Here is a 144,179-nt window from a genome sequence, read left to right as displayed (position 1 = left end):
CTGGGGTGGAAAGTCCCTTTTCCCTTGCTGTTGAAGCAATACCATCACACAAAAAAAGAAATGAGAAGATGAAAAGTGAGCACAAAAGAGGCCACCTGTACATGCAGAAGCACATACATGGCCACCTAGAAGTGAATTGAAGGAGGTTTCTTGTAAATGAATCTCAAAGGTATGTGAAACATGATGAAATATCTTCACCAACAAGTGTTAAGGCTTTGCAGCTTTGTTTCTCCTTAGCTATTCTGTGCTATCAGCTTAAATTGAGCATGTAGCAGGATTCCCTGCAAGATGAAAAATTAGAGTTTGATTTTCACAGGCTACAGCAAAGAAATGAACTTCTGTTTCTCATAGCTGGTATTCTGACTTGTGCATGGTGTGGTACTTTCTGATCACGACAAGGCTTTTGACAATTTGAATACAGATTTCTCGTTCCATCTCTATGTGAAGTAAACTTGAGCAACTTCTCTCTTAAATTATTTGTAAACCAGGGACTAAAACCTGATAGCTTCCTAGAATGGTGGCGGTAGGTGTAAAACAATGGCTGGGAACTACTAGGAAATATAAACAAGACTTGGCAGAGCTGGAATTCCAGCTCTGTGCTGATTCCCAGAGGCTGTTAGGCATTTTGTATTTTTGCAGAACATTGCCTGTCTTTGCAGTGCTGGAGATGAGGCAGTCTACTGTGCCAATATGAAGGAAATATGGCAAAATCTGGTATACCTAAGAGAAATGAAAATATCAATGTTTTCTGCCCCAAAGAAAAGCTTGAGATTAAATAAGAACCAAACCAACCTTTTCCTGTCTTTGAAACCAAACATTAGCAAGAGCTTTTGGATGCTTGAAAATAACTCTTTTCTTATGGACACTGCTGAAGAAATGAGTGGGTGGTGATGTATTCAAAGCATGTCTTGTCATGTCTAATTGGATGCATAAAGAAATCAAATAGCCTCCTTCTTCAAAAATATGTAGCACATTAAAAAGAAATTATAATTTCATTGATTGAGATGACTATTGGCTAGAAGAAAAAAAAATGCTCTTGAAACTAATCAAGACTCAGATTTTCCAGAATGTTACAGAGAACAATTGTCATTCAGCTGTCTAAAGGATCCCTCCATCAACTGATTTAATAGAAACAATAATATTATAATAAAATATTGTCACAGAATATGTCTCATAGTTTGAAAAAAAAATGTGCCCGTGACTTTATTTTACACCTGTTCATGATTTGTCTTGGGCTTTTTTAATCTCACAAATGGAGACCATTTTCTTATGATAAAGTTCTAGCCAATTGACATTATCTCTTAATTATTTTTGTAACATATTCATTGCAGAATTTGTTCAAGTAAGAAGTTATTGTTTAATTTCCATGATGGATGTGCTCATTTCATGAGTATTTGATTAGTGGAGAGTATGCAATTTGTACTAACATCCATATGTCATTGACGAATACTTTGTTTTCCAGCTGTCTTCAAACAAAAGCAAACCTATGAGATACTGATATGCTTTTGCAATGTCTACTCATGTGAAGAGTTCCAGTTAATATTCATTTGAGTAAGGATTACATAATTCAGTCTACAGTTTTTGCATTTATTTTGCTTTGTTTTGCCTTATTTGTCTTTCATGTTCATTCTCCTAGAAAACATACACACAGTTTTTTCTTGAGATTGCTTTCATAGTTGTGATGGTTTAAAGATTAATTTTTAGCTAAATGCAGACAGCAACAAACCAAAAGGGCAACACTTCTTGCCTAAAGAGGATGAACGTTTCTGTGGTGTAAGGAGCAATCCTGCACTTCCAGGAAAACTGAAGGGAGGACATAGACAGGTCTTTCATTCTCTAAATCCTTTCATGTCAATTTACTCCTGCAACAAAGGACTGAACATTTACAGAGTGACAAGAGGACACCACAGACTTTCAGAATTTCACACCAAATTAGTAGTTCCTATACTTTCAATTGTCCTAGCAGCCAGGAAGTTCCTGCATATGTTTCTGATTCAGCCAGTCCATTGCCCCCATGTGCATCCCAAGGATTATGTTTTAACATTCTTGCCTCAAGGTTTATTTAGATTTAAAATTCTGGAAGACTTGTAGGCTTCAGAGGGACACAAAAATCTGTCTATCTTAGATTGCTGTGGCTCAAATATGCTTCTACCTCAAATATACAAGGGAAAAGTGATGAGGAAGGTAGTACTTTCAGTAATTCTTGTGCCTACACATTTAGACTGAATCTATGCTGAATTTCACTGCATCAGCCTGTAGAAAACTCAGGGCACAAAGGGACTCAGCAAAAGTATGATGGACAGAAAGGTTTGTCTCAGAATGGCAGCAGCACATGATTATGGTTTTCCTCAACAACAGAAGGTGGAAACAACTCTTGACTTCCACAGCATAGAAATAACTTCAGTTACTAAAACAGGACTTAGTGCCTAATTTGAAAACTGTGTATGACACTGGCACTCAAGTCACTTAATCCTGGTGTCACCTTTACCAAGTGCCTCCTTTTTGATCCAAAGTGCTGGGAAGATGGGGTCCAAAGATTAGAAATGCCTCAGGCACATGAGGGGATCTAGGATCTCAAGTCAGGCTTGCTTTTATACTGCAGAGAAAGAAAGTCACTTTTCTTTCTCTACTATTCCACCACTTCCACAGGAAGAGGTAAAAATAGGTAAGAACAATCTCAGCCTGGGGGGAAGGTTTCCTACTTCTCAGACAAATACAATGTACATGCCAGAACCCATATGTCATGTTACAGAGAAAACCAGCGATACATGTCCAGCTCAAGCACAAGAAAAATGTGGGTCACTAGCCTCAGACAAGCATCCTACCTGTCAGACCCAGGGACACAGCAGATCTTGCCTGCAACTTTGGTTCAGACAACGGGACCTGTGCTGGTTGCTGTGATTCAGACACTCCACTGTGCTCGGGGTTTCTTATTAACTGCACTAGGTGGCTCCCATTCCCCCCGTTTACTTCCCTGATCTCAAACACCAGACTTTTTTTTTGTTTGCAGATATAATGCCAAATTGGTGGGGGTTGGTTTCCACACAGGCGGCCAGGCACCTCAGAGGGTCACATCTGGGCACCAAGCCTGTGCTTTTTAACAGGGCAGAATCCTGCCTGGGTGAGCATTTGCCAGGATAGACAGAAAGTAGTTGCAATTCCTCAGTTATCTTTTTTTTAACGACTAAACCTCCAGTAAGTTTCCAGTTGCCTTGATGCTGGTTGATTTTAGTAGAAGCTTTCAGCAGCTTTCAGGATAGGACTGTATTAAAAAGCCAGCTCATGCATATGCAGCTAGTGGTAAATAAACAAGTATCTAATTAAAACACATCCAGGAAAGTCTAAACTAATTTAACATCTAAATGACTGACAATAAAGGGGTAAGGGAAACCCAGAAATATTAGCGTCTTAAAAAACTGCTTGGCATAACAATTCTGAAATGAATGGAAATAAGCATCAAGGCATCTAACATGAAAAAAAGAAAGAAAAATATCACTGAGACAAAGTTAGATAAAAGTCTCTGTGCACTGCAAGTGAAAAGACATGGCAGAAACGTGCTCAGCTTCCCCAACATGCTATTAACGTCTGAGAAAAACACCACTAAAATGTTACAAACTAATTAAATTGGGCATACAAGGGAACCAATGGGAATAAATTATTATGCAAATGTAAGATTTTCCCTACATAAAGCAACTGCCAGGAGTTAGAGTGGTCTTAAGCAAGGAGCGCGGTGGACGTGGGGCTGCCCAGGAGGAGACGCTCGCACCAAGGGACCCTGGTGCTGCAGCATTGTGCTCAGGTGTGGATGGACCTGATCACAGAGAATGGGGTAAAATCCCACAGATTGAGGTAGGAAAAATTTACCTGTGACTTCCTACAAGGGAAAAAAATGAGAGACTTGCAGAACTGCTGAAGCAACAGTGCCATCTGCCGCATACTCCTCTGTGAAAGCAAGCTCTGCTCTGATGCAGGGATAGCAGCAAATCTGAAATCCCCAATGTAGCACCGAGCTGAGGGCAGGATGAAACCCAGCCTTTCCTCCGGCCCAGCCTTTGTTCCCAAATATGTATACAGGCCTCCTGAAAAAACATTTCTGTTTCACAAGTGCCCATTAAAAGCAGGTTTTGTCTCTCTTGGTATAGCAGGACCCCGTGCTCAGGCAGTTGTGAAGGATCAGTCCACTATAAAGCAGTCCATCAGGAAGATGTGTATTGTGAACATGTAAGCAACCAAATGGCTGCTGTCCAATCTGTTTTCTATGAGACATTTCTGCCACCTTGTAAAAGGGCTTTCTGTTACTCGTGGAAATTTGATGTCAGTTTTGATCCATATTTTTATACACAGTTCTTTTCACAGTGTTCATTACATCTCTGAATACCTTTTTTATACATTATATTATCTGAAGCGATTATAACGGAAATGTCTAATAAATACTATGAATTTTTATATTGCCTTTCATCATAGCTCTAAAAACTCATTTCTAAGGACTGAACCTGACAGAACCCATAAAATACAGGTGTAGCCACTGCATGCACAATTCTGGTGGATTTAAGTCTGTAATCCACACATCCGTGTTTATGCAGGTAATACTTTTTAGCGTTTACTCAAGCACGCCTACTTTTTAAAAGAGTTTCCTACAAACATGTCCAGGGCAGTGTAAGAATGGACCTTTGATAAAATGGTTCCCTGTCCTATGACATCCCTGTGGATGCCCAATTTACTCCCTAATGACAGTTTGCAGGACGGATAGTCTAACATCATGAACCCACATGGTGTTGTGTTTAACAGGTCCCATTAAAAAAAAACAATCCTATACTAGGGCATTCCCTTTCTGAAACTTTGTAGGAAAAAGGCTGTTCTTGACATACTCCAGCATTTACTCATTTTCCCCATTAGACCATTCCTCAGGCGCCTATTAATTTTGCACATGTGCTACAGAATTCCTGCAATTTGTCTGCCGTAGGTGTTGAACTTCAGTTTCCTGTTAATTTGCAGACTTCCAAGTTGTCCTCTATGTCCTTTTCTACTGTTCCCCGGCTCATTAACAGTGCATGGAGGAGCAGTGCTTTTGGAACTAAACGGTGTGGGATTCTGGGGCAACAGCTGCTCTGTGGTAACTCAGAGATGGTTCATATTGCAGACCTTATCTTTGCAATCAAGGGTCTAAATTTGAATTTCAGGGAAGGGTAAAACTGGTGATGAGGTGTTTGCTTTGAAGAGAGATGAGTTCCAAGAACTGAAGTCAGCTTCTGCCTGGGTTCAAAATATGAATCCCACTCTCTACTGGTAATGAATGAACACACACTCCATGGCTAAAGTATCAGAATCACTAGCTTAGGACACGTAGGCTCCATTAAGGATGTATTTCTTGTGACTTTCTTTCTGTCTCTTTTTTGGCTTCTTGGAGCTTTATATGATTACTTTAGATTGGAATAGCTGTAAGATCTGGAGGCTTCACATTAATTATTAACCTCAGTATCTGACTCCTATATTTTAAGATCTCCTCCTGCTGGCAGCTACCTTGGGAGGGTTAAAATTTATTATAAATCAAACTAATCCATACTGTCTCCTGCTCAGGAAATTGAATCCTGGGAGTTTGTAAGAGTCAACTCAGAGTTGACTGAGACTCCTAATTCACACAGATGAGGGGCATTTGCATTGAGATAAGAAAAATCTGTTGATCTGATTCTTGTTACAAATCAGATTTAGTCATTCTGGAATTCAATCTACCATATTTAAATGACTTAGTGGGACCTTCAGAAATGGAGAGTGGAAACTTTGTTCTTTAAAAACAGATGCAACAAGATTATCTGTTAAAAATAAGGGGTACTAGCTTTGTGCGTATTTAGCCAACAGATACTTATAATCAAAGAGTGATAACAAGTTCCCATTATTTGGTTATGGGCCTCTGCTGGCTGAGGTCCCACAGCGGCAGTTTTTGAGAGAGTTCTTTGTACTCATGAGCTTAACCAAAAACAAGACTCAGCTCTGTATTTTCCTCCACAGTCAGTGGACTAAACTCATCAAAGTCGTGGGGTTAAATTTAGCTCAATGTGTCTTTGTTAAAATGTTTATAATGCAAATGGTGTCGGCTCACAAAAGAAGTAGCAGAGAGTCTGTAGATATATTTGTTTCTTGTTACCTCACTGAGCAGCTGGAAGGTACCTCCAGAAAGAAATATAATATATGTCTTCTTGTGAGTCTGAAAAAAACCCAACCTTCTATTGTGCAAATTCTTGGCCACTTATTTCCAAGATGATGGCCATCTTTGTGCCATGCTTATTAGCTACAGTTGAGAACAGTATTAAAAGCTCATAGGTGTGAGTTATTCTAGCCAGCACAATAAAAACTAAATAAAGTATATATGTTCCTTCTGAAGTCAGAAGATTCAGTATTTGCTGTGCCTTACACCTGCTGAGGGAAAGTAGCTGAACTTCAGTGAGGTCTCTGCTGGAAAGGCAGCCAAGGGAACTGTCTCAGGGAAATAAGGAATCACTGTAACCCCAGCTAGAGACCACCAAGGCACTGTCTCAGGCATCTCTGCATGCCTGCAGAGATCCAGTTTGCCTAGAAACAGCTTTCTGCTGCCGGCAGTCTTCTACTTGGGATGAAGGGATGAACTGGCATTAGCAACAGTAACAACTGTTGAGGCTGTCGAAGCAGGCAGTGGAGGAGCTCAGACAAGGGCTGGGGGGGCTGTATGAAGCTGTTAGTAGTATCTCCATGCTCTGGCTAAACCTGCGTGAGTGCTGCTCCAGCTATTCAAGCTGCCGATGTGCTTTGTCAGCAGTGGGTTAAATTCTTAGTGCAGACAAAGCTGAAGAGGTCCACATATCCTGATTTCCAGCTTTGCAAACACCTTTGACCAGCATCTCAAAGCATGACAGACTGAGAGCATGTTAATGAGCAGCTACTTCCCAAAGCAAACTGTTAGATCAGCACTTCTTCTCCCCATGTTGTTTCCTGGCGTTATCCTGAGTGGTGACACGGGGTGTGCGGGCAGCTCAAAGATGACTGCAGCAGCATAGGTATGTAAAACAGCCAGGAGGACTTGGGATACAGAAGCAAATACCCTAACCTTGGAACGACAGCTCTTTTTCATCTCTGGGTGGGGTTATGAATATAGCATTTACTTTTATACCATCAAATAGAAATGATAACATAATGGAGTGGCAATTCTGTTGTTATTCCACAGCTACGAAAGCACATAAACTGAAAGGCCAGGGGAATGATTCTTTCGCAGTTAGTCTTAATTCCTCTGCAGAAACGGAAGTATAACGGGAAGCCAGAAATGGACCTCTACAATGCCCTGTTTAACCTATGGGAATCTTTCAGTAGAAGAAGGGGTGGGCACACTATTTTGGGAGTTATATACAGTGATAATGATATATTAGACAGGAGATAATAAGCCTTTCAGGGATTCCTAAATGTATTACTTGTTAATTTAGGAAGTACCCTGGGTGCAACTTATGAGGTGGTACTAATTTAGAAGGTATCATGAGTAACTCTTCTTGCTGGAGGGCTGAAATGTAAACCCCATTGTTCATCAGGGAAAACAAAAATGTTCTTTCCATTAAGTCTGTGATCTGTCTTTCACTTGCCATGGGGAATAACATAATTTAGAAAGCTGCCATCTAGGATGTTGAACAATCATGCTTCATCAGTGAGATCTCTAGATTAAAAATGTGAACATTTTCATGTTAATAGAGGAATTATTATATCGTGCTTAATAATTCATATATTCAACACCGAATGACGATGTAAGAGTATAATATATTAAAATGCCCTTCTAGTCATAATATTTGCCTGCTTTTATGTCATAAGACTCTAACTGCATGTATTCAGTGATACTGTACTGTGGTTTGACTTATGTTTTGTAGTGTCAGGCTGAGAAACAACTTCTAAACTGGTATGGTTGGCTCAAATCTATCTCTGATTTTCAGGATCCTAAACCAGGAGGTTGTCCTTGGAGGCAGAAGATTTTTTCGTACCCTTCCCTTGAGTGCAAAACTGATGCAGCACCACCTTCCATGGAGCTGGCTGCACCTTCAAGCACCCAGCAGTAAGCAAGATCATTATTTTCAACCCTGACTGATTCTTTTCAGAATGTGGATAAATTACACTATTATGCTGTTACTGTACCTTATACCATAAGATCAGCAGGTCTGTCCCTCTTCAGTTCTGCATGCCTACCATTCTGACTGTACTCAATAAAAGGTGAGGCTTGTAGGGGCAGTTCTCTTGATCCTGCTTTGCTGGGGTGAGTACCCCATTCAAGGAGAGACCCAAACCCCTAATTGCCTGACAATCATGGCAAGGCAGTGCTGAGCAGCACACCGCATATGCAGATCAGCTGAGTCAGTCCAAACTAGGAAAGCAAATTTGTGTTTCTTTACTGGATCCTGTTGTCTTCCTTTTCTTTATCCTACCTTTTTTCCCCCTCTTTCTGTGAACAGTGTGATTGTCACCACTCTTCCTTTGTAAATCGTGGCTATGCATCCTTGCTCCAGCTTCAGGCTACAACTTTTAAAGGATCGATACCAAAGAGTAGGAATGTATTACACACAGGTGAAAGGGAGTGAGATAGGCAGGAGCATTTTTACAGCAGAAATGGAGAACTAGACATAAATCTCACCATCTTCAGCACATGGCAAAATCTGGAGCTAGACAAGTGACTCTGTTCCTGCTTTTATGTGTTTCTAAATCATTCTGTAGCAATAGGACAACAAGGGGACCAAAAATTCCTCATTTCCAAAATACAAGTAACAGAGCAGTGAATTCATGTAGAGCTTCATAGGAACCAAGAGGGATCTCTGGATTATAAATCAGGTGAGGACAGGACTTGTTGTTTGTTCACAGTTGTGTATAGACTCTTTCCTATGTCTTGAATATTTGCAATAGCCCTTTGGTAACTGGTTAACATAAATGTCAGTCTTGAACTGTATTGGAGACTGAGTATTTATGAGCTACAGAGCACAGAAAAATGCCACTAAGTGCTAAGTATATTCTGCTCTTCTGGCTAGTTACTGCTTCCTGAGGCTTGTTTGCCATTTTTCACATATTCTGTTTGGTTTTTTTCTTCCTTTTTTTCCTTTTTCTCTTTTTTGTTATTGTCATCCCCCAGCATAGTTGATGAAGAGAGGCCTCTGCTAATGATTAACTTGTTTTGGAGGGCAAATTCAGAAAAGGAGGGTTGAACTGGCATCAGTCAAGCCCTCAGCTTTAATTAAAAATGTTGCAACTCATTAATATGAAACAAAAAGGCAAAAGAAAAAAAAAAGAAATAGAGTGGATGCCAATAGAAAAGAGACAATATAATAAAACAAAGAAAGGACAAATGAAAAGAAAAAGGCAACAGAGTTAATGAGAAAATGCAGATAGCTAATATAGAAGAAATTGTACTTCTTCTAATATAGAAGAAGCTGTACTTCAGCTGCCCTGGCTTCTTTCTAGAAAGACTAGATGCCAGCAGTAGCTTCTAAAGTGGTAATACTTTTCCCCTTGCCCCCCTTTATGTTTATTATTTATTTGATATTTTTAAATATACTGTTGCTGGTATGAACCGTGGCAAGGCAAACATGGGGCATTTCTGCTGTGTATTTGTTGTTTAATATACACACAAGCCTAGGTCCTGCTCAGAATAGCCAGCTGCTGGTTTGGGGTTTACTAGAGGGAGGGGGGACTGTTGCAGAAATCCCAGTTTGGTGACTCATCACCCTGGCTACACTGGCAAGAAAAAAAAAGATACTTATCTTTATCCAAATCTTGGCTATGCTAAAGTGATGTAAATGTGAAAATGACTTGCTGAGAAGAGCTATTAGCTTCACAGATTAGGTTTGAAATGTCACTGCTTTGCAACATATTAGTCTAGCCTAAGAACATTAAATAGACTCTCTAATGGACACCCCTGATACACCAGGGAGAATTCTGAGTCCCTGGTAAATTTCCATATCCTCCTCTAAGGCTAGTCCTTATGAGGATTTTGACATGCTGGATGAATTTTCTCACCCATGCACTTTAATATCTGCATGCCAGTCCAAGGAAGACGAGCCATCTTAACCACTGTAAATTAATAACTTTGAGCCAAACGAGAAATGAATCAAATATATCCCTGATACGGGCTTTGTGAAACTGAAAACTTACCAAGTGTGGCTAAGGGCACTCATTTGCTTTCTCTTCTGCAACCCCTGGGTGATCACCACTGTCTCTAGGAGTAGCCCAGACAACTGGGTGGCAAGATTGTCTGAACTTTTCATTTTGAGCCTTCTAAAAATACCTGTTCCAAACTGAACTTCAAAAGTACTCAGTTTGGTGTCAGATCTATATATTTTCTTAGACAGATCAGGCTGTGTAGAATTTAACCTCTTTTCTTATTTGATGGGCTAAAGAATGCATTTCAAATAGTTCACTGCAAGAGCGACTAAACTTTTAGTGACTAACAGAAAATGAATGTACCTGCTTGTATGATTATTGATCAAAATAACCCAAACTAATCCAAATTCTCCCATATTTTAAATCCCACATTGCTTAGTAAAGTCCCAATGGACTCTAAAACACCCCAAAAACTTCATGTCCTGGAAAGTCAAAAGCAACGTAATGTACCATGATGTGTTTTAAATCCTATTTTGATGCTAAATTACCAGCATTCCATTTGCAGTGGAATATGCTAGTTTTAAGTCGGCTCACACATATTTTTCAGATACAACCTTGCAAAGATTTGTAAAAACCTCCCAAATACCTCCAAAGATATGCACACACAAATGCATACGCATACAGGCTCAGAGGGGGTTTTCTTTAATGAACTGAATTCAAGGTTAGTATATTTAACTTTATTTGTATGTGGACAGAACACACAAACGCCATGTTGCAATCTGCTCTTTACAGTGTTATTTTCTAACTGGAAAAAGAAGGTAAGTGTGCTGAAAGATATACAGGATGCTTGGGCACAGAAATGGCTATGGAAAAGCACTATCTTAACCAAGTCACGTTCAGTTGAATGAATTTCCCAAAGTGAAGGTTTTATTCTTCTGGATTCTTCAGCTCTCCCATCAGTGCCATTTACAGGGCACTATATTACTTCATGCCACGAAGGACTTGCTTACACGGGAAACAATTTAGGAACCATTAATAGCCTCTATTTTCCCTACTGGGGAAATACAAGTACATGCATGGACCAATACAAACCCCCATATATACATACAGAGACTTCCATTATGTTTCTAAAAACAAAAAGGACCAAAACCAAGCCAGGAAAGTATAATGAAAATAGCTTTGTTTTCTAGAAGGAAGTGATTTTTTTACTGTCATTTTGCTGTTACTCACTTGGTAAACATTTTTTTTTGGCTGATTTTGGAATGCCACCTCTGAAAACTACAGAGACTTCTTTCAAATGTGCCATGCGTACCCCTGCTTTGAGGTGGAGCATTTTAATAGATAGGGAGAAAACTAGTGAGAATTTTATGCCATTGAAAGCATTTGGCACAGAGTATTATAGGTCTGTTGTTGTTTTTCTGATGTATCTTCTAACCCTTCTCAGTAAGTCTGAATGTTATACTATATTGAGAGAGAGTGCTTCGTGTCCTTTGCATTCATGCTGCAGAGGGAAGGCCAGGCAAAGGGAGGTATTTGTAAGTCAAAGCAAAGTATTTGTACCCTACAGCTTCACTGGCCTTGCTTCAGATGCCTAAATTAGTCTGCAGACATCCTGGGGCAATTTCTGCAGACGTCCTGGGGCAATTTCTAGCCAGCAAAGAGAGACCCTGAGACAACGTAGGGCATTAGAGCAATACTTCTTTTCCAGTGCCTCCCAGGAGTAATGTACCTATCTTTCCCTATCAACCATAGAAACTGTGTCCGGATACTAACCACTGTCTGAAACCTCTAGGGCAGGTGCATCAGGTTAGTGTTGTGATCATGGAGCCTGTTTTGGGTAGGTTACCAGTCTCATGACTGGTGGTTGTAGAGCCTGCCAGCCTCCCCTGTCCTGCCCTCCTTGTATAGGTGTAGGGGTAAGGGATTGGACAGTTGGTACATTTTCACACCCACCCTCACCTGTCAACACTGGCTTTGCAGGAGGGGAATAGCAATTTGCTGTTTCTGTGACTACACCCATGATGCAGAGGCTGGACATCAGATCCAGCATAGAACGGAGCAGGGTGTATTTCCCTCAAAGAGTTGTATCAAAAAAAAAAAAGAGAAATTTATTATTTTTTTATGTCTGGGAAGTGAAAATTAAAAGAAGCTATACATCAATGAACTTACGGTATCTGAGCCCCAGGAAAACATAAAGCTCTGCCCTTTGGTCTTCTATTCAGTCTGCCTGGGTAAGCTCACTTTATGAGGCAGCATAATTTGCAGTGACCTTTTCTAAAACTGTTGCTACACTTCCTGCTTCACTGGAAACCACCTTTTTTAGCTATGCATGATGTGACTCCAACATTGGAGTATGAATTTCAGGCTTTGTCACTAAACCCTGCAAAGTTATTCAGTCCAGTAGGTGATTGTATCGGTGCAGGACGCTGTCAGTATCACTGGGTTGCAGAAGACAGTGATGAGGGATGCTATTTGAAGGCTGGTTGGCCTTTAATCACCACAGACAAATACATGGAATCAATGGGGGTATGGGAGTGAAAGAAGAGTTTTAAAGTAATATTGTCAGCAGTCTGCTTTTCTCTGGATTGCTGGGAAAGAGAAAAAACATTTCCTATGTAATTCCCACTTTAAAAAGATCTTTATATGAATTTGATTTCCTCTTAGGATATTCAGGGTGTTCAGATAACCTAATATATTTCTAAAGAGGCCTGCTTCAGTGTCTCTTTTTTCATCTTTTATAATTATTATTCTGCCTCTTACTTGTACAGAGAAAGGATTATGCCGTTTTATAAAAGGATTTTCAGGCTTACTCCACATACAAATATTAAAGTGTACCTCTGTCCCAATATATCTAAAGCTTCATACCCATTTAAACATCTATTGAGTCTTTAAATCTTTTTTTATTGCCATATATAAAATGGTAAATGTATATATTCTCATATAAATGAAGACCCTTCTATACAGTCAGCAGCAGTTTTCTTTTGGCTGTAGGTGTTTCAGTATTTCATCTCCCACATATGTGGACTATAGAAACACGTGACATAATAATATGACTATTTTCTTAATATTTAAAACCCCTTTATATAGTGTTAATTTTATATAATTATTTTCATACCTATTAATTATGCTTAACAGAACTGTGCAAGGCAGACTGAAGCACTCCTTGAATCACTCAAGAACTATCATCTGAAGATTCTGCAGCAAATTTACCCCTGGAATTTGGTGAAACCATACTGGCCAGATGTATAGGTCATTTTCCTTGCTTTCTTTCTTTATCTTCTTTATTTACCTCTCATCTGCTGAAGGCCTTAGAAGCTTCTTTTTCCCTTTGGTTAAGGACATAAGCTGAAGTATCAATGATTTTTCTACCTGTGTAAATTATATGATGTGATATGGGTTTTTTTTTCAAGTAATGTGCTGGTCTAGCAAAGTAAAGAACATGTTCAGATCTTTGCAGGATCAATGCAATACTTCTTTGATGCATCCTCCTTCACTTAAATGATGACTGTAAATTTCTTAAAATACTAACTGAAGGATATGGTTTCCTGAAGCTACAGCATAGTAATAAGAAATTAATTCATTTATCTTCAAAAAAGCTTAAGCTGCAACCTGCATATCGTTATAGTAAAAATACCTAAAAACTGTTCTTGGGTTTGACAAAAAAAAAAAAAGGAGTTTTGATGAAAATGAAGAAAACTATGGAGAAAATATTGGCAAGTTAGAAAAAAAAAAAAGTTGACATTTTTCAACCAAAATAATAATCGTAACATATTTAACCCAAATTTTACTAGCTTCCATCTGGAATCTGAAGAATTCTGTTTTGAAATGCCATCCCAGAGCATCTTAGAAATTGGTCTTTGTAGTTCTTGCTGCTATGCTCGCATAACAGGCCGGTGTTCCTGGACAGACTATGTGTCCATGGGTGCCCCATGCGGTTTCTGGGAAATTGCAATAGATTTTGGGAAGTCACAAGTGTGTAAGGAAGTTTGTCCACATAGCAGGTTTGCCCAGTAACCCCAGAGCAGCAGGTAAAACTCATTTCAGCTTTAACTTCCAGTAAGATGTTACAGCAACACTTTAGATGAAAACATTTTCCTTTCAGTCAAAGTTGAAGCCACTAACTTTGGGTAGGCCAAGAGCCAGAAACCTTTCAGTTTTCAAAGGCTTTGTTTGTTGACTAGACTTGAAACTTTTCACAGAAGCTTTCTTTTCGATTTAGAATAAAAATAGATAGAATCCGTTCACCTCACCAAAAGTACCACCTGTGTATTTGATGATATCTGGGGAACAAATTGTATAGCCCTGTTGTATACTACGTTTATCCCAACCTTCTGACCCCTGATTATATTCTTTCCACTTTGCTCTTGTGCTTCGCCCTTTGTTTCATCCACATCAAGAATTTTTCTAAGCTTTTTGAGAGCTTCTTTGAGCAGTAACCATAGAAAAGTCACCCTGCCAAGAAAGTATCCTTTTCCACAAGTGGATTCCATTTCTTCTATTCCTTTGAAGACCAACACCACCAATAGCAATAGAAATAATAGATGCATCAAAAGTTATGCTGTTGTGAGCTTCAGGTGAGAAAACTTCAGTGAGTACTAGTAACAAATATAACACTCTGTGTATAGTTCTCTGAAATTTTGTGAGTCAAAATTGTATCATTTAATATACACGTAGAAGTGGTACTGTCACCACATATTATGAGATATGACTACAGTCCCTGCAGTGTTTCAGATCCTTTATTCCCTGTCATGTGTACAGCTAATATCAGATGACAATGCTGAAATCCACCAATTCTTTGCTAATGCCCTGCTCAAAACTAGGGCCAGGGTGTGACATCATACTTTCTACCTCCCTCTTGTGCCTCTTGACTGCTTTCTCTATCTTGCTTCCTCTCAGACGCAAATACATATGTCTTTATTTGCCTCTCATGGATATTTCTACATATTTACAGTGATATACAGTCTTTTTTAAGGGTAGAATTCAGAACATGACCTTTAGTCATGTGAGATCATTTTCTGTATCTCCAAGAAAGGTATTTATAAGGGTCTTGGTTGAGGAATGAAAGACTAAAGCAGTTCAGTAGAAATTATCTTCTTAATGGTGAAATCTGAATTATTCATTAAGGTACCATTTATTCAATTACTTTTATTATTCTGTTTAAGAAGGCAGAGACTTTTATGTGTTTCATGTGCTTACAAAGGTTTATTAGCTTGAGTAAAAGGTTATTATTATTCAATTGAATAATTGAATTTTAAACTATTGGTATTGCACTTCATATTATATCTGCTTCTCCAGATGCACTTGATTATGTCAAATTTGCTTTTTAATCCCCTGTCTGGAGACCATTTTCTTGAATCATGCACATTTTCTCACCCTCTGTAGCGGTATCCTAATGAACACACAGTCCAGCCTGACATCTTCCATGTAAATGACTGTGCATACCTCTTCTAGTCAGATCATATCAGCAGCTATCTGGTGTCATATAATCCTGGATACTGTTATATGGAAAATCTTATCAGGTGATTAATGCCACAGGCGTCTAATTTTCCTGCAAAGCACTATTGCAGGACTGCAGTGTTTACATGAATGCCAGGCTTAGGGATATGAACTGGACATTTATAAAAGTTAATAATCTGTGTCTAATCCCCTCCAAGAATTGTCTGTTGGTATTTCTATAAATAATTGCAGCTTTATTTCTTGTCACAAACTGAATCACATCTTAATTTATTAGGTGCATTCTTCATTTAAAAACTTGGAACTTTGTTATAAATCTCATTGCATGGGTGACATATGTCCGCAAAGCCACACATAATATATCTTTGCATTTGAAACATACATTAAGTAAAAAGAGTCACAAAAATCCTGCTTTGATGTTTGTTTACTTGTCTTGTTTGTTTGTTTGCATTTAAGCAGATGTGCTCTTCAAAAAGTTTTCTTGTTTGCTAGAAGCGTAAGATTCGTCCTTGACTGCACACTTGGAAACTGGGATTCCTGGGCATAACACTGAAATTCTCGATTAAGATAAGAAATGATACACAAAATAATTCAATATAATAAAATATCAGGGTAAACAGCCCCAGAAAGAAATATACTCTGAGCACTGATTCTTCATTGCTATGTTCAATACTGCACTTAAAATATTAGCATGGGCAAAGGTGCTGTATCTGTGTCTGCTTGCATCTACCTATGAATTACATAATTGTTGGCTGTTACCAGGCTTCTTCTACCTCTGCTGAAGAGATTTTCCCTCAGCCAGGGGTTGTCCATTAAGTTCACTAGAAGCAGGCTCAGCCTTCCACAGCATTCCATAATTTCAAGCAAATTATGTTTTAGAAAGTAATCATTGATTCCTGAGATTTGACATAGGATAGGGAGCACTTTAAAAGTGGCTTTGAATACTCTTAATTAGCCCAAGAATTACAGGCTCATTCCTCTTTTATGCTGCCATTGCAAGCATTTATCTCAACTGATTTCAACAGAGTTGCTTCTGTTTTACACTGGTGTGAGAAAACAAAAAAACCCAGGTTGCATAAATTGTTAACAGCTCTTTCATATTGCCTCTTTATTACCAGATAAAACTTTGATGAAGGACACTCACAGAAGATCAATATAAGAAACCACATAAGACCTGAATTTTATGCTACTGGCTAATACTGAAAATCACAGAAATAAGTATTTAGTTTTGAAGCGCTTAAGCCAATGACTGGTGTGAGACTGCTTTTCCTGAAAGAAATATTTCACCTCTAGACAAGTACTGCCTCCTGAGTAAAGTTACTCCATGGCTCTGATTGCAGGGATGCAGGAAAGGAAATGGAGTGCACTTGCTCATCTAGTAATGAGCAACTTCATCTGACAACTTCCATTTGAAGGAGTAAGGACCCATGTTCGTTTCTCTGCTTCATGGGCGTGCTGCTCCTGGCTGATGTGATGAACCACTGCCAGCATCCTAGAAGGCTCCTTGGGAAAGGCTGAATGTCTCATGAAGGGAACTAGGGACTTTGGGGAAGTTTGGGGTCTTCCAAAAACCTAGGAAATCACCTCCTCAGCAGCGATCTTCACCTGTAATTTATAGAGTCTAGCACAGAGCTGGGGGGTAAACAACAAATGGTATTGAACTGGCCAGTAATACACTGTCTGCAAGCTAATATAGCTCAGGATATATTCACTACTGAAAGTAAATTGAACATTCTCCTTGAGAGTCACTTAGATAGCAGTGTTTGTTTATATAGCGGTTTATCTTCGCATAAAGAAGTGAGCAGGAGTTAAAGTGCAACAGCAATCACATATAGTAAATCCAATTTATATTAATATACCTCTAACCTAATAACTGGCAAATACACATTTCTGCACTTCTAGCAGTCTGACTTAATTTGTTTCTGTCAAACAAAGAGCAAATATTTTATCACAAGTTTGTTGTTTTCCATTTAAAAAAAAAACAAAACAACCCAAAAAAGCCCAAGCACACCAGAACTAAAGGTTGCAGAGGTGGCTACTTCTAGAAAGTTTATTCTTCACACAGTTAATCAAGACCACCATACTTTACTTGCTTTCCTTCAACCTTTACTAAAGCCATCCACAGTCTTCAATGTCCGGGCGTTATGAAGTGGAAATGCCAGTGCAGGGAAGTGCTCCGATACAAGTAAGTCTTGATGACAGGCTTAATCCCAAGTTTGGCAGAAACTCAGCTGTGCTCCTTTTTATTCCTGAGATAGGTGTAGAGGGCATCCAGCCCCCCCTCTATGATCTCAGGCAGAGGACGGGACAAAGGGTTGTGGGTGATGTGGAGACCTTTGTCCATTGGGTTCCATGCAATGCGTGGCAGCTGGTGCAGCAGGTAGAGGTCATCTGGGACAGTCTGTATAGCATTGTAATCAACATTTAGTAATTCCAGAGTGGTGATGAAGCAGAGAGACCGTGGCAGAATGCGTATGTTGTTATTCTCTATGATAAAGATTTGCAGATTGACCAGATACTGGACACTGTCTGCAATGTTTTCAAGCCTGTTGGACCCTAGGTGCAAAAAGTCTAAATTCCTCAGTGCAAAAACACAGAGGGGAATTTGCACAAACCTGTTGTTACTGAGGTTCAGTTTCCTCAGATTTGTCAGGTCGCTGAAGCTCAAAGGCAGTTGAGAGATGCAGTTGTGTGAGAGGCTCAAAACCTCCAGCTTCCTGCACAAGCTGAGCTCTGCTGGCACTTCTGTCAGGCAATTCATATTGATAAACAAGACCTTGAGGTTCCTCAGCAGCCCAATCTCTTTAGGCAGATACTTGAGACAGTTGTCACCCAAGTTCAGCACTACTATCCTGTCCAGTTTCCCCAGTGAAGGAGGAATCACCACCAGCTGGTTGTGTGAAAGGTTCAGTTTCTGCACCTCAGGCAGTCCCCACAAGAAGTCAGGTGTGTTGGTCATCCCTTTCATTATAAGGCTCAAGCTGACATAACGCAATCCCTGTTTCAGCAGTGACTTAGGCTCTTTCCCTGAGAGAAGAGCATCTTCCCATGCAGGCAACTTTGGACCTCTCCTCAGAAAACACATGCTCCTTCGCCCCTCGTTCTTTGAGTGCTCAGTTCCCATAACACCCTGGATCCCTCCTGAGAGATGAAGTGAGGTTTTCTTCCCTTGCAAGTGCTTACACCAACATGCAAATGCCAACAGAGGATGACAGCTTGCAGGAGGCAGGAAAGTCAAAGCAAGGAGACAAGGAGGAGCCTGTGAAGTGCATCTCAGTCCACCGGGGCAGTTTCCATAGCTGCTGAGGGAAAGTTTCACTTCTGGGGGCTTATGCTGGTCTTGGTGCACAGGCTGTAATGAAATACTTGCTCCTGACTTGTGAGTAAACCTGTTCAATTCAAACTGAATGCCATGAGGCAGCTGTCACTGTCATTTGGCCTGGGCTTTATTGGACAGATATGTATCTTCACTGGAAAAAGGTCACAAGGATGCTGTATATAACTTCACCATGTCAGCTTTCTTGGCTATCTGGTTCATACCATGGCTACAGGACAATTAACAAGAGTGACTTCAAAAAACAAGCAAGCAAGCTATAGAAGAAAACAAGCAAACAAAGAAGCCATCATTTCAATTCAGATTTAAAGGATATTTTCCCAATTATTTTTATGTTCCTGATTTCACTGAAGTAGTTACCAGTCCACCAGAAAACTGCACATTGTAAAAATGATGGTAAAGACTTTTTCTTGTGAGTCCTTATTTTTTGTTTCCTTAAAAATAAAAGGGGGGAAGAAAAAGTTAATGCTCATAAAAAGTGTTAACTTTTATATCCCCTTTGAGATTAGGATAGGCCTCTTTCTTTTCTGAAAGGGTACCACCCTCACTGCAGCAATGACATTTTCCAGTGGTATCTGAGCCCACTTGGATGACTGCTTGCTACCCACGTTGCCAAGTGTGAGAAGTCATACCACACAGTTCTGCCCAAATTACTCTGTCCTAAATATCCTGCGCTGCTTTCACATCTATTAGTGAGAATTTGGGGGTCTGCAATCTTTTGTGCCACTTATGTTCCTTTCCCCGTAAACTTTCCTCTCTTTCTGGGCTATTCTGGGATACAGGGGGACTAGCAGTCAAATAGCTCAAACTATAAGTGACATTTAACTCCAGGACAGAGGAACTGATGGGAGAGGAAGGAAGCACTGAGGTATAATAATACCCAACAACAGCTGAATCTAGCTCTGCTGCTGAAAAGAAATTGTATTGCTACAGGAATCTGCAGTGAATTTAAACTCAAAGGGAACCTAAAAAGGATATGCAAAAACTTCAGGCACCATTTAAACCAGATGAAAATTGCAGTAAATAGTACAGGACTTTCAGGGGCTTTTCCTCTCCAGTGGATCTGTGGTGATGGAGACGCCTTGTTGCTGCCTGAGAGATCTAGTGATGCCTATACCACTCCCCAACACCTCATTTCAGAGCACCTCTCCTTAAAACCCTGCATCAGTTCAGATGCTAAAAGACTGTATGAAGCTGCAGCTGGGAGTTGGGGCACTCCAGAAACCTCTTTAGAGTCAATCCCTGCAGTCCCTTTGTACTGCCAGTCTTTTTGGGCCCCTCATAAAGCTGCTCTTGCTAGAGAAAAGAGGGGAGAGGGGATGTGTCCCTGTGGTTGTGTCTGGCAAGTGGGGTCCTACAACAGGAAAGGAGACAGGACCACAGGAAGAAGCATAAGACTGTGGAAAGCTGAGCAAGCTGACCAATTAAGAGGTGCACCTTAACAGGGCTGCACGGCATAAAATCAACAATCAGTAATTGCTGATGTATTGCTTTCCCTGGAGTGCCTGGACAAGCCTGAAAAGGGCTGAAGCGCAGACATGCTGCCCCAGAGAGACAGAGATGACCCTTGTGCTGTAGGCAGAGTAGTGGCTCTGTGGGGAGAGGAAACCCAACAGCAGGCCAAGCTCAGCCGGATTTGGCCTTGCGTGACAAGGGGACCTAAGGCTAAAATCTGGCCCTTCAGCCCAAGCAGGTGGAGAAGCAAAAATGAGAGCCTCTCACAAGTCCTGACTCTGGGTTGTCTGCCCAGTTGCTGTTAAAAATGCACCTATTATAAGACAGCCTAAATGGATTTGAACAAGGCATTCTTTTCTGCAGGGAAGAAAAAAGCCTTTTAGAGACTGTTTACAAAGTTAGGCATTTCCCTTTTAGTCACACTGCTGGAACGAGGAACCTGCCACAGCTCTGCCTGGTGGCCAGCCTCATTCCCTGTGCCTGTGCTGACACGTGTGCCCATGTCCCCACAGTCGCCTCAGAACTCTTCCTTCTGGAGGTTGCTTTTAGTAACAAATGAAAACAAAACACAAAGGAAACAGTCTTCCTGTAGCCACGGTCTCCCCCCTGGCTGCCCAGATACTTTCAGATGATAATGTCATCCCCGTCTCCAAAATGCATTACAGTTCACTGCCTGGGGACTTGGCAGGGTCTGGTCCAGCCTCTCAGCACAGAAATCCGCATTTCCTAACAGCGTGACTCAGCCAAAGTGCTCTGTACCCATCCCTGGTTTTGCATCACACCACTGATTTGAAACTATGCTTGTGATATAGCCCAGGACAGCCTGGGTCAGGCTGCTGTTGGAAAGCTTCACCCGGGGCTCTCTATCAAACAAAAATGCTTGCTCTGCTTCAGACTCGCAGCATCTCCTGCTATTGCACTGGTGTATCTCCACTGCCTGTCAGGCAGCAGCAGCAGCAGCAACGGGGTTTTAAAAAAGAAATCCCACATCTGCAGGTTCCATTGTCCAGTTCCCTTCCTGCCTCCACGACTGCCGTAACCACTGCGTGAAACAAAAAAAATATAGCCATTTCCTTTTCTTTGTTCTCCAGCAGAAAAACAGGCTATTGAGCGCGCTTGCAGTTGGGGAGACGGGAAACTCTGAGGTAACCAAATTAAATTCCTTTCTCGGCATCGAGACAATAAAACCACAGTGGCCTCATCTGGACATCTCAGGAACTAAATTTCTGAACAAAAATAGTCCCCTATCAGTTGGTGTCCTGGGCGGCGTTTGTCCACTTTCCAGTTCCCTTTCCTCCAAGTTGCCTGCTGCCCTGCCCTGTGTTGTGAGGATGGATCGGTTCTTTTGGGCTGCTTTTGGGCCAGTGAAATGCTGACCTGTGTCGACACAGCCTGTCAGAAAGCACAAGTTAATTTCACGCGTGCAAGTTTGGCAGGGAAAAAAAAAAAACAACAAACAAACAAAACCCCCCAAACCCCAAGCAAATAGGTAAGATGTACATGATACTTTGTATTTGAAAATTGTTCCATGGATTAACCAAAAATGTTAGTGTGCAGGGGGAAAAAATGACCCAAAACTTGCTGAAGAACTCTGTCGTCTAAGTACTATAATAAGAGAAACTGCACTATTAGCAATGATAAAAAACCTGGTAAGCTGACAAAAATGACAAGCTATATTTTCTGATGTTCTTTGACAACGCAAATTATTAGATTTTATTTTGAAGGAATCAGGATTGTCAGCCCTGAAAAAAAACTATAAGATGGGTGCACAAAGACCTGGAATGTTAGTCTATTGTCTATGGGCTCTTTTATTTGCGTGTAGATTTGGAGTCTCTTGAATACACTTGGGAATATTTTTAAGCTTTTCTTTGCAGCCAGGTGGGGGGCTGGACAATTGCATTGTTTTTAAATGAAAGTTGAGATCATCACATAATTACTTTTCCAGAAGATTTGAGTTTTTAAGGAAATACCCAACAGCTCCTAATGAAACATAGCTGTCTTGACACACTGAGTTTAAATTCTGTTTTCCTGCAAAACCAAAGTCTGACATTATCTTTTAAACTGGTGAGCATACAAGATACTTATAGTTTTATCAGCATATACATATAGGTTTGTAATTGATTTTGAAGCAAATTTCATGCTCTCTATGAAGTCAAAATCCCATATACTTTCTCTGGCTCAGCTTTATTAAAAAATATATTACTATAACAAGGAATATTTTAAATCTCTAAGAATAGACTTTTATAAAATGCTGGGAAGTTCAACTCATGCTCTTTCAGAAGAAATTTTCCTTTTCATTCATTATCTGGGTGTCCTTAATAATGACCTGGCTAAAAAAAGATGCAGAAAGTACCTAAACCATCCTTAATAAATACCTGGTTGAAAAAGGATGCAGAAACTGCATAACCCGACTACCTAGCTACTTACCTGTGACAAGAAGGATGCTTTGACTGAAAAGGCTTAACTTGTTTCAAGTTCAGCAGAAAGCAACAGCCATGCTGGAGAAATATTCACTACAAACACAACTGAAGCTCCTGAACCATCTTCTCTTGTGCTGCTCCTTTCCTCTAAAGTAAATAAAGAGTTTTAAAAGTATGGGTGCCATGCAGACTCTCAAAGATAGCCTCTGGTCTTGGTGCTAAGGAAGCAAATTTTGTAGTTTTTTTACTACTCTGTAGGTTGTTGGCTTGTCGATCTTGCAGCTATTCTGAAATACTATGTCAAGTTTCAAAGGCAAATTGAGATTTATGAGATGTGACACAAGACGGGAACAATTCTTAAGGCAGTTTCAGATTTCCTGTTAATTTGTTTTTAATTATGGTGCTGTTAACAGCCTTTAATGACTGCGTGTCCCTGGAGGTTTCCTGGAATGCTTTAGTAAGGTCCCATGTGGAGCTGCTGGATTGCCTGACCCATGAAGAATTGGACCTGGAGGTGAATGACTGCCTGAGCAGGGGCTCATTTAACAAGAGCTTTGGCAATGCTTTTTTCTGAAGACCTCTTGATAGAAGATAAGCTTAAACTATCCATATTTATTTATGGAATAAAAAGAGAGAGATTGGGTTTTGTGAGTGTATGTAAACCAGAAATGACAGGCTCGATCCCTGCTGGTGTTCAGTGGCCAGAGTGACTCTCATGTTAGACATAATTGCAGGAAGTTTTATTTCTTTTCCACAAACTTGCAGAAGTATTTTGCAATTCCATAAAATGAATAAATGATTGGTCAGCTCCTACTTCTGTCACAATTTCCCTGTGTGTACGCAAGACAAATAGGTAGTCCATCTGGCTATATTAAACAGAGGCAGCCCATGACCCTGCACTGCAGTATCACCTGTGTCCTCTGGGGCAATGGTTCCTCCTGTGCCTACCACAGTTCTCCTAGGCACTGCCAAAACCCACTTGCTTTCCATGCTTTCCCTCTCCTCTGCAGGGAAAGGACAGTTTAGCACATGGACATGTCCCAGGGTTCACCACCATCCTCATGAACACACTGAGGGCCCTGTCCTACTTTATTTAGTCATCTGTGCACAGCCTTCTCCTCCTCTAAACAGTCAGCGTGGTGACTGATTTGACACCATTTATAAATGTATTTGAGGTCATTACATGAAGGATACCATTGCAGTATAGAAAGCATTTGCTGTTCTATTATTCATCACTACATTTATGAGCAGTCACATCTACATTCATAAACACCCATAAAATGGCTTGTACCTGCCTGATAGCAATATGGATGTTTGCTAAATGCTACTTGTGGTCTGTGGCTTTCTGAATCAAATTGAAAAAAAAGTTGGAACAGATTCTCCAAACTGTATGAAGTAGGTTTTAGTACAACTGCTGCCACACCACATCTGCTACAGGTACTCTTTTTCACAGAGCTCTTGAAGGTCATCTTGTTAGATTTTGAAGGTCAACTTGTTAGATTTTGAAGGCATCACAAGAAGCAAAACAGCATTTTTGGAAAGTAGAAAAGAGAGCCTGTATTCTCCTTGCCTAAATCTAATCTGATCTAAAAAGAGGTTTTTCTTGCCTTGCCTCACAGGAGTCAGATCAGCTAAGTGTCCATCACATGTCTATTCAGTTGATCTTCACACAGAATACATTGATACTTTTCTTTCTTTCTTTGTCTGTCTGTCTGTCTTTTGGATGACAACTCCACCCAGACTTATTTCAGTACCTGGAGCAGGTTCAGTTCAGCTGCCTGTGGCATCCAACCCGCAGCTCTCTGAAGCATCCTGTGACCAGGGGCTATGCGTCACTCTGGGATGAGGGAATATCCCCGCCTCTCCTAAAGCTGTTGCTCAAATTAGCAGGGTTTTCTTAAACATTCGTGGGTGCAGAGAGTCCAAAAATAAGTGTGACTGTATGGTCTGCTGGCAGAACTCCCAGTCCCTCCTCCAAAGACTGTTTAAGTATTTTACATTTAGTGTGTCACTGCAGTTACCTACTTTTCTGGAATCTGAAAATCCATGCTCTGTTCTGGAAACAAAAGGCAGAGCTGACTCTGAGGGTCCTGAGCAGAGAGAAGCATTTCCATGTGGTATTGAGTATAGCACCTGCAGTTTAGAGACAGATGGGATTTAAGCTAGACCATTAATTCAGTATTATCTAGTAAGAGTCTTACAGACTCCTCCTGCTCAATCTGCCAATATTCTGATTTTGATAGACTTTTAAAAATAAGTGATTCTCCCCAGGCATTGTTAATGTCAATGTGCATGTGTCCTGGCTCCATGGGGTTCTGCATGCCACAGTAAAGACCAGGTAACTGAATGTTATTTATTGCAAAGTTAATTGCTTCTGCACCTCTTTTATGTTCTTATTGCCTAAGTGTGTTTCAAAATGCTGTTGTATCATAAAGTCTTAAGGGACAAAGCCAGAGGGAAGTGATAAACTTATTTTAGAAATAAAATCAAACACCAAACTATCATTTTTTGTGCCTGATTTTGTGTTTAAAATAAAACCATTCTTCTCCAACTGAAAGCACAAGCCCTTTTTATCTTAGTCCTCGTGAAATTTGGCAAATCAGTACTGCAAATCAACGTGACCCAGTGTGAAGGGGTTTAGACATTTCCATCCAGAGTCTATTACAATAATGATGCAAAAAAGAACTGAGAAAATATTTGAATCAAAGCTGCTGTGGAGCCTTAATCTCAGATCCATGACTCTTACACAGATTTTACTGATATAAGAAGAAACTCTGCATTTACTTTCATATGCCTGACAAATGATAAACCAGAGTCTAATTAAAACTCCCTGGAACACATACCAGTGTCTCAGTTTGGGATTTTTCAGAGACATTATCAAACAAAAGGGCAGACAGCCCTCTAGACATTTGAAGACTCAATGCTGACAATTAATAGCTTGACTTTTAAATTTCCAAGCTCAAAGTTAAAGAAAGATATCGATGCTTAGATTCTGGGGCTTGAATGAACAAATAAACTTTTCAAGCAATCATTAAAGCAATGCATCTTGCTATTATTGGTATGACAGAAATACGTGAAATCCTATGAGATAATATGAGTCACTGTATGGTCAAACAAAGGCTAGTGAGATCTGAGTCAAGTTGCAGTTAAGGGGAGTTAAGGACATCCCTCAGAGCATAGCCTGGTGGCAGAAGGTATAGCCCAGTAGGTGAAAAAAACACATGAAAAGTAACTTGCATAAAAAAAATCTTAAAAGTAATAAAATAGAGCAAATCAAAGGGAAAATAAGATCTTCAAGCTGAAGTACAGGCAAAAGAAAAGAGTACAGGCACAAGAAAGGAGAAGAAAGACCCACCAATAATCATCCTTTCTCTTATTTTACAACCTCTAATGAGCAACTTCCCAATAGAGAGAATCAAACATGTGTCTGTTCTGTACCTGAACATCACAGAAGATTAATTGTGGTCTACAGCCACGGGGTTTCAGCAGTTATGGGAGTGTGGGCAGACAGGATATTGTAGTTAATGATTCCACTTGAGGTGGAATGACAGCATATTCTGTAGCGGTGGAGGTAAGTTAAAGGTGAGGTCTGATGCACTGATATGTGGCCAGGTCAGCTAACAATAAGGCAAGCTTTTTTGAAAAGGTGGAAAATGATGTGTGCCAAATGGTAACAGTGAAATTTAAGAATGAAATTAAAACAGGAGGTTGGATTGGGGTGAGCAGGACGAGGGGTTGGAGTATTTTATTTTTAATCTTATCTTTTTGGACCAGGGAAGATAGCAAACAGTATTTGCAGAGGATTTGAAACAACAGTGCCAACCTGGGCATTTGTCGTAAAATTTACTGCACACAGAGCTCAATAAACTGATAAAAGGCATTCTATGATATGGTTGCCTGCAAGATGCAGAGACTAGACCTGGTGACCCGTATTGTCTCTTCTCAAGCTGCGGTCTTAAATCTGACCTCCTTTCCTGCAGTCTTCAGCTCCCCTACATGTGCAAAATTCAGAAGCCTCAGTTCACAGGCCACTGCATTCACATTATCTTTGATGCTGATCTGTACGTTTTTTGCGTCGATGCATTTCACTTTTAGTTTATTGGATTTGAACAAACGCAGGCAATTAGAGGAAAATGCAATTATAAGAGTTGCAGCCAGTTGTTTTCCAAGTGATAAGGAATCTTATCTGTAGCCAGGGCTGGGTGCCGGCATAAGCTGAACTGGTGGGCTCAGAGCAACATGCTGGCAGATGCTAGCAGAAGGTTACAGTCTGTTTCCTTCCCTCCTCCATGGAAATAGATTCAACTTTTCCAAGGCTAATGGACTTTGCTAAGCCATTTCATGAGTCCAGGCTGAACATACAATGCGTTACAAATGTCATAACTGAATCTGTTTGGCAATCTAAAGATGAATATACATGCATCATCTTCATCAGATATATTTAACCAGCAGACTGGAAACCACCAGTGCTCTGGAATAGAGATTTTGGCAGCTTCACTTTAAAAGCTGCTCATGGAATGGAGCAGCAAGCAAAATATTTCTTAATATGCTGTTTTTGCCTACCCCTCAAATGATAGTGTCATGGATATTGCAGTAATATTGGGTAATAGATGATGACAAAGGAACAGTGATATTCCCCCACTGATAAGACAGAGCGAACATTTGTCGACAGCCACCTGTTCTTGAACTTCTTTAACTGCACTTTTTCATTGTCTCACTCTGGAGCAAAATATGTGCAATGCAGGTAGAAAAGGGCTAAGTGCTCTTGCTTGGGTGGAAACTGATATGAAAATGCTGAACACTGTCTGCTACCTGACATAAATACTAATGTAAAAATACATCACCTTCCCCCCAAACCCTCACATCATATATGAAGCATAAGCAGACCCTAGAAAGATTGAAGCAGAATGTCTACTGAATTTATGATTAATAAGCTTGTCAACTTTTATAACAGCATCCTTATGTGGACACAGCTAATGGCCTTAACATTGCTTCCAGAATCAAAATTGAATGGTTGAGCAGACATAGCCTCGGGAAGGCCCACAGTGATAAGGGAACCATCAGAGAAAATAGGTGTATGCATTTTTCAACCTGTCAAGTGAAAAAAAAACACAGATGATGATAAGTCAAGGATATGCCCTCTCATATATGAGTTGTAGGAATGCATGTGCTAAACTAGACTGCCTCCTAAACAAGAAGGAGAAGGTGAATGTAAGCAGTAAGCTGAATGATTATCCCATAAATTACACTCATCGAAGAGCAATAATTACTAGCATTTAAACAGGGAGAGAGTTGTTTTGCGCTGCCTAAAGCTGTTGTGAATTTCTGTAAGAAGCACAGGAAGAAAGAAGCACACAGATGCAGCAAAAAGGAGGGGGCAAAAATTTTAGATAGAGCAACGCATAGACTTAAGAATGATGTAGATTTTTTTAGGAGGATTTCAACTGCCAGTGTTATCAAAGGCTCTGGAAAACATCTCAGGCCCCAGGGACTAAGCCACGCTATAGGTGCTGAGGATTAGGAAACTGTAAACTGGAGGGCAGCCTAATGACCTGCCAATCTGATATAAGTTCACCTTCCTCTGAGGCACCAGCCAGGTTTCATACAGAAAGTCTCAGGTGCCAAACATATTTTTTTCTCTTTCTAATTAGCAAAATGATGTGTACAAGTATGGACATAGGAAAGCACTGGACATGGTATGTTGTCTTTCAATATTAATAGTTGCTGATATTCTCCTGAATCAGTCTTCTGGGAAGGATAATAATCAGCTAGTTAGAGCTGTTATTTGTGTCAGCCTAAACCCTCCCTAGTAAATCTCATAAACAAATCTCAGCTATTACTATAATGCTTACATGCCGTATTAATTTTCAAATAAATGCTTTCAGTAATAAAAAAAAAAGTGCCATAAAGGTAGAAGTCATAAATTAAGGCGCATTCTCCATTAGCAGCGGTATACAGCCGTAACATGTCCTTGCAGAAGTGGTGTCTGTATAACTTATTGAACCATCCAGGCAGTCACAGGAAAAGCACTGGAAGAGGGACTGTCCTTTGAGTTGTCCGTGTGCAGCATATAGCATCTGCTGCAAAAACTGATTTTGTAAGAGATTCTGTTGCTATGTAATAAGCACAGTTCTGAACCACTGGTTTGTGAGATCATCAGCTGTGAAAGACTAACACTCTCTCATTCCACAGCCTGGCAAACTTTTTCCCACTTTGCTCTTATTAGGAAAGCCTCACCGGTTCCCTCTCTGTTTTTACCAAAGGATTGACCAGTGGCATTTGACAGTGCTACAGAGGCAGGTTTTTTCCCAAGTAGTTTCTGAAAGGCGTTTGTACTCTCTGATGCAATCAGGGCTATATTTATTCCACTACTATGCATACAGCTTGTAGGAAGTATTATTTTTCACACCTATGGCTGAAAAAAAAGAGAAAGGAAATAGAATTAGGCAAGACACAGCAGCAGTAACCCCTGGGCTCCTCTTGATGTGCTCCACATTGAGTCCTTCTCAAGCCACGCATAGCCATTATTTCCACTGCACAGCTCAGTTGAGGTGTAAGCTTTGGCAGCACCATATTTGCTGCAGCAGAGCTCTAGTTCCTGATCTGTGCTGACTTGAAGGCAAGAGTGGCCCCTCATAAAGACATAGCTCCTGAGGCATTTAGGTCATTTGAGGGCTTCTAACACAAGTGCTGACAGATAAGCTTTGTTTTAGACATGAAAAATATGTGTGATACAGTGATACAGTGAAAAAAATGTTGCTAAAAAAATAAACATAGTGCTAAGTAGTAATATGACCTCTGGTTATATCTCTTTGTAGGTGACCACTATTTCATAAAGTATAGACCTGCAATATATATTTACAGGACAATTACTAAAAATCCTATATTCTAGAACTGAATGACATTTTTATGCAATCCATTGCATTTAGATGATCTGAGAACATCTGTGACCGTGTGAAGTTATTTTGTATTCTGGGCCCTTAAGCAAACAAAAATATTATCTAAACAACAGGCCAAATTCTGAATCAATGTCAGTCAAAGTTGTTTATTTTGGAAGTCACACCTGTTAATTCTCAGCTGGAATGTGACTGTCTGGCTTTGCATCTTAAGCATTCACATGTAACTCAAAGTCAAAAATGGGGGAGCTTTCTCATAGACTCTTACAAGCCCATTGTTGCATCCCTTCCATACTTCTGACACTGGGAAGAGCTCTGTCTGCTGATTAATACAAAACTATGCCTGCACAGATAATTTCCTTTTATTTAAACTCTCTGTTGACATTTTATTGGCAAATAAAATCCATTGAATTTTTTCAGTTGTTGTGGTAGTTAAGACAGAAAGGCGTGAGTCTCTGCACCCTAACTGAACAGAGATTTGCACACACTCCTGAAGTTATCAAATGTACATGGTATAATTTATTAACTGAAAGCCCATTAGCTCCTGACAAAAGTGATGAAAAGGAAACACAGTATAAATATTTAAAGTATTAATTCAAAGACTTTTAAAGAACGTGCAGATGACACTGGAGTATAGGAACCAGGCTTTGTGTGAGGCTTGCATTTACAAGATTTGTTCATGAGATTTTTCCTCTCTAAACCACTAAGCATCCTAGCAGAGTATCAAGAAGCTACCAAAATATTTCATTGGTTATATAAGAATGGGTACCTAAATATAGAATGGTTTGGATTGGAAGGGACCTTAAAGATCATGTAGTTTCAACCCCCCTGCCACAGGGAAGGACAGCTTCCACTAGACCAGGCTGCTCAAAGCCCCATCTAACCTGGCCTTTCCTATACACCAAAACACATGTACAGTTCAGTAGCTGTGATTTTGTCAATTGCTTCAAATGACGGTGTGATTCAAATATGCCAATGATGGGTGTTTTCAGGAATACTCTAATTCTGCTTGCATTCAGGTTAGAAAAAATAAGACTTGAAGTTAGTTATAATACCGTGGCATATTGTCAGAGTATCTTTTATTCAGAGACGTTGAAACTGGGATCTTTAACATTGCTCAGTGGCTTATGGCATTGCCCCACCACTGTCTCTGACTGTTCCCTGCTCTATCAGCTGGACTGGGGCTGCATGAAAAGCATGGCCACATGCCCCTTTTTGAAAAGCTAAAAAGCTATGGTATGCGCTTACTTTGCTGTTTGCAAAACAAGTGATGCCATTTGGAAACATACTCAGAAATTCAACATCTTTCTGTTCAGCAGGTGTGCTCCGGCCAGACAAGCTGCGTCTGGCCTGCCTTTATATCATGTCCTGATTACAGCTGCCTCTTCCTCCTCTGCCTCTGGAGGTCAAGAAGGCAAAGCCTGGGCAGAGAGAAGACAGGCAGCACAGACATGCTCTGCCTGTTGGCACAGATGTGATTGGGAGCCTAGTAGCTGGGAACAGAGCTGTTGGGTACTTGCTGGGATCTAGCGCCTTTACTTTAGAGGCATTACTCCTGATTTAGCTGTGCAACTCCTAGCTTATGTAACTTGTATCCATGTGACTCTGGTGGATCCCACTGTGTCTTAAGCAGGTGTATTTGTGCAACTCCAGCACTTCTGCAAGAAGAGTTTAGTTAGTGTATGGCTACCGCTACCCTGTATGCTAATCCCCTCATCTAGTCACTGACCATTTTCTACATCTGCCGGTGAAATCTTGCCCATAAAGTAGAAATTTGGGACATTGGCTGTTCAGAGAATAGAGGGAATCAAGATAGAAGAACTATTAGTGCTCCAAACCCATTTCCTCCCAGTGCCTCAGCCCTGATTCAGAAAGATCACTTTTAGAGATAAAAGGATAATTCACTCATCGTTTAGTTTCTCTTCCTCTGAGACTCCCAGCCAGGAATGATGTATTGAAAATTGTCAAGATAGCTGTTATGTTTCAGACATTCTTGGAAAGGCTCTTTTATAACACATAGCCAATTCACATGGGCACAAAAACGAACTTTATTTTAAAGACAGGTGGTTTAAAATACGTATTAGAGAGAGAAAAAAGACATTTGAATTTAAATTGAACAGCTATTAGCTTCCCTAGATAATCTCTTTTAGTAACAATTGCCTATTAATTATTTACTGCTAGCTAAAGATTTGATCTCAAGCAAATTCTTTGGATTTTGTTGGCTTCACTGCAGTCACTGCTGCAAAATCTGGCATGTGGTAAATCCAAATTCCAGTTATTCACTTTTTTTTTTTTTTCCTGTGGTAAAGTTCAAACTAATTTTAATGAGAGATTTGCTTCAGGAAGGGATGTGGAATTTATTGTCAGTATTGCACAAAATATGTAACAGTTAAACCTGTTACCTTGGCAGAGCAATCACACCCATAAACTACAACAGCATCCTACTTGCCAAATGCAAATAAGCTAGTTCAGTATGATGCCAGGAGGAGCTCAATATCAGAATTTTTCAGGGAATAAAAGGCTTCATGAAGGTTGTTTGTTTTTCAAAGAGATGAGGCTCATGTGGCATTCAGATGAAGCAAGAGATAGATATGATAGATCTATCTGTAGATGAGTGCTGTGAAATGCTACAGCCAAGAAGTCCCCATCGTACTCACATTAATTTTCAAATTTGCACATTAGCTCCTGTGCCCATCCTCATCCCTCTCCCATCCACCCTTCTACCATCTTCTGTGGACTCTCAGAAATTACTCAGAAATGCTGTTGGTGGAGCAGTGTGTTAAATAAGCCTGATATTGTCAATCTTCAAGCACTATATGCATGATGAGGACATTCAGGCAGCCAGTAAGTTACTTAAAATTAAATGCATAAAACTCATGCTTGATGAAATAAGCCAATGCTAAGCTGTTCAGGAGCAGAAAAACTCCCCTACAGACAGCCTGTCTCATCATTTTTTCCATCAGAGTGACTGTTTTGTCTGCCTGAAGCATCCACACAGAGCTGGCCAGTCTCCTGCAGGGTACCATGGGCCCCAGACCAAGTGGCCAGCAAAAGGCAAAGCGTGGCGCTGCACCTGGGACTTCGTGTAAGGTGCGGAAAACCAAAAATTACCAGTACAGAAGAAGCTGGTGGGCTCTGCTTGGCAATATATGTTACATTGATTTTATCAACATGCTAAAGTGGGTGTCAGTAGGAAAGGAATTCAAGGTTTTGACTTGCAGGTTTACAGTGCCACCCAGTGGCTACCTTAATTGCCTGCAGAATAAAATCTGCAAACGCGACGCGGAGTTTACTGGAGATTACACCATGTAGCAAGACTTTGAGATTTGAATGAAACCCAACACAGGTTTTAAAAGTGAAATTTCAATAAACTGATTAAATGTAATTTATATGACAGGCTAAGAAAATTTGGACTGTTTAAACTGGAGAAGGCTGTGTGGTGACCTCAGAGCAGCCTTCCAGTATTGGAAAGGGGCCTACAGGCATACTGAAGAGGCACTCTTCATAAGGGACTGTACCGACAGGACAAGGAGTAATGGGTTGAGCCTTAAACAAGGGATATTTAGGTTGGCTATAGGGAAGAATTGGAATGGGCTTCCCATGGAAGCTGTGAATGTTCTACCCCTGAAAGTGCTCAAAGGCCAGGTTGGACAGAGCCTTGAACAACCTGGTCCAGTGGGAGATGTCCCTGCCCATGGCAGGGGGGTTAGAACTAGATAATCTTTAAGGTCCCTGCCAAACCAAACCATTCTATGATTCTATATTTTTAATAACTAACTTTTTATTACAAATATTTACTTTTTAACATTTTTAAGTACCTTTTCTAACTTCTGAAGCACTTCATTACTTTTAAAACAAATAAGCTATGTATATTAGTATTAAAAATTCGATTAAAACCCGAATTAAATACCCTGTCGAACACAATCCACTAAGGTACAGCCTTGTCACAAATAACTTAGCAGTGTCTGAAAACTGAACAGTCTTATTAGGAAATTCTTAACCTACATGTTAGTGACCTGTTTATAGATAAAAGCTGTTGTTTGTTGGTTTTGGGTTTGTTTTTTTTCTTTTTCCCTATATGATCTTGTGCTTGTGGCTTCATTGTCATGCCAATTAATTGAATCTTATGTGGGTTTTTTTGTGTCATCAGCTTACAGTTTCTAGGGTACTTTGGAAATGTTCTAATAGAAAGCATTCACCAAAACTCACTGTGTAAGCTCTATGTTCTGACTCATTGACTCATTTTCAGTCACTCTTTGAGAGAGCAGCTTTCAACCATCTGTAGTTCCTAATATTTTAAAACAAATCCCACAGCAGTAATAGCTATTTTTCCTGTTCCTTGATGGCATTTATAAAAAACTTCAATAAAAGTTTGCTTGGCTGTATTGTGCATGCAATACAAAAGGTTTCTCCCCCCTCTGTACTGAGAAAAACTGAAGTAAAGAGAGAAATCAATCCTTCACAGGCAGCTCAAGGTTAGCCACAAAAGTTACCTTCAGCCTGATGGTGCCTCTAAGCAGGCAGGTGCGCATTCCTGGGAGTACCTGCGGTGGGTCACCTCTGGCTGCATGATAGTGGAAGGGAATGGAGGAGGAGAAGTGAGTTTTTGCAGATGGGGAAGAATTTTAATTACCACTTGCAGGACAGCACCTGCTCCTTGATGAGAAATGTGCAGGAGCAGTAAATACAACGCTACAGTGCTGCTGCAGATAACCACTGACTGAAGCTTGATAATGTTTTCATTTATTTAAACACAGGCATTTCTTGATTTAAGTCAAAGACTAGCTAGAGAAAATCACCACCTAAGCTCTCCCCTCATCGAGCTCATAGGCTTTGTGTCTCGTTCTCTGGAACAAACCTGTAATTAGCAATGGAGTTTACACAGACAACATCTTAGTAAATACAGCCTAACAATCCCTCCCTCCCTCCCTCCCTCCTTCCCTCCCTCCCTCCCTCCCTCCTTCCTTCCTTCCCTCCTTCCTTCCTCCATGTGTATAATATTTACATAGACAATGTGGTCTCTTCTTGCTAACCCTAACCCTAAACATTTCCAGTACCTCATGAATTTTTAATTATAATTCTTTTTAAAGTGGAGCTGATACCTTGCTAGATATTACAATATGTTGGAAAGCTTCCTCGCTGCTGAGTGCTTCTTTACACAATACCAAAAAGGATAGCAAAGACTACTGTCAGACTTGGTAGCATTTAACACTGACTTTGCACTCAAGTAGAAAGGGAATTAGAAAATGAGTTCTAGTCAGTGCAATTTAACTTGAGAGTAATTAAACTATGATTGCCCCATAAACTTTGTCCTTTGGCCCATATTTATTCATTTATGAATTAATAGGGCATCTGATTTCACCTATTTTGCAAGTCAGGTTATCCTTTCAACACAACCTAAAGACAGATTCCATAACTGCCCGTAGGTAGTTCAAGGTAAGTGTATTTAATTCAAGATCATATGCTTCAAATAATGCAGAGTTAATTTCAAAGACGAAATGTGAGCATTAACTCTGCTTCCATTTTATATATTAATGGTAATGTCAGAGCAGCAGAGGACCTCTCTAAAAAGCATTAGAAAAGTGAAGCACAGAGATTTCCCAACTACATTGTCCTTTTTTAATTCACTATGAAAATTCAGTTCAAATACATGTAAGGGTACCTATTAAATAGTAGGAAGGCATATTCACCTGCTTTTGTAGACAGGAAGAGTTAGTGCTGGTTTTGAAATGGTGGTCCCTAAGCCTCACCTTAGGACACTCCTACTGTTTCTCAAATTAGGAACCTGACATAGATCTTTAGATTATTATTTTTTAAATGGCTTCTGGTTTCAGTCTTAGGCAGAGCTAATTTCTTGAAAATTGGAGGTGATAAATTATTCAGTTTGCTAATAATGGCTTTCCAGATAGGTGGCAGGCACTTTTTTGCAACAGCAAGAATGGCAGTTAAGATTAAAAAATAGCTCGCATTAGGCACATTTTTCCTCCCACGTTAATAAAGTTAAATTGCCTCTTGAATTAGATTCTATGGCAAATTTCTATAACAGAAGCTTAGAGCTGACACCAAATTCATGTGTAAGTGTATAAATAAATTACTTCATTTTAAAAGCTACAGAAGACAACTGAAGATGTTCATTGTTCTAGAAATTGGGCTAAGGTCACCTATTTAAGCACCTGGCTTTCACCTTCTGCTTTCATAAAGCTTTGATTCTTGCATTACCTGTAGATATCCTACCAAAAAGGTGGTGAAACATTGCTAATCTCACACCAAGATACCTTTCTTTAACATAGATTTTGCACAGGCAGGTACATGTCTCTGGGCAGCAAAATCTCAGCACTTGCTGTTAAAAGCTCAACCACCAGAACAACGTGGATGTCCTATGGATCTTTTCCCAGCTGCATACCTGACTGCACCTGAGAAGAAATGAAAAAAAAAAAAAAAAAGAGCAGAGGGTATGATTAACTGATTAACTCCTATTTATTTATTTTTGCAAAAAAACAAGGAAGAAAATAGTCATAAACTTTAATCTGCTCTTACAAATTAATCATGGCTTAAAAGTATAAACTGAGTTATTTTATAAACTCTCTATCCATTCAGAACTATGTGAGATGCTAGGAACACAAATGCCATTCAGCTTGCACATCTCTGTGAGGTCCAAGTCATATTCTTTCCCCTTCCTAAGAAAAATTCGGAAGTGATGGGTTTGGATCCTTCAAGTCCCACAACTCCTTCCCTTAAGTCCAAGATCAGTTTGGAGATGATTGGTGAGATTTTTCCTGCTTGTAACACTTGTTCTTCACATTAAGAATGTAACTGTGGCTGTTTGTTTGCCTGCATGAGTCACTGGAAACTTCAAGATCTTGCAAGCAGTTTTGTCAAAATATAAGGAAAAATCCCATTCCCAGACTGGGAACTGCATCATGGAAGGGTTGTGGCTGACTACTGGCAGTGACAGAACCCCTACTGCCTATGGGTTCCATTTTTTTTCAACAAATGAAAAAATAATGTGAACTCACTGTGATTTTGGGGGAGGAATAAATTCACGATAATACCATACACCATCCAATCATTCCTGTTGGACAATAATCCCAGTTTCTGGCCTGTGAGCTGTTCACAGAAAACATGCTCAGTCTTGCCTTCAACACCATTGATGCTGAGTCAGTTCTAGTAGGAAAACAGCAGAAACCTACCAACAGAAAAACATCACCACTTATTTTGCAATGTGGAACCTATTTCCAAACCATGTCACCCTCTGCAGGCATGGCTTCCTGCTACCCAGTTATCTCTTGCCACTGGCATCTCCTGCTTTGGTAGCTATAAAAAGACAAGAGTTACAAGAAGTATCTTCATTGTTAGGAGCCTAGGCATGATCCAGGCATGCAATATGTTTACCACAATACAATGAGATAGTGACATATTTAATTTCAAAATTATCTGGGACAACTATGTTGCTTGCATTGGGTCTATCTGATGCTGCATGAAAGCAGGGTTCCCAAGATGAAAAGATCTAAGAATTACTCACTATTCCTCTTCTTATTCTTTGTATTATTGTCTTACTATTAAATCACTTTATTATACAATTTGATGGCATGCCATTCTTACTGAGATTAGGGAAGGACCCTGCACATTCCCCATGCAAGAACAGCCAGTGACACTGCTTCCGTACTCTCCTACCTCTACACACATCTCCTCAGCAGGAGGATGTTGGCCTCTTTGCTGCGGCCATTAGGACCTTGTTCTCAGTGGCCTGGCAGGAGGTGGCTGGACTCACTGCCTTTAGCAGCTGGGATAGGTTATAGCTGGTAATAGGAGGGGGTGACTGGGTGTTCAGAGCCCTTTGAAAGTGGGGAAGAAAGGGTACCACTAAACCTAGGTGCTGTCAGTGTGAGGGACGTGGAAGTGCATGAAGGTGGAGACATATACCAGGCATGGGCAATAGCCCAAGGATTAAAACCCCTCTGTGTTATGGGACTTACTGCTGTGGGAGCAGAGTAGGAATTCAGTTTCTCATTTTCTTCTGCTCAGACTTTTTTTGCACCCAAACTGTCCTAAAGTGCCTGCTTCTCCCCAGAACCTGCCCTCCTCTTTGGTGAGCACTGAAGTCCGGGCAACTTCTGAGGTCAGCAGAACTTGTACCATGCAGCAGGCTAACCCTTGAGGGACCTAATACACCCAGGGGCAGCTTATGCAGTGCTTTTGCTGGCCTGGCAGAAAGGATTAAATCCACTTCTGCCTTTTCTCTACTCTGTAACAGTTCTGTGTAGTCTCCTGGAGCAGCTGTTTCCCAGGTTCATCCAAAAGAGCAGATTCTCTTTAATACTCCTGGAAGCATTTGTCATCTAAGAGCCAAGCTGTCATAACATACATTCCAAGTTACAGCTGGAAATTACTTTCACGATTAGAAAGGGCAAAGACTTTTGCTGCTGAAGCCGAGTGTTAGGCTACCAGCTGAGGAACACCAAGAGGGACCTGGAAGATGCCCTTGCATATACCTCTTTCCTTGGGTTGCATTTCCAGTCCGTCAAGCTGTGGAGGTGGTGCCTCCGCAGAGAAGAAGTTGTGCGCAGGTTGTGCTCTGAAGGGGCTTTTGCTTTGAATTTACTCCTCTCTTTGGTCTGTCACAGCTCAGATTTTGGAACTTCTGGACCTACTTCTCCGAGGGAGAGAGAAAAGCACTTGAAAGGTTCTGGGGAACAACTGAAGAGTTATCTAAACCAAGTTTTAGTAGAGGCTGAATGTTTATTAGAGGCAGACCAGCAGTTTATTGTATTGTTTTTTTTCCTTTGATTACAAGTGATAATTATTTCCAGAATGCTTTTTCAGAACACTTTGGTAGTGCTCATGAGATAATGGGACAGAAAGGAAGACTGGGTAACAGGTGTGTGCAAAAGAGCCCAACAAAAATCAGCTAAAAATTAGAGACCCTTTGTTGTACAATATAGCTATTGATAAAAAAAAAATTACTTTGCCATTAAATGTAGTTCTGGGTGGGATTAGTAACTGGTTTTATCAGTGTGCCTTCTTCTGGAAACTATTTCAAATTCCCTATCCCAATTCCAGCACAAATTGTGTTAATGTATTGTGTCTCTGGTGTTCGCAGTGTAGAAACCACAGAACCATAGAATGGTTTGGGTTGGAAGTCACCTTAAAGTTCACCCAGTTCCAACTCTTCTGTCATGGGCAGGGACACAATCCACTAGACCAGGTTGCTCAAAGCCCTCTCCAACCTGGCCTGAACACTACTAGGGATGGGGCAGCCACAGCTTCTCTGGGCAACCTGTGCCAGTGCCTCACCACTGGAATTTTTCCCCCAGTATGCCCTGGTATCTGGTCAGGAGAAATGATCATTTGAGAGTGGGATGGGTGGTAAGGTGGGATAGTGGAATGTGAAGTTATTGAATACTATGGATGAGGAAAAGCCCGGCACTGCTGACAGCTATGGGTGCCCCCACTGCCCTCTGGGGTCAGGAGGTGACCTCATGCTCCTGAGGGGCCTGAAGGGAACCTGCCATTAACACAATAGTTCAGCCTTAAGCACAGCAACACAGACAAAAGCTGAAAAAACATATTTGGTGTTCACTTGGAGTTTACTTAGGCGCAGGACAGCAGAGCGGATCCATTCAGACTCTGTGTAATTGGGCTTTCTCTAGTTTTAATTTTCCCAAATCTTCTTTTTTGCCAAAGGCAATGTTTTTATCCATAGGTTGCTATCCACAGATGGCTAGATTAACATACTCACTTTGTGCTACATCATCCTAAATATCAGGATTTTCCATTCCTTTGTAAATGAAACATTAAACCCTTTCCTAATTCATGAAAACTGGTGAGAGAGAAAACAAGATTTTAAGAAGTTCCCTATAACTGCTTGAGTATTCTCTGCATATTTACAAATAGCTTTTTTCTTGTCTTAGCAGTGCTCAGTTCCTGTTTATACAGATGGTTTTGGGGGACTGTATAAACATGCATGAAAGTGCAGCACCCTAAAATACTTCCATTCTCACACATACTTCTTAACTCAAGATCTTGATTCAAGATCTTACCTGTACCACGGCGTTCCATTTTTTCATTGGATTAGTTTGTCACAGACTAAGAAATTTCTAATATTCAATTTGTAATACCCAGCGCACTCACTTGGTGTAAATGTGGAGTTATACTTGATTAAGAAGCTGAGATTCTCATCTAATGTCATAATCATTCATTAGAAACACAGGTTAGGAAAGAATTATATTAATAGTGCCATGTCTTGAACCAGGGGACATTATGATTGCCTGATACTTTGTAATTCCTAGCAATGAATTGTGGAAAAGGGACCACAGTAACCATCTTCTCCAAGAAGGTATGTACTCAGATGAAATTTGAGAAGAATCTGTTTTCTTAGGGAATGATTATAATGAACACTGAAAAACAGTGATGTAGTCCTGCAGAGTAATTCAACGTATATATTTGAGTTACAAGTTGTACACAGAGCTGTTTAGTTAAACTGTAATAATTGAGTCAGATGATAAAGTCCAGAGCTGGATCTCAAGATTTGTTCTCTAGCTCTGAATGGAATGGAATATTCTGATGGGGATAAATGCATGTAATAATAAACTGGTACTTATCACTGCATGGATGTCAGACAGCACTCTTCAGCATGCTGCAATTTGAAGAAATGGTTAAATGCTGTTATAAAGCTGGAAGCTGGCAGGATTTTATGTTGCACAGATGCTCCTTCTTTGCCTTTCCTTTGTACTTGGCTCCCAACTGGTACTTGTAATCCTGCACAGAGGATTCCTTAACCTGACCTCTATGATTTTAGAACAAATGACACTCTGGCTCTTGAAATTTGTTGACTTTTCCCTCCACAGATGTTTTGCTTTCCTCCTCCTTGCCTGTCCTGAAATTTAAGAAGTGCCTGGTGTGAGCAAACGACAGATCTGTTGGAAGGTACAGATGTGGAGTGTTATTTATTTGCAGTCTCGAAGGCCTTTGATAAGGTTTTACGGCAGAAATTACTCATTTTTTATCTTCTTAACCCACAGTTTTTTCCTGTTTGCCTGTGTTTTGAATATAAATTGCTATGCCTTCTCATAGGGTTATGTGATAAGAAATACCTTTATTTTATGAGTATGGAATTTTTTTATTATTTCCCTGAATTTGTTTACTCCAATCCATAAAAGCAACCAGCCAACCAAGCTGAAGTTTGAACTCGGCAAGCAGCTGCCTCAGATTTGAAGAACATACTTGCAGCTTAACTCTGCTCATGCAACTCACACCTACTATTGTATTTTAAAGCACAGTTTCACATGCAATTCCATGCAGAGAAGCACGTTTTCCTAAAAAATAAGCAGTGTGCCTTGTAAGCAGGGATTCGCATTTGAGAGACACTTCTGACTGAAATTCCCTCATCTCAACCAATTTATTTTGGTTCTTTTCCAAGGAAAACCACGTTCCTTGCTGCTACCTACTTGAAATATTCGTTAAGGAGCATTGTAGATACAAGCTCTGCAACCTGACAAACCTTGAAACAGGAAAGCCCAATGGGGATGCGCTTTCCTGAGGTATTAAAGAAACGTTTTGAGGAATTTCTACAACCCGTTTGTCATAGTTTAAGCTAGTTTCAAGAGGTAGCTGAGCATTAAAAAGGTGGAAAGGCTTCCTGCAGGACAAAAGTAGTCAACCTCTTAGGTTACCTATCAAGGAGGGAACTCGTTTCATTTACAAACACGGCTGATTTGCTGTGTTTATATGGAGCGGAAGCTCGAAAAACATCAGCACGGGCATGAAGTTTCAAAGTTGGGGATAACAAATGCCCAAGGAAAGCCTCAGAAGCCTATATTCTTTAAAGCACATGAAAATATCAGCCGCACAGGAAAGCTGCGTGCTGAATCAGCTCAGTAACGCTTTCTCTCCCCACGCACTTTTACCTTGTTATCTCGGACACTCACCTTTCCCTTCTCCCTTTCAAGTCTCAGTTCATTAATTACACCTTCCCAGAACGTTTTAAGACACTGGAGTGGGGGCTCGCCGCACGCTGCGCATCAACCGCAACGCGCGGCCGGGCCCGCCGGGGCTTCGCGGGCGGTTTCGCGAGAACGGACACGTGTGACTGAGGTCCCCAGGCGTAAGTGTGCGAGGGGGGTGTGTGCTTGCGACCGAGCCCCGGCGGTGCGGACGCGGGGCGGGGCGGGCGGCCAGGCTATAAGGCGGGCGCGCTCGGCGGGGCGGGCAGCATCTCTCCCGGCGGCAGCGGTAACGATGGGCAGCGGCGATGGGCGGTTGCTGGCGGTGCTGGCGGTGGCTTCACTGCTCTGGGTGTCGGGGCAGGGCCAGCCCCGAGGTGAGCGGGCGGGAGTGCGCGGCTCTCGGGGTACTTAGTGCCGTGCCGTGCGGTGCAGTGCAATGCAATGGAGTGCAGTGCAGTGCCGTGCCGTGCCGTGCCGTGCGTGCGGAGTTTGCCTGCAGTCCCGAGGCAGGCTTTCGTCCCCGCGGGGCAGGGGGAGCCTTGGCGGCGTGTCCTGGGCAGAGCCGGTACGGGTGGCTGTACTGTGCGGCCAGGGGAGACCCACGAGAGGAGGCGGGCTTGGGTCCGGCGGTGCTGGCCGCCTCGCTGCCACGCTCTTTCCCCTCCTTCATCCCTCCTCTCCCACTATCTCCTCACTTCGCAGCCGCCCTCCCCCCCTTCCTGGAGCCCTTTCTTCTCCCTCGGCGGCGGGGGCCACTGCGCCCTGCCGCCTCCGGGGCCGCCCACTCCCTTTGTGGGAGCCGAGGGCGGCTGTGGAGCAGCAGGAACCCGGGGAAGGGGCGGCCGGGCGGGGGACTGGCGGCAGGACCTGTTCCCCACAGCAGCGCGCCCCAACCAGGCGGACCCCTCAGCACAGCCCCTGTCCTGGCGGGAGACGGGGCCGCAGACGCGGGGATCTCGCTCAGGGGAGGGAGAGGGCAGGCAGGCACGAAGGAAACCTCACGTCTGCCGCTAATGTAACGCAGATCAAGCTTTGTTGGAAGGAGTGAGAGGATCAAAACCACTTTACAAGTATGAGGCAGGGGTAGCGTGAGGATACGATGGCGATAATTCACGAAAGTTTTCTCTTCTTTTGCACGTGGGGCTCGGCGGTGCATTGCCTCCGGGATGCCTGAGCGCTCTACGGAAAGGTCTTGGTTTGCGAATAACTTCATCGGAGGCATCCTCTTTGTTCAGAGCGCAGTAGCCTGTGTTTTCTTACCGAGACTGAAGGCAGGGAGCAACAGCAGTTCGCTCGCTGTTCCTGGGTCAACAGTAGTTGACTTCGGTATGCTCGGTTAGGAGAAGAAGCGCTGGTAGGCACCAGATGCTTTTACCTTTGGCTTGATTCAGCTCCTGCTGGAGTCAACATCAGAATTTCTGCTGATCTCTACTCCCTGCACACTACTCCCCAGCTGCATTTGTTCTCTCTTAAAAAAAGAGTGTGGAAAATGGTCGGAAAGCATATGTTGTGCAGATGCATGACTTAGATTTCTTTATGGTGAAGTGTGGTGGTCAAGATGGATACAGTGTGGGAGATTAGCATCTGGAAGGTTACACACTGCAGTGTGTTCATTAGTATCATTGTGTGTACAAACCATCATTGTCCAGGTAAGGATACAAAATCAAGCCCAAGTAAATTCCAGAGTCTCTATATTTCAGCTGGTAAATACATACACCTTGGTTATGAAAATTCAATCTTAGAAACAAATGAAAAGCCAGACAAAATGATTAACAAGTTTTCACTTTTTTTTTGTAAGGTACTATTATGCACATCAAAATAACTTTCACTATTAACTCATATTTGAATATGCATGTTAGCACAGTTTTAAGAGGTAGGAATTTTCTTAAAGCTGGTCAAATACAATTAAGAAGAGTCCATACCTTTTTTGTAGAAATTTAGTGATCTTCTGCAGCTTTTGCAAATAGTTTAGTGCTGTTATTCCAGCTTTTATATAGCAGGTCACATTGTTAGAGGCATCCTGATAAAATGCACATTTTTATATTAGTGATGGAAGGTGCCAGTATCTTTGATTGCTCCTAAGCCACCAACCTGGGGCTATTTAAATTCATAATTACATTTTTGGAGTTGAAAGATCAGGTCAGGAGACCATTATTCCCATTTGATTAGGTTGACAGAATTTTTTCTTTCTCAGCATGAGAGCACAGATCATCCAAGGAAGCAGTGAGTATCAAACCCTGCTGGTGGATAATTGCTTTGCAGAGACCAGAATTCAAGATAACTGATCCTAAAACAATGTGAAGAATGCAATGCAGATTAGAATAGCCCTGTTGCTTTTGCAGAAAGTAAACAACTGAAGTTCAAACTTGTAAGCATTGTAGTGATGTGAAAATACAGTTTGTGGTGAGGCTGGAAAAATTTCTCAGAGCCGTTGTGAGAACATTGGAGAAGTTTTGGGGAAAGGCATATTGGCATGACCATGGAGAGTACCTTGATAGCACTTCCAGTATTTCTTGGGATTTTTTGCCCTGTCAGTAGAAGAGGAAATGAGTGTACAATGGTTGCAAGAGTCTGTTAGAAAGTGCTGAAGTTCAGTCTAAGAAAGAGAATTGCAGAATAGTAGTTACTACACTGAACAGCTCTGAAGATTAATAGTTGGTTCTTACAGCCTAAAGATTAGTATCTACATACCTGTAAAATGTAGTTGGTGTTTTAATTACAGGTGTTTTGTTAAAGTGTCCTCATCATGTTGAAAAGTTGAGTTTGTATTTTCAGTTATGTCTTTTGTTTCCACTTACTAACTTTTCCTGAAGCATTTATACTATGGTTTGGATCTAGATGAGAGTAATTTTACAACCTCAGAAGCAAATAGCCATTTCAGAGGCTTATGTGCAGCTTTGCTCTGCTGGAATGCATTCTTAATTACACTGGAGGTAACAGTTACACAGCCCTACATAGTAGAAAGGGAAATCAGTTAATGGTTTTGAACACTATTGCCTATATGTCATAAATTTCATTCTGTCCCTGTCAGGTGATTTTTCTGTAATTAAGAAAAACATCCTGCTACTGTAAATGTGTAGTAAGGGTAACTTTCAAGGCTGTAGTTTTAGACTAAATATTTCCTCAGCTGCACTCATCTCAGCTTATTTTTGTTAACTGGTGTGCTGTACTATCCTGCTCAGTTATTCCTGCCTGGAGGTTTGGAAACAATAGACTTTAAGTGCTGATGCTGAGGGAATTGAATGGCCTCAAGAAGGTGACTCAGGTGTTTCATCTGGGCAGAGCTGGACACATGTATTTATCATACTTCTCATCACTTGGGTTTCAAACCTACCTTACTTACAGAATCTGGTTTGGTAATTTAAGTATGCTTAGGCTATGACTAATGCAAAAATTATGACATTATAGTCAGCAGAAACATTTTTTGATGAAACAAGTGATATGGTTTGCATGTAAATCAGATTGTTGGAGCACTTGCCGAGGAAGTGGGAGATTTAGGTTAATCTCCTTAGTTTGAGAGAGTTTGAACCCACATCTCCAATTTCTGAATATACTACCAAGTTGGTGTAACACGTAATGCAGGGGAGGAGGAAGTGTGTATGAAATCTCTCCAAACTGAGCTACTGTGCAGCCAAGAATGCAAATCTAATGTGTGCAGAGAATGGGCAAGAAAAAACCTGATGTTGTAGTTGAATCATTAGGGCACTAAAAGGATGGAAGGAGAATCCAATTGCAGGCCTTACTTTCTTTTGTTTACTTGCTGCAAGCAGTAATCAATCGGGTGTCTGAATTCAGGATAAGAACTTTTTTTGTTGTACCTGTGTCTGCTGTATTTTTACTGGGACACTCAAGCCTGGCACCACTCAGCAGGATCCCACCTGGTGGAGAAAGACTTTTTAGTGCCTAATTGAGGATGGCAAATTGGTTCCTCAGAGGTGATGTGCCTAGGCAGGTAGATCTTGGTTTGTCTTGCTACAGCCTTATACAGTCAAAGGTGTTCTGTACATTGATATGGTTTCCTCTGACACTTCCAAAACTGAGAGTCAGACTTCCAGAGTGTATTTGGATGGCCATAAAACTCTGAAGAAAGTCTTCTTCCACTTTCAAGATAAGCTGGATTTTGCATTCCTAAATGCTTTTTGTATAAGATGAAAAAAAAATGCCGTAGGTACTTTACGGTATTGCAGGTTTGTGTATGGTAATGGCCTGAATAGAGCTTGTTTCCATCAGTCTTAAATACCATTTTTTCATGAAATCTGCAGCAGAAACATGAAGTACCTTGAGACTTGTAGGAAACTTCAAGGCAGTGCTGTTTGCAACTGCAGCGTGAAGCAGGAGTTAAAAATATGATGGGAGTCTGAGGCAGAATCACTTAATATTGTGGTAAGCCAAAACCTTTTATTTTTGGCAAAATTGGGCAGAATGGTATACTTGGCTTAAGTTCTCAATTTTTCCCTCTGTCAGAAACCTCAGGTACAGTGAACCTCTACACCCCTTGTGTCTTCATGCCGGTTAAGCAGTAGAACCACAAGATATTTATTAACTGTCCACGCTCTATTTAACCTGTTAGATTATGTGATAAGTTCCATATCCACACACACAAAGGAGCACAGAGAAACAAGGTGGGGCAACCTAGTAATGAGCCTACAGAAATGAGCTACTGGAGGGAACAGGAGATCCAAGGCAACTGCTGGCTAGACCACGGGATCTAGGAGCCAACCAAGAGACCCATCTGCATGTTTGTGTCTGCCTCAGATAACTGGAGATTGGAAGATCCAGGGCCAGCTGTGTGGCAGACTGAACATACAGGCCAGTAACTAGAGGGATCCATAGTGAGTGTGTTTTGGTGTGTTGGGTGTGATGAGGTGATGGTGTTGTGTATGAGGAAGTCTATGAACCAGTGGCTGGAGTGTGGCTACAGGCATCAGGGGCTTACATACGCAGGTGTCAGCAACTGGAGAGACCCTAGCATCTAGGAAGGGGCAGTTACTGGCCAGACTGAGAGTCCAAGTCAGGCTACTGAAGGAATCTGCACTGCATATATATCTTTACATGAATATATGTTTTCTGCTTTCCTTCATCCTGATCAGGGGGAGCAGTGAACAGGATGAGACTTGGTGGTTGCATTCATGTGTTTCTGTTCTGTCTTTGTTGATCTTTGTGACTGGGCATATGTATATGCATATATGTGTTGCATTATGTGTGTCGGGCTATGTGTGTGCCTTCTGGGAATACATTCTCAGCCTTACTACTGGCTGGATCTAGGAGCATGTAGCTGCAGCATCTGCCTCTCTGTTGGGCTACGGAACTTTGCACGCCACAGCAAAACCTTGTAGAAGAAGAGATGTAATTCTGGAGTTATGTTTTCTCTGATGCATTTTAGCTGCTGAGGCCTTTGTGTAGCTGACTTCATTCTACATAGTACTCTACAGAAATCAATTTTAGATGAGCTGTCTGTGAAGTCGCCTCCAAGGCCACGTTGCACATCCCCAGGAATGCTGATTTTTGGGGTACCATTGCGTAGAAATGATAAGGTTCCCTAAATTCATAGAAAGCAACACAAATATTTTCAAACTTTTATTAACTAGAAATGGAGCTCAATTGTATTAAAAGGAATCTCTAGTGTAAAAAGAATAATGTAAAAGGTAATCTGAAGAAGGTGCACACTTTGCTAACTGGGGTCGGACTTGAGGATGGGAGAGAGGAATAAAGAACAAGGAGGAAATTCAGTTTTTCTGATGATCTGCAGGGAACATCTTGGACATTCTGTGGGGAAAACATTGCTCTTAGCCTTGATTAGAAAGTCCTATATTTAAAAGCTGCTTTGACTCCTCCACCACCCCCCCCCCTTATTTAAAAGAAAGCATCAGCAAGCCACAGACTATTTCTTCTTTTCTCAGAGTACAAAGGTATGTGACAGAAAAATCCCATGAAAGCATTCTAAGTAGACTGAAGATTAAGATAAAAATAAAAATTTGTCATAAATATTTTCTCTATTCCCTGAGGGCCTAGAAAATGCATCTCTGGAAATTCAGGACTATCAGTGTGTGTTGATCAGTTGTTGGTATTTACAGCAGTTTCACACAGGATCTTCAGGTGGAGTTTGCTGCCTTCTCCTAGATGTACTTTTTCTGTACTTCAGGTATCCCTTTCTGACCAAACAGAGGAATGGTGTGTTGGAGAAGTTTTGCAAGATGAGATTGGTTAGGTCAGCTTGCAGGAATTGTGATTTGTTAATTGGCATAAACCTTATATGCACATCAATCAAACTTTGCATTTATATATGTTTTTAGGTAGTTGAATGATATCTCAGAGGCTGTGTAAGTGCCTCTGGGAACTAGGATATAGGTACAGCTCTCTCTGACTTTTGACATTTGAGGCAACTGCTTCATTTGCTTGTGGGTCAGAGGAAAAGGTTAGGTATAGCTGTACTCTTTTTTTTTTTTTAGTTACTTCTGCTATTTAAGGGCTTTAATGATTTCTCAGTCATTCTGTGTTTTTTATAGGGGAAAAAACCTGCTTTTTTCCCTGAGATGTAATAATTTTATGCCCTTTTTTTTTTAAGTATTAAAAGCTGTATTCATCACAATTTTACAGGGAAACTAGAGGACTTATTTTGTAGATACAGTACCTATAAATAACACTCTAAAAATTAGAAAGCATAGAAGTGTAAGCCTAAAAAACACTTTCAAAGTGTAAGCCTTCAGTATCCTCATTACAAAGATGGGTAGATGCACATAATTAGACTTCCCCTCCTGATTGTGAAACAGCTGTTACCATTCCTGAGTTTTCCCTTGTGTTCCTGGCAGAGCAAAATGGACTTACAGGATTCTTTGGTTTTACCCCAAAACGTGATTATTTTTCTTTATTTTTTTAATTCTGTTTTAAGGTCTCCCTGGAAAATCACTGTGAGCATGTGAGCTCAGAAGGCTGTTGGAAGGGTGTGGAATACATGGCAGTCTCACCCACTGCCCTTTCCACAAGTGGTCCAACCTTGCAGGCTGTGTAAAGCGGCAGTTAGCAGGGATTGATGGACTGAGTTGTTTCGTCTTGTCTTTTCTGGGCTTTTCCTAAGAGGCAAAGCCATGAAGATCCCACTGCTGCTTTGTGTAGGCAGAGTAGATTTCAGCCTTCAGCAATTCTTTCTGTTTTATCATCTTTAACTTGTTAGCTTTTGATGATTTTTTTCTTAACTGTCATTTAATACGGTATCAACTCCACCAGAGATATTCCCTAACCAATTCTTTTAGGTTAAAGTTTCAGATTTGAAAGCTGTTTTGCAAACAGAATGTAATTCCTTTCTGTGAGCTCACTTACTGAGCAGTGAGATCCAGCCATTCTCTTAATTCCCGCATGAAAATAAAGGTTAAAAAGCTGTTTAAGAAATTGTCTTCCCAAAGTGGAAACTTTATATTTCCCTTTGATCTTCCTACATTTTTTACTGCTGTTTTGCTCCAAAATGACCATAAAGATAGGTCCATGTCCACTGCTTCTTTTATCATATAAGCTTTTATTTGCTGAAAGGCTGAGAGGACAGTTCACAAAACCAATTTCTATAGCTTTGATTTGATCACCAGATTTTCTTGTGGATCTGATGAAGCAGAAGTTTTCAGTAGCAGATTACTAGCTCTTCACAAATCAGTGGCACAAGTCATAATAAACCTTGGAATTCAACCATTGAACATAAATGCAGACTGGTGCTTGCTTAGGTTCATGTTGATAGTTTATTCAGTTCTCCGAAAGTACAACTGGCATTTTACCTTCTGTCACAAAACTCATCTGATCAAAGAAGCGTGTAAAGAAATGTTTGTGTGGGACAGAGAGAAGAAAACCTAGTAGTGACTGGTGCTTCCAGTGCAGTTTGATTTTTGGCTGAGTGCTGCCCTTCCAGGGAGTCTGGAGGAGGGTCTAGGTTGTCCCCCTCACTTTGTATCCATGGGTGCCAGCAGAATGAGCTCTGCAGCCATGGCACGAAGTGGTGGGCAGGCTGGATGCCTGGGAAGATGTCAAGCTGGGGAGCCTGGCTGCACCTAGTGCTCCTCCTGGCCAGTCACTGCTGACTTCTCAGGGCTATTCCAGGTCCATCAGGGCATATCTAGACAGTGATTGAGTCCATTTGAGTCTAGCACCAGCAGTAGGCTTGTGCTTGAAAAACTGATTAATCAAATTATGCCCTCCCCATTTCTGGTTGTTGCTTTACAGAAGTGAGAAAACCAGCTCCTGAAGGTACTTTGCTGCTAATAAAACTGCCTAAGGAAGTCCAGTGTGTTTTCTTGTCTAGTTTTCTCTTATAAACATAGAGGCAATTTCTCATTCAAATGCATGAATAGCTAATATATGTTTTGTTATTCTCCATGCCACACCATTCATTTATTTCACTTGCCTTTGCAGTGCTGCCTTTTGTGTCCTATCTTGCACTGTTGTAAGAGGGAACAGCAAGATAGGCTTGTAAGTGTGTGCTAATGCCTCTGATGATTAGATTGTTTCTATTTTATTGGCTGAGAAGGGCTAGATAACAGAAACTTTAAGTGAAATTCCTTTCAGTAGTCAGGATCTGTGGAAACCCTGGTTTAAATTAGGGTTGTGAAATGCATACTGTTGAAATTTTTAGGATTCCTTTTATTTACTCTAACTTGAAAAGCCTCTAAAATATGCACTCAATTACTTTATTAGGAAACACCCTTTAAAATATTCTGAAGAGATAAAAATTTGGATGGGAAAATGAATGCTCAGATAAACTCCACTCACTCTGGGAGAATTGCTGTAAATTTAAATTTATCTACCAACAATTGTACAGTTATTCCTTCAGTAGTTGCTAACTAATGCATTGGTTTGGCAAGGACCTTATTTAATTGCCCGACTAGTCCAATTTGCTTTTATGGGGTAATATATCTCATTTACAGAACTAAGAAAAACATTTTTGCAAATAGAAAGCAAATCTAACATAAACCAACCCAACCAAACAAAACCAACCAACTCTGAGTATTTTTAAGGTTTTTTTTGGATATTAATGATTAATCTGACTAAAAGTTGATCAGAATTTTAGGAGCCATAATTTTTTTTGCTAGTGTAAAAATGTGAGCTTGTTACTGAAATGGTCTTTAGAAGTAAGCAGAATTTTAAGCTGAAACTTACAGGAATAAGGCCTTGCAATCCTTATCCCAATTTAGCTTCCTTGAAGAAGGTTTACAGTGTGTCTGCCAACATTGTACAGAGCAAGTTTATGATAGCTAAAGGCTTGCAGCAGATGCTAATACTAGAGTCAAATGGATGACCGCTCTTGGCTTGAGTGGTTACCCAAGGGACAGCTTAGTTGCTATCATTTTTGATAATACTGTAATGGGGACATTTCTAATTGAAGTGATTCTGCAGAGTACAGCACAGGTTTTCTGTGAGGTGGAGGAGGCTGCTCTTTGCAAACAATAAGGGGATGTATGTAGCAGGGCAGGGAAATTCAAGATTAATTGCATGATGACTAAGGGAGAATAGATCTTGCCAATGTGATGAGTGATGGTATATGGTGTGAAGGCAGCAATGAAGCAGTAGGTACAAAGCATGACTGCTAGTGGACAACTGTACTCAGTGCGTATCTTAATATGGGTCAGAGGTTGCCACACTGATCTTTAGCTCCAGGGACATATCAAAATTGCTCAGACTTTTTACTGTGGATTCTTGGTGTAAGGATCTGCTGTTTCTGTGCTGCCATGGCTAATAGTGGTAATGGACAAATCAAAGTTTGAGTATCTCTGGTAAGCTGAAAATCCTGCTGTAGTGATAGGGAAAGAAGGGGCTTCTCAGTGGTTCAGTGGCATGGAAGATGTCAGGATATTTGTCCCAAAGAAGTACTTCTGTGTACCACAAAGCACCAACTGATGATACAATCGCTCTCTAGCTTGAGCAGTCTTCCTCAGCTTTTCTATTCTTAAGGACAACAAGAAGCAAGGTGCCCAATCTGCAGCCCTACCTATATGATCACTGCATTTCCCACAGTAATCAGCAAAAATATGTGTTTCAGGGTAGGACCTAAAATATGCTTTGCAACTTCTTTTAGTGTCAGTGTAGCATTGCTGAATTTTAAATGGTACTGGTACTGCTTGAACACTCAGTTGTGGTCTTCAGGTTTTTAGTATTTTCTATAAAAATTGCCCTTTGGGTTGAAATGCATCATTCTTGTTTTCAGGCCAAAGGCAAAATACTTTCAGGACACTTGATTAAAATTCCATGTAGCTGGCTGAGCTATCGAGCATTGATGGCAGTACAAAAGAGAACTTTTTAAAAAGTTTGCAATTTTGGTTGTTATTTTCCCCTCTATTTTTGTGTCCTTAAAATCACACTTTTTCCAGGATTTAATCTGTGTGACACAAATGCCTTTGATTTTCATGAAGGCATTTACTGTAAAAGCAATAAAATGTGGGTTTGAATGTGGTGAGGGTCTGAAACATAGAAAATGTGCAATAGGTGACTTGCTATTAATATTTTTTAAACAGTTGCAATATGTGCCCTGTACATTTGTTAACCTGTGTGCCTGGAGACCAGCAGATGTAAGTAAAGAAGGCATTGTGATTTAGAGTTTTACTTTGTTGCTTGTACTAAAATACCTAGGAAAAAAAGTAGAAGGATGTGTTTTGTTGTTTTTTTTTTTTGCAAAAAGCAGAATGTGTTCTGCAGCACACTGAACAGCTGGTTATAACTGAAAAAAAACCAAAACCAAAACCCAAGCCCAAAACAAATCCTACAGAAGTTATTTCCCAATTAACTATTTAAATCGGAGATTGCAAAATCTTGTCCATAGAGATAAGGGAATGATAAAGTTTTGCATGCCTTCAGTGCTTCACAGTTGCAAATACTTTCAGTTCCATTTATGCTGGAGGAAATGTGCTTCCTTCTACCCAGGAAGATCTGGCAGTGATACAGATCTTATGTGCCCGGGTAATGGCTTTGTGCCTGCTGGAATGAAAACATTTTTCTTCCATGTCTGAAAAAAACATGTCCTTGTAAACCAGGAGTGCTGGTAGTTCTGAAGTGCTGAAAACTCTTCTACTTGAAATAGCTTTTGTTCATTAATGTAAAAATTCCACTTATTTTAAATGGAAATTTAACTTCATCCAAGGCAGCTGTAGTTCATAATATTAAGATAATGCTTTCATATTGAATGTACTAGTGAAAAAAAAGTGAAATTTTGTTGTTATGTATGGCTGGTGAGTAACAAGCTTAAATGAACTAAGTGAAAAATACATTTCAGAGTTCCTTTGTAGTGTAGCTTCTTTCTGTAATACTTCATTTATGATCACAAGAAGCCAGCTGCCTCAAGGGGTCCTTAATGTTTACATGGGAAAAGAAGTAGTAACATTTTGTCTAGTTGTGAGGGTGAGTCACAGTACAAAAGTGACTGGGACCACTAAACCTTCAAAATTCTTCTCAAGCTCAGGTCTATTAGACTTTGCCAAGTCTAAATACAAATTCAGAATCAGGACAGATCTAATACACACTTGGGTCGTAACTTTCTATTTATTATAATAAATGATTCAGTGTGAAGCCTAAAGCTGCACATTTATGAATGCAAATTTAATTTGGATTAAACACAGACAAGATTTCCATTTACAAGGAAGACTGTTGCCTCAGCTTGAAAACAGGTTATAGGAAAGAAGTGCAGGGTGAGCATCTATTGAGGTAGTCATAGTAAAAGGTGGGAGGGGTGGAAAAAGGCTGCTTCAGACCCAATGTTAGACTAGAAATATTCTGTCTTGTTGATACTAGGGTACACGAATGACAAATGACTGAGGTCCCTAGTCTTGACATGCCAATCACACTACCAGTACTACTGTCACATTGATCTAAGCTAATACTGTGTTTTAGGCTGCATGTTAGCAAAGCTGACAAGACACTGAAGTGTTTAGTAGCTGTGGCTTGTATTTACTTCAGGTTTTAGGTGAAAATTATTCCCAGGATTAAAGGTGACTTCAGGAAAAAAAGCTAGTGTAATGCTAAAAGAAATAACAACCCCCAAAACAACAAACACAGTAATGTAGATTCCTCAGTGTGTGGAAAAGGCTTTTCGTGAACAAGAAAGAACTAATTTCATGGTCTAGCAGGTTTGTTGTTCCCTGGCAGCCTGCCCATCTGTCAACTTTTGCCTCTTTTGCTTTGGTTTAAATGCTGTGACAATTTCTCGGCAGATTCTTGAACAGGCCAACACCATCCAAAAAAACAGTACTTGCAAGATGTGACTTGATGGAAGAAATATTGATTATGCTTTGAAAATGCTTGATAGTGCTCACAAACTGCCCAACTTTTATATCAAAAAGTTTACTGTCTGATGCTGAAAACTAACATGAAAGCTGGTTTTCTTCTCTTTTCCGACTGCCCCTTAGTTGTTCTGTTTGAAAGAAAGCAGCAAGTTACTGCCAATATTGAAGGCATTAGAAATTGCTCTGATAAAACTTTTTGATGTTCTTATTCTTTATCCCTAAGAACTGTAACTTTTTTTTGGCTCAGATCCCTGAAATTTGTGAAGCTCTGAGCCGTACTACTAGAAACCATATTCAGAGCTGTAATGTGAGCTATTAAACCCATTGTAGTTACCAATGTTTTTCTGTTCTTTTAAAACATTCTACTGAAGGCTGTCAAGGAAGAGTTGCACTCCTGTGGGAAACAAGGTAACTCGTTTGTAGGAATCTCAGGATGGGACTGAAAATCAGTTGCTCAAAGTCCTTCAGTGTTAAGTATTTGCATACTGACCCATGACTTTGCATCCTTATCCTCTCTACTTCCAATCTGAGTACATGTGTTGTGAAATAGTCTATATATGTTCTACATCTACATTTTCAAGCTCTGAGCATGAGAGGGACTGAGAAGGTAGGATATTGTAAAGTTTGCATTAGTTAACTTATTAACAGCTTCATAATCTAAAGGATTAGATTTAGTATTAGCAGTCAGTCTAAACTAGTATTTAACTAGTATCTAAACTAGTGGTATTAAAAACCTTAATATTTTGTGTAAGAAAATGTTAAGTTACTATGTAACAGAGGTGACAAGCTTCAGTTTCTTGTACCTTATTTTCTTGCTAAACATTTAATCTGGGGTTTTCTTTACAGACATTTTTCTGTGAGTTTGGGAATTCCATAATTTTAACTCTTCTATCTTTCCATTGGGAAACTTAGCATTTTGCAATTAAGTCTTACTTGGCATGTAATGTTTTCCTCCCTTAGTTTTGTAACGTTTTCCTCGATTACTTTTCCATTGCCTTTTACGTTTAGCATTCTGCTCCTTAGACTATGAAATTTAAAATCCTATTAGGGTTCAGTTTTTCTGTCCCTTTTCTGGAAAAAACATTTTGCCTTGCTCAGATTCTCTGCTACATTCTGGCTAGCAAAGCTAGCTAGTGTTTGAAACTTTCAAGAAATCATGCAAGTTATACCAGACTTTTGCTCTTTAACCCTCATGAACTACATGGAGGAAGCTAGTGGGGGCAGAATAGTACACCTGATGCTCAGTACTGTGAGCAAACTTATGCCTTCTATGTATGCAGTCAGAATTTAACAGAATGTTATTAATTTGCAGTGTTATACTTCTTTCCAATACATTTCTGAGTGCTGGATGTTAATTAGCACATCACCTAGCCCAAGCAGACCACAGTAGGGAAATGCCTGTTGCTGCAGTACCCTGTCACCATTTCTCATTAATAATGCTCATTAATAATGCTGAATGCACATAAGCAGCAGCAGAAAATGTTTGGCAGAGAAACCCTTTGCCATTTGGGTAGAGAAAGGGGAAGGGTTTAGTTTTCTCCAGCTTGTTTGTGCTCTAACAGCTTGCAGGGTTCAAGCAGAATATTTTGGGTCACACTGACCGCTGTAATGGCTTTTTTTTTTTTTGTTCTTTCTTCTGGTCTCCAGTTGGATTATTTAAGTATGATTTCCAAAAGTTTGGCAGAATCAGAGCTGTAAAATAATCAGCAAGTTGTTCTGAAAGGAAGTGTTTATAAGTATTCAGCAAATGGCTGCACAGTAATCTGTTTTACCGATAACCTGAGCTCATCCCAGGGCCTGATGTGGCATATGATTCTCTTTCATGACTGAAAGAGAAGGAGGCTGATAGGTAGGAGGCTGAAAAGGGTGTTTTATTTACCTTGGTGTGCAAAGCAAACTGAACTGTAGTACCTCAAAAAGAAAGCAAAACTTATTCTTGGATGTGTTAACAAAACCGGCAAGAATTTAAGAAATCGGTCTACTCCAGTTGGTGCTGATGAGGTCTGAAGAGCTGCACTGTTGGAGAGATGCAGACTGCCAAGAGTTGAGAAGGATAAGAGATTTAAAAGATCGACTGTGCAAAGATTGAAAGGGTTGTACTGTTGTACTTAGTCTGGAAAAGAGAAAAGGGTGTGTGATAACAGCCTTTCAGGTAATCAAAAGCTGTAATCAAGATAATGAAAGATCATGCATGCAGCAAAGGACTGGTTGCAACACCAGAGTAGACTTGTCAGGGATGCTGAGGAATAACCCTCACTGAAAGCTCTTGAGAATAGACAAACTTAGCATGTTCTCATATGGAAAACTGTTCGAATTAAATAAACGTAATCTTCCCCAGCTAGTGCTTCTATGATTGACTGATTAGTCAGTTTTGCTCTACAGTATGAGAAGAAATAGGAAACAGGTTTTAGGAAAAGATATTGGTCTGTCATGGTGGTGAGGTTTCATTTTAATCGAAGTGGTTTGATCTAAACATAGCAAATTAAAGTTTGCAGGGATTCTGCTAATAAAACTATACCCGTTAGTTAGCTCCTGTAAACTTTGTATTGTGCTAGCAGAAATTCTCCTCTCCACAGGGCTACAGGAAAACAAGCGATAAGTTTCTGAATTAACCTCTAAGAAGTGCCTTTCTACCTAAGCCTATTGTCTAAGTTGTAGCGAAGCTTTCAGCTTTTCAAATGCACCAGTGCTGCAGTTAATGCATGTTTTTAGGCAAGCTTTCCACAAAATGGATTATAAGGCATGTTGAATGTTACACCCCAGATTTCTTGCTGACTAAGAACCAGGAATAAGTGCTTTAATCCCTGCAATTAGAAGTTAGCGATTTCAGCCCTTTTGTCTCAGGGAAATCAGCCTTGATTTTTCATTATAATTACAGGATAGGATTCTGATGAAAGTGTATAGAAAAGTTTAAGGGGCATTTGCTAGTAGAATATAATGAGGGTAATTCTACTGAGCAGGCAGGGAATCTGAACCCAAGCTGGATAGTTCCAGGGCTTTTATTTAGTAAACTCATTTAATTCAAAACTTGAATAAGACAGAAAAACTAAATCAAATCTGTGGTATTGAAAGCTGTCTGAGATTGTTATAAAAAAAATGTGACCTCGACTTCTGGACTATAATACTATTACATACTTTAGACATTCTAATACTCTGTGACATTCTATTACATTTTGTCCTTACCCTTTCTTTTCCAGAAGTGCATCAAACTATTCTGAACAACTGTCACTGTGTCCTCTATAAATGTTTTCAGTAAATGGAGAATTTATTGCTTGTGAGCAGTCTTCAACATTGCCTGCTTGTTATGAACCACTGATTGCTTTAACATTTTTAAAAACGCTAACTTGCAAATGAGAGTAGACCCCTTCAAGTATTTCTGTGTTCCGAGAAATTACACAAAAAGCTTATTGTTACTACACACATCGGCTCTTTATGGTTTTTAAGTCACATCTGCTTCGTTCACTTGCAGATTACTGCTTTATTATGCTCAGCACAGAAAACCCAAAATACTTGGGGAAAAATCAGGCTGTTGCTTTGCTGAATGCCCTTAAGAGCTGCTCACTGAAGTCTAGTTGGGAGTCCTCATTGCATACACTGATGAACAATCCACGAAATATTATGTCATCTTCTGAACTCAGTTCTTTGCTTGCTTCAGATAATCTTTTGCCTTCATTCCCCATCATTTTTGTCTTCTGGTTTCTTAAAAAGAACCTCAACAAACACTACCCTACTTTATTCAGCTTTCAGGTGATATCAGGCAGATTAGCAAATGTGGGTTCAAAGGGAAGCTGTCTTAAATGTGGCCTTCCTGTAAGTTCTGCCATCCTCAATGTGTTAATCAGGATAGCAAAAAGTATTATCTTCTTTATTGAGTTTATTGAACATATTTCCTGGCACAAGGAAGCCTGTGTAAAGCAGAACACTCATAGGTATCCTTCTGTTTGTACAACTGTGTTTGTAACAAAATGAATTTAATCAGCTCTGCCTCTGTTAAGAAAATTGTTGTTCTGGTGACTCTCCATGTGCCACAGTAAAAAGTGAAGAAGTACAGTTTTACCCTGTATATCAGTCACATTGTGAGAATCCATACAGTCAAGCATGGTCAAAACCACAGACAGTGTGTGGATTTTTCCAAAATGCACAAATCCACTTTCTTTGCACCTGAAACAGAACACTTATTAAATAATATTAATTTCCTGAGTGAAAAACACCCCAAACATTAGTCAGCAATGGAACTGGGGTTTCATTCAGATGTAGCTATACAGAGTGCAGCCAAGGGTCCTGAGAGTACTTTTTAAAAAGAAGGAAGGGAATAAATATGTCTAAAAAGCCTTTGATAAATGGCACACAGCTGCATGTAGTTTCCAAGTTTCCATTAGCAATGTGTATGTGCTGTGGCCTAAGCATGGAGAGTGAGTCTAATGTCTTTGAAGTGCTTTGATGCTGCTGTCTGTGGGCAGGCTAGCTGAGCTAGACAAAATGTTCAAGTCTAGGACACATCAGATCCACTGTGCAAATACTATGGAACTGATCTACTCATGTGCAGTAAATCACGTGTATCCAGAATGTATCAACAGATATGCATTGGTCACAATTGGAGTTGCCAGAAGCTTGGAAATGTTACAAATCCTCAAAATTCCTCTCCATAAAAACTTCCGGGGTGCTTGGTAGTCTAGATCTGTAATAAAATCAAAATTTATAAAACTACAAAGAATTAAATTGAGTCTCCAGGGAAGATGATGGTACTTATATCTGCAACAAGGAGCTTGTGAGGACTTCTGCAGACCCTGGTTTCAGGTAGAATAATTTCCAAAGAAGTGTAGGCCACATGATTCATCTGTTATTCTTTCTTAATGTCAAATTAGCATCTATACACTACTTGTTTTCTAGTCTTGGATGGTGTGAGGTTCTCTGGTTTGTGGAAAATGGGTAGCTTAGTAGCATGAATAATCAAGTTAAAGAGTTTTTCTTACAAAGAGCTGGGCAGCAGTTAGAAGTAAGTGAGTTGAATTTGAAAGTTCTTCCAGCTTTTCTCAGGACCACTGTAGCCTCTTCTAAAATGCTGAACGGTTATTCCCAAACAAAGATGGGCTTGATGGTGAAAAGATAAAGTAGCAAGTACTTATGTGCAAAGCTGATTGCAAGGTATTTTAACAAATAGGGTATAGTCAACCAAACTAGATTAGCAAGCTGAGAAGTCTACTACCAAATTCTGTCAAATCCATATGGATCTGTTGGCATCCATACGGAGATCTCTCAAGGCTAGTTCAAAAATATGATTGTCTAATGTTGTAATGGAGCCTGACAGCTCTGCAGTGAAACAGTGAGGAATTTGTATGTAGCACTTGCCTTCCTTTCTGGTGGGAATAAGTGTGATAAATAAAATTCAATCAATCATTTGTGTTTGACTTTAGGTGGCGAACTGTAAACAACTCTGGGCAACCTGTTCCAGTGTCTCATTGAGCTCAAAGAATTTCTTCCTAACATCTGATCTAAATTCCCCCCTCTTTCAGTTTAAATCTATTTCACCTTGTCCTGTTTGTATGTGCCCTTGCAAAAAGTCCCTCTCCAGATTTCTTGTAGGCCCCACTTAGGTATTGGAAGGCTGCGGTAAGGTTTCCCCTGATCCCTCTTTTCTCCAGCATGTCTTTATAGGAGAGATGCTCCAGCCTTCTGATCACCTTATGGCCCTCCTCTAGACTCGCTCAAGCAGGTCCACATCCCTCGTCTCCCCCAGTTAGGATATCATCTATATATTGATATATATGGACACCTGCTGGCACCTCCACAGTGTCGAGGTGCTTAGCTAAAGCTCTGTGGACAGTAGTGGATGAGTATTTATACCCTGCAGGAGTTGGTTAATGGTATACTGCATCCCCTCCCAGGTGAAAGCAAACTGAGGTTTGTGTTCTTCCTTTAGGGAACCATAAAAAGCATATCCAGTGCCTGTTGTTTTTACTTGGATCCTGGGGCAAAACTTTAGTGCAGCTCAGATGGGTTGAAGCGTTCATTCTTCTTATTTCTGTGAGACCCAGAAAACTCATCATGAGATCTTAATGTTGCCATACACTTATTCACTTCATTTTCAGTTGACAAATATATTAGAAGTCAGTGAGATCCTTGATGTTGAGCAGACAAAAGGGCTGAGTCCAGGGTGAATGCTATGGTGACTTGAGCTTGGGGTTTTGGAATGAAGCTTGGGCAGCACATCACTTGTCATCAGCACTTTTTCTTCAGAGCTTTGCTGTTCCTTTGGCAGAAGTCCATTGACTGAAGGTTATTGTAGGCAAATTATGTCCCTGTAACAAATGACTCTGGAAAGAAATGGCAGGGCTGCTGTGTAACATGAGTGAGGTTAATGAATGACCTGGGAAGTAATGGGTAGCTCTGAAGACTAGCTGATAAACCCCTGCATGAAGAGTAGTGAATATTGAATAAGGAAGATTTTTATATCATTAAAGAGTAATGTAAAAAAAGGAAACTTTCTTCAACCACTGAGCTTTATTGTCCATTAGAAAAATGGAGGGCAGCATTTCTACTTTGCTTTCAGCTTTAGGTCTGAAGCAATAGTGCACCCATACTGCATCAGATAAGAGAAGACTGTGGAGAAATCATGTTACTGGCAGAAGAGCCTCACCAAAGTGGCCAATAGGATGTCTTCAGCATCCTCATCTGAATCAGATTTGGGTATAATGAGAACAAGGCATCTGACCAGGTCTGGAAATTAATTCAAAACAAAAAAACTCAAACCAACAAAAAACCAACTCCATCTCCTTTATGTTTTGAGTATAGCAAATTGAAAACACACAGTTATTCATACGCTGGTGCAGAAGGGTTAGTATTTGTCCACATTTTCAATAGCTGAAGTCAAGGTTTAAATAACACTAAAACTTTTCTCCAGGATTTCCAGTATAGTGCAATTACTGGGCAGACAAAGACAATGGAAAGGAATATTTAATGTTGCCTTGTTGAGACAAACACCTAGTTGAGCTGTTGAGATGAGCCCTCTATGTTCAGAGACTTTTTAAGAAAAGAAAAATATTGATAATAAAATCTTATTTGATGCATGTTTTAGATTAATGAAGCAAAATAATTCATACAGCTTTAGTAGTGAAAAGGCATATATTTTCACAAATATGACTGGATTTTTTTTCCACAGTATTCCTTTTAACAGAAGAAAATACTTCACAATTCGCAACAGTAGCAATTCTTGCAGCACTATTAATATGCCATACCAAGGCTCTAGCTTTGATTTCATCCCATTGTGTTTAATCTCTAAAGACAGGACTCTCTTTTCCCACTATAGTTTCACTTTTTTGGAATTGCTTCTGAGTGAAAATGGAGTATCTCTGTTATACCATAAACATGCAAGAAATAAAAGTTTTTAGCTCAGGACAGAAGGCTGGAAACTGATAACGACGTTGCCAAGAAGCTGTCCTTAACTTCTTTCTGTGGCATTCAGTAGTCTTTAAATTTTGTGAGTAGATTTCAAGCCAAAGTACAACTTTATTCCTTTTATAAAATACTAAGGATTCCCGGTCTGGTAGCAGTAATCTTGAAACGCTTAGTCTATTGTTTCATTATTCCAGTGCACAAGAGCACTTTAACTGCAGTGCACTTTAACTACAGTAAAGTGTTTGTATAAAGATTAATAAGTGGCAAGCAAAAAATCCCTTAGACTTTACACAGGCTGCAGAAAAGCCTGGAGCAAAAGTTTAAAGTGCAGTCCTTAAAACTTGTGAGCCCAGAGTGTGTTGTTCGGGGCAGCCGTATTGCTGCTGTGGCGAGCTCCTGTTAAACACCATTTGCTACACTAGCCAAGTGCGTGCTATACAGTTCCTCCTCGCTTCTGGCAGTGGGCCAGTTGTCCTCCTGGTTTTGATCAATGCGAAGAGAAGGTTTAGTAACTGGAAGAGTTAATTTACTAACTCTCGTGTTCTTCAGCAATAAAGCATCCAAAGTTGGAGTGAAATAACAAGGTTATTGCGGTCAGGGTGCCATGAAGACCAGGCGCTCTTTGAGGGCCATGGGGGCTCTCTGTAGGGTCTGTCAAGGCAGCACAACCAGTGCCCATCCCACCACCCCATCCAGGAACAGGACAGTTGGGGTCATTGGGGACAGGTTGTAACGGGGTTGGGATGTGGGCCCCTGGCTGATCCCAGCTTGACAGGATCCATGGCTGGGCTTTGGGGAGCTGAAGGCTGGTTTTGCTGCAGTATTGCTTGGGCAGGGGTTGATGGCCCTGCGGAGGCTGAAATGGAGCCATAGGCAGGGTGAGAGGAACCCTGGGAAGCTGAAACTGGGCTGTAGGCAGGGACAGACAGTGCTGCAGCACCCCAGGTGTATGATGACTGATGTGCTGGTGTCAGTGCAGTGTGATAATATTTTCACAAAATTAATTGTTTTCATTGTATTTTTCTGTATCTCTGACTCTAAGCTAGAAGTTTGTTATGAAACCCTCTATGTTCATAGGCTTTTCTCATACCCATGTCTGTATTATGCTTGCCTTATGGTGTGGATGATTACTTATTTCTTTCCAGGCCTGTTCCCTGCCATCTTGAACCTGGCCAGCAATGCTCACATATCCACCAATGCTACCTGTGGGGAGAAGGGACCAGAGATGTTCTGCAAACTGGTGGAGCATGTCCCAGGACGGCCCTTGCGCAACGCCCAGTGCCGTGTCTGCGACCACCACAGTGCCAATCCCAAAGGCAAGTTTCATATATTTGGGCTTTGTTTGTTTGTTTGTTTGTTGTTTTGTTTTGTTTTTTTTTGGGTTTCTGTCATTCTTTTTGACCCTTACCTATTGTGTATTAGGGTCAAGTACTTTTTACTTTTAGCCTCTCTACTCTGTGAGTGAAACTACCTTTGAGCAAAGGGCTGACAAGTAGACTTGAACATCTTAATCACTGTTAAGCACTCCAGAGTCCAATGACAGCCTTTTTGTCAGGGAGTATTTTTCAATTTTTACTTGTTTATGACAGGAAGAAACTGTGCTCCCTGTGATATAAATGTGCTGGTTTGGCGAAAATGCACTGACATGTAGTTTCAAGAGATGTTAATTTTTTTTTTGCCTTAAAACAGAACAACACCCAATTTCCAGTGCAATCGATGGTACCAATAACTGGTGGCAAAGTCCAAGCATTCAGAATGGGAGGCAATACCACTGGGTCACTATCACCTTGGATTTAAGACAGGTGAGTAATATTTAGGTAAGCATCATTTATTGTATGTAGGATATAAGCCAATGCAATTGATTGCATTTTCCTGTGTTTAGATTATGGGTTATTTAGCAATTAATCATTTAGTAGCACATAGCTAAAGCTAACATGAACTGAGTTTAACTGAGTTGTCAATTACTGTTCTAGAGCATCTTGGAGATTTCATTCCTATCAGACTGGAGTAGAAGTGACTATGCTTGTAAGCATATAGGTCACAGTTTGTTGTAATTTGTGGCACACCAACAACTGTGTATGTGTGGATGGGAGTGCTTATACAGGCCTTCCTTCTGTCTTGGTAACCTTCTTCTACCTGACCTTACTGTATTTTCCCCAACATTCCTCTAATATTTTTTCCCCCCCACTTTTAATTTCATGCAGATTACTTGAAACTGTGTTATCAAAGGCTGATTTTCAAACAGCAAGCACTGTTTTCAGGGTACTGTCATAAGCACAGATTTTATATGTAAGGATGCATCTGTTTCTGTTTATTAACTTCTATCAATCTGTCACCTGATTGCTGTACAGTTTCTTAGTAAAAAAGAAAATGATTTGGTGTAGGACGTGGTAGAAACATTTGATGTTTACTGTAAGAAAACAGAACGACATACTTCCAAATACAAATTCTAGATCCGTAGGTATTGTAGCTCAGATACTGAGTTTCAGAGGAAGAGAGAAAGGTGACTTGAGGATTATTGTATTCACATCAGTTATCTTACAGTAGATCTCAAGTTAAACTCTTCTGTTTAAATTGACCAGTATTTTGCATATTTACATTAAATCTGTAAACCTAATAATGCAATGTAGTAGTCAGACTGAAGTGTAAAATATCAGAAAGTTCAATTGCAGGATCTCCAGAACCCTGGAAACACAAACTTTCCTCAGTTGAGAGATATTCTTCAGGACTAGAAAGTGAAGCATGCATAAAATGGGGCAAAGTTAGTGTTGTTGAAGGAAAAGTTGTTTTGTCAGTTTCTGTGCTTCTCTTCTGGCTGATTCTGATCACCATTTTGTTGGAAGATGCACTGGGAAGAAATGTTCTATGTTATATCTTCTATGAACTTTTGCTAACAATTGTTCTGAGTTGCTGTGGCTTATGTCTCTAAAAAGAGTGATTTCTGATCCTTGGGAAGCTGTAACTGTCTGGGCAGAATCTGTTTCCTCTTTTTGGCACTTTATGGCAAAGCTTGGAGAGATTCATCATTCCTAGGCAGGAGTCTGCTAAACTGGACAGAGCATTTGCTAATTTGTTAGTTTGTCTGTTAAATATGGAAGAATCAGAAGTCTGTCTCCTACCCTGCTCCAAGAAAAGACAAATTGATTTCTGAAGAACAGGTTTTTGGATTTTGCTTGTTGTTTTGCTTTGAACAGGTCTGTGCATTGACCTAAGCTGTTTGAAAATCAACAATCCATTATTAATATGGGGATGCTTCCAAACTCTGGAAGAAGCTTTGCTACTAAGAAATGCATACTTGAGTGTATAGTTGGTAACAAGCTTTTGCAAGATCTGTAGACCTTGCATGAAAGTTATTTTAAAGATTAAAACAGAAGTGTTAACTTTGATGTTTTAAAATAAAGCATAGGTTAAACAAGTGTCTAGTTTGCTCTTTAATTAGAAAGCAGAACTGTTAGGAAAATAATCACTGGGTATCTTTTTGTCAGTAACAGGAGGTTTGGATAGGACTTTCTTGTTGTTTGAAGATTTGCCTTTGTGTTTGGTTTGTAAATGGACAAACAGGAAGGAAAAATGAAGGAGGGGGGAATGCCTTAGTGTTTTTTCCTCATAGAACATTTTCTACTTTGGAAACAGACCAGCTGAACAGCCTTAACGCTGTTGATGTTTCACCAAATACGTATCTTCCCTCTCCTGACCCATGCTCAGTTTCACTAATTCGATTTGAAAAGTTTCCCCCAAGGGGCCTTTCTTCTGTGTTTTCCTTGGAGAGTTTGAGAGAGAGAAGGCATCTAAGGCTATGCAAACTGAATGTAAATTACTGCTCTGTGAGAAAGGATTTGGTTAATGGAGATCGCTTGAAGTCAATGAGTTATTAGAGCTGACTTGGTGTGCTTACTTTAAGCAAGTCAGCACAAGCAAAGAAAACACAAAAAGAAAACAGTTTGAAAAACCTTAGTGTTTTTAGTAACTGATTACTTCATAAATTTGCTTGAGAATGAGTTAAAATACTCTCTTAGGATCTTTAAAAGTATTCCTGAAAGTCAGTATCTGTATGTTGCGGTATATCTTTAGCATTGGTACTTTTTTATACATTTCAAGCTTTGAGCTTGCCAAATACTCTTGTCAAGTAATGTATCAGTGTCCTTTAACTTTCCTTACCACAGTATAGAATATGTTCTCACCCTTTTTTGATGTGAAGAATGACCATCTAGTCGTTATTTATGTTTTTTTAAGTAGAAGTTCTAGCAGTAAGAGGTATGGATTTTTTTCTTGAAATTGTTACCAATGTACAGTTTAGACATATAATCCAAGCAGTCAGGTTGGTAAATGCCCAACATAGCCTTGGCTGGCAGATATGAGGAAGATTCCTTGGTGAAAATTGGCTCCAATCCAGTTTATCCTAGGTGAAGTTCTGGCCACAGTCTGTGTCCTGTATTTGACTGCATTCATCTCTCTGCTCAGAGTTGAAGGGAGTAGGGGATATTCTTTTACCTAATAGTCTACTTTGCACTTAATTTATTTATTCTAAAACCATCTGGACTGAAGAGCAGTTCAATGCAATCTTATTAAGAAAAGAGGTCTGATAAAATCAGTATCAAAATTGCTGTTTAGATCTTTTTCCTTTGCAGAGTCTGTGCTATTTATAACTAATGCTAATCATTTTTTAAGGGTAGTCAGTGGGTACATCATGGTTTTTTAGCTCACATGGATCATAACAACTAGGTACATGTATTCTGACACTCTTTTCAGTTTTTCCAGGACCCAGATGTATGATAGTCTTGCCTGCCCTTCACCTTCCATTAAATGTATGGCAGAGGTCCAGAACTGGGGAAAGAGTGCTTTAGCAATGAAGTGTAATACTGATACCAAGATTTTGTTTATGACTTTGAGCTTCCTAGGCTGGCAATTCTACAGAAACAAAATTTTAGATAAACCGAGCATTTTTGCCTGGGTTTGATTCCTCTGGACAGCTAATTTGTGAAATTTCAATGAATTGAAATGAATGCTGCCTATTATAAGGGTCAGCAGCATTGCTTGGGCCAGCTGTAAAGTATTCCTCTGTCACACCATTAAATGAAGAACACTTTCCTCAGTTTTATGACCATGCATCAGCTATTTAAAGATATTCAAGGATATTTTGTATTAGGCATAGCAGAAAGGCACAAGTTTGTATATCACAAAGTTCTTGAATTATAAAGCAAGACCAGTTGTTCTTGAAAGACCCATAATATCAAGTTGAGAAAATACCCCCACTCCTGATTAATTCATAGATCATGAATATTTCATGAGTACTGGATTACCACTTGGGGGCTGATGCAACACCAATTTGTGGTTTCTGCTATTAAAGAGTAGAAAAGAATGTAAATATCATAATATGATTTGTACAGAGCTTTTATCTTGAAATCAGTTGGCAAGGAGTTTTTGCTGATGTAAAAAAATATTATTCTGTTGACTTCACTGGACCAATGCTAACTTATTGTATGTGGCAAGCTTCTTTAAAAGCTTTTTGTGGCTTCTTAAAACTGATGGTGCAAGATTCAGGGTGCTCATCTGTACATTCTTACAATGTAGTTCTTAAGTAAAATGAATTTTTCTTCTATTCCAAAACAACAGTTGCAAATAGTGAATCAATAATAAATAGAATGCAATTTAGCAGACTAGAAATTCTACTGGATTTAGTTTATTTTGCAGTTTTAACATCACATACTCCTCAGAGCAAAGTGTCACGAGGAATTGCTAGGCCTCACAGTCTCTGTTAAGACCCTGGAGCCATCTTTGTCCCTTAAGAAGGTATTTCTGTGAACAATGTAGGCTGATACTCAGAATATCATTGAGTTGTTTAGGGTAGAAAAGACCTTTGAGATCATCGAATCCAGCCATTTCCTTAGCATTGCTAAGTCCACCACTGAGCCATGTCCCTATGTGCCACTTCTACATATATTTTAAATACCTCCAGGGATGGTATCTCCGCCACTTCCCTGGGCAGCCTGTTCCAATACTTGACAACCCTTTTGGTGGAGAATTTTTTCCTAATATCAAATCTAAACCTCCCCTCGTGCAACTTGAGGCTGTTTCCTCTTGTGCTATTACTTGTTACTTGGGAGAAGAGACCAGCACCCACCTCACTGCAACCTCTTTTCACCTAGTTGTAGAGGCCCCGTCTCATGAAACTTGTTCTCTAGACCCTTCACTATCTTTGTTGGCCTTCTTTTGACACACTCTAGCACTTCAATCTCTTTCTTGTACTGAAGGGCCCAGAACTGAACACAGGATTTTAGGCGCAGCCTCAAGTACAGGCAGGTTATTACTTCCCTAGTCCACTTGGCCACCTGCTATTGGCCTTTTTGGCCACCTGGGCACACCACTGGCTCATGTTCAGCTGCTGTTGACCAGCACTGTCCAGGTCCTTTTCCTCCCTTCATGTAGACTTCTACTTTTTGAGAGTTTGCACAGATTAATTTTAGACTTTTTGGACTGTAAAACAAAATCTGAGAAAAAGAGGCTTTTCTGGTAACCAGGTTTGTATGTATTCACAGCACTGAACAGAATGGATTTTGCAGTTCCACTTAAAATGTGGAGTAATGATAGTTGTAATAAACATTTTCGCCACAAGACTTGTCATGCTATTTTGAAAAACACTTAGCTGTTTTTTAGATTCCCTTTCTGCGCTCATCTTTAAGGAAAGCTTTAGCTGAATTTATAAAACTTCAGGAGCCATTCTGCCAAGAGCCTTGCATTCCTCCAGGGTTGTTCATTTTTTGGTCTTCTGCATTACGTGGTTTACGTTATGACAGTATGATTTCAGTAAGGTATGCAGTAGGACACTAAAAGTGAACCTGAGGTCCTAAAATCATATCCTTCTCTCAGGTTTTTTTGAATGTCAGGTAAAGTTTGGATTTGAACTGGGATGTAGATTTGAAGTAGCAGTTGGTACCTCTGTTCTCAATAAGTTAAATACTTCTGAGATTCAGGGGGGGGATGTGTTTGGACTCATCTTTCCCTTTAATTTTTCACTTCTGAAGTCTGGGGCTCAAATACTCATAGCTATGAAAAGGCAGAATCTTCCCTTATTGTTGCCTGCATTTGTGTAAATTGAAAATTACAACTGGGAGTCTGTATCCAAAAAGACTACCAGGAAAACTGCTTAAGAGGGCATGTACCTGTGTGGGTTGTAGAGCACTGGCCATGCCCTTGGAAATGGGGCCACTGCTGGCTGAGTTTACAGTCTTGAGAATAACGTGCAAAATTTCCTGATGAATGGGCAGAAGGATTCATTCATAAATGTGCTTAAAGAACAATGAATTTGCTGTTGCTGGATCTGCATTCTGGGAAACAAGGTCGTTACAAAAGCTAAATAAAGCAGGAGTGACTTGCCATGGTGGTATTGCTACTGCAAAGAAGAGGTTCTTCAGTGCTAGTTTATTTGGCTGGTCTTTACAGTGAGGGCTGAAATGCCTGTAAAATGACGCTTTTAATCTATGGCTGCTTGGGAATTGGCTTTTGGCTGGTATCTGCTGTATGGCCACTGCTGGCTGAGTTTACAGTCTTGAGAATAATGTGCAAAATTTCCTGATGAATGGGCAGAAGGATTCGTTCATAAATGTGCTTAAAGAACAATGAACTTGCTGTTGCTGGATCTGCATTCAGGGAAACAAGGTCGTTACAAAAGCTAAATAAAGCAGGAGTGACTTGCTGTGTTGGTATTGCTACTGCAAAGAAGAGGTTCTTCAGTGCTAGTTTATTTGGCTGGCCTTTACAGTGAGGGCTGAAATGCCTGTAAAATGACTCTTTTAATCTATGGCTGCTTGGGAATTGGTAACTTGCTCAGGCTTGCCCTTTTTTACCCTTGTAGCTCAGTAAGGAAATGAGTTCTGGGAAGGCTATACAGTCAAAGTATACAAATCATTAGCTCTTGCCACACAGGTCAAGTTTGTCATGTGGCTGGTTGGTGGGCACTGGGAGTGGAAAATGGTAAGAAACTGCCTTTGGTGATGTTGAAACCTGAAAAACTTATAAAAGTAAAATATGTGAAGAAGTGCTCTAAGAATGTTGGAAAATCAACTTGCATTACATGGAATTCCTGGCTCAGATCCATTCAGGGTTGCAGAAGCTGTGGGATATGAGGTCTGCGAAACCCCTACCTGCTGACATTCCTTAAAACAACTTCATCTGCAAATACTAGGAACACCTTAATCCCTTCCACCAGTTTAATTCCCTTGCTAGGGAACAGAATCCCTGAGAATGTAACTCCTACTAATAGTTTTTCTTAGGATTTCTTGACTGCAGGAGCATTTATACAAAATCCTTTGATTTCTGTTTAACCTATATTACTTCAAGGACTGACTAATTTTCCTGGTGTTGCTGGTATTCATTATATTGTGAATTTACCTATGAAATATTTTTGGGAACCTGTGGGCTATCTGTGTAAATGGACAAGAGTCGAGAGGACTGGGGGAAAGGAGGGCAGTGGTTTGCTACATTTTGCATATGCAAATGTTTATGGAATCATTTGCTGATTTTGGAGTGTGTCTTTTGGGTTTATACTGGCAAATACCTTCATTTCAGCTGTTGATAAACTGTAGGAATGTGGGAAAAATCAATTCCTAGATGGTTTGAGTACCAAACATGGCTGTACTTTTTCTGGAAAAACATTGACTTGAAAAGATTTAACTTAGTGAGCTGTGCACTGAATATGTGCACAGTTGCTGTGAAAGTTTTTGTCTTTAACTGGCTTTTCTCTTCACCCCCACTCAAGCAAATTGATATTTAAAATAAATTTAACCTGCATAATCTTGTGAATATCTTTTATTTCTGTAGCAGTGGCTGCAGTTAGTTTCTGATGAAGCATAGCTCATTGTTACTAGTTGGAACTGGATTTAAAACTAGCTACATCAGCTGCAGACTATAATGGGTCTTGAAAAATCTCACTGTAATCAAAAGTTGATCATTTGTTGCTCAGCCGACTGTGTAATAAGTAGGGAAGTAGTTTAATTGATGACAGCAAGCAGAGAGGAAAAGTAAATAAATAAAAGACATCATAGAAGAGTTTTTCAGGAAAATTTTCTACCGTAGCACTGAAAAAAAAAAATGGGTCTCCAGTCTTGCATCTTTTATGCAGTTGAGAGAAATGATTGACTTCAAAGGAGCTCAGCCAAAGAAAGTTTCCTAGTTTTAATAGTTTTTGGGAGTTCTCTGCTGTGATGGAGAAAATACCCATACAAGTGGCTTGTGTCACATACAAGTGTCTTCAGGTTAAAAGTACCAAAATGATAGTATGACTCAGAGTGAAACAAGCATATAACTCAATTGCCACTGACTGAATCAATGAATATATGTAAGGAACACTGTTGCTTGACTTGGAGTCTGCCCGAGTTCTCTTCTTTTCCCTTTGAAAGCATCTACTTCAGATTTTTTTTTTTTAGTTGGAGCTTGTTGGCATGATGCAAGTTTTATGTAAAAGACACTCTTTTCATGGCAGCTGGATTATCATTCTTGGTATTCACTTAACTTTGAAATTTTAAGATTGTGCTGGACAGCAGAGGATTCGCAGACCTCAGAGAAATTTTATTTCTAAGACTGTGAGGCTGTGACTAAACAGTGAGCAGACTTCTCTTTTTTTTTCTTTTACTCATTTGAAGGTAAGTATCACCATTTTTTTTTCCTTCTCATGTCTGCAAGATCTCCTAAGCAAATCCTTCTTCACTTAAAGAATGTTTTGTTTCAAAAGTAGTTTCCTGAATTGCACACACAATGCAGTTACTACTTACCTCTGTGTGTTTATTTCTTCGACAAAATCAAAATCTGCTCTTATGTGGCAAGTGCTGTTCTTGCTCTTGTTTTAATCAGTATTGCAAAAAGTAAGAAAACTAAAAAAATTTAAATTTAAAATGTCTCAAATTGCTGATTGTGGCCAAATTGGAGCTCAACATAGTATTAATACTGCACATGCACACAGGAGTTACAATTATACCAGCTGACCAGGCAGTCTGCTCAACGGTGGGAATACATACCTCTGAGATGGTTGAATAATACAGCATTTTTCATTCATGTAAATATGGCTTGATACTATAATGTACATAAGACATTAAACTCCTCAAATAGAAGTCTTAAAAGTTTGCAAAGACAGCCTTTTTAAATGAGGCGATGTAGCAGGTACTGGGTAAAGAAGAAGATACAGCTTTGCAGTAAGTGCACTTCAGTGTGAGTGTCTAATGTTGTGGCTGGCTGAGGGCCAGTGTGGGTTATCTGTCTGCCATGACAAGGTCATTTAAAAGGTGATATAAACATAATTACTGCTCTGGCTACTCACAGGAGTGCTGAACAGTGCTGTTCACTTTGGATTCAGGATTGTTAAAAAAGTAGTCAATGCCTATATAGCTTAGCAAGTACACATCTTAAAGAAGCTACTATTCTTAAATAAGATTATCATGCTTATATTTGTCACATTAATCTTATTTGTCTCTGCATGTTTTCAGCAGTGTCTGTAAATAGTCTCCTGCTTAAATAACTAACACAAAGTGAAAATGGAATGCACAGAGAGCTTTAATATAGGATGTAAAAAGCTTATCAGAAATGCTGTTGCTGAGAGGATTAAACTCCCAGCTGAAATCTGAAACAAAGAGTTGTTTGGGTTGCAGCTGTTCTGAAAATAAAAAAAAAAACAACAACAACCTAGTTCTCTGAAGCCCTCAGTGGTGCAGTGAAGCTAAATAGCAATTTCCCATAGAAAGAATGTTATACCCAAGTAGTGCTGAAACATGCAGTGTACATGCAGATTTCAGCTATTGCACAGAATATTGTATGAAATACATTGTCTTTTTTAGTCACATAAACAAATGTTTTGGTGTAACGTTCACAGTTTGGGCAAAAAATGATAGATGTTTCTGTTAATAAAAGATTAGACTGGATTTATGTCAAAACTTTGTGCAAAAAATTTATTCAGTCACTGCACCAAATTTTACCTACTTCCAGGCAAAATATATACTGCTTTTAAAATTAGAATTTATTACCCACTTGGCTTCCAGCAGTCTTCTGCAGCATAATGAAGTGTTAAAATTTCCTTCTTGCATTTTTTTAGGTCTTTCAAGTTGCATATGTCATTATCAAAGCTGCTAATGCTCCACGACCTGGAAACTGGATTTTGGAACGCTCCGTAGATGGCACAGAGTTCAGACCATGGCAGTACTATGCAATTAGTGATACTGAATGTTTAACTCGTTATAATATTACACCAAGAATTGGGCCGCCAACTTATAAGAGAGATGATGAAGTGATCTGCACCTCCTATTACTCCAGACTAGTTCCTCTGGAACATGGAGAGGTATGTTTGGTTTTGAGCTTGCTATTTGTGAGTAAGAACATGGACTGATAGCAGTTTGAAGGCATTTGGGTTACAGCTACTGAGTTCATTGCCTTCAGCACTACCAGATAATCTGTTTTCCTTCTTTAATGATACTGTCTTTACACCATATACCAGTATAGCAAACTTTTAAATGTCGGGATGAAACATGTCTCTGTGTATTCCCATTACTAAACATTTTTGTTCTCCCCAGATGATTTGATGATAGCTATTAGCTGTGAATTATTAGTTGCTTTATCCTGAAAGACTGTAACAGAAGTTCTATGTTTTGTCAGGTTTTTCATTTAATAAAGAAAACCCCTGTGTTAGGAGCACCTGGTTGTGTGAGATAAAGCTGCAGACACTGTTGAAGTGCTTGGCACAGCTGGAACTCCTAAACAAGTGTTGGCATTGTTTCAGGGATGTAGCATAATTAAAAGAGCTATGGGTTTTGCAACCTCGCTGTTGATTGTTCTTGCTTTTAGCAAACTATTCATTGTACTTGTGTAATTTATTACATAGTGTCAGCCACATAATGAAATGATACATTAAACCCAGCGGTTACTCCATTGTGTATGCTTTAATGTAAGGCCATGATAATAAATGCAGTGTTATCCCATGGAGAATGCTAGTAACTCTTAGCATAACAGAAGCAAATATGTTTTGATTTCTTGGTTAAAAAAAGAATGCAGCTAAGGGCTAAAGTGTGTCAAACTTTCACATAAACTTAAAACGGTGTTTCAGCAAGAAAAAAAAAACCACAAAGAAATTTGGTTACATCAAGTCCCATTCACTTTAGTCAAATGTTTATTGCAATGATGTAAGCATATACCCCACAGATCAGAAGGATCTAAATGTCTAAATGTAGATGTCACTTACTAATAGCATTTTTTTGCCATATCAGACATTTTGTCAGTTTGGCTGCTAGATTTTTCACAGATTTGAAGAGGCATAGCTGCTCTACTGTAAGCTCTGCTGTCTACGTCATTTATACTGCTTGGAGATCTGCTTCTAGAAATCCATGTAATGAAGTCAGTGCTCATGATGAATTCCAAGTTGTTTGGAAATGGTCTCAAATTATGGAGGACAAGTAAGCCAAAAACATAGTGCAAATATATCCATGTATGTAAGCCATATGTAAGCAATATATTAGAGTGCAGCAGTGTACATGGAGAAAAAGTATTTTTCTTCCTTAGTGTCTTAGTTCCTATACTAACGGTTTCTTCCTTTTCCTGCTGGGAAAGATTCCTTTTTTGTCTCTATAGAATTATAGTGCAATATTACAGAATTTATCCTGATCAAGCCAGTAGATAACTTTGGAGTTAAAATGTAAATAATGTTTCATATTTCATCATTTGAAGGCACTACTCATGAGTAGAGAGAGTATATTACCAGAGAATTAGAGGTTTAGTTAGGCAAGACTATGGAAAATGCAATGGCATATGTCACAGAGGAGGTTAGGCCAGCTGGTTTTAAGAGGCCTTTCTGGATCTTTAAATCTCTAGAGTCTAAGTGATAAAGAGGAAACACAACATGCTAGAACTCCCAGTGCCATGGTTAGGTCGTCCTTTTTTTGTTGTAAAAATAGCACTGAGCCCAGAAAATTCCACATCTGTAGTTAAGGTTTAATAAGAGTAGGATGTGGTGCTCTGTAATAAAGTTGCATTTGTCTATAGTGAGTGTATATATATATATATATAAAAAATATTTTTCCAGTAGAAGTAGTGTGGTGATACTTGAATATTTGGCCAGCTATTCTGTCTTGTATTCCCATCAGAATACGACTTCTGAATGAGTGTTTTGCACCTGGTATGCCTAGAGAGAACAGATTGAAATGGGGTGGGCATGTTCAATCTTCAGTTGTATAAAACATGGGTACAAGGAAGAATAATCTCTTCTGAATGTCTGATGGGATGGAAGAAGTGGTCTGAAATTGCAACAAGGAAAACATTGTTTAGAGGTCAGGAGATTTTTGGCAATAAAGCCAGAAAGGCCTGGAACAGATTGCCTTGGAGGATTGTAGAGTCGCCACCAACAGTGGTCTTCAAGAACATATTGGTCAAACATCTAACAAAAGCCTACTAAATTCTGCTTTAAAGTAGGAAATGGACTAGAAGAATTCCCTGTGTTTTTATGGGAGCTGAGTATTACATAAGGTGGCATTAATTTGTAGGTTCAGACCTGGAAAAAGTGTCTCATAACTATTATTCTGCAGTTGGAAAATTGGTGATGGGTAGTTTCTGAGTGGACCATTAGAAAAGTGACATTCTTTGTACACAATATAGACTACTTTGAACACAATATTAGAATATTTAGAAGGAATAATAATAGCCCATAAATGGCAAAATTACAATGTTGGGAGTGTGCACGCTGTTACTACTCTCTGTATGTCTTTGAAATACCACTATTACTGTCTCGGAAGCCCCTAGCTCCACTACAAAATTAAGATTTAAAATAATAACAAAATTATGTAATATTTAGAAACATTTTCAGAGGAACAATTTGACAGTACTGGACAGAGTTGAAACTATAAAGAGTAGCATATGAGACAAAATTACTCTTCATAACTGAAGATACGTCATGCAGTCTAAAACATAGCTGGCAAGCCGAAAGCATGATTCCTTATTTGCTGTGATACCGAGTGAACTGTTAAACATTTGCGTGAAGCCTTTATGTTCTTATTTTTCAGTTTCTTCCATTAAACAGTGCAGGAGCTGCATGGTCATATGACACTAAATCCTTGTGTGCTCTGAAGTTGCTTTGGGGAGAAGGAAGGAGCTGTTGCCAGAATAAGTTGTGCAAATCGATACCAGAAGCCATCACAGTGGGGCGAGTTAGGATTGTGGGAGAAACATGGAGGCCAGATGGGCTGGTTTGTGATGGCAACACTTTGCTTTCAGTTCTGTGTTGTGTTTTCCCACTGTGCGCTCATATCACTTGTGTAGTCCTTGCTGATTGGGCAGCCCTGTCCCCATAAAGCAGAAGATTAATGACCCAGATTGGGCATGTGCACCTTACCGGGTTTTGTGATGCGATCTTTACAAATTGCAGAGGAGAAATCTGTAAAGACAAAACTGTGCTTATGACCAGAGTTACATGTTCCATCTCAATAAGGAAGAGAAAGGAAACCCACGGACTAGTTTTTACCTTTATGCTATCTCCATGAAAGTCTGGGAGATTTGAGGCTGTGACCAGCTGTGAGTGATGGTTTCAGAACTCTGTGAGTCAGGAAGCGGGATTTCTACCTTCAAGTAGAGGGTGGGGAAAAGAAAGAATTCCAGGTAGTTTAACATCACACCATCCTGAGTTGCTAGAAAACAAGCTTACATTCTGTGTTTTTAATTCTCACACTAAGATGTTTATTGTTGCAGTTATGTTTATGATTGAGCCAGTCTCTCTTTCTAGATTCACACGTCACTGATCAACGGTAGGCCTAGTGCTGATGATCCTTCACAGAAGCTTTTGGAGTTTACTTCTGCACGATACATTCGCCTTCGACTGCAGCGCATTCGAACTCTTAATGCTGATCTCATGACTCTCAGCCATAATGATCCTAAAGAACTAGACCCCATTGTTACCAGAAGGGTAAGCTGATTCTTCATAAATGGTATTCAGTATGACTTGATGGGAAAGCCTTTTCTGATCTATTTAAGCTGGAGACAGTACTTGAGCCTTGACATTCACAGAGCTGTTTTGATAGGTTATTAAATAATTCTTGCCTTCCCTTTGACATTATTGACAACAATACTTCGTCAGAAACAACTTTGGAAATATGCTTTTTAGAGGTAGTTTTTTATTTGTTTGCTTTTTGGTTTATTTGCTTGTGTATCTGATTTATGCTAGGAACATTTTTATAATGCTTTATCATTAAAATAAAAAATCAGTTTGGCTGATGGAAATGTCACTTGAGGTTGCTTTTGATGCAACTGCAGTATCTTTTCTTCTTCAATTGTGTTTAGTTTCTTGTACCTAGTTTTGTAAAAGGGCTGATGCAACTCTTTTCTAAGTGTTCAGCAGCACCTTTATTTTGTGTTACATTTAGGTATTTATTTCTGTCTGTAGCGTTTGGTTAGCATTGGTCTCATTCAACTTCAAGCTGAACACAGCTGCTGTGAGCCATACACTGTGAGTTTTAAGAAAACAGACATAAAAGCCGATGAAGCAGGGAATTCAGTGAGAAAAACAGTTCTGCTTTTGTCATCCTACTTTTCTCAGCCTCGACCTTCTCTCCTCTTCTGCGAAGACTTAACAATTCATGATAAGTCCCTGAGTGTTTTTTGCAATTCAAGCCCATAACATGAAAAAAAAAACACCGTAAAATACTAGACATAATAAAAAATTTAAAAGCATAAAAAATTAAGTGTGAAATCAAAGAAGCTAGTTTGCTCCAGCTTCAAGATCCTTCAAAGAAATAACAGTCCAGGAGTCAGCATGTATGACCGCCCAAGGCTGCCTTCCTGAAGCAGACGACTGTAGGGTTGTTAGGTCTGGGAGTCCTGAACTCTTTTCTTAGAAGTATCCTCAAAAAGTGTTTCTTTTTCATTCCCTGGGAGTACATGCTTCCCAGGATATAAACTGGCCAATCATGCTGATACTGCAGCTGTAACTGAACCCAGATGGTCATTTCCTGCCTCTTCTTTGCCTTGAAAATTAAATCCTTTCCTTATGTATGTTGCTTTTGCTCACCACCTGGCAATATTAATGGACTGTACTCTGCTGTATCACCGATTTTTAAGCTAAGAATTTGGATAGAATAATACACTGTCTACACACTAGTAGCAAAGAGCTGGTCAGGAAGTGAGTGCACAGACTGGTTTTAAGGGAAGTCAAAGTTCCCATTTTAAGAAAGCATACTGTTACTCCACAGATTAAATTAAAATACCGCAACTTGTTATGCTTTGTGGCTTCTTAGAGGGTAAAAAAGGTTGGGTTTTTTTACAAGTAAACTTTTGCTGAGGTTACATTTGGTGGTCTTTCCTGAAGCTGAGGAATTGTGCATGCTTATTTAAAGTTAAAAGTCAGTTAATATTTTGTACCAATGAGGAAAAATAATGGTGTGTGGGGGGGATGAATCACAAAATGGCAGATTTCCAAAACTGGCAAAAATTCAAAACTTCTATAATTTTCAAGTATTTCTTTTATTTTTCAAGTTGCAAAATAGTTGAATGCTGGTATTTTATTTTCCAGAGTAAGATGGAAGATGCACATACAAATAAATGTCATTTATTCATCCCTTTTTCAACTTTGGGCTTTTTTTTTTTCTAGTACTACTATTCAATAAAGGACATCTCTGTTGGTGGTATGTGTATTTGTTATGGCCATGCTCGCAGCTGCCCCCTGGATGAAATCACAAAGGTATTCTATAATCTCATTAATTTATTTTCAGAAAACAACTTTTCCAATTTTTATAAAAAAAAGGACTTTGCTTAAGGGAACCGAGAAAGAGGAGGCTAAAAGAGATCTTACCATATGGTGTACACAAATTATTTGCTATAATTTTCTTCATTTTCTGTGCAAACATATCTGGGTCTCTGGTAATGTAACTTTCTCAAAATAAACTCTTTGGCATTAAATTTAAACAGTTTAAGTGGCACAACAGGAAATAATCTCTCTTGCAACACAGGACATTTGGCCCTCCTATTCTAGAAAGACTATTCCTGGGTAGATGATACAGATACAGCATGGTTGAGCAGTCCAATGCTAATTCTGTGTCTTGATATTTTTTTGATTAAATCTGATATTAGACAGACTTTTGGCAACATTGATTAAATTATCAATTAAAAAAATATTCTAAGAAAGCGAACTCTTCATTCTTAGAAATTGCAGTGTCAGTGTGAGCACAACACATGTGGAGAGAGCTGTAACAAGTGCTGTCCTGGCTACCACCAGAAACCGTGGAGACCAGGAACCATTTCTGCTGGGAACAAATGCGAGAGTAAGTATGCACAGAGGTTTAGATTGTTTCATCAAGGCTTATTATTTTCTTGTTTGAAGTTGCTTTTCATACTTATTCATGCTAATTCCCAAGAAAAATCTGAAACTATTAACTGCCTTTATGGGATCATTTAAAGGTAGAGAACCTACTTCTAATTGTAACTGTTAAGATTGTTTTAAATATTCTATCCGATGTGACTCCCTGTCTAGTGGTCATATAGTAAAGGTTTCAGAATCTCTTTCTTTTAAAGGGACTTGGGAATTTATTATGCTCCTGTAAAAATGAGCAGATTTGCATCAATCATTTTGTTAGGCGCTTGAAAAGCAAATTTCTTACCGTTGGTCATAAATTTTGTCAGATAAACAGCTTTGTTCTGATAACAAATGTTTTGAAAGAAACTGCTTATTGGCTAATTGCATTCCAGGTTGTCTGATGGATTGACTTAAGTTGTACCACTATGGCTGAATGTGTTGCTAGTTAGTGCGTCTTCTCTTTTCACATAGCTAACACACAGTATGAGCTGCAGACAGTTAAGACCCTATTAGATAAAGTTTACAGTTCCATATGGAAAAGTGGTCTCTTTAGAGGAAGTATTTATTCAAGTCTTAATGTCAACTTTTTTGTAAAGTAAGTGTTTATGACTGGACTGAAGTATCTGCTAACCTAAATGGAGTTTATACTTGTTTACTGGCAGTGTTAACTTCTCAGACTTTTGTCTGTAATGAAAATAAGAGAAAAATTAGGCACATTTTCTTCTGTAATGCAGAGGATAGAAGAAGAAAGAACAATAGTTATAACTATATAATTACTAGTAGTTATTATATAAATATAAATAGTATGTGTAAATAGTTATATGGTAGTAGATTTAGCATAAATTATTCTATGATTCTATATAACTATATATATAACTATATAAAAGTGATCACTATTAGCACACATCACTATAGACGTGATTCCTGACAGGATTGTCTTAATGGGATCTACAGAATATTTTTAAAAACAGTGCTATTAAAGTGGTGACAGTGGTTTTGAAATGTGCTTACTTGCTAAGAAAGACAGTGTATCAAGACAGCTGAAGCTTATACCATGGTTAAACAGAAAAAAAAACCCCACCTTTTTGAGATGGATTAATATGCTTTTCTACTTATACTTTCCCCTTTGCAAAATGTCAGTTATAGGAACTGTTATATAAGGTAAATAAACCCCCCCAAATTTCTTTTCCATTCTTTCTCAGAATGCAACTGCCATAACAAAGCAGAAGATTGTTATTATAGTCAGAGTATTGCAGATCAGAAAAGGAGCATGGATGTTCATGGCCAGTACATAGGAGGTGGTGTATGTTTAAACTGTACTCAACATACTACTGGAATCAACTGTGAAATGTGTGCTGATGGATATTTTAGACCAAACAAAGTAAGATTTGGAAAAGTAACATTCTAATGTTTTGGTGAATTACAGCATGACATGATGATGTGTATTTTATCTGATTGTAAATAATATATATATTTTTATCAGTTGCAGAACAGCAAAGAATTATAGAGGTTGGTTGGGGTTTTTTTATATCTGATATACCACCAAAACTTTCAGAGCAAAACAAAATGCTTGAAAAAATGTGTGGGAGGGCAGGTCAAGTTGTTGGAGAAGAGAAGAATAAGTGAAGATAAAACTTGAAGTCCTAGTGTGGAAATGTAGATGTTTTGATAGTAAGCCCATTTCTACTGTGGATAAAGCTCTAAAAAGTGCTAGTATTGGAGTTTCAGTGTCTTAAGAAGTGACAAAATTGTGTACCATCCTATATTAGCCACTTTCAAACAGTGTTAAAAAGGACCATTACATGGTACTAAGATCAGACTCTTCATCCCATGAGATGTAACAAATACTCTTCTTGACATGATTATTGTAGAGTATGTGCTTCCTGAGCCTGTATACTTTCCATTTTATTGACAAGTGTCATTCTTTGGAAAAATGACCTAAACTCAACAAAAGACCTTTGTTAAGGTGACTAACAGAGTTAAACATACGAACTTCTTGCAATTTTAGAGGTCTCTGTATAAGAAGACATGCTGAACTATATTTTTGCTCCACAAGGCCTTGCTTTTGCAGGTTCATGCATATCTTAAAAACCCATGCTTTAGAAATCCAGTATACATTGGTGCAGAGAGCAAGGCTGACTCTGTAGGTATATGGTTAGACAGCAGGTACAGATCATAGAATCATAGATCATAGAATCATAGAATCGTTAGGGTTGGAAAGGACCTTAAGATCATCTAGTTCCAACCCCCCTGCCATGGGCAGGGACACCTTACGCTAAATCATATCACCCAAGGGCTCGTCCAACCTGGTCTTGAACACTGTCAGGGATGGAGCATTCACAACCTCCCTGGGCAACCTGTTCCAGTGACTCACCACCCTAACAGGAATATCCTTCTTATATCCAATCTATACTTACCCTGTTTAAGTTTTAACCCGTTACCCCTTGTCCTGTCACTACAGTCTCTAATGAAGAGTCCCTCTCCAGTATCCCTATAGGCCCCCTTCAGATACTGGAAGGCTGCTATGAGGTCTCCACGCAGCCTTCTCTTCTCCAAGCTGAACAGCCCCAACTTCCTCAGCCTGTCTTCATACGGGAGGTGCTCCAGTCCCCTGATCATCTTCATGGCCCTTCTCTGGACTTGTTCCAACAGTTCCATGTCCTTTTTATGTTGAGGACACCAGAACTGCACACAATACTCCAGGTGAGGTCTCACAAGAGCAGAGTAGAGGGGCAGGATCACCTCCTTCGACCTGCTGGTCACGCTCCTTTTGATGCAGCCCAGGATACAGTTGGCTTTCTGGGCTGCAAGCGCGCACTGCCAGCTCATGTTCATTTTCTCATCAACCAACACCCCCAAGTCCTTCTCTGCAGGGCTGCTCTGAATCTCTTCTCTGCCCAACCTGTAGCTGTGCCTGGGATTGCTCCGACCCAGGTGTAGGACCTTGCACTTGGCATGGTTAAACTTCATAAGGCTGGCATCAGCCCACCTCACAAGCGTGTCAAGGTCCCTCTGGATGGCATTCCTTCCCTCCAGCGTGTCAACCGAACCACACAGCTTGGTGTCATTGGCAAACTTGCTGAGGGCACACTCAATCCCACTGTCCATGTCAGCGATGAAGATGTTGAACGAGACCGGTCCCAACACCGATCCCTGAGGGACACCACTCGTTACTGGTCTCCAGATGGACATTGAGCCATTGACCACAACTCTTTGCGTGCGGCCATCCAGCCAGTTCTTTATCCACCGAGTGGTCCATCCATCAAATTGATGTCTCTCCAATTTAGAGACAAGGATGTTGTGTGGGACAGTGTCGAACGCTTTACACAAGTCCAGGTAGATGACATCAACTGCTCTACCCCTGTCCATCGTTCTGTAGCCCCATCATAGAAGGCCACCAAATTGGTCAGGCAGGATTTCCCCTTAGTGAAGCCATGCTGGCTGTCACCAAGCACCTTGTTGTTTTTCATGTGCCTTAGCACGCCACCCAGGAGAATCTGCTCCAAGATTTTGCCAGGCACAGAGGTGAGACTGACTGGTCTATAGTTCCCCGGGTCATCCATTTTCCCCTTCTTGAAAATGGGGGTTATATTTCCCTTTTTCCAGTCGTTGGGAACTTCACCTGACTGCCATGATTTCTCAAATATGATGGCCAGTGGTTTCACAACTTCATTCGCCATCTCCTTCAGGACCCGCAGATGGATCTCATCAGGTCCCATGGACTTGTGCACGTTCAGGTTTTTAAGATGGTCTCAAACCAGTTCCTCTCCTACAGTGGGCCTAGGGTCTTCGTTCTCACAGTCCCTGCATCTTCCTTCCAAGACTTGGGTGGTGTGGTCAGAGCCTTTGCCAGTGAAGACCGAGGCAGAGAAGTCATTCAGAACCTCAGCCTTCTCCAAATCCTTTGTAGCCAGTACTCCCAAGAGCTTCCTGAGGGGGCCTGCATTCTCCCTAGTCTTTTAATTGCTATGTACCTGTAGAATCCCTTCCTGTTATCTTTAATACCTCTAGCTAAGTTTAATTCTAACTTGGGCCTTATCTTTCCTAACCTGGTCCCTAGCTTCTTGGACAACATCCCTGTACTCTTCCCATGCCACCTGTCCTTGCTTCCACTTATTATAAGCCTCTGTTTTCCCCTTGAATTTTCCTCAGGAGCTCCTTATCCATCCAAGGAGGTCTTCTGGCCCTCCTGCTGCACTTCCTTCTATTTGGGATGCAAGACTCCTGAGCTTGCAGCAGGTGATCCTTGAATATCAACCAAGAGTCTTGGGCCCCTCTGCCCTCTAGGGCTGTATCCCATGGAACCTTCCTAAGCAGGTTCCTGAAGAGGCCAAAGTCTGCTCTTTTGAAGTCCAGGGCAGTGAGCTTGCTGCACACTCTTCTCACTGTCCTGAGGATCTCAAATTTGAGCATCTCATGATCGCTGCATCCAAGGCTGCCCTGGAGCGTCACATTTCCAACGAGCCCTTCCCTGTTGGTGAGCACGAGGTCAAGCATGGCACCTCTCCTTGTCGGCTCCTCTATTACTTGCAGAAGGAAGTTGTCTTCCACACAATCGAGGAACCTCCTGGATTGCTTGTGCCGGGCCGTACCGTCCTTCCAGCAGATGTCAGGGTGGTTGAAGTCACCCATGAGAGCAAGGGCCTGTGAGCGTGAGGCTTTTCCTGTCTGCCTATAGAGTGCTTCATCCACAGGTTCTCCTTGATCAGCGATCTGTAACAGATCCCCACAGTAATGTCTCCCATAACTATATTCCCTTTAACCGTGACCCACAAACTCTCTGTGGACTGCTCATCTAAAGAAGTAAACTGGAGCTGGGGATTCTCTGATGCACTTGCTGTAAGAAGCATTGAAGGAAAGTCTTCAATCAACTGCTAGACAATAAATGTGTATCTAGAGGTCATTACTGATTTGCTTTGCATCTGAAGCACCTCAAAGGAAATTTTTCCCTGAAAGAAAATTCAGAAAACTTCCCTTGTCATATGAGTTGTATTGCCTTGTATTTCAAAGCCTATAGATCATGAATCAGAATGAATGTTCATGAGTAGATGATCTGTCCTCCTATTGAACACAGAGCCAAGGATTTCTTTCATTTCCTTCCTCTTTGAACCAGAGTATCTTTGCAAAAAGCATCCATTCTTGTCTTAAACATTTCCACAATCTTTGGCAAACCATCACAGAGGTAAATTGCTGTTACATTAAAAAAAAAAGCATGCCGAATGTGTCAGGCTTCATCTTCCAACCAGCAGCAGTTACTATACCTTTGTACTATTGAAGACCAAATTTTGTTCCCGCATTTAAGTTTTCTCTAGGCTGCAATCCCTTGATTTTCTGTTTACTAAAATTAAACTAGTCCCTTGATCTGCTGCTGCATATTAGTTTTTCTAGTCTTTGTTCATACTAGTTCGAGTGATCTAGTACCAGACAAGAAATGGATGTAACTTTACTTTTCCCAGTGAATATTATGAGAATGTGACAGAGAATGTTCATTTTGTAGGTTTCTCCTTATGAGGATCACCCCTGCTATCCCTGCAACTGCGACCCATTTGGCTCTCTGAGTTCTGACTGCATTAAAGATGAGCACCATTCTGACTCACAGCGTGGTAAGGAAGCAGGAAACATCTTTTCTCTAAACTTTAAATCTGACTATGTTCCTGGATCTTGAAGTTTGAGGAAACACTACTTACTTGTGAAGGGCTGCCAGTTAGGTACCAATTCAAAACAATAGCAAATATTTAGGAAGGAGAGGCGAGGCGTAACATCATCCCTTTAGGATTTACGGTATGTCAGGTCCTTGAATGTGTTCTTGTGTGGGGATGGCAGCCTCTGACTGTGTAAAACAATGTGAAGGTCTGAGATCTAACACTGTTCATGAATGCTGTTATAGTTGTCAAAATCAATTTTGCTGCAGTTTCTATGCATCTGGTATTCTAAACATGAAAAGTAGATGGTGAGACTGAGGTTATGCCAAGTCTGTAATGTAACATGGAGTGTAACAAAACAGAAATGTTATGTTACTTGCACCCTCTGAGACATCTTGAATGCAATCTGCTGCCTGCTCTTATTTATTTGTTTCACCATTTTTGCTTTTCAAGGTGCTTGGCCAGGTCAGTGTCAATGCAGAGAAGGTTACACAGGAGAAAAATGTGATCATTGTGCATTCGGGTATCGGGGCTATCCAAACTGCCAGCGTTGTAACTGCAGCCTGATCGGTAGCATTAATGAAGATCCATGCACAGAACCTTGTCTTTGCAAAGTGAGTATTAAACTGTCATTTTTGTTTCAAATAGAATCTGTGGATTGACTTTTTTTTTAATGATGAAAATTACTTAATTAACTGGGAAGATCACTGTTCATAAGAAGCAACCTTGTGTAACTGTACACCTGGCAACCTAAAACTTAATTACTAACTACTGTATGGACTGAAAAATGTGATAACTTATGTTGAATAGTTTTGTATATTGCTGATAAACCATTTTCTGTAATAACAGGACAAATGGACGTTAAAATCAAGTAATAACTGCACATGTGAGTGTGCACAGAATGATTGCATGCCTAGCTGGGTTTGATTTAGGGATGAGCTGGTATTTCTCTGCAAAGTCACAGATTTCTTGTAAAGAAAGAACATGTTCATAACATCTGTTTTATGTGAAGGAACAGCATGCATTTGGGAAGAACTATTGGAACAATTACATTAGATGTATGTATGAAATATGATTTAATTATTCGAGTATCTGAAAGGGGCCTGTAAGGATGCTGGGAATGGACTCTTCATTAGGGACTGTAGTGACAGGACAAGGGGTAATGGGTTAAAACTTAAACAGGGGAAGTTTAAATTGGATATAAGGAGGAAGTTCTTTATTGTGAGGGTGGTGAGGCACTGGAATGGGTTGCCCAAGAAAGTTGTGAATGCTCCATCCCTGGCGATGTTCAAAGTTGATTGCACAGAGCCTTGGATGGCATGGTTTAGCGGGAGGTGTCCCTGCCCATGGCAGGGGGTTGGAGCTAGATGATGTTAAGGTCCTTTCCAACCCTAACTATTCTATGATTCTATGATTACAAAATATAAACCATAAAAAAGGCTAAAAAAAACAATCCAAAACAAAACCAGAGGGCAGTTTTGCAGCCTTCTTTAGTTTTTGGTAAATATCCAAACCCCTTGAAATATCCTGCAGCTGTAGATTCTGCTGAACTTTATTAAAAAGCTGTGTGTCAATATTTAAAGAAGTCACACTTAATTTTCTGAAGCAAATGTTAGCCAGTAGTTTATGTATTTGTTGCCAAGTATGACAGTGAAGAGGAGCCAAATACTCGTGGTTTGTTTGACAATTTTTCTGAAACTTCTTACTCCTTTTGCATAATTTATCTGATCCAAAATGCTGAACATATAAATAACCAGAGTCTGGAACAAAGAAATAGCTCCATCGGCCAATTAAAATAGGAAGAAGGAAATGCAACAATTTGCCTAATTTTGACTCAGAGTAACACTACAACAGCTAATGCAGCTAACTGGTGAAGCTTTTGTAGAAACTAGATGAGAAATTGACCCCTTTAAGTGCTGTCATGGGCATGAGCCTGGTGTCCAGGATGTTTAGGTCAGATCACAGAGTGTGTCACTAGCTAGCAGCCCACCTACAGAGGTAAAAGGAAAGAAGAAGAAAACTTGTGTATTCAAATATTAAATGAAGGAGACAAGGATTCTAAGCCTATGCAGCCTTTGTGAACATAGTAGTACAAGCTATTCCTTTTTATACTCTAGTTTCATAGTATTTGATCTTTAGTAAAACGTAGCTCTTGAGATCTAGTCATTGATTAAGGTTTTTATTTTTTGTTAAGAAATACAAAATAATTTCTGTCTAATAATGCTAGAGACTAATTGAAATGTGTAATCCAAGTGCATCTTGAAGACTGAGAAATAAAAGTTTGAGAAGAGCATGCAAATACTATTTCTGTGAAAATACAAGATTTAAAAATTTCATTATGTCAGGAGGCCCTTTTCATGAGATTTTTTCCCCAAGTTTGGATATTAACAAATAGAAAGCAGTCACCGTAAGCCTTTGAATTGGAGCTCGGACCATAAATGTCTTCACATGGTTTGCAAAAACAGTTTGTACTCTGTTGACAAAAGCACATAGCCTACCTCTTTAGAGAAGTCTTATGTAAACCTGACATGCCAAACAATGGTCCAGAAGAAGAGACTGTTGGTAGTGTTGCCACCAAAGGTCTCAGATTTCTTTCTGGTGAAATTTGCTCGATAAGAAGTAGTCTGGCAAACTGGCAGAAGCTTTTCAAACCCTTCTATGTGCTGAAATTTCACCACAATAGAGCCCTTCCCAGGGCATGTTTAGATTTTGATGAACTGTCAGATTCTGATTAATTTTTCAAATCGGTTTTAGTTTTAATCTGTGAGTCTTATTCAATAATCCTGCTGTGCTGAAATCTCCTTTCTTTTACAACCTTCTGAATGCTGTTATGCCTGAATCCCATCTAATTCACTGTATTTGTCACAATAATATTACTGATGCGAAACAAATATGCCGTTTACAGGAAAACGTAGAAGGTGAAAACTGTGATCTCTGTAAACCAGGATTCTACAATTTGCAAGAAAGAAATCCTCAGGGCTGCACAGAGTGTTTCTGCTTTGGGGTTTCTGATGTCTGTGACAGCCTAACATGGCCCATCAGTCAGGTATTTATATGTTATGCCCATGACCTAATATTCTTTCCTCAGGCAGCTGCAAAATGTGCTGTATTTCTCTTTGACATGTGCCCAAGTTAACTCCAAATTCTGGCATGTGTCTCCTTACGGAGGAATGGATTTTCAGTGTCATTTGGCAGCTGAGGTAATCAGCATCTCTCAAGGAATTACATAAGTATAATAATAATTTTATTAAGAGGATGAAAATCACACTCATTCAGTATTTGTTCCTGTGTAATAGAGAGGTAGAGACAATCCTCTTCCGAAGTGGCATATTTGCGTGTACTGGATGTCAGGTTGGGCTAATGAAAGCATTAGAGATCTATCAGTTTGGTTGAGTTTAGTGACTGCTTTCTCAGTGACACCAAGCCTGACTCCATTAACGTCACTATTCTTTCTTGCAGATATCAGACATGACTGGATGGCTTGTTACTGATTTGTATCACACAAGGAGCGTGCAACCTCAGCGAAGCCAATTTGATGGACCCCATCAAATAAGTATTAACAATACTGAGGCTGTGAAAGTACTGAAACACACTTATTATTGGTCAGCACCTGAGACGTATCTAGGAAATAAAGTAAGTTCTCAGAGTCAAACTCCTTCATAGTTTCTCTCTTTTAATCATAACATATTGATCTAACTATATAGCTTTTGTAATTAAAAATTACACATAAACCACAATATTACCAGACTTCTCAATCTATCTTTGCTCTTCAAATCATAGTGTTCCTAGCCAGGCATTCCCAGTACCCTCTTCTTGCTCTTTGAGCTTTTTATCTCCCCCCTTTTTTCTCTGCCTATTCTTGATACAATATAATCTTTCTTTTTTCTCTTGACTGTTCCTAACTTACCTGCTCGCATTCTCCATACTGTTGGTTCTTATCCAAAGCTTACACTCTTCACAACTTGTCCAATGTAGTAGACAAGGCCATTAAATTCTTCTTACCTGCCTCTTGGCTATCTTTCATTTCACATTTATTAGTTTCTGACAAGCTAGTCTTTAATTTTTGCCCTGGTTACTACTTAAAGCTCTGGGTCTGGCATTTTTTGCAGCAGAATCACAGAATAGTAGAGTTTGGAAGGGAATTCTGGAGGTCATCTTGCCCAACCTCTCTGTTCAAGCGCTGTCACTGAGAGCAAGTTGCTCAGCACTATGTCCAGAGAGCTGCTCCTGAATGTCTGCAAGAGTGTAGTCTCCACAACCTCCCAGGACAACATGTGCTGGTGTTCGATCGCAATCACAATAAAAAAGTGTTAACTGGATGTTCAGAGGGAATCTCCTGTGTTCCCATTTGTGTCTGTTTCCTCTTGTCCTGTCACTAGGCACCACTGAAAAGTGCCTGTCTCTATGCTGTTTCATCCTCCTCTCAGGTTTTTGTATACTTTGATGAGATCTCCCTGAGACTTCTCTAGGCTGGGCAGTCCCATAACTCTCAGTCCTCATATGAAAAATGCTTTGGCCTCTTACATTGTCTTAGTGGTCCTTTGCTGGGCTCTTTCCAGGATGTCCACCTCTTTCTTGTACTGGAAACCCAGAACTGGATTCAGAACTCTAGCTGTGGCCTCACCAGTGCTAAGTACAGGGAACCTTGCAACCTCACCTTTAATTCAGTCCAGCATCTTTGCCCATGCAGCCCTGTTTCTTAGTGTGGTGGCACAGTAATTGAAAACAAGTCTCAGAAATGTATCATTAAGTGTTAGTTTTGCACAGGGCAACATTCACTCAAATTCTGATCTCTTTTTCATTTCGTATAGGTCTAACTGTTGGTACTACTCTCTATCTTACTTTGAAGTAGTCACCAGCAGTTGTGGGACTAAGAAGCCTGAAAGGTGGAATATGGAATGTGAATTATTCCAACATGCTGTGCCCTGTGGCTAGGACGGTAGCTTAAACCTCTGCTGTTTGTCGAAAGTACTGTAGGTGTTTCACTGAATGAGGACACTTATCTGAATTATCTCTAGAGCCTTCAGCTACCTTTCCTCACCTGCACAGCAACGAGCCAGCACTTGTCCTTGTGCTGATACATACAGCATGTTAAATTTTCCCTGGAAAGTGGTGTTTGGAAGCCATGTACTCCTATAATAAGGACATCGAACTCTCCCAGGTCACTGCTTTGTGTTGGTTGAAGGTTATGTTCCTAAGACTTCGCTTTTATTTTTTATTTCAGCTCACAGCTTTTGGTGGAAACTTGAAGTATACGGTATCTTATGACATTCCAATGGAGAGTGTGGACAGTGATATAGTCTCTAGTGTGGATGTCATCATTCAGGTGGATTTTTTTTTTTCACCTTGTTACTATTCAGACATTATTAAGAATCTATGCAGGGGTTAAAAAAAAGGCAAATAAAATAATGTTTTTATAGTAGTAGTTTTGTCAGTTTTAATTTTACTACTCATTTTTCTGATTTTCTGATCCATTTGTCTGAAACTGTGGGTATACAATACTAGTTTTAAATGATAAATACCTAGATTTTAACTTACGTGCTAACAAGTAAGGTGTTCATTAACAAATGTACAAGCTCTGTTTAGAAAAGGAACTGCAATAAGCTGGAATGACTTGTATTTATGAAACAGATGAGTGTGCTTACTGATTGCTTACTTTTCTAGATTGATGTTGCAGCAAAAAATAAGGCTCTATATTGAATCCTGACACCTCCAAAAAGCACAATTTTGTAAAATATATACTTAACAGTAGAACAAAGGAGAAAAGACATTCTGTTTTGTAGAGGAGGGCTGTGTTTTATTGTGTATTTTTTTTTTAATCTAATTATTTTTCCAAAAGAGCATCAAGTATTTCTGAAGTCTCTGAGCCAAAATGGAATGGGATTGTAGTCTTCCTGAAGTCATAGAAAAATACAGACCTTTTAGAGTCTTTTTCCAGTGCAAGAAATCTAGTTTGCCTCTTTTCAATGATACCTGGATGTGTATCTGACCCTTGCTTAATAATATTTTTGTACAAATACAGAAAATTTTTCTCTGTCTTTCAATTTCAGGGTAATGGGCAGATTTTGAGTACAAGAGCAGCAGGCTTGTCATTGCAGCCATATGAGGAGTACTCTAATGCAGTGAGATTTGTAGCAGAGAACTTCATAGAGTTCAATACAAAAAAAGCTATAGACCGGGAGAAGTTGATGACTGTGCTGGTAAACATGACCCATCTTCTGATCAGGGCCAACTACAACATTGCCAAAAAAGCTGTGTACAGGTGAGGGAGAGAAAATATTCAAGTTCATCTATGTACTTGTACTGGTTTTGCGCATATGTATAGTCATAGTGGCAGTATTCCTAAAGTTTTACATTAATAATTTCTGGGAAAAAAAAATCTATTGGATTTTCTCAAAACAGATTTTGTCCCAAAAATATATTCATGTGGAATGTGTGGAAAAGGGCATTTGGTCATTTTAAAGAGATCTGATAACAGAAACATTGTTTTCTACTTAAAAGGAATACTGCATAAAAGCCCTGTTACAATGACTGCTTTGTTAGAGGGAAATACCTCTGAAACTCTCGACAGTATGCTTATTTTGGTATGTGGCAAGTTAATCCATCACTGGCTATTGAAAACCTGCCAGTAAAGATGTTGACTGTAGTTTCTTTTAATGTTTGTTTGTAGATGTTACTGGCACTCATGTCTAAGGCAGTGTGTAATAGGAAAATTGGGCTGGAATTGATTAACTGGTCACTCTATAGTCTCAAGCCAGCTCTAGCAGTATCTACATCAGACCCTACAGGTCTCTGTTTTACCTTCTATCTGAGATAAAGGAAAAAAGTCTTATGACTCTCAAGGGAATCGATTCCAGTGCTTTGTCACTATTTACCTTCTTAGCCTTACCTCATTTCCTAATTCCTTCTTCCTCATTTCCTGATTTGGTAGCATTTCATGTCAATAACATTGGACTCGATACCAGATTTGCCTTGTGACCTTTTTTGCCCTTGAGTATCGGTGATATTTATGTCCATTTAGAGGTAGTGTGTCCATCTTTCTCAAATATTTTTAAAGATTTAGTTAAATTATTTTACCTGTGGCTGAGAAGATCATCTCTGCTGCAAAATGTCATTGTTTGTAGTAAAAGGGTTTGCTTTGTGTTCTGTTGTGTGTAGCACCAATTAACTGGTACTGTTTCTCACTACTTACTCATCTGAAATATGTATCTATTTTACACATGGTACAGTAAAGCTGTCTTATTTCAGGACAGCAATAGAAGGCTGCCCTACTGATGTACCTCTAATACCATGACAGAGGGGGCAGATTTTGTTTAAATCTCTGTGGGAGAAGAGACAATGATAGTAAAACCAATTATAACAGCAGGAGGGCACATCTACTCCCCAAATTGCAAATGCAGTTGATAAGACTATGATCACAGTCCTTTCAGAGCAGGAATCTGTGTGACTTCCTTAGCTGTTCCTGCCAGGGAGCAGCCTTCTCAGCAATGTTACTCCCCTGGAAGCAAACTATGCTGTTTAAACTCAATGATGTGATGTTTTCATGATCCTAGGCTGGACTCTGTGACCCTGGATACTGCAAATGAAAATGTTATAGATCTTTCTTCAGCACCAGATGTGGAATTCTGTGAATGTCCTCAAAGTTACACAGGAATATCCTGTGAGGTAACCTCTTACAGTGTTTTATGTATGCAAAATTATCTCCTACCTGAAAGGAGCTAGGTTTCAAAGGCTGCCTTTAATTATACTGCCATAAAAGTATATGTTCTGTGGTGAAGTGCTGTCTACTATACTGTACACAGTGCTGTAGAGATTTCTTTCAGATAAACTAAACGGGATTTTTAACTTATTTTTTGAATTCTATTTGGTGGCATTAAAATATGATGATACACTTTAGAACATCAGTGTTGCAGAGGGAACAGCTCTAAAAGCTCTGTAAAGTTGTTTTATCTTACCTTACTCACTAAAAGCACTTTTCCTGGATCTGAATTGTGTGCAGTTTATTTCTGTTTTATGTCATGAAGTTTATGGAGGCAATAAGGAATCTTAGCAGGGAGGAATACTAGCCTTTGGAAGATCCCACAAGGGTCAAATGTGTCACACCAGGTGGTGTCTTATATATCTGTGAATAGAAGATTAGGGAGGCAGAGCACCATCTGCAGAGAAGCAGAAATTATTTTTACAAATAGTTCTAGTATGAAACCTTGTGCCATAGCGTCATTAATGATCGTGCAGAGGAGGTAGAACATCTGGTTTTTATTGTCCCATGATAAAGAACTTTGCATATTCAACTGCACAAAACTTAGCTCACATGCCTTTAGGGGACAAAGGGCTGAATGAAAGTTTTATGGAGTTAATTGTTATCCCCTTTATTCAGTGCAAGTAAAAAACAACCACCAGAAAAAATCTGCAGTGACATCAGTAGTGTTGAAAGAGCATTCAGTTACCACAATGTGAATGAGTCAGATGGTGGGTGGTCGAAAGCGGGCTCTTCGAAAATGTTTTCATGTGTACTTTTAACATACGTAGTGCTACCGCTTTTTCCTTCTGGTTTCTTTTCAGTCCTGCCTCCCTGGGTACTATCGTGTAGATGGAATACTCTTTGGAGGTATATGTCAACCCTGCAAATGCAATGGGCATGCAACTGAGTGTGATATTCATGGTGTTTGCTTTGTAAGTCATCCTTCAAAGTGTTTTTGTTTTAAGCACCTATTTAGGAGAGCATTTTGGCTGTGGGAGACAAGTTTACAATGCATGTAAATTTCAATCTATGGGTACCAAGTGTTTCATTTATTTATTTTTTTTTTGCTTTTTATTGTTTATTTCAGAATATGTTCAGGGAGATCAATTAAAGTGTTCTCCAGTAAAGAGTTTCTTTCAGTTTATCATCTTAAGTGGGGAGTAATCAGAACTAAAATAAACATGTCACCATATGCTGGCTGATAAAAATCTTAACTTTGCTTGCTGCATGTGACAATAAAACTTTTCCTGCAAGGAACAAAAATAAGCAGTGTTTTGGGGGAATACCAGTTTTATGATATATGTTCATCCTCCATGACTGACATCAGTGGAAATTACACATTAGCTTCTGAAGAGAGAACTTAGCTCTCAAGATCCCTTCTGAAATTTAAAGGACACAGAAATAAAGTAGCTAAATACTATTAAGAAATATATAAGAAGTTTGTTACTCTAAATGTGTGCAATATGCAAAATATATTTAAGCTTGTGTATAAGTAATGTGGCTGATTTCATAGCTTAAAGTATATTCTAAAATGTAGGAAAAAATTCAGATTTATTATTACAACTCGGAAAAAAAAACCCACTTAATTTCAAAGTTCTACTCTGTTCTTCATGTCTTGAAGAATGGCTTCCTTGAACATTATACTGCATGCAGAAGCAGACTCCTGCAGGAATCCCTCAGGGGCTGGAAAAACATCAAGAGTAAGTAAGAGAAGATTTTTTTTCCATGTCTCACAGGCTTGTCAACACAACACGACAGGACCTTTCTGTGATCAGTGCTTGCCTGGCTTCTATGGAAATCCATCTCAAGGAACTTCTGAGGACTGCCATCCCTGTGCATGTCCTCTGAGTTCTGCTGCGAACAAGTAAGCTGCTTATGTGAGATTTTCTTTTGCATCTTCAGCAAAATCAGAAAGTGAGATAAAAAAAAAAAAGGCATGAATTCTGATGGAGAGAGAGAAGACTTTTCCTCTCTCTTCGAGCGTACCTTCTTGAAAAAGTTTTTTCCAGGTAGACAAATGTATAGACTAAACTAAGACAGGCTGAGTGAACTTGTGCAGTTTGTACATGAAGTAATACTTCGAGCGATCTCTGAGCCTGGCAGCAAAATCACTGTTATCTTTCATGTCCTTTCTGAAAACAACAGAAGGACAGAAGTGTTGCATGTGAAAGAGTTCATTACAGAAATTGGACAGATTTGCTAGAAAGGGGGACAGGTTTTTAGGAAATTTTTGAGTCTTGCTTTCCTTTAAAAGAAAAAACCCTCAGTCTTGAGATTTTAAAATGATAAATTTATTTTTACATATTCTGATGTTTATAGCATTCATGTTAATTTAGAAAAATCTGCAATTACATGGTTAAATAGGTAGGTGCATGGACTTGAAATCTTGTGATTCTGTGTATTGATGTTGACTGCCATAACTGTTGTTGATAGTTTCAGTCCTACTTGCCAACTGAGTGAAGGAGTCGGAATTGTCTGTGACAACTGTCTTCCAGGTTATACTGGTTCTCAGTGTGAAAGGTATGCACACTATCTTAGGGTAAAATATCTATATTATTGACATCACTAAATGTTCATCATCCTACTTGCCTTGAGTTGTTCATACCACATGTACAGAATATTCCTAATAAAAATTTCCTTCCATTTTGTCTTTGCTTGTAATACAGAGATATTTTAGATAAAAATTGGGTGTGCAGTGTTTTACATGACTGCATTACAGCTGATAAAGTTTTTGATCTTGGTGCAGGTGTGCTAATGGTTACTATGGAAATCCACTCATGCCTGGACAATCATGTGTTCCTTGTGAATGCAATGGCAATGTAAACCCTCAGGAAGATGGCCACTGTGATACCTTCACAGGGCAATGCCTGAAATGTCTGGGGAACACAGCAGGTCACCACTGTGAAAAGTGTGCTGATGGGTATTATGGGGATGCAGTGATTGAGAAAAACTGTCATGGTAAGCTATTATTATTACTCTCAAAATTTAAAGAAAACAAAAATGGGAGTTACATGTAGAATAGATGAGGAGATATGCAGCTTTGCTGAAAACGTTAACCTTCCAGTTGTGACTTTGCAAGTGCAGGTTGAAAACTGGGGTTAGGTTAGCCTCAGGAAGGAATATTTTGTGCTAGGGACTGGCACTTCATATTTCTCAAACATACTGGTTTGCTTGACACTGCCTTTCCAGTGACCTGTAGACAATTCCTACTACTGAATTTTACATATGGGGCTGGAAGAAACAAACTTCTCATATGTATCTGTTCACACAGGTTTGGTTTTTTTTATGTTTTAGCCCAAGTATATAGTAGAGATATTACTGTAGTATATTAACATCTGTGGGATGTAAACAGGTGAAACACATATTGTATACCAGATTCAGAATTCTGTATATTAATGCATATAGATAGACATTAATAAAGTTTTTTAATTTGGTTTCTTTTTGTGTAAACATAAGCCTGTGCATGCCATGTGAATGGTTCCCTTTCGACTACTTGTCATCATGAAACAGGCTTCTGTCAGTGCAAATCAAATGTGATTGGCGAAAGATGTGATAAGTGCTTGGTAAGCATGTATTTACCTGTTCCTCATCTCTACTTCTTGTGTATCTTGGCCTTCCTGTTTATCTATAGATATTAATTAGAGCAGGTATTCTAGAGAGAATAGCATCAAATGTATTCAGGGGAGAGGGGACCTGTTACTGGATTGGGGACCAAAGGTTTGTCTGCACGGGCTTTTGTAGTTGCAGATTGCTCTGCCTGTGCTCTTTGCAGATGTGAAGCTATGTAGTTGACTCAGCATCCTTCTGAATAGGGCTGTTCAGGCTAGTCTTGCATTCACTGACAATGTTGGCTTACAAAAGCCATGTTGGCTTACAAAAAAACATGTGCTGCCATGTTGGCTTACAAAAAAACAAAACTGAATGCTGCTAAAAGACCCGAAGGGATCCTAGCACTGTGTTTCTGCAGAATGAAGTCTCAGTGGGAATATCTGGAGAATGTGATTGGTGATAATCAGTGCATCATGGCTGAACGCCAAAGAAGGATTCAGTTAAAAGACAGGCCTGTTATAAGAACAAGTAGATATTTACTGGTGATGCAAAACAGCAGTTTCCAGCCTTTGCTAAGTGTAGAACTGCCTCAGAGACCAGAGCAGGAAATTTGTGCCCAGTTACAGCCCTTGTGCGAGCCCAGCTGAATGCCTTTCAATCCACATGTACCATGGGTTACTGACCCTGCTCTATTCTGGTCTTTCATTCACATTCACAGAAATCTCTGCTTGGTCAGTACAGTAAAATATCCTGGAACTTTAAAACATAAATCTCGTTAATGAGATTAGAGGACCATGAGAGCATTTCAATGTTCACATCTTTACTCAAACGCATACTTGCATATGGCTGGGAACAGTGAAGAGATAAGGCCAGGGAATCCTCCCACAGGAGTCACACACTGCTGATGAATATTCATGCAGGTCAGACAGCAGAGAAAGTAAACAAGAGAAAATAAGAATGTATATTGTATTGTTTTAAAAAAATTATGAAATATAGTTCAAATGTATTTACTTCCTGTCCAACAGAATGGTTATTATGGCCTGCTTACTGGGCTTGGCTGCATTCCCTGCAACTGTAGTCAGTTTGGCTCAGTCTCTGAGGACTGCAGTCATGAAGGGCAGTGCCACTGTGTACCAGGAGTGGCTGGAGAAAAGTGTGACCGTTGTGCTCATGGCTTTCATACGTTCCAGGATGGTGGCTGCACACGTAAGTTCTGATCCATGATCCTTTCAGGGTTTGTCTGGAATTTCTTTCATCAATATATTTTATGATTAGCTATGTCAATGGTCAGTTCTGATGACTATATGGAAAAATCTGTAGAATGGTCTCCTAATACTTTGATTAAGCTAGGGAACAAAACATTTCTTTGCTTATTGTGGGGTTCCTTGCAAAAGGTTGTGACTATGAAGTAACAACTTATAAAAGTTGCAGGAGACAAATTACATCCTCAGTAGCTCCTTTGTCTCTTTTTTTGGTACAAAACTTTTTCTTCCTTTAGACTGTATAACACCTTTGTTTCTGCAATCATAAAAGCTAAGAGCTATTACTCTTACATATTTTTACCTTTTTTTTCATTTATTTCTTAAAAATATGTATTATAGTTTTATAAAATGTCATTGACACTATTTTCCCATCATCATGTGTACAATTTTTCATCGTGGTGCAGGGGAAAATGTTAATTCAAATGGAGATTGTGCCATCAAAAACCCTAATTTATCGTGTTAATAAGATGCCCTTTTTGAGAGTATAGCTAAAGGAATGCTTACCTTTTCTCCAACCTGACAGAAACATTTTTCTCATGCCTCAGATAGTACAGGAATATGAAATCTGCAGTGAGATTATGTTAAAGGATTATGTTTTGTAACATATATACTGTGTCTTTGTTAAGAATCAAAGATCCCTTAAATACTTTTAGCTATTTAAGTCTTGAAAATGTTGTGAATGTTATTATAGCAATCAATAAAACCACTTTTCTGAGCTTCTGATTTTTAGCAAGAATTGCATTGCATTCCGTAAATAGACAAGTGCTTCATGCAGCAGTTAGTTATTAAAAAATAGTTATCCATCCCTAGTATTCACTAATTTGTTCTTGAAAAATATCAATTCCTGTGATTAATCCTTCCACCTGCTTGAGAACATTATCATATCTCCTGATGAGTTTTGTATCCTTAATAATAGATTTTTTTTCTTACAAACTTATTCTTCTGCACAATAATTTCATTTAGCTTTATTGATTCACCTGTGGAAATGCCACACTGCTTTGTTATCCACCAAACAGGCTATGTTAAGAAGAAATGATGGGCTCTCAATAAAAAGATGAAATGCCATTGTGGTCATAATTTGTTTCTCAGTGACTAGGGGTGACAAGAGTTTGTAGCAGAATGGATAAACTGTACTGTGTGCTTAAAAAATGTAAGACTATCAGTGTTCTCTGTAGCTAAAGCAGAGATAAACTTAATTACTTGGTCCTACTTCTCTTGCAGCCTGTGACTGTGCTCATACTCAGAACAACTGTAATGCTGATTCTGGCCAATGCATTTGTCCCCCTCACACTCAGGGACCAAAATGTGAACTCTGTGAAGAATATCACTGGGGACTCTCTCCTAAATTTGGCTGCAAGGTATGTTAGGCTGACCAAAAAGCCATGGCTGTTCAAAACAATTTTCCTTATGCTAGTGTCAGAATTGGAGTCTTGTTTTGAGAACCTTCATGTTTACTCTCTCTCAAAGTGTTAGGGCAACATGCTTAACGTTAAAAAAAAACAGACCGTAAAGTGTTTATTGAGGAACCTTCCAAGGAAGCTGTCTTTGAAAATAATGATCAAAGTGTCTATTCTGGATAAGTATGTAGATCATATTAAAACTTTGAAGTGTGTATTCTTATTTTCAAGTGCTTAGTGGTACTAAACCAGATTCATAGCAACAATTGGCAACAGGGAACATAGTTTCTGTGCTAATCAAGGAGTGATATTATGGTCTTAAGAACAATGAAATTTAGCTTATCTGGAAAGTCACTGCATGTTTTTATTCTAAATATTTAAAATTAAAATGGTATAAGGTAACTCCCATTACATTAGCTTAATATTTGTGATTAAGCAGTAAAATGCCAACTCAGTGCAGATCTAAGAAGTAGCAACCATTTATGCAATTAGGTTCATGCGCTAAATTCCTGACAGATAATGGCGTTGGGCCAATCTTTATTTTATAACTTGTGAGATTTTAAAAAGCCTCAGAATTACAAGAATGTAATGGCTAATTTCACTTGAGAAACCACAAATATAATCAACTTGACAAGGTCTGTCATTACATGCAATAAGTACTTGACAAGTACAAGTATCAGGCAAATTGTTTTTTCTCTTTTTAATTTTTTTAACTAAGGATGATAAAACAATCCTATAATATCTCTTCAGGGTATACATTCTTAGTGATTTAAAGAAACTTACTTGGCAGCCATTCTTTAATCCACTGCTTTGTCAGCTACCGGCTACTCTCGTTCTTATCCTGGTGTTCTGCAAATTCAGTATGCTGGTACCTGTGCATTTCCATTGAAGTATTCCTTTCATGGGGTGATTCCCCAGCACTTGTCAATGATCAAGTTGAATTAAGTATTTAACTGCTCATTTCCGCCAAGTTGTTTAGCATTCCTGTTGGTTACAGCATCACAGTAATAAACACAAATTACGCTATGGTATTTTAGTTACTTTCTTGATGCAATAAACAGTACTGTGATCTGCAGGTAACATCCCAACAGAGGCTCTTCTGGGCTGAATAGTCAGCTATGGAAGGTTGAGATCCAGTGCAATGTCTACTGGCAAACCCTGGAAAGGCTCTTGCATGATCTTTACATGGGTGAAATGGGATTGATGCTATCAGAAACCCAGCTAGTTTGGTTTTGCAACACAGACTGCATTAGTGGGATACTTCATCTGGCTCCATTTCTTACTGTTTTCTTGGTATTTACCAGCAAATTTGGGTGTGTTGATGGAGCAGAGCTATAGTCGTGATCTGCTTACTACCTTTTTCAAGTATGCTGCAGCACACTTAATTGTACCACGGAGTCCTTATTTATCTTTATCGCATATAGGTAGAGATTGAAGTACACGTAAATTATTTCTATTATTATGATTCCTAAAATAGGGTTTAACATTCAGAGCTGTAGACCTTTAGCCAAGTTGTCAGCTTGTTTGGTCATAAAGTGTATTAGACTAGGCAGCGTACTACCTAGTGTTTGCTGCTAGAGTAAAATCTGCTTAATGCAAGGAAAACTAACAGTGAACAGCAAACTTGTGAAGAATGCTAAAGGATACATGGTGATGCTAATAGATTTTGTGGGTCTTTGTGTAGAGTGCTTTACAAAGTAAGGTTTTGCTTCTCAAATGATGAGATTATGAGGAAAGAAGACTGGGGGAAAATGCTCATAGTCAGGTGATGATAGATGGAATGTACTTTCTGCCTGCACTGTTAGAAATAACTACAAAGCAAAACTGGACTTGTTAGGTAATGACAGATATGAAATTAAGACTGAAGATTAGATCCAGTCTGCTTCAAAAAAGAATGACAAATTAGATACATCCATTTTGCATATTTGTAATAACAGGTTCATATTACTGATTGCATAATGGATGCTGGGCTCTGCTAGAGAACAGTATTCCTTTAGTAGTGAGCTGCAATGCGTGCTGAGCTTCCCACCTTTGGATACAATGAGATTCGTGGTTCCTTATCAAATAGTAAATGAAGATTGAGCAGGATGTACACAATATTAATGCCTCTTGAAATCTTAAAAGAATGTCAATATTAAGATTTTTCTATCATATTCATAAAATTATTGTACTTATGGATTTATTTCATGCAATAATTATATAACATTATTTTAACTTACTTACTTACTGTACTCAATAAATAGAATTTTAAATAAAATCTTCAGATTTTAAATAAAACCTTCAGGTTCCTTCAACTCCTTTGAATCCCAACCCAGATTTGAATCAGCAATGCTTCTTACTTTTAGCCATCCACTTTTTACTGGAAATGCAGTTCTTTGCTCAAATACAAACCAAACAACCCCATTTCTATGTGAAAGTTCTTCCCTTTTATTATTGCACAGTAATTGTTGACAAACATAAGAGTTTTAAGAGCTGCTCTAATTTTACTGTGCTGTTTCTGTTGTAACAAAATTGTTTTTATGAACAATTATTCTCTTCATCTAAGGCTTGCAACTGCAGCACCACTGGTTCAGCCAATCTCCAGTGTGATGTCTTGATGGGTCAATGCCAGTGCAAAGTTAAATATGGAGGACAAAACTGTTCCAGGTGTGCGTTAGGCTACAGGGACTACCCAGACTGTGTTACCTGTGACTGTGATTTGAGTGGAACCAAAGCAGAGATGTGTGATGACACTGCAGGACTTTGTGGTTGTGAAGAAGAAACGGGCATCTGTACCTGCAAGGTACTGAAGTATTTATACTCCTTTGAAATAGCACTGGGGTTTTCTGGACATTTAGTACATAAAAGTCATAGAGGTTATAGAGCTGAAAGGGCTTCCTTTCTTTGAGATGTTTTTGAGCACAGCTATATCACTCCTAAAGGGTTTTCTGTGCTAGTGCTGAACAGGTCATATGTTTCTACATTGAGCTACAAAAAACTATTCCTTGATAGAGCCTAGAAATATATTGCTGCAGGAGTTTTTCTGTCTTGAATGGAAATGTTTAGCTGCTAATTTTTGATAGAAATTCAAATAGTTTAGTTTCAGTGTTCTGGGTTTGTTTTTTGTTTGTTTGGGTTTTATTTTTTTTTAAACAGCATTAGCAAATAATTGAAAAAATAATGCATTACATAGTAAAACAAAATAGATACAATAATTGACTTCCTGTTTAAGTAATTTACATAGCAACTAGCTTTTCTTCCAAAAAGAACAGTCTTTCATTCAGCTAGCAAAGTAACATGAGTGTGCTGTTATGTCCTTTTTATTTCCTTCAGGAAAATGTATTTGGTCCACAGTGCAGTGAGTGTAAACCTGGAACTTTTGCTTTGTCTGCCAACAATGCACTAGGTTGTACTCCGTGCTTCTGTTTTGGGATGTCCACATTTTGTTCAGAACTAGAAGATCATGTGAGAATTCCTGTAAGTAAAGTGACATAAATATACAGACTGGTGTTATCCTCATGTTAGGTACCATGCTGGTGTGCCTAAGATTGCACAGATTTCATGAATAGGGCTGAATGTAACTGGCTACTTTATGGAGGCAGTGGCATATAGCAGAACAAAAAAAGAAAGTAAATGATGAATGGTCATAGTCTTATTTCTGAAATCTGTGTTTCACTCTTTGCTCTAAACAAAAATAAATATCAAACATGTTTCCTGAGTTTTTGTTGGGGAATTCATTACTCTAAGATGGGCTATTGAGTATCTCAGAGCAGTGTTAACAGCATATTACATGGAGATAGATTAATTATTTTTTTTTGTTAACAAATCTATTGCGCCTTGTGTTGCAGATAACCTTAACTCCCGATCAGTCCATTCTGCATGTAGTAGCTCAAAGCAACCTGACTGGAACAGTCGAAGGAGTATTTTCACAATTTCCTGATGTTTTACTGGATGCTACCATAGTCAGAAAATACTTAAATACAGAAACGTTTTACTGGAGGTTACCAGAGCAGTTTCAGGGAGACCAAGTAAGATGACGATTTCTTTATTGTCTAATAGTCCCTCCTTTATTGTATAACAGTCACTTTTCCTGCCATAGTTCTATTCTTGTAGCTCATAATATTATAAATGTTCAGTGGCTGAACTTATTCATAGCAAGCACAAACAATATGTTTACATTACCCTTTCCTAATGAGATTTTTCTTGACCCTGTAAATTGGTAACACCCATATTTAATTAACATATTATTCTTCAGAGAGTCTATAGGGGAAAGAGTGATGTATTCAAATTTGCTTTAGAAACCTGAGTTTTCAACCTTGATGCTAGATATATATTTTGGAATCTCTATTGCTTAGGAATTAAATGAAAGTTGAGTGCACACTTTGAAAGGGCCTAAAAGAAGAAACTATGAAATATACATTTAACCTTGGTGCAGAAACTGCTGAATTGAAGTCAGTTTTCATGTTTTATTGCCAATTCTTCAAAGAACCATCAGTTTTCAAGTCTTCTGATGATGTTAAAATATTTTCAGCTAGTAGCTCTAACCTTGGAGTAAAAAAATTGTAACATTTTTTTTATCAAAACAGCTCATGACCTATGGAGGGAAGCTGAGATACACTGTTGCTTTTTATGCTTTGGATGGCTTTGGAACCTCAAATTTTGAGCCCCAGATTCTAATGAAAGGAGGTCATACCAGAAGGTTTGTCATCTACGTAGACATCCCTTCTCCAGAAAATGGAGTAAGAACTGAGAAGGAGGTAGAAATGAAGGAGGTAAGCCAAAACATCGGCATGGAAATATTTCTTTCTGTGAGCTTCCGGTAAAAACTGGGTGTGGAAGTTGAGTGCATTGAAGGAGAGAAGAAATGATGTAAGAACAGGTCTTGTTCTAACACAGAGCAAGATTTTTGATTCTAGATAGAATCACTGTGACTGCATTTCTGAAAGAACACATAAGAAGGAACCCTTCCTGTAACATCATTACCTTAAAGTGAGCTTGAGCAGTCATGGGTTTAATGAGTTATTTTTCCCTAGGATTCTTGGAAGTATTTTAACTCTGTGTCTGAAGAGCCTGTCTTACGTTCTGACTTTTTATCTGTGCTAAGCAATGTTGAATACATCCTTATCAAGGCAACTTACGGTCAAGGATTGCAGCAAAGCAGGTAAAGCAATCTCTGATTGCATTTATTCTATTGCATTTACTGCGATTTAACCTAGAAGTAGTCCCAACTGAGCTATACAGTAAAGATTTAATTCATATTAGAAATGTCCAATTTCCTATTTACAACTTTTGTTCTTTGTCTGATTGGAAAACATTTATGACTTTCAATGTCAGCAAAATCCCTCTTCAATTCTTTCTGTGAAACAGCAATTGTCTCTGCTGTTTACTTTGTTAGAAAGCCCATAAAGAAGCACAGAGCCTTACAAGCTGATGCAGTGTTCTGCAGGATGTGTGTTATAGTTAGATATATTTCTTTCCCATCTTTTTTTTTGTAGATATTGATTTATTTTTTTTTTTGAGTACTGATTTTTTTTTTTTTTTTCAATTAGAGCACATGTTCCCCTGAGTTTTAGGGTTTGTACCAATCCAGGTCTCTCCTGTAGCTTTATGCACTCTGGGCAGTGGTAGTAAAATATTTCCACCTCAGAAAGGTAGCATTTTATCTGCCTTTTGAAACAGAACTAGGTTACTAATGAGGAGATGGGATATGGTCATCGTGTCTGTCAATGTGGCAACTACCAAGACAAGCAGAGATGCATCCAATGAAAGCCCAATATCTGAACTGTTTTCACAGCTGTGAAGAAGTGTGATTCCACCTCAAGATTTGGGATTATTTTTGATTCACATGCCCTCAACTATATTTTTGCTAGCTGTCCAAAAATATGTAGGACAAATCAGATGTATTTCTTTCTGTCTAGTGTTTCTGAGGCAGAAATATGTACTCTTGTGTGGTGGGCTTGTTAAGTTATCCAGACCAACGGGAATCAACCTATATTACTTTGAAATACTTCTGATTTGTTCATTATAGGTCCTGAAATTTCATACATAACTCAAGAACCTTCAGATTTTATTCAGATATTTGCATGGGGAAAAGGGGACCATGAGGGATTATGTGTGGCAGCTCTGACCTTGAAACATGAAAATGTTTGAATCTCAGTTTTGGTGCTAGAACTTCTTTAGATGTTTACACTCTCTTCTGCCTATGTCTTGTAGAATTGCAAATATCTCAATGGAAATTGCAGTGAAGTTTGAAGAAATGCATCTAGGCAGAGCTAGAGCTCGTCTTGTAGAACAATGTAGATGTCCTGCTGGTTATGCTGGGTTGTCCTGCCAGGTACAGAATCCTTGATTCCTTTTTGTATGTCTAATAGTGAGATAATTTAAACATTTAGTTAAATGGCTTTTAAAATTTTTTTGTGGCTATTGTTAGGTGTGATCATATATTTGTTTTATTTTGCTCCCCTTACAAATAGAGCTGTGCTCCAGGATACTATAGGGGGAAGCATACAGAACTTGGTGTAAAAGAGCTTCACACTCTGATAGCACCATGTGTGCCATGTCAGTGCCACAACCACAGTGATACTTGTGATCCTGAAACTGGAAAGTGCTTGGTATGTAAAATTTATGTTATTCTGTTGGCTTCACCTCAGCACACAATAGTGGTAACCTATGGAAGGAGTTTCTAGGAGAGCTATTTGGCTATAGTATCTGTTATGGGATTTTCCCTCTGACTCTGAAAACAGGAAAATCTGAGTAGTATTTCCCTTGGGCTCCATTCAGGAAAATTGATCAAGCTCTTTGGGCACTAACATCTTCAAAATAATTAAATTATTTTAGTTTTAGTTGTACTTCAAAAGTAACCTATATACCAGTTCAGTTTATCTGTTTTTCTGTGAAACTTTTTTGGCTTCTGTCCTTCATCTGGCCAAAGTCTGCTTAATCACACAAAAAAGAAGTAAAGGAAGCAGTCAACCATACCACACCACAGAATAGGTCAAAGTCAAATCTCTTGCTTCTCAGGATGAGAATCCTCTGCACAGCTTTAACTGAGGCTTTGTAAACTCCCAGAGACTAAATTTGTATGAGGATATGCTTCAGCCAAGTTATTTTGCTTATTTCTTTCACTTTATCCCAAAGGTTGCAAAGAGGGGATACATCTGACTAACACATTGCTTCTTTCTTGTGGGCTGACAGCCCTGCGAACGGCAAATTTTCACCTAACCACATAAGGCACATTAATTCTGTACTCTGGTTGGCTTAATATTCTTTCCTAAAGTTTTTTCAGTTGCTTTGTTTTTCCAGTAGTGAGTTAGTTCAGAGTCAGCATCTGCTGGATTTATTCTTGAAGTTAATTTTTAAAGTGAGTTTCCTTTGTCCTTCAGGCTTTTGTAAACCATTCTTTCGCTTTCAGATTTGTCTTAAAGTATGTATCTCATGATTAAGAATTGTGGCTCTCATTTCTACAAGGCAAAACCACATAGGTCTTTCACACTAGTGAATACTAGTCATTCTCAGACAAGTCTCCTACGTGTTGAGATTACTACTTAAGCATTACTGGCTGAGTAGTGTAGGCAAAAGAAATGGTTTTCACCTCTGATTTCTGCTCCCCATACAATAGGAGGCTGCATTGCTACTGCTTACTCTCTTCAACTAACCTTTAAAATATGCACACTAGTAAGAATAAGAATCAAAAATTAGGAAAAAAGGAGAAACTGAATTTTATTCACTTAGAGGCCTAGTCAGTTAAATTATGTTTATAATACCAATTTAATGTTTTAATATCAACTGGCTGTTGATCAGTAATGATGTCAAATTAAACTGTGATCCGAACTGTGGATGGTCCTTGGTTTGTAACATTCAAATGCATTTGCTGAAACATTAAAAGCTGTATTTTTCATTCAGGTAATCTGTTTAGTTTTTCCATCAGTTGCTTTTTTTTTTTTGTGGTGGTGTTTTTTGTTGTTTTTTTTTGGGGGGTGGGGGTGGGGGGGGGGGTGTTTTTTGAGGATTTTTGCTTTGTATTGTGATTTCCTGGCCTCAATTGGATTAATAGAAGCAGAAATATATAAACCTTAATGAAAATTTAGTAAAGAAATTAGGTCAGCCTGCCTGAGGGGGTGTTCACATAGGAGAAAATATGCTGGCATTCTGCTTATTTTTGCGTAAAAGGCTCCTCCACTCACAGAATGCTGACCGATGTGTAGTGACATTTAGAGTTGATTGTTGGAAACTGTATACATTTATTGATTGGAGGGAAGATAAAGTTCCTCTTGTTTGTTGTTTTAAATTGTCTAAATTCCTTTTTGTGTATCAGAACTGCAGAGATAACACAGTTGGTGATTACTGCAGTGCTTGTGCCCCAGGCTACTATGGGAAAGTAATTGGATCCGTGAACGACTGCTCTCTTTGTGCCTGTCCCAGAGCCAACCCTGTTAGGTAACCAGAACTTATTAAATCCAATGTACATTTTAGTAGCCTGGATTTCTTGTGCTGTATGTCCCATCTTATATACCTACCATGCTATGACAACAGGAGTTATCATAAAGTGTCCTTAATTTTTAGGCATTTGAAAACTCTGAGTTGTTCACAGCTAGTGGTAAATCCGTGTGGTTTTAAAAAGATTAACTGATAAGTTTTGTTTTTTTTTTCTTTAAGAGTAGATCAGCCATATAGAATGTTTTACAGATAGTGAAGTTGCTCTGACATATGTTAAGTTCAAATGTGGGTCTCTTTCTTCATTCAGAAAACAATGCTTTTGTGTTTACAAAGTTTCAGGTCATCTCCAGTCAATGCAGGAACTTTTCATGAGATCAGCCATAGGGGAAGAACAAGTACTCTTCTGTTTGAAATTTCTGTATCTGTTTGTTTGGTAGAGGAACTGTTAACCTCATATTTTGAAAACAAAAATGCTGTGCAGGCTGATTTTTTTTTTTTTATTTTTTTTTTCTCCAGAAGCCTGGGAAAGGTATTTGTTGTTTGCTTTTGGATAATTGGAGTCTAGCAACTCTGATGTTCTCATCCAAGTCTCAGTTAGATGCATGTTATAGCATAGACATGCAGCATCCATTTTTCGTTGTCTTATCTTTTAAAAGGAAGAGCATAAGGTGCTTTAGCATGTTGTACAATATTGGAGTCACTTTGGGAAAGCAAACTTTTTAATAAATAAAGTACATATTCTAGAGCACTGCATCAGATTGATACTGTTGCTTACGGTGTTTAACCTGTGGCTGAAGGTGTTCTTTGCCTTTGTATGGTCTTCCATTCATGTGCTAGTGGGCATTTGTTTATCCTTCCTCCAGTTTTAGTCCCACTTGTGTCCTGAAAGGTGTTCAGGATTACCACTGTGATGCCTGTCTCCCAGGATATGAAGGACAGTATTGTGAAAGGTAAGTTACATGTGATGTCCCCATTTATTCCCAGCTTCCAAGGGCAGTTTGATTAAGATGAGTCACAAATCCATGGTCCCCAATGGGATGCATCCAAGAGTGCTGAAGGAGCTGGCAGATGTAATGGAGAGTGGCTTAGCAATAACATTTGAAAGGTCATGGAGAGCAAGAGAGGTGCCCAAGGACTGGAGGAAAGCCAGTGTCACTCCAGTTTTCAAAAACAGCAAGAAGGGGGATGCAAGAAACTTTGGGGGATGGGAGGAGGTGGTCTAATTTTCCCCATTTCCCCCCAGTGTTCATAAGTAAATATATGAATGAGTGCTCAAGGACTTAGGATGATTTGTTAGTTACTGTTACAGAAGCCATTAATTAAAAAACTATCAGTGATTCTCAAAGATAAATGTAACATCTAATTTCATGATGAATATCCTGGTGTTCTCTGTCCTGTTTTTCCATGTGTAGATGCTCCCTTGGCTATTATGGTGACCCTCAGCTTCCTGGTGGCAGCTGCCGTCCGTGTCAGTGCAATCCAGGTGGCTCTGTTCATGCTAATTGTGATCGAGTGACTGGCCAGTGCCTCTGTAAACAAGGTGTGACAGGACAGCTGTGTGAGGAGTGTGAACCAAGACATCTTCTTGTGGAAGACAAGTGTGTTTGTAGGTGGTTTTTAAGCTGTTTACTTTCCCAGTGGGCTTTGGACTGTTCAAGTGATACTTATGTGCACATGATCATTCATTGAATATTTTTATGGTGTAAGGCCCTATTCTTTCTATAAAAGGAAAGATATCTTAACAACCTATATTTCTGTAAAACAGGGAGTTTGGGCTGTATAATCTCCAGAGATCCCTTCCAACCTCAACCATACTGTGAACACAGAAAAAACTACAATAGAGATCATAATATCACGCAAGCAGTTAATCCTTAAAATTACTTATTTGGTGTTACAGACAAGTTTAAGGAAAGATAGTTTTAACACTTTTTTCTGTCTGTAGCATACCTTTATTTACTTGAAAATGTTGAATTCCTTTGTCATTGACCCTTTGGATGTGAGGTTGCTATAATAATACTTTTGGAGTTATCCCAGGTATGTAGGTATTCTCCACCACTAATTAGTCATGTATTCCCTTACAAGAGTGTGGAGAGCAGAAGGACAGTAAGTACAATAATTTGCTTTTACAGTGAAATAAGAGCTAGGACTCAGGTTTTGCTTTGTGTAAAAAAGCCAAAAGTAAACAACCAAGGAATAAAGGAAATGACACCATATAGGCTCGAATTTCTTCTCTTCCTAACCTGTTTGAGTGTCAGTGGCATCATTCTGGTTTATAGAAATACAGCTAAATAGGCTCAGGAAGCTTATAATAGCAAGCAGCTCAGTGGCAAGCATGATCAATAAGGCTTGAATGTATGCTAACCTAAGGAGAGTATGTTTGGAATAGGTCCCCTCTTGGGGCAAGAAGGGGAGGGCAGTACTACAGATCTGTATACTCAAAATTATTATACTTAATCACTCTTAACTCAAAAGGTGAAGGCACATACTGCATAAATCAAAATAAATTTCAGTACTTGGTGCTTCTTTTTAATACTAATATTGCTTCCTCCTCTTAAAATTGTTTCTTCAGCTTGTGATGACAACTGCACAGGAGTTTTGTTAAACACTTTGGATGATCTCAACAAGGACATGCTTTCACTGAACCTCACTGGTGTTGCCCGTGTGCCCTATGGGGCATTGTCACAAGTAGAGAATGCAACAAAACATCTGAAGGTAAAATGAACACACAAATAGTTGAAATACTTAGTCACAGCTTTCAGGCAAAACTTGTGTATGCCTGTAAGTTAACAGAAGCTGTTCTGAAGTTCTTAGCTTGAATATATGTATATGTAAGTGTTACAAGATTAAGACCATTACATTTAGTGTAGAAATACACCTTAAGTTATTTATATTTATATTATTTATGTATTACTGTATTTTCATTTGTTGAGCTAGCATTCAAATAAATGTATGAATGTATTTTTCAGTCTGCACTGTCATTACTGAATGCACTATCTATATGTGCTTCACCTTTTCCTGGCATACCTAGACATACTTGCTGTCTCATTCTGGGTTCTTGAACTGGGCTTTTAAAGAAACCTTGCTGTACTTTATCCCCAGAGGCTCAAGAGCTTCAACTTCTGTTTCTTTTCATTTGCTCTTTCCTCATGCTGAGGAAAAGAATTTGAAATTTCTATTTGACACAAGGATGTTCTGTACAAGTAATACCCTGTGTATTACTTTTTTAAAAAGTTGGGAAAATGATACTTATTATGGTATTTACAAGGGTTGGCTCTGAAATATCTGAAATCCAAAAATAACCTTTCCCAGACTTACTGTCTTTGTAAAAAATGCCTGAAGTTTCTTTTCATCTTTAGAGAAATGATACTCTGTTGCAGAACTGGACTCCATCAAAGATACACTTAGGTACAATGGCTTGTTTAGTGCCATATAGAGCAGTTTTGAGGTGACCTTGAAGCCAAATACAGCTTATTCTTCTCTCTTATTGGTGAGAAGATCCGCAGGGCTGCTTGTGTTACCTTAACTGTATCTGGAGGACCGAAATCCTGAACTCCTAAGTGCCATGCACTGTGTATGAGATGGAAACAAACTTCTCCCAGGTCATCCTCACAGATGTACTCTGGATGCCGCTGTTTTGACCAGACCAGCTGCTGAAACAGTAGCAGGTGTAGGACTGAATAGAAGCATTTAATTAGGCAGGCCTTGGAAGTTCTCGAAGTAGCTTATTGGGGCAGCTCAGACTGTGGTGAAACTAAGAATCAAGAAAGCAGAAATTGTTCTTCCTTTCTCATTACCTGATTGAAAGTATGACGTGGCTGGACTCTTGCTTTCTTATTTAAAGAAACTCACTGTTGCATGAGCTGTAATTACTTTGTCATCTTACATGATCTTGCAAATCATTAATTTAAAACATAAATCTTCTAAATAGTGTGAATATTTATTTTCTTCCCATAACTTTTCTGGACACACAACAAAGCCATTAAACTCCTCTGTGCTATTTCTTCTTGTTTATTATAGGGGTCTATAGTCCCTAGAGAAGATCCAACTTACTCAATAGCTACAGCCGAAGAAAGTCTTCAGAGTTTATCAAGAGGAGTTGATCAGCTGCACAAAGAGGTAGGTGCTGGCTTCTTAGCCTTTCTGGAGAAATCCTTTGAGATTTCATAGAGAGCTGTTCAGAAATTATTTTAAATCTATAGAGTTCAGTGGCCTGAAACTGGAAAAAGTGAGATATTTCTCACTGGTCTTAATATGTGGAGCTTTAAGAAATAGCTCTGGTAATTATGATCTTATTGATTATGAAAATAATTGATAACACAACTGATATCAGAGGCTGGAACCTTCAATATGATTAAACTTCTGCAAGCATGGGAGCATCAGAGACGTATGAATCATATAGATATGTTTTATCAAAAACCTGTTTCCTCTCAGAAAGTATTATTGGTATTGGGGGGAAAAGTGTAAAAACATAGACAAATTGTATGTATTGATCAGTGGTTTAGAACTGTCAAATATCTCTGATTTTATTCTAGTCATCCAGGTTTTTGAAAAAAGCTTGGCAACTTAACACAATAACTCAAGCAACCAGGAACAAAAGTCAAGAGCTGACTGGATTTATTGACACAGTACATACAACCATTAAAGGTATCCCGCTTTTAAGATATTTCCACTTCTTTAAAGCATTTAGAAGGGTATTTCCTTCATAACTCTTAAAGAACTATTTACATGGAAACTGCTGCAGTTTGCATAAGGGATTCACATATAGTCTTTTTTTAATGGCATGACTAAATCGTTTACTCTCCTACTTAGTACTTGCTGAAGTTGCCATGTCACTAAATGAAACACTGGGCCTGGATCTCCCGCTGTCCAATACTACATCACAGAGCCTGCAGGATGATATTTCTGCCCTTTTGGATGCATTGCGCAGGAAAGATTTTGTTCAACAGCACCATAATGCTACCAGAGTCTTAAAGTAAGCCTGTTCTACTGATAACTATTTCACCTATGTCTAAAATATGCAATACTGCTTTTTGGAGAGATATCTGGAGAAGCATCATGCCGTAATAAGAGGCAGTGTGATACAAAACAAGCCCAGGTGGAGCTATATGAACTCTGAATTTGGAGTTACATGATTTGATGATATTTGGGCATCCCACATGATGCTAATATAACCAAAGCCTGTTCATTTGAATGTGATACAGAATTCCCTTGCAATCGTGCCAAAATTCCTTTGTGAAAAAGGCTTATTGGTTTCAGTTTGTTTCAGACCTGGCCCTAGTACACATCTCGTTGTTGCTTTTGGCTAAGAGGCATCATAGAACTGTCTCAGTCAATTGCAAGCCCAGGAAATGTCAGATCTGCTGACAGACATGATGATTTGTTGTCATTGGAATATGTATCACATAGATTTGCAATTGTAACCAAGGCATTTGTTTCAGCATTCTTAGCCACAGTTCAGGATTGTATTCTGTTGTCTCGATTTGTCCCCAGTTAAAGGCTATTTTAAAGTGGATTTACTATTCATTATGAGTGCTTATAACTAGACTTGGCAATATGAAATGTTGACTGCTTCAACAGTCAGCAAAATTGTTATTCCAGCTTCAGAAATACTAAGTATTGCCTTAGTCCACCAAAAGCTGTAAGAATGTTAACACTGGCTTTAAGGGCAAAGATTTAGACCAGAGTGGAATATTTCTGAAAATTTTACTTTTCTTATTAAGTGCTTTGGATTAGGCAGGATAGAATGTTTGTGTTGGTAGCATGTCTGATTTTGTTAAACCTAACTTGTCCTGTGCTTGTCCTTGTGCAAATATTAAATTGTATAGAAGCTAAATGGACTAGAAATGTATTATTTAACCTGATACTTATTAGGAACTTGAAGTAGCAGTGTTTTTTCACTTATAAAAATGACTCAAAATGTCCTGTTGCATAGTAACAGAATGTTCTGATTTTCAACAAGCTTTTGAGTTGTTATACAATGCGTTTGTAAATTAATCTTTTCAATTATAGGCTCTGTTGAAAGTTCTTAAAGTTCTCTAAGTGTCCTTTCACAGATTGAAGAAGAGAGTTAATAAGATTCGTAAGATTGTTTACTCTGCAAAATTTATTGTGCAATACAGCTGTAAGCTCAAAACAGATTTAAATAAGTAGTTTGCCAGTCCATTTTTGATGGAGCAGAAGTTACCACATGGCTCACAGTGGACTGAGCTTTTGATAACATACTGTTAAGCAACATTTGTAACAGGTTTCTGCACATTTACCACCTAAGGCAAAGTTCCCAAGCAGTTTGGAATGTAACCTTCTTACACTACGGGGAAATAGTAGCCTTAACGTCTGGTAAAATAGTTTCATTCTTATAACTTTTTTAAGGCTATGGCTTCTGAGCGTAAAGACCCTGAATTATTACGTTTTGCAAATACACATCTGCTATTCAGTAAGAAGGATGGAATGTGTTATAATAGTGAAATAAATAAGTTTTCTTTTGCTTTGGCTGAAGATCTATATGATTTGAAAACAGATTAGAAGGGACAAACATTTACGTAAAAGTATAGTTACAGGAGTTGAAGTGTGCTGAAATAGATGCTGAAATAAAGAAAAAGAGGAAGAATTTCAGGATCATTTTCAGTTCGATTCCTTCAATACTGGAAAGTGTTCAAACAGAGATGCAAATATTCTCCAATAGAAAGCTGAAGTGATTAACAACTGACAAACGATTGCTTAATTCAGTGTTCATTTTAATAAGGCTATTTATTTTTATTTGCCATTTAAACTTTTCAGAACTATTGGGTACATGTCCTTCACTTCTGGTTCTATATTCTTTCTAGTATCAATCCTAATAATAGATGTTTTGATCCCACATTCAAAATATGAATCACTACAATTAATATATAGAGTGTTGCCAGTGGAATGTTTCACAGAGGTTTGTATGTAGGGGGATGTCCCTAATAAAGTCCAGGCAAATATGATTTATACTAATGCCTTTCCTCTTTAGACACCACATACAAATTTTATGAACTGCATTACTGCCTCAGGCAGTCATCTTTTTTTGTGGTAAGATGAGTAACTAAGCTACCATGTGTTTCTATTCAATTATAGAAAAAATTGCAGACTTTTGTGAGAAGATGCATTTAAATTAATTTAACATGACCTCATTTTCTCCTCAAGAATTCCATGCCTAAGTTTCTCCTTCACTGTTCATTTATTTTCTGATTTCTCTTTTTGCCAGAGCTGCAGAAAATTTGTTGATCCAGGTTCAGACAGAGTATCTTAAACCCCAGAAGGAACTTGCTGATCTAAAAAGTGATGCACACCAGCTCTTATCAAAGCACAACAACAGACTGGAAGATGCCCAGGACCTGGTGAATGAGGCACTTGCTAACATCAATGAGACCAATCGCTTGTTTCCTCTTATGTCTAGCAACCTGGCAGAGTTACATGTAAGACTCAACAATCAGTGTTGTTGCATAAGAAATATCGAATACAAAATAATGTTTGAAAGTTGCTTTTTAGACTTTAATAAGCATGTTAATATATATGATAACTTAAAGACTCAAAGGAAATGAGACCCCCGTTTGAAAACCAAAAAATGATAGTGTTATGTGAACTCATGTGCACTAAAGCTGACTTTACAGACTATTACAAAATACTTGGTTTATGCTGTAGGACAAAAAGCTAAATATAAAGGAAGGTGAAGAAATCTCAACCATACTCATTAACGAAGGGAGGGTCCTAGTGAACAGTGCTGCTACTCTCGCCCAAGATATGAAGAACTCTACATCTGTAAGTTCTTAAGTCTTAACATCCTCTTTGACACTATCAGGTGTATTTTGCTACTGAAAGAAAGATAAAAAAGAGGAAACCATTTTGTTGTGCAGAACCTGGAGGTCCACCAGGACGGGTTAGTCTTATGGAGCACCAAACTGCGACACCATGTGGACGACCTGGTGATGCAGATGTCTGTGAGAGGAGTGCTTGACCTGGTATACAGAGCCGAGGACCATGCTACCCGGATCCAAGGACTTGCAGATGCACTGGAGAGGTGATAAACTCAAGAAGTATGAAATGGGGAGAGATTTAGTGTAGTGTCAGATTTAATTTCAATAGGTAGTAGGTTAATCCACTAAAAGAATTCCCTGCCCATGGCAGGGGAGTTGATCTTTAAAGGTCCCTTCCAACCCGAACAATTCTGTGATCAATTTTGATTCTCTATTTCAAGTATTTTTTACTTTTAATGTAATGTACCTTTATTAAATTATATGGAGTTGGTTGATTATTCTCTCATTTCATGTGACTGACTTACACAGTAACTAGTGAATTATTGAATGCCCAGAAAGTGTATCGTCTGTGTAGGAATACTTCTTGACAATATACCTCTGAGTCTCATCAAGAAGCTATTACTACTATGCCTCCATTGTTGCTTTCAAAGCATCTTGCAGAAATGAGTGGGTTGCAGTCTTAAGTCTATTCAAATGCATTCTTAAAATTTGAAAGTTGGGGAGTCATTCTAGTTAGTTCAGTGGAAATTCTGTCCCAGGATAGAAGATTATATATGTAGAATATCCCAGAAGATTATTCTATGATTCTTGTTGTCCTTTAAAGTCAGTAAATATGGGTTAAAAGTTAAATCATATCAGACTGGAAAATTTGCATGTAAATTTAAGAATAGAAAATTTTGCTCTGAGTAACACTGAGCAACTGTGCTGGCTTCACCAGAACCAGATAAATTCAATAAAGCAAAGTGTAATAAAGAAGAGTTTTAAGATGTCTGCAATTTCCTCCTAGGTTCTGTATTTCTCTACTTTGCTTTTAAGCTAGTAACCAGTTTCTGTTCTGTTTAGATGATGCAAATTTGTTCTAAGTGACTAAGTGGCTTTAAAAATTGAAGAACTGACCATAAACAAAAAGGAAACCAACCAACCAAAAAAAAAAAATTAAAACCTTCTTTGAACTGGTTTGGTTTGGGTTGTTTGTTTTTTTTTGCAGTTCAAAATAATAGATTTAAATCCCCTTACACAAAACAGGGCAAGGTGAGCTCAGTTTTTCAGAGTGCATCATATATTCTAGAAAGACGTGCATGTTGTAACTGAAAATGTTAGTCCTTAATTAAGGTACTCTTATGGAAACAGAATTACTTGTTAATTCTCTAATTAGTGGCCTCTCAAAAGTAAGAAATGTGACTCTGAACACAACTGCTGCTGTCTACACCCACTCCAGCGTTAAAAACGTGATTGAAATAACAGAGAGTTTGGCAGATGATGCATCTCGAGTTGTGAATGCCCCCTTGGATTTTGTAAGTATAGATATTAGTATTTTGGTTAACTTCTTTCACTTTCTCATTTGGAATATTTGTTCTAGTTGGTTTTGCACATGCTGAAATTGGAGTACGGCAGCCTGTCCCACCAACTAGTACTTATTGTATCTTGAATCGGTGCTCAAGGCAGTAATGGTACCAGATTTCATATTCTGTTTACCTTGCTTTTCTCTCTGCCACAGTACTATTCTACTTTTTTTGGGGGGGGGGAGGTAGGGTGGGTTTTTTGTTTGCTTGTTTTTAATGTCTAAAGCATGGTTGCCTGGATTTGAGCCTATGAATGCTTTTGTTAATCATCCGACATGCATTCCTGTAGTTCCCAAACCTCTGGTGCTCCCTTCCACCTTTGGAATTATTCAACCATCTTCTTCTTTGACGTGTCCCACTTCCATTTCTAGCTATGTATTCCCAGCCACAACTATTTTGCGTAGTTAAGGACATTTCATAACTAAATGTATGTATGTATGTATCTCCTCTGCTATCCCTCTGCCATCCCTCTGCCTTGCAAGATTATGGGGTTGTTGAAACAGTAGATTAAAAAGACCTGACCACTTCCCTGTCTGACCTTATTACTTTCCTATTATCCTCTTTCCTCCTGTTTATTTTTTTTTTTCTGCTTTTCCTGATTTTAAAACTAAGGTAGGAATGGGCTGTATTTTAGAAGTGTCATGCACCTTTATACCTGGAGAAACAAATATGTGACAATGTATGATCAAAATGATCAAAATTGATCAATGTATGATCAATCATGATCAAAATAATTGGCATAATTTTGTGAACTTGTACGTTGTTTTATAGTGCTCTGTCTCATTAAAGCTTTGTAAGGCATAAATCCTTTAAGGTACTTTTGCAGATTTTTCATTTGGAGAAATGGATTAAAATAACATTTTAAAGACTGGGATTTTGAGATATCTCACTTTAAAGTGCTCAGGATTGTGAATTTTGATTTAGGCCTGGAACTGAAATTCCTGATGTTCCAAAAGGCAACACTGAATCAGAAGCAGCGTTCAAACTAGAATTTGGTAGGTTTTGTTTTATAGGCATCTTTTCTATTAATTCACAGAGAGATTCAGTGTCGCTTTCTTGGACAAATTATGGCGACATGTATTTTTTTAATTGATGCTTAATAGGTAGTAAGTACAATATCTCATAAACAGTGAGAATGTTCAGTAACTTGAAGTAGACATCCACAGATACTTAAGTATTTTCAGTTGAATTTATGTTTTTCGTATCTGGCAATTGATGTCTCTTTTTTTCCAGCCAGAGGAGTCTCTAAGTCTTCTTGGAAAAGAAGTTCTACTGCTCAGCTCCAAATTTCAGAATGAAGCTAAAATTCTGAAAAAAAGAAGTGATGGTCAGTACTTTAGAGTTCAGATTTCTGCTTGTATTTTTTTTCCCTATACTGTTCTGTGTTTGGGGTTTTTGTAGTTTTGTTGGGTTTTTTTTTAGTAAGTATAAGCTAAGGTAAAATACTGCATATGACTGTATATGAATTTAGGCATACTTTCATACAATTAAGATTAATGTATTATGGAGTTATGTGGCATTTTACTTTTTGGTAAGAATATAATTTTTCTCTGGAAACATTTAATAAATAGCCTTCGCTATACCTCATTTACCTCCAAGCAGTGCTTTCTTTAAAGGCTGTTATTCCAAATTTTATGAATTAAAGCATTAGAGATTGTGCAGTAGACGAAGAACAAACATAATTCTAGAAGAAATTCATTCATCCAAGTTCATGTTAAAAATCATGGATTTACACAAGTATGTAGGATGATATATTTTAATCATAATAATTTTTACTTGTTTTCTCTATATAGCTGAAATACAGTAACAAAGTGAACTTTGTCTGTAGAAATGGCCTTTTGGCTCAGAATCCCTCTAAAAACTCCAAAATTTGTTTGTTTTGTTATCACTCTAAAACAGTGAAGTCTGCACCATGGAAATTCAAAAGCATTTTCAACAGAGTTGTGTAGGAGCAGAGGCTGGCTCTAAGGGAAATTTTGGACAGAATTGGACAGGAAGTGAACGTTTCACAGAGATAAGCTGTAATTGTTAAATGGTCTTGCTTTTAATATCAATGGTTTCACAAATATGTATATGCTTTATGTAATTCAGATGGACAGAATGCATACCTTTTTTTGTTCCTCTGCTCTACATATTTTTATTTCTAGTGAGAGGATTCCACAAACAAATCACAAACAAATATAAGTAAAAATACTTAGGGCTCCTGGCAGCTAGCACAAAAACTGAAGGACATCATACCAATTACGAGTTCCCAGTCATGGAAACATTTTAATCTATAGCCTTTTCCTAACTGTATTTCTACTAATTCAGTCTGATAGAATTGGCCAAAAAGGATAACTTTGAATGGAAGAGCACCCATGGGAGCTTATCTGTGCATACTGCATTTATTTTGATTTCCTATTTGTAATATGCTCTGTTGGGAAAAACAAACCAAAAAAGTTCAATTAATTAAATAAGTGAATGTTTGTTTTTATCCCTATACTTAGGGTTTGTGTGGGTTGTATGGTATTTTTTTATGCATACAAAAATCACAGCTATTTCTTCCAACAGGCCTTTTATTTGGATTGAATGGGTTGAACAAAAAGGTAGAAAAGATTCAGGAAAGTACTAGTAAAATTGTCAACCATCTTAATGACTCCCTGGTGACACTAAGAGCATTGCCTAATGGTAAGTGAAATTTATGTTGACATTCTTCTTATTACAGAACCACCTAGTACAATTGAAATAAAATCCTGCTTATTGTTTGATTGGAGAGACCTAGCAATGAACTATACTCATTTAGCCCTCTCCCTTACAAGGAATATTTTCTTTTTTGTTTTTTGGTAAACATTGAAACATAACTGGATTATCACAAGATCTGTACTCTGATTCCCATTTCATACTGCCATAAAACAGGAGGGGCTCTGATAGCCATACAATTATATTGATGTGAGAAGAGAGTGAAGTCCTAGAACGTTTAATCCCACATGGAGAGAAACTTTATAGAGTTGTGAGGTTTTGCTTTCTTTGGATAGCTTGTCTCAAAGTTGTTTATACTGCACTGTGAATCTTATCATCTACATCTAAATGTTTTCTTGTAAATGCTGACTTCATTTAACCAATTAAAATGTTCTCTCTTTCTGTGCTTTTTCCAAAACAAAAGTATTCCCTTAAAAAAAAAAAAGTAATTATTTTGGATAAAGGTAAGATCTACAGTTCACAGAAACTAACAGCAAGTGTCTTTGAAGTTGTGGGTAACAGGGTCTGAAATACTTTGCCAACCTTAATAACATTTTTTAAAGACAGAAAAACACTCATAAAGAGCTCCTGCCTCAGTTGTTGGGTTCTACTGTGTGGCCAGATTAGAATGCTAAATCCAAAGCTTTTTTAAATTACCTATTTTACAACTCAGGCTCTGAATTCGCACTAAAGGGTGAGATTAGTGGTAAAGTTACAATGGATATTAATTGCAGCATAAAGCTACACATGGAAAATTAAGGCATTATGAAATTCATTCTCCTTAACTCACAGCATTGTTTGGCTTCATTTTTGCTGTTACATACACATCTAGAAATTTTGTTTCTCTTTTTATTTTAATCTGGGCAGAGATTAATGGTGGCATTGCCTTCTGTATAAGGTACTAGTGATGAAGAAGGAGCCCTGTAGACCTAAATCAGTCCCTTTGTGCCAGCTGCAGCATCTCACCACTATTCTGGGCATAGGGAGTGTAAGGGGTAGGCCAAGATTGGGATAAAATTGACACTTATAATAGCCCACCCACTATATATAAGTGATCATAGCCCAGAGCAAAGGGTGTAATAGACTTCTGCACTAGTGACTCTGAACACCAACCCTCATTCAGAGAACTTAAACACTATAAGCTTGATGTATTCATATAATCTTCCTTTTACAATAGGCAGAACCAAGTTCCCCATCACTGCATTCTGTGTCAGTATTGTATTCAGAGCTAGTCATGAAAAATAAAAAAAAAAATCCTAGAATTCAAAACTTGGATTAATCAAGTGTTTTGATCAAAAGACTTGAAAATCTAAACCAATGGGCCTTAATTAAAATTGCTGAAAATTCTATTATTTATATTTGTGTGTAATCCATTTTATTATTATATATCTCTGTGTGTGTGTGTACCAGAAAAAGTAACTATATCTACAGCTATATCCACGTGTGTATCACCTGCTGGGGAACTTTTATCATTATTTTTGTTCAGGGCTGTAGCTGTGGCCATTTTCAAACTTAATAACTGGGCAAGAGGAGTTGCAGCAGCCTCCTGGCACTCCAGTTTCATAGAACATAAATTTTTCACTCTGTAAGCCATGGCACATTCAAGTTAAGCAAAGTTAGATCACAGTAGGTCTTGATTTCATGCTCCCCTCACAGACTGAAAAATAAAGAAACCCCAAAACATAACTTACTATGAAAGGAACATAGCTGACAGCATTTCTTGTGTTTTGACTGTGTTTTTAATTATGTTGTTATGAAGTTAGGCATTTATTACTCCCAAATATGTATGAAAGCCGTGATTTTTTTTTTTTTTTAACCTGTGAACTGTGTTTCAGCTACAAGGAAATACATGCTTGACGTGAAAGAGCTAGCTGTGTCTGCAAACACCAGTGCTGTGGTGGGTTTAAATCACTTTGGGGATTTCAGTCAAAAGCTGCTGAATACTTCTTCTGCATTGTCCAGAGTTAATGACACGTTGAGGAAAACTACTGAACTTATAACTGATTCATCAAAAGCTGGTAAGTTTGCTGCTTCATTGCTCTTCAGAAATGTCACTGCTTGCAGAAGCAGTACTAATATTCAGTTGTAGTATGCATTAAATGTGAGTCTGAGTCTATTTCTTCCTAATTCAATAAAAATGTGCTAACTTTTTAAGACTTCTAGAGGATTCACATGGGATACCCTTAAGTAGGCATATTCCTTACTGATGCTTAAAATTGCTGAAAACAAAATGATCAGAAACAGGCCAACATGGCTAAATATTTTAGCAATCAACACTACATTTCTCTTTCAACCTGCCTCAACATTTCATTTATCTTTTGGCAGCAATCACAGCTGAAAAACAAGTCAAAGAAGTTGAAGCACAAGCGAGTCTTTTATTGAGTAGGCTGAAACCTTTGAAAATGTTAGAGGAGAACCTGAACAGAAACTTGTCTGAAATTAAAGAGCTCATCAGCCAGGCCCGCAAACAGGCAGCATCTGTAAGTTGAGTTATCCCAGACTTAACTGGCTTCACTTTCACTTTTAGCAGGGAAGTTTTGTGACATAAAGATCCTAAAATTTACTGTCAAAGTACCTGGTTGTTCTGGGGTCACAATGAAGTCCAAGAGTGCTGACTGATACTAAAATTATACTGGCAGGGCTGTTAGAACATTTTATACTTTTCGTGTCAAGTTTCTTATTGCATTCGTGAGTTTGTCTGAACAACAAGACAGTAATTTAATTACTATTCCCTTGTTTTCCCTATAAAAATAATGGAACACAATATGTCAGAAAGCAATCAGAAGAAATATTCTGGTGAGAAAGAAAAGAGGGGATTGTGCTGCCATTATTTTTGGGACAAGATGTTAATTTCTGAGCTTATTTTAGAGACTGATATGGGGTGTTCCACATATCAGTATCACTACAAATTTTTTAACAATAGTGTTGATTCCATCAAATTTGCCATCTACACCCTGCCATGTACATATGTTCTATGCAAGAAGCTGCCATGCATCCAGAATACTTTAAGAGAAACAATATACTTGGTTTTAAATCTCTGCTCTCCTCCTTAATGACAACAAAAGTGAATCAGCTGTATTATGGACCTTATTAAACTGTGAGGGGAATATGAAAATGAGTTTGCGCTCAATAATTTTTTGTATGCCTTTGGCTTTAGTATGGGAATATTATTGTAAGATTTAGGGAGGGTTTGTTTTAAAAAAAAATAAAAGGTTTTCAGTTCTTTCTGCAAATCTCCTTAATTATATGGTTATTGCTTCTCTGTCACAGTCTACTGAAGCTTAATGAAGCCACGAGTAGCATTTTTTGAAGTGTCAAATGACAGAGATTCCTAGCAGGGTAGAAAGAAGTATTGGCAAAATCCCCAATTCCATTTTTGAGTGTTTGTTCTGTTGTTTTGTAAACTTCTACTAGAGGACAGAAACTTTATATATCTGTGTCTGTGATCATACACACACCTGTGCTTTATATATTTAGTTGTTAGAGGCATATTCAAGGATGCTGATGTAGTTAAGGTTTTTCAGTTGTTAAAATGGACCATTACACTACCAAGTTCCATGCAGTTTGATGCATTTAGCTTGAGCTGATGTCCTGTCAGTAGGCTGGACAGTGTTTAAAGGAGTTACAGAATCATAGAATGCTTAGGGTTGGAAAGGACCTTAAGATCATGTAGTTCCAACCCCCCTGTAATGGGCAGGGGCACCTACCACTAAACCATCTCACCCAAGGCTCCATCCAACCTGGCCTTGAACACCGACAGGGATGGAGCATTTCCCACTTCTTTGAGCAACCTGTTCCAGTTCCTCACCACCCTCACAGTGAAGAATATCTTCCTTATATCTAACCTGGACCTCCGCTGTTTTAAACCCATTACCCCTTGTCCTATCACTACAGCCCCTGATGAAGAGTCCCTCCCCAGCATCCTTGTAGGCTCCCTTCGGATATTGGAAGGCTGCTGTGATGCCTCCACACAGCCTTCTCTTCTCCAGGCTGAACAGCCCCAACTTTCTCAGTCTGTCTTTGTATGGGAGGTGCTCCAGTCCCCTGATCATTGTCGTGGCCCTCCTCTGGACTTGTTCCAACAGTTCCATGTCCTTTTTATGTTGAGGACACCAGAACTGCACACAATACTCCAGGTGAGGTCTCACGAGAGCAGAGGAGAGGGGCAGGATCACCTCCTTGGACCTGCTGGTCACGCTCCTTTTAATGCAGCCCAGGATACGGTTGGCTTTCTGGGCTGTGAGTGCACACTGAAGCCAGCTCATGTTCATTTTCTCATCAACCAACACCCCCAAGTCCTTCTCCACAGGGCTGCTCTGAATCTCTTCTCTGCCCAACCTGTAGCTGTGCCTGGGATTGTTCTGAGTTAGTGGCATCATAACAGGAATCTGAATATGTCTACTTAATATTTTAAAAGTTTAACTTGTAATATATTCACAAATGTGTTTTGTGAATAATCATGTAAGCTGTGTTGTAAAACTTTGAAATAACCAGAATTATTGCAGACTGTCTGCCTTTTATATTTTTGTTTTTTACTCTCAACATAGAGTAGAAATTGTCGGGTTGGTTTTGTAATTTTTTTCCTTTCAGATTTTGAATTTCAGTATCTTTATTTTCTGATACTATTACAGTGGCCTTTTCTGATACATGGGCTTCTGACCCAAGTTTTATTGTTATATTCTGAGGTATTTGAATAGTTTAATTTACTGTCTTTTAATATTCTAATTGAATGAGTGAATTATGACAGATTTCTTTCTTTTCTATTTGTGAATCACTTTGTCAAGTGGTACCAAGGAGATTGCTAAGATCAGGTAGCAATACTTATATTGCATGAAAGTATCTCAGCAAAAGGCTTGCATTTGTTGGTAGAAGCTAAGTACGTATTCCAGAATATATGGGCTGTGTACACTGAGACTTGATTAGATTCCATTTCCCTCTGCCCCCTCCCAGATTAAAGTTGCAGTATCAGCAGACAGAGATTGCATTCGTGCCTACCAACCCCAGATTTCATCTACGAATTACAATACCTTAACACTCAATGTGAAAACTGCTGAACCGGATAACCTCCTTTTCTACCTGGGTAGCAATGGAAAGGTAAGTTTCTGGCATACATTTACTGGAGGTGATGGTAGTCAAGTATTTTACATCACCATATATCTTTTCCTACTTGACTTCAAACTAAGTATCAAAGTGAGGCCCTTTGAAGACAAATGTGTTCACTAGGGGTTGAAACATTTTTGTGCCTTAAATGATTCCAGAGATCCTCAAAGACAGAGAATAAAAGCACTGCTTCCTTAGCATTGCCTCTCAGCCATGCTGTGAAACTCCCGCTTCCTATTTCCGTGCTGTGCATTAACCTCATGGACTGTAACACAATATATGATCCTTTCATTTAGTGTGTTGGAGTGTATGAAGCAATTTGCTTGGTATCAGAAAGTACTTGAATTTGGCCCTCAAGATCAAGGTGCATCCACCAACTTCAAAGGGAGATGTTAGCTCACTGTCACATTGACTTCCTCCATTCCCTCTGTAATCCTATTAAATGCACAGCAGATAGCTCCTTGTGGCATGCTATCATGTGACTGTACTGTTTTACAGACCGGTAGGTCACTTCACATGCACTTAAAAGGGCACATTTTTATATGTCTATGTGTATGTGTGTACATCTCATGTTTGTATATAATTAGAAAGAAAACATTCACCTTGTATGTAAGCTGAGGGTTTTTTTGAAAAGTTAGAATGAGTTAAAACTTACTGGGCCTGATTTTGTTAAAAGTCAGCTCCTGTAATATGGGATTTAAATGTATGAACCTGGAAAGACTTTTTCAATATTACGTGTTAAAATACACATTTGATGCTATATATTAGAATAAGGCCTGCTGTTTTTCAGGCAGACTTCCTTGCAGTGGAGATGCGACGTGGTAAAGTAGCTCTTCTTTGGGATTTGGGCTCTGGATCAACAAGAGTAGAATACCCTGATTTTCAAATTGACAACAACAAATGGCACAGGATACATGCAACCAGGTAACTAAAATGAGAATGGCATAAATGTTGAACACAAACCATCTTCTGAATTTTTCAGTGACAAGGTTTTTCTTGTCCTTAAAAAATGAAGCCAATAGCATGTGTATTCATTAGTATTTTTACTTGGCAGGTTTGGAAAAACAGGTACACTTAGCATAGAGGAAATGAACTCCAATCAGAAGCCTTCATCTAAATCTGCAACCTCTCCGGGGACAGCCAGCATACTGGATGTTAACAAATCAACCCTAATGTTTATTGGAGGACTTGGAGGGCAAATCAAGGTTAAATTTTAATGTCAGCATTCTGTAAAATGATTTTAACATGTTTGAGATATACTTTTGACTTAGAAATAGTCGCATGAGTAGGTTACTTCATGCCAGGTACTCTGAACATAAAGCAAAGATTCTATAAGGATGTTCTAGTATTCTGAAGTTAATTTTGCCTGGAAACTTGCTGCACAGAGTGTTAACCAAGACAGGTTGTGTGTGCATGCATGATGCATGGACATTACACAATGAATTAGTTTCTAATTTCCTTTTTCCGTGGCTTCTTTCAGTTTGCCATTGTTATTCATGCCATAAGACGTGGAAGTCAGTCAAGGACATAGTTATTTTATTTTTTTACTTGCTGCAAAATTGATTTTTTATGATGTAAGCCATAATTGTTAATAGTTATGCTAAAACTTATTGTTCCTTGATTATGATTTGTATCTAACAAAATTAGAGGTCAAGGAAAACAACCAAGCAAAAATTTGGCTGGGTAATTTTCAAAGTACTTAACATTAACTGTATTAATGATGTATTTCTTGTCTTTTAGAAATCGCCTGCAGTTAAGGTGACTCATTTTAAAGGGTGCATGGGAGAGGCATCTTTGAATGGCAGATCTATTGGTCTTTGGAACTACATGGAAAAAGAGGGCAAGTGCAATGGCTGTTTTGGAAGGTATTTTGTCTCACTCCTTTTTTTTTTGTAACAGACTGAGTAATTTACATTTGTAATATGTATTTCTGTGTTAGGTAAAAATAATGAGCTTGGCCAAATTGCAGTTTTTTACTGATGATTAACTAGCACTGAATGTGCCAGTGGTGTCAAATAATTTCATTGTATAGGATTTTATCACTTACTAATTACTTTCTCAGAAGAATTCTACTCCTGTGGTCTATTTTGTGCATTGAGAGTAGGGACTGCTTGTGAACCAGACTATTTCAGAATGTTTGCTTTCCAGTAATTTCCAGCAAGATAGATTTATTCTCTCCTAGGATAAAAATACAGTGTAAAGCATTCTTATTAAAACAATCCATAGCAAAACTGTAGCCACTGAGCTTACTACCCTTCTTGTAACTAATTGCAGACTGCACTATTTCTTTTTGTTTAAGGAATTGAAAAGAAATAGACTTGACCATATTCTCTTTTGCAGAATGTTTCATTTAGAAACAGCAGAGGGTGCTGCTTGATTGTATGAGAATTTTTTTCCAAGTACTATGTTGCAGGAAAAGGGGCTAATAGGACATTATTGTAAGTGGAGTTACACAAATAAATGGATGACATGTATTAATTAAGAGGGTGTATGTTGTAACAATTATGTTTACCCTTAAGAAATGTGTTTTTTTTTTTTCATATATCAGGGAAAAATATTTTTTATCTTGTATGCATCCTTCCTTATGGTTAAATTGTGTATTGTGAGACTCTATAATGAAAACAGCCTTTGGCTGGAATCCTTTAGTTATTCATAACATCAAGATTTTAGTCTTTTTCTACAGTTTCTAGTCATACTGCCTGGGGGCTGCACCAACTGATCTAACTTTTCGTATGTTTTATATAAAAATGACTGGAAAAACAGAAATCTTCAGCTAACATTTTTAATTGTGTTTTTTACTTTCATAGCCCACAGGATGAGGACACTTCATTCCATTTTGATGGCAGTGGATACTCAGTTGTGGAGAAGGCACTCCGCTCAACAGTGACTCAGATAATAATATTTTTCAGTACCTTTTCACCTAGTGGGCTTCTTCTATATCTTGCTTCAAATGGCACTGTAAGAAAATGGATCGGATTCTTAAGCTGTCAAAGCCTGTTTAGATAACTTGATGGTTTCTTGCTGTCTTTGTTATTTTTCAATTTATGTGTATTAAACCAAGTTATTATCTTTCTATAGGTTATTACATGTGATTGACATCATAAGACATAAAAGTAAAGACAGGAACCCTAGAGATGGCTCTCTAGACAAAATTAAGCAATAAAAAGAATTATCTGTGATTTGTTTTAATCCTAGACTAAAATTAATGATTATTTAACTAAAAGAAACAGTAGGGAAAACAAACTAGTTTTGTTTACTTGAAGGAACCTTTTCAGTATGTAAAATCTTTTGGAATTGAGCTTGTAGAAGGACAACATAATGTTGAGTAGGCATATTGGATTAAATCCATAGGGTGGGAATTCAGTAAACTGAAATAAATGAAATAAAACTCCCAGCAACAATAGGATAACCTAGACCCATCTCAACACCTTCACCATCATGTTATGCAGTTTAGCTGGTGGTTTTCTTTTCCTGAAGGAGGACAAATCTTTGTTTAGATACAGATTGTTTCAGTCCATTCATTATTCATTTGCTTTGTTATGTACTCACTGCCTGTGATGTCTGACTTAAGTTTTACAATGCAGAGGGGGCACTTTTAATACAATTCAGAAAGTCTTTCTACTTGCTTCTTGCTGAGTGAACATTGTAGTGATTGATCGCTATGCTAACAGTCAAATGAAATTACTGTCAACTTCATCCAAAAAAAAGGCAGATATGACCTTTTACATTTAAACCTTGCTCTGCTGAATAATCAAGCCTCTTGATGCATATAAGTACAAATACAACAAAACAAAAAGACATCCTTGGGAGGTATACATAAAATAATTTCCCTAAACATAGTGAAGATAAGTATCTTGGGCCTAACAAATAGTCTAGGCACCGAAGTTCCCAAACGTTTTTCACACAGTGGCCCAAACCTGCCAAGAATGCATCCTTTTGGAAGATTTTATTTCCAGGAATTTAATCTGTTTGGTTTTTGTCATTGGTTTGTTTGTTTCCCTCACAGAGAGATTTCTTGTCCCTTGAGCTTGTTGATGGCAAAGTGAGACTAACTGTTGATCTAGGTTCAGGACCTCTTGCTCTGACAACGGAAAATCGTTACAACAATGGAACGTGGTACAAAATTTCATTCAGTCGGAACAAGAAACAAGGTAGGCTGCATTCTAAAAGAAACACGTGTCTGCACATTTACAAATATCTAAGATATCTGCAGGGAGCATCACTGCAACCAAATTTGTTCACTTCCAATGCAGTTTCTTTAGCAATCACACTTATGTTACTTTGCTTTATGAAGGACAGCTGTGCAAATCTTGTGCTTGGTTTGGCACATTTCATAAAGAGCATGTAACGCAGAAGCTGCCAGACAAAAATATATCAATATTCTTATTGAAAGAACTTTGTCCAAGTCTGTATATGAAGGATCATAATTTTTTATTCTGTGCTTTAATAGTACCTAGTACAGCAGTATTTTGGGACCCATGTTTGGGAAGTAATGCATGCAGTACAAATAATACATGTGCCGTGGTTTAAGTCCAGACGATAACTCAGAACCATGCAGCCACTCACTCACTGCCCCCTTTCCCTTCTCCCCCTCTGTGCAGGATGAGGAAAAGAATCAAAAGAATGTAAACCCCATGGGTTGAGATGAGAACAGTCCAATAACTAAAGTATAATATAAAACTGCTACTACTACTACTAATAATAATAATGATAATGGTAATAACAAGGGGAGAGAATAGAAAACTAAAAAGGAAAGATAAAAAAGCCAAACCAATAAACACAAGTGATGCACAATACAACTGCTCACCACCTGCTGACTGATACCCATCCCGACCCCAGCAGCGATCTGGGCCTTCCAGGTAACTCCCCCCAGTTTATACACTGGGCAGACGTGCTGTGGTCTGGAATACCCCTTTGGCTAGTCTGGGTCAGGTGTCCTGTCCCTGCTTCCTCCCAGCTTCCCATGCCCCTCCTCACTGGTAGAGCATGAGACTGAAAAGTCCTTGATTGGAGTAAGCATTACTTAGCAACAACTAAAACATCGTTGTGTTATCAGCATTGTTCTCAGACTAAAGCTGAAACACAGCACTGCACTAGCTACTAGGAAGGAGAAAATTAACTGTTACAGCTGAACCCAGGACATGTTAGTATCTATAACATTATTCTTGTGTATATTTTTTTTCTGTAGACTTTCCCAGATTTCAATTTGGCAGAGAAAATGAATGAGATTAACAGAATAGCTGGAAGTACAATAAACTGTTCATTCTAAAAATAAGAAGATTGTCTGTACATGTTTTAGTCAATGAATACATTTTCCCTTATTAGAGACAGGATTGCCAAAGTGAAAAAAATGTGTGTTTGTGTCCTTCTCCAGATCTTTGCTCTCTTTTATTTGCAGGAATTTTGGCAGTCATGGATGCATATAACCTTAATTATAAAGAAACCAAGCAAGGAGAATCTCCTGGGGTTGCCTCAGACCTGAACCGCTCTGATAAGGACCCAATCTTCATTGGTGGGCTGCCAAGATCAAGGATTGTGAGGTAAAATGTTCTCTTGCTTTCCCCCCTTTGCTAAGACTCCTGTCAGTAGAGGAAAAGACTTCAATAAACTCTTCTATCCCCATGGAAATTAGTGAAAATCAGTGACGTCTGAAGTTTTGCTAATGTCCATGTATACCACCACATTATCTGTCCTTTGCCTTCAAACTTTAATACAGTGTTTTTTGCTGGTAGGTCTGACAATATAGTTCAGAACAGAAACAAGCTTCTGGTTTTCCCCCCCGTGGGTGATTTCCACAACAGCAGCCACTACTTTTTGTGTCAGACTGCAGCAAGCATTCTGCTCTGCTGCCTGGAACGATGCTCCTTTGATGTCTACCTGTGTAAGCCTTGTGTTTTCCAGATGGCATTTATGGGCAAAACTGCAGTTTGGGGTAAAAATTCTACTTCAGAAAGGAGTGTTGTAATTCAGTTTTGAAACTTGGAAAAGAGGAGAAATAATTGTGAACAGATAAGAAAAATACATTACAAGTATATATTTTATTAGCATGTCTTTTGTTTATACTTTCTTCCATTGCACATCCCTGCTGAACTTGTAAAATCACATTTCTTCTACTGGATTCACTTTGCAAGGAAAAACATGGCAAAAGAAATCTAATTAAGCTGTCTGCATGCTTTTGACAATAAGGTAAATTCCAGGACAAAATTAGTCTCTGTGCAGTTATTGCAGAGGTGCAGACTTGTTAATCCTAGGTGGCATACCAGCCATAAAGGGACTATGGTAGGATAGCTTTAGATTTCTCTGAATTAAACCTTGACCCAAATTAGCCATCCTCCAGATTTAAGAAATGCAAAAGAATTACTAGGTAGCAGAGAGCTACAGTTACCCTCTCACACAACAGACATTACATTTCAGCTGAATATTCATCTTAAAGTTACGGAAAATGGCCTGGCAACACAGCACTACACACTTCTATATATTTCCATTTGGGGACAGTGTTAGCCGACTCTTTTTAAGATCAGAATTAATATCTGCTAATAGTAAACCCCAACTTACCTCTGTTTCCACCTAAACTAAACTGGGTTGACTACATTCTTCCAAATAGGTCTGTCTTTTTCTTATTGAAGAGACCTTAATCTTTTCTCCCAGGAGATTCCAAATACTACTCCTTGGAAAAAACATTATGTTCTGTGTTTCAGGAAAGGTCTTAATAGTAGAAGGTATGTAGGATGCATCAAGAATCTGGAAATATCCCGTTCAACCTTTGACTTGCTTAGAAATTCATATGGAGTGAGGAAAGGCTGTGTATTGGAGGTACGAGACTTTATGTTCTGTGATTTGATCTTTATTGTTACTGAACAATGAATAGTGATGCTTATAGTGATGAATCTAGGGATTTTAAGATAATCTGATCTCTGCTTGAATTTTTTTGTTCTTCTTACAAAGTCAGAGGACAAAGTCAGTAATTATTTCTCTTCCTCATAAAATAGCCTATTCGTACTGTGAACATCTTGAACAATGGATATATTGAGTTGGTGCCTAAGTCCTTAAGCCCAGAATCAGAACTGATGGCAACTTTTGCTACAAAGAACAGCAGTGGCGTCATACTTGCTGGACTCAGCAGGGGACTGGAAAAGCGACGACGTAGGCAAGCACATTTGGCAAGTACTGAAAGATTTTTTTTTTTTTTGCCATTTTTACACAATATCATCAGGTTTTTATGGCTGTAACTTGCAAAGAATAAGAAAGAAAAAAATATTTGGCTTAGGAAGGTCCAAATACAGAGTCAAGGTTAGGGAACAGAGGATGTTCATTGTAGCAGAGGAGAGGTGAAGGATCAAGTTGAGACCTGGTATGGTTACTAGGTCCTAGAATGCTTTTGCAGCAAGGAGGAAAACTGCACATGAAATACAGAGAAGTTACTTTCTGCTTCTGTTAGTCAGAAGTAGTTAATGAAGGATTTGAGATAAACAGCTATCTCATATCTTGTGGGCTGTTCTGGAGCTCCTGGAATGCAAGGACAGCATCTTAGCAGGAATACCTGCCCCTTTCTTACTCTCTTCCTCTAAGAGGATGAGTAGGGTGGTGGACCAAAGAAACTCCCAGCTCTCAGGTTTTCAGTTAGAAGGCTTTGCAGTCTAAGAGGTACCAGTACAATGCCTTCTAGTCTTTGAGTTTCAGTAAAAAGTTTGTTTACAACAAAGTTGGAGGTAATTCTTTTCCAAAGTATGTTCCATTTATACACTGAATGAGTGACAGGAAATTGAACTATAGTTAAAAACTAATCTTCTGATTAAATCTACAGCCCTTCTTTTCCATCATGCTGATGGATGGTCATCTTGTAGTGCATGTTAATGCTGGTGATAGAGCAAGTACTAGGAAAGTAGTTCTTCAGTCTGCTCATGGAACATACAGTGATGGACAAGAACACTCTGTCATCCTAATCCGGAATAAGAGGTATATGTGACTGCCAAGAGTACTAGCTGTTTAATTGTTATATGCTGTTGTCAGTTCACTGTGCTGTCTGAGGAACTGCCTTTGCTAACTCGTTATGTGGAATAATCGGGGCTGTGTTTTTATGCTGTTAATGCAGGTGTTCTGATTTACATGGTAATTGTATACAGCATACAGCCACTGATGAAGTTGTAGTTAAAAGCTCTCAGAATTTCTAGACAGCTTGGGCCACTTGTGTAACATACACTAAATAGTATCAGAAAAAATATAACTATCAAAATAATTTTGAGAGACACCTATCAGAATAATTTAGAAAGAAATTTGAAAAACTCTAAGGGTTAAAAACCGTGTAAAGAGGAAGGTCTTTTAGTTTGAAGACATTAAAAGTATTATCAAAGTAATGGAATCTCTTTCTTAGAGCAGGACATTTTTTGTGCTGAAAGGAATGCTTTTTCATTTGAAAACACATGTCTAGAGCCCTTGTTCAATGTTTTTTCCTGCTTTATCTTTTTCAGGATCATAACCGTACAGGTGGATGAAAGTAACCCTGCAGAACTGAGGCTTGGTGGATCAGCAGAAATGACACCCATTAATATTTCCAACTTCTATGCTGGTGGCATTCCAGCAGGAGAGGGCATCTTAGGGCTAAAAATGGCTGGCTCCTTTTATGGCTGTATCAGCAATATCATTTTTAACAAGGAGTAAGTCAGAGGGGTAACTGCCCTGATTTTCAAAGCATCGTATAGTAATTATTCATTGTAGTTTTTAATTTCTTGCATGACATCCATTTGCCTGATTTGTAACCTAAGACAAGCATTGGGTATTGTAACAGGCAGAAAATGGGTATTACCAGCTACATACATATCCAAATAGCATTAAAAATGTCTTTAATGCGTATAGACACAGCACAAAATGTAAATGTCTCCATGATAGTTTCATCTGCATTTACAGACAGAATAGTTTTCCAAGGAAGCTGTCTATTAATATTGTTCTGTAGATGGATTATTTGCCAATTCTCAATCTTTTTGTTCCAGTATGGCAGTTCTTTCCCTTTCTCCCACGACTAGTTAAAGACCCTGTGAAATACTCTCCCTGTACTTGGGAAATGTAGGGAGTTTGAATTTCACCTCTTAAAATGTAGGGTTTTTTAAAATACAGGCTTTTGTATTTCACCACTTCCATGAAGTATGAACATGTGGATATGGACAGCTGCTTTTTGTCAGAGAAGCCTAAACCAGCCATACCAGAAGACATGGAGATTCAGCCTGAACTTCGAGCTTTGCCAGTTCCCCTGAGGCCTCTTACAGACACAAAAAAAGTATGTATTACAGCAAAGCTTTATTACTTCTTCTAGGAAAGTATTCAACAACAAGATGTGTTTTAGCTTTGCGGAGAATTTTCAAAGTATGGACAGTGTATATTTATTTCTTCTGTGGTATGGCATGGTTCAAGGAATGTGAATTTGAAATGATTATTTCTCATAGAAACACTGTGATAGAAACCTTTGCAACAGACTGATGACCTTTTGGAAGGGAAATGTAGTTAGGTTTGTCATTGTTCAGGCAGCAACACTAAAAAAGAAAAGGAAAAGAGGAGTGATAGTTCTCCAGCAGAAAGACTTGGAAGCAATTATTACATCTCATGTGTTCCTACCAAAGTGGCTCTGTCCTGAGTTTTGTATTAGTTGTGCAGTTCAGCATTCACGTTTTCCTGGTCACACATGCTTTGTGTCAAAAGAGGAGGTAGAAACCATTCCAGAGACACACAGTGTCTGAATACAGCTTGCATGGGACCTGTTTCCTCTCCCACAGACCCTGTTCCCAGGAGAGATGGAAGCATTACTTCTCTCCTTCTGCAGCTGCACATCTTTATAATGAAGTGTTTCCAAAGCATCCTGAAATAATTTTTTCTGTGGCAACAGAAAGCAGGATTTTATACATTTCATACAACTGTGGCTATAAAAAGAACTAAGTTGTCCTTCTTACAGCTAAAGTATAGCTTTGGCTCATACCCTGTTACTCAGCTCTCCATCTTCCAAATCATAACAAAAATGTGCATCTTCACTAAATGGAAAAATATTTCTACTGAGTCCATGAGATTTTCACTCTGAAATTGTACTCTGTCTTCCGTCATTTGTGATCAAAAGGGCTATCAGTTGAGACAAATGGTGAATGAATACTTCTCAAACTGCAAATATTTCTCAAAAAAAGACAAGTGCTGTCCATGAGGCATAGCTTAATCATTAGGACTAGTTCTTTTTGAGCCTAAAGACAGCTCAGAATGATTGGAGTTTAGCTAATTGATGTTGCTATATACTTTGTAGTTATCATGTGGCTCAGTTTTGTTCCTTACAAAGCTCTGCCATTCAGCACTTGCTGGTCAGCACCTGATACTATCATTCTTAATAAAATCCTTTCATTAGCAGGTTGTTTGTGCAAAAGATGAGTTACCTAATCATGTTCAAGGTGCCCATCAGTTTGGACTTGCCAAAGGCAGCCATATGACACTACTCTTCAATCAGTCTATTGTCAGGAAGAAGTGAGTATATCCTGAAACATCCATGCGCACAGTGTACTACTTTACATTGAGTTACAAGAAGTGCAGTGATGATTTTCATGAATGATCACTGCATTACCAGCTTTAAATATGGCCCTCGCTTGAAGTTTCTTTGGATTCCTCATTGTAGAAGGCATCACAACAACTGCAGTGTAATTAATGTCTTTCCCAGATTTGGTCATGAGTTTAACTCATGGTCAAAGTTTTGCATTTTTTCCCCCCTCAGACTTAAAAGCCCCGCTGTACCACCTTCTGTAAGTATTTTTCCACATACAATGCTCAGCTGGTCCCTGCTCTTGTGACTGATGCAGATAACAGCTCACCCTCTGCTCACCAGGTTTTCTGCAATTGCACCTTCCATGTCTGCTTCACTCCCCAGGTCATTGAAGGAGATGACTGCTGAGACTAATTCTGTTGAGACTTAATAGGCAATAGCCCCTCTGCCACTCATACTTGTTTGAGAGACTTCCAACAAGGTCCCCAAAACACAGCCTGCATATGCTTTTTTCAACTCAGAAAGCCTCTGCAGGCACTGAGAAAAGAGGTTTTTTTCCCTTCTAGCTCTTATGTTCTAATTACTGAACATAAGGACATTGCAGAGAATTGATGCTATGTAGTCTGAACCTAGTGTCTCCATAATAAATGGCTTAATCAACTCCTCTACCTTTTAAGCTGCCTCCTGTTCTCAGTCTGCCCATTATATCCCAGCAAGCCTGGGTAATAGTAATGGATGCCATCCCATTATCCTGGAATTGGTTCCTTTCTTGGGGCAATATGCAAGCCTGCAGTCATAAACAGTTGAGCCTGTCCCTCTTAAAGCCCAGCTTACTCTGGCAAGCACTTTTTCTGTCTCTGAAAGGTACAGCACTGATTTCTATTATGAAATACATTATGGGTCATACTTGCTTAGAATCAATGCAAATTCTACTTTTCTGGCCTTTGTAATGATAAATTTTGTTTCCTAAGAAGGTTGTTCTCTGCCTGGAGAAAAGCTTTGTATCAGTGCAGAAGAAATACTTTCAGTAACATTTAATTTTTATTGTTTAGACTTTCTGTCCAGCTGAATCTCAGAGGCTTTGCCTCCAGTGGCCTGATTTACTACATGGCTCACCAGAACCAAGCTGATTATGCAGCCCTACAGCTTCATGGGGGACAGCTCTATTTCTCGTTTGATCTAGGCAAAGGAAAAGCAGTAGCGTTTCACCCTGCTGTTATCAGTGATGGAAAATGGCATACGGTAGGTAGTCACTAATCTGGTACTCCATTTCCTCTTCCCTGGAGTTGTTGGGATGGTTTCTTTCTGCCTTTCCTTATGCTTTCTGTTTTGCAACAGCAAACAGGTTTTAACACAGTCATGAAACCATTCAGATAACTTGTGTTTGAATGTAATTATTTCCTTTTTAAGTTCTCATTGATTTTGCATCCATTTCAGCATCCAACTATCATAAGGTATCTCAGGTTATTTAGAAATCAACTGTGTAATAACAGTCATCTTCAGCAGAGAAGAACCCAACACAGAGGTCTAGAAATTCTTTTTCCATGCAGAGAGCTTTCCGTGTGCTATGCTACCAAAGACCTGCAACTGTGTGAGAGGGTGAGATTTATGGGTGCAGAGTTTCTCCTTTCTCCCACATACTGCTTAATACATGACCATGTCATAGCAGCTAGTACTAGCAGGGAAGCACTTTTTCCTTTCCTTTGTTGGTGCAACATGGAAAAGGTAGGCATTTGGAATTTGAAGGCTGGGTGGGGAGTACTTGGCATAAGACAAGTTTGAGGAGAAATTATGGCTACAGCTTTCAGGTATCACATTCAGGTGTCACATAGCATTCAGGGCCTCCTGTACAAAAACTCTGTATCAGCCTCTGTTGGCCCAGCTGCTCAGAGCAGCTCACCTGCTGCTGTCTCTGGCTTGCTTTGTGAAAAATAACTGATGTCTGCATGAATTTTAAAAGCAGTTCTGACCACGTTACTCTTCTTTAAGGCAGGTGAGGATGCTAAGCTTGCCTTCCCTTGTCCATATCTGAAGCCTTAACTCTAGGAATTGGCTTCTGTGGGACAAAGTGATTGACACAAAGCTACCATCTCTCTTAGGTGCCTAAAGAATCAGCATAGTGGTTTTTTGCATTTTGTATATAATCAGCAGAAGAAAAAGCAGCAAAAACTAACATAAAGAAAACAGATGTGAACTTCTGTCAGAGAGAGATATCACAGTTAAGCTCTGCTGCCTTTCCTGAAGAAAAGTATGCGCCGGGATTTACAGCTGCATGTTTAAAATAAAATATACTCGTGTAATACTCACACTATCAGCTTTTTAAGAGATGAACAGATTCCATAAAAGAGCTGACCTACCTTTACTACCCAGGACATAAAAGCATGAGCTTGAACCTTTTTTTTGAGATTAAGGCTGAGTCACCCAGCTTCACAGCTGGGGGTGATTATTGCAATAGTTCCACAGTCAATTTAAGATAGTATGCATTGCTGCTGAAAGAAGCTCTTCTTTCTGTTCTCTGCCATCTGCTTCTATCACCCTGCTTGTGCTACTTTACCCCCGGTCGTGGTTTAAACCCTAGCCAGCCCCCTTACCAGTGAAAACATTCATGAAATCTCATGTTGAATCTGGTCAGGATTCTGAATGGGGCTAAAAGTAGCCAGTGAAGAATAAATGGCTAGCTGACTTAAAATAAAGACCCTCATCTGCATGTGAGTAATCGTTTTAGTGTAAGGAAGGCATAGGGGCATGAAAGAAGGTGGGACAAAACCGGAAAGCTTGTTGGTCATAGCAAATTAAGCACTGCCCATCGTAAAATTACAGCGTAAGAGTTTGTGCTTCAGAGAGGCGAGATGGCTTCGCTGGTGGGCAGCATAATTGTGGAAGACCAGCACAGTACTTCCCTCTTCAAACTCATGTACTCATATCCTAAGGAAATAAACTAGTGGCTTTAAATAATGTTTGTTAAAACACTGAAAAAACTTATGCAGGACAATATGCAATTGTTGTCAGCCCTCGGGGAGGCAAGGAAGCAGTTCAGCTGCTCAGTTGAATTCTGAAACGGCCTCAGCCTCACCAAGAATTTCAAGAGGATGCCTTAGTACAGCATGTCAAAGAAATCTAAGCATTAAAAATTGTCTTGCTTACTTCTGTAGCAAATGATGACTAGGTAACGGATTCAGCTTACTGATTTATGTCTGCATGCTCTCATTTTTTTCCAGGTAAAGACAGAATATGTTAAAAGAAAAGGTACAATCATTGTGGATGGACAGGAATTAGTAGCAGTCAGTGCTCTGGGAGATGGTAGCACTTTGGATGTGGAGGGGAAGCTCTACGTGGGTGGACTCCCCTTAGACTATGTGCCGAAGAATCTTGGGAATGTAAGAAGGTTTGGGGTGTTGGGGCGTCTGATGTTTTGCAATACTAGAATGAGTATACTGCATCAAACCCATCTAATTCAGTGTCCTGCCTCTGATGGGCATAAAAGAAGTACTTAGGAGAGAAACAACAAAAAGTAATGACCCTTTACCAGATAAATCTTTCCAGCTTTCTATGACTTGGTGATTCTAGCTAGATCTTGTATCCTTTTATGTTTTAGTAATAGCTCTTCATAGATCTTTTTTCTCTCAATATCTCTGTTAAAAATGAACAAAGAATATAAACTCCAATATTTCATTATATAAAATAAAATATGACCCAGAATCTCAGGCATTTTGGTACCTAAGTCCTACTGCATTCAAATAGGAATTAGGTGCCTTAAATATCTCTGAAAGGCTGGGTTTAGCTGTCTTGAGATTAAAACATACTTTTTACACATGCTTTTAAAGGGTAGGTTTCTGTCACCTTACTCCTTGTGCAGCCCATTATCTCGGGGAGGATTCTGGTGATGATAACAATGTTTCTTAATTCCTGGGCATACTTTTTTCACCTATGCTTTTTAACTGGATAATGGGGCTAACAAATATTTTAATGCTTTGAATCAGCAATTGCTGGAAATAGTAATGGGGAGAAATTCCAGTGAGTCTTTTTCCTGAATAGAATTCTGGCGATGTGTATTTGTAAAATGTACAAAATTTTTATTTACTTGTTAATTTGACAAAGCATATTTGGAACGCCTTTAATTGTTGAGTGTATCCCTTCGCACTGTGAGGGTGGTGAGGCACTGGAACAGGTTGCCCAAAGAAGAAGTGGTAAATGCTCTATCCCTGGCAGTGTTCAAGGCCAGGTTGGACAGAGCCTTGGGCGACATGGTCTAGTGTGAGGCATCCCTACCCATGGCAGGGGGGTTGGAACTAGATGATCCTAAGGTCCTTTCCAACCCTAGCTGTTGTAGAGAGTGTTTTTAAACTATTTATTTTAAGACATTATGTACATTTATATAAGTATAGGTAATAGTAGAAATTGAATTACGTAAATGTTTTAGATCCTGCTCTGTTTGGTTCAGAGAGTTTTTTATTTACCATAACATCAGGTGAATCACTAAGAGAGCATTGCAGCAGTTTGTATTACACATTAACTCTTATATTTCAATATGCTTAGGTGACTCACAGTATTCCTGCCTGCATTGGTAACATGACTATTAATAGCAAACAACTGGACAACGAGAGCCCTGTCTCTATCTTTGCTGTGAATAAGTGCTATGTAACAGTGCAGGATGGTACTTTCTTTGATGGGAGTGGCTTTGTTGCTCTTGGTAAGTGTCATTAAATGAAAACAGTACCTTACTGAATTAATGTTAATGAAAATGTACTCTTTTTAGGTCTTTCTGGAACTATGTGTATTTAATTGACTCACACAAAGAGTGCATGCCCTGCATATGTATTTCTGAGTCCCTTTACTCCATATGTGTAAAAGTGGTCATTTCTGCAAATGGTTATCTTCCACCAATGAAAGAGCTAATGATTCTAGCACTCAGAACGAAATCAGTTGTCTCTTTCTTCAGCTAAGTATATCCATGTTCATGATAAGGACTGTTAAAAAGGCATGGAGACAAAAGACGTTGGGGACTTTTGAAGTAACATGAATGATTACGTTTGTGCTCTTTACTGTTTATTACAAATGAGATAAAATCTATTAAATCTACATGAATGAAAGTAAGCTTATTTGGAAATTTACCTTTTCAAGTATAAAATATGAATTAAGACTCTGGAAAATGTACTTTCCGCAAGGCTGTATCCCACCAAAGTAATTAGCAAGCTTTTTAGGTCTTTTAATGATGATGAATGTATTCTACTTTGTACTGTGGGTCACAAGTCTTCTATTAAAAGCTCATAACTTCTTTTCAGTTAGAGAAGGTTACAAAGTGCGGTCTGATGTGAACATCACACTGGAGTTTCGTACAACAGCAGTACATGGCATTCTCCTTGGAGTCAGCAGTGCTAAGGTTGATGCCATTGGACTGGAGATTGTAAATGGCAAGGTAGGCTGCCATGTGCTGGCACACTCATTTCACAAGGCTTGCTTAAAACTGGGAGGCTAGAACTGTTTGGTAGCGCTAAATAGGCACCAGTGAAATGTGATAGAGGTAAAATGTCTGAACCAAATCCCCACAGAAGTAGTCTGGGACAGACTTTCCGTCTCAGTGTTTCTCATCACCTTCATATGGTAAAATGTGAGATTAGCAGAAGTCACTGGAACTTTTTTCCTTTTTAATTAGTGTAATTTATGTTGGCTTGTAGCCACTGTGACCTCCTGTACTGCACAACTTGGATGTTAGACCAAATATATACCCTCCTTATAGCTTAATAGTTTTTCTGCCATAGAGCTACCTTTGTCCTTGATAAACACATTGCATGTACAAAGTACACTGTTTTGTAATTCCTTCTTCAATATTCATGAGCAATTAATTCACTTTCTATTTCTACTGGCCATTATGTGCCATAGACCATTTAACAATCAATACATAGTTCTCCACTCATCTCCTGCATAAAAAATGTATATTTTATTGCTCTAAGTATTTCCTTTTCTCAGAAATGGCTCATTTTTTATTCAAAACTTCTTAGCTAGAGACAATATTAAATGTCACTGTTTCTGTGGGACATGCTTTTTCAGTTAATATTTACATATTAATCCTCACCACAGAGTTGAGGAAATGTCTACTGCTTTGAAAAATATATACATGAAGTAAATCAATACATGTATTGACAATGAGAAGTGCTTTCAGTCTATTCCTCTTCAATTAGATACAGTGGATGTTCTTTCATATCTGAATTCTCAGCTTCTGTAAGAAAACTGCTTGATTTTTAATTGTAAGAAACATTGAAGTCCCAAGGGAAGTATATCCAAGCTGAACCTGTGGAACATTGCATGGATAGATTTAAATCTCTGATTTTAAAGATACTTCAATAAGGGCACACTCTATCCATCAAAGTAAACATTAACTTTGCATAATTACCAAACATCTATTCAGAAGGAAGTCTCTGCACCAGCATGATTGTGCTTTTATCTACGCAAATTAGTTCATGCATTCTTACTTTATATCTTTATTGGCATCTGGTTGTTTATACAGGTTTTATTCCATGTCAACAATGGAGCTGGCAGAATAACAGCTACATATGAACCAAGAGGCACAAATAGTTTGTGTGATGGAAAATGGCACAAGCTTCAAGCAAACAAAAGCAAACATCGCATTTCGCTGATAATTGATGGGAATTTAGTCCAAACTGATAATCCCTACATCCAGTCAACATCTGCAGATACAAACAATCCCATTTACGTTGGAGGCTATCCTGGTAGGTACAATAATATTTCTCTTCCTTTCCCTCCCTTCTGGTCTCGCTCTTGTAAAAATGGCTCTTAATGCAAGCACTCTCTCCCCGCTTTCTCTCCTCTCTCCTCCTTTCTTCCTCTTCCCCTCTCCCCCTCTCCTTTTCTCTTTTCTCTCCTCTCTCCTCTTCTCTTTTCTCTCCTCTCTCCTCCTCTCTTTCTGTCTTTCCCTCCTTACCTTCTCTCCTCTCCTCCTCCTTCTCTCCTTCCCTTCTCCACCCCTCATTCATGAAGTTCTTGATTGAGTTATAAATCACAGTTGCCATTTCCCACGTTGTCACTGACATCACTGCGTATTATTTGTGTATACTTTCTGGAGGACTGCATTTATCTATTGAGTGTGTTGGCAAGATCAGCTGAACTTGTATCACTTTCCTACACAAACCTGCTCCTTAGTTTCTGAGAAGGATTTACTCTGCATGGTTTGTCTTTCACACTCTCTCTCAGACTTTACAATGTCCCTGCGTGTGTATGTTGAGGTATGGTTCTTTTGCAGTCAAATTAATATCAAGGCTTTTCTTCACATTCATCTAAGTAAGGTTTCCATAGTGGTCTTCTCTGCTTTATTTTTGCTGATGTTTCAAGGCAGGGGCTGTGCAGGCATAAGTCAAGCTGCTGAAGGTGAACATGTATTTCCTATGTTCTGTGTAAATTCCCTTCTGTCTGTCAATCATACTAGGATGATAAATAAAAAAAATAGTAACACAAAACATATATAATTGAATTACTTTTCAATTAAGTTGTGCTACTCATTAGTTGATAATTTGAACTGAGACAATGTATTCATTAAGAGGGTTGAGTTTTGAACATCATGAGTTTGGCCTTTATGCAGGCATACTTTTTAATGAACACATCAGTGCTGAGAGTAAATAGGCTTTGTATGGCTTTTGAATATCTTCGCTTTTACACATAGCATAAAATGCCCATATCCATTTGTCTCTGAAACAGCTGTTACAGTTTATCACTTCAGATATTTCCATTTGTGGAAGATGTGATGAGGTTTGAAGAGCAAACTCAGTTTTTAAATATTTGGAAAGATTTAGGGATAATAGCTTAAAATGCTACAGAACCTTCTGTTGGACAGGGTTTTGGTGCTTTATGAAAAATAAAGTAATGCTATTTAGGTAGATTTTGATCAATATTTGGGTCTTCCTTGAATACCAAAGTGGCCTTATCAGCATCTTGTGATTTTTATTTTTTTAAGTAAGGTATTGTAATACTAATTGTTCTTTCAGTGCTTTGTCTGTAAAGATTAGGGCTCGTAGGGAAAGGAGAAATTCTTCAGTTCAGTGAGTACTGCAGAAGCTGAATGAATTGTTTGACAGGTTGTATGGAAGAAGAGTTGGACTATCTTGGACTATCTCCCAGCCTCATGTTTTGGGTTGCTGATGGAGTCCATGACTGCGTACAGTTCAGCTTCGCTTCATATTCTGCCAGTTTCAATTTTAACTTGAAAGATGCCTATGTAGAATGCCTTTCTCCTCTCTTTTCCCCTCTTTCATCTCCCATTTTCCCTTGGGACAAATTATTCCTGTAACCTCTGCCCAAGTTTTCCCAGTTCATGGCTTAGCTTGATGGCAGTAGTGGCTGTCCATGGAACGATGTCCCAGATTCCCAAACATGAATGGAACACGGTACTACTCAGGCATTGCTTTTATCTCTTGCTGGTGAAGGAGGACAAGCTGTTGAATAATAACCTAAGTCTTTGTATTGTTTCTTTTTACTGGAAATACAGTCTACATATTTCACATTTGTTTTTCAGCTGATGTGAAGCAAAACTGCCTCACAAGCAAGAGCTCATTCCGTGGCTGTTTGAGGAACCTTGTGTTGACCAAGGGCCAACAAGCAGAATTGTTTGACTTCAGCAGAGCTTTTGACCTGCGTGGAGCCTTTCCTCATTCCTGCCCTGGGGCTGAGCACTGAACTGCATCAAAGCCTGTCTGGACTGAGAGAGGGGGGGGGTTTGTTGATCTGTGATTTTTCATTCTCATTTCGTAATGAAGAGAAGAATTGGTGAGAGTCTACAACTCTTTGATTTTCTGGTTGTTTTCCAACTCAGGTCATTTATTTTTTTTTTAGTCAGAAGCTTTATGTCTGCATTTTAACTAAATGGTTTAAAAAAGCAAATACCTCTACTACAATGTTAATAGCATTAATTGGTTATTTTTCTTTTGGGATTTTTTTATTAATCAGTGTTGATTGCTTGACAGTATTTCATTTTATTGTGTGTTGGCCGTTTTAGGAAAAGGTAATAATTTTGGACAGCATAATAAAAATACAATAAACTGTTCATTATTTCATGTAGTTCAGTTGTCCGTACATTTCAGTTAGATAGAGAGAGAAGGCTAAGAAGTGAAAAGTGGAAGTGGATGTAGTCCAGCAGAGGGTGCAGGAGACTAAAGCATAATTTTGAAGGTCTCTGATTCACAGTCTAGTTAAAAGACTATTCTTATTTATACTTTCTGTGGTAGCTCCAGTCCCTTTTACTTCTGCCTTAAATATTCAGTGCTTCCGACCCCCATTATAGCCACATTGTCTAGAAGGATTATGATCCTGTTTATGCTTTCATGTAATCAGTTGCAGGACAGGCAGCAACTCCACAGCACAGAGATGTGTATCAAATGTTGTGTTGGTGAAGAAACTATTTGGGTCTTGTTTGGGAACAAATATGTATTTTGGAAATGAGAACTAATGCATCTTTCCTCTGAAACAGTATTTCTTACAGGATACAGGAAAGCACCTTTGATGCTCTACGATTCTTAATTCACATTCATGCTAGTTTGAAAAATACTGGTTCAAATGAAAGCCGTTTGTCACTGATTTCAATGAGGCAAGATTCCAACCAGTGTAATTTTGTACCTCCACTTGAGCAAGGATGACAGAAAGTAGTCCTTGGTGTAGCTAGCTATTCAGGTGCTGTAACAACAGAGTTGCTTTTAAGACAGATTCACCACTGCTTTTTGCAATTCCTGTCACCTGCTTCTATCCAAAAACCACGTGTTTAGATTTGAAGAGCTTTCTTTGTCAGTATTGTTTTTATTTTTGACATGAATACAATACAACAGACACATTCTACTGTACAGATACTCTTACGTGTGGGTTTACTTCAACAACACATAACATGAGGTTTATAAGGGAAACGTACATACAAACATTTTGCTTTGATTAGTGGCATCGTATTATTTTCCAGAGAAGACGCACATTGATG

General features: G+C 39.0%; 2 protein-coding genes across 2 annotated transcripts; one reads left to right on the top strand and one right to left on the bottom strand.

Annotated features, from left to right (window-relative positions):
• Positions 1-17,547: 17,547 nt before the first annotated feature.
• On the bottom strand, positions 17,548-19,195 carry LRRC30 (leucine rich repeat containing 30). The gene has a single exon (XM_061447568.1). The coding sequence runs from the start codon at positions 18,668-18,670 to the stop codon at positions 17,774-17,776; it is 897 nt and encodes a 298-aa protein (XP_061303552.1). The 5' UTR covers positions 18,671-19,195; the 3' UTR covers positions 17,548-17,773.
• Positions 19,196-41,851: 22,656 nt separating this feature from the next.
• On the top strand, positions 41,852-143,275 carry LAMA1 (laminin subunit alpha 1). The gene is made up of 63 exons (XM_061448767.1): positions 41,852-41,970; positions 62,385-62,555; positions 62,929-63,041; positions 72,317-72,559; positions 75,983-76,162; positions 77,843-77,932; positions 78,395-78,512; positions 79,747-79,925; positions 84,042-84,147; positions 84,640-84,800; positions 87,092-87,232; positions 87,646-87,819; positions 89,411-89,512; positions 90,237-90,448; positions 91,740-91,851; positions 92,749-92,859; positions 93,664-93,791; positions 94,361-94,447; positions 94,674-94,885; positions 95,384-95,490; positions 96,502-96,682; positions 97,960-98,096; positions 100,681-100,917; positions 101,448-101,591; positions 101,963-102,142; positions 102,701-102,886; positions 103,148-103,275; positions 104,328-104,448; positions 104,588-104,725; positions 106,429-106,550; positions 107,414-107,500; positions 107,963-108,156; positions 109,120-109,262; positions 110,568-110,666; positions 111,083-111,194; positions 111,360-111,522; positions 113,776-113,986; positions 114,213-114,329; positions 114,425-114,588; positions 115,701-115,839; positions 117,121-117,214; positions 118,438-118,554; positions 120,441-120,623; positions 120,931-121,085; positions 123,556-123,699; positions 124,496-124,629; positions 124,760-124,910; positions 125,446-125,570; positions 126,513-126,663; positions 127,712-127,856; positions 129,104-129,245; positions 130,404-130,518; positions 130,695-130,865; positions 131,510-131,661; positions 132,174-132,359; positions 132,817-132,976; positions 134,084-134,196; positions 135,262-135,451; positions 137,428-137,586; positions 138,746-138,899; positions 139,492-139,625; positions 140,715-140,937; positions 142,734-143,275. The coding sequence occupies exons 1-63, from the start codon at positions 41,889-41,891 to the stop codon at positions 142,892-142,894; spliced, it is 9,291 nt and encodes a 3,096-aa protein (XP_061304751.1). The 5' UTR covers positions 41,852-41,888; the 3' UTR covers positions 142,895-143,275.
• Positions 143,276-144,179: the final 904 nt, after the last annotated feature.

The sequence above is a fragment of the Pezoporus flaviventris genome, unplaced genomic scaffold (assembly GCF_033815535.1).
Source record: "Pezoporus flaviventris isolate CSIRO_AGI_PZ_B2104156 unplaced genomic scaffold, CSIRO_AGI_Pfla_v1 ptg000007l, whole genome shotgun sequence".
Lineage (NCBI taxonomy): Eukaryota > Metazoa > Chordata > Aves > Psittaciformes > Psittacidae > Pezoporus > Pezoporus flaviventris.
This window is presented reverse-complemented; position numbering and strand designations above follow the sequence as displayed.

What these genes read in the sequence shown, in the direction of transcription:
- LRRC30 (XM_061447568.1), bottom strand. Translation starts at nt 18,670, where the DNA reads ATGGGAACTGAGCACTCAAAGAACGAGGGGCGAAGGAGCATGTGTTTT.
- LAMA1 (XM_061448767.1), top strand. Translation starts at nt 41,889, where the DNA reads ATGGGCAGCGGCGATGGGCGGTTGCTGGCGGTGCTGGCGGTGGCTTCA. An exon ending in TGAATGCCCCCTTGGATTTT is followed by an intron (nt 115,840 to 117,120) that starts GTAAGTATAGAT and finishes CTTTTTTTCCAG; the next exon opens with CCAGAGGAGTCTCTAAGTCT. An exon ending in GTGATGGAAAATGGCATACG is followed by an intron (nt 135,452 to 137,427) that starts GTAGGTAGTCAC and finishes ATTTTTTTCCAG; the next exon opens with GTAAAGACAGAATATGTTAA.